At 37.0% G+C, this 144,179-nt stretch overlaps 6 long non-coding RNA genes across 37 annotated transcripts; 2 read left to right on the top strand and 4 right to left on the bottom strand.

Moving 5' to 3' along the window:
* Nucleotides 1–4,967: 4,967 nt before the first annotated feature.
* On the bottom strand, nucleotides 4,968–17,159 carry LOC110942262. 23 transcript variants are annotated; one of them, XR_004889454.1, is made up of 16 exons: nucleotides 17,029–17,159; nucleotides 16,786–16,929; nucleotides 16,166–16,350; nucleotides 15,969–16,067; nucleotides 15,823–15,868; nucleotides 15,595–15,732; nucleotides 11,722–15,502; nucleotides 11,372–11,474; nucleotides 10,861–11,184; nucleotides 10,356–10,779; nucleotides 10,178–10,233; nucleotides 6,740–6,802; nucleotides 6,488–6,553; nucleotides 6,357–6,407; nucleotides 5,624–5,777; nucleotides 4,968–5,340 (listed from the first exon to the last, which is right to left on the bottom strand). It is a non-coding gene; the product is annotated as an uncharacterized LOC110942262 (long non-coding RNA). The 23 variants fall into 23 exon arrangements; XR_004889464.1 differs by having other exon boundaries at nucleotides 10,356–10,428; nucleotides 10,861–10,951; nucleotides 11,118–11,184; nucleotides 15,969–16,350; XR_002594692.2 differs by having other exon boundaries at nucleotides 10,861–10,951; nucleotides 11,118–11,184; nucleotides 15,969–16,350.
* A 992-nt stretch (nucleotides 17,160–18,151) lies between these two features.
* On the top strand, nucleotides 18,152–80,120 carry LOC110942265. Of its 4 annotated transcripts, XR_004889474.1 has the most exons (9): nucleotides 75,975–76,083; nucleotides 76,451–76,531; nucleotides 76,614–76,749; nucleotides 78,537–78,669; nucleotides 78,753–79,144; nucleotides 79,227–79,394; nucleotides 79,470–79,618; nucleotides 79,684–79,779; nucleotides 79,867–80,120. It is a non-coding gene; the product is annotated as an uncharacterized LOC110942265 (long non-coding RNA). The 4 variants fall into 4 exon arrangements; XR_004889476.1 differs by lacking the exon at nucleotides 75,975–76,083 and adding an exon at nucleotides 18,152–18,247 and having other exon boundaries at nucleotides 76,451–76,749; XR_004889475.1 differs by having other exon boundaries at nucleotides 75,975–76,109; nucleotides 76,451–76,749.
* LOC110942264 lies at nucleotides 22,065–25,090 on the bottom strand. Of its 3 annotated transcripts, XR_002594704.2 has the most exons (6): nucleotides 24,609–25,088; nucleotides 24,335–24,426; nucleotides 24,151–24,261; nucleotides 23,770–23,879; nucleotides 22,566–22,679; nucleotides 22,065–22,475 (listed from the first exon to the last, which is right to left on the bottom strand). It is a non-coding gene; the product is annotated as an uncharacterized LOC110942264 (long non-coding RNA). The 3 variants fall into 3 exon arrangements; XR_004889471.1 differs by having other exon boundaries at nucleotides 22,438–22,679; nucleotides 24,335–24,453; nucleotides 24,609–25,090; XR_004889470.1 differs by having other exon boundaries at nucleotides 22,438–22,679.
* On the bottom strand, nucleotides 37,717–44,335 carry LOC110942270. 3 transcript variants are annotated; one of them, XR_004889472.1, is made up of 6 exons: nucleotides 43,593–44,335; nucleotides 42,982–43,048; nucleotides 42,238–42,661; nucleotides 42,060–42,102; nucleotides 38,480–41,967; nucleotides 37,717–37,902 (listed from the first exon to the last, which is right to left on the bottom strand). It is a non-coding gene; the product is annotated as an uncharacterized LOC110942270 (long non-coding RNA). The 3 variants fall into 3 exon arrangements; XR_004889473.1 differs by having other exon boundaries at nucleotides 42,060–42,115; XR_002594709.2 differs by having other exon boundaries at nucleotides 42,060–42,661.
* A 1,054-nt stretch (nucleotides 80,121–81,174) lies between the features above and the next one.
* On the top strand, nucleotides 81,175–84,595 carry LOC110942258. 2 transcript variants are annotated; one of them, XR_002594677.2, is made up of 5 exons: nucleotides 81,175–81,430; nucleotides 81,513–81,855; nucleotides 81,980–82,158; nucleotides 82,238–82,316; nucleotides 82,391–84,595. It is a non-coding gene; the product is annotated as an uncharacterized LOC110942258 (long non-coding RNA). The 2 variants fall into 2 exon arrangements; XR_002594678.2 differs by having other exon boundaries at nucleotides 82,394–84,595.
* LOC110942259 lies at nucleotides 82,495–86,309 on the bottom strand. Of its 2 annotated transcripts, none has more exons than XR_004889477.1 (4): nucleotides 85,985–86,309; nucleotides 84,513–85,366; nucleotides 84,192–84,431; nucleotides 82,495–82,790 (listed from the first exon to the last, which is right to left on the bottom strand). It is a non-coding gene; the product is annotated as an uncharacterized LOC110942259 (long non-coding RNA). The 2 variants fall into 2 exon arrangements; XR_002594681.2 differs by having other exon boundaries at nucleotides 85,081–85,366; nucleotides 85,985–86,284.
* Nucleotides 86,310–144,179: the final 57,870 nt, after the last annotated feature.

Here is a 144,179-nt window from a genome sequence, read left to right on the forward strand (position 1 = left end):
TGTCGATAATTCAAGTCTCACCTTTTGGGCCTCCGCTATGGCCTTGCGCTGCAACTCTTCCTGTATGTTCTTGGCTTGAGCCAGAACTCGGTCTTTTTCCGCCACATCACGGGCCCACATTATCCTTTCTTCAGCAAGATGGGCAGTAACCCTCTTCAAATCCTCCTCAGCCTTGTTTTTCTCCGACAAAGACCTCGCTTCCTTCAACCCAGCGGTTTGAAGTTGACTCTCCAAGCGATGTTTATCATCCGTCAACTCTTGAATAGTAGCCCGCGCTTGGTGGAGTTGAGTGTTATCATGCATCCATCTACGACGAATTTCCATTAGCCTTCGCGGTAGGCTCACAGAATCAGATATCGAAGAATTCATCAGATCTTCATTGTTCAACCCCTCCACGTACGCCGCCTCGGCCGGGGGGTATGCCCTTTCAACCCAGTGTTGACTAACAAGGGGGAAAATCAGCCTTGAAGATTCAGCGATTTTCCATTGTGGCTGATAGTGTTTGTCTTGAGCATTGGGATCCCATCGAACGGTCGGTAAGAATAGGTCATCAATCAGACGGACACCATCATCAGCAATGCCGCTGCTTGACCCCCCAGCTTCACTAGCAGCAGCACCACCAAGGCTAGTCACCTCCTGTGCCACGGGCACGGCGGTAGTTTCTTTTTCAGCAACAGAAAAGATACTTATGGGCGAGTCGAACAAGGATGTACCAACGCCGCATGTCCGAGGTAAAACAATAGGGTCAACAGTCACAGCTACAGATAAGGTAGGAGTGGGAAGCGGCATGGCACAGCTAATAGCAGCGGTAGCAGAAGCCTGGGTTTTGAGCTCCGCGGATACGCCAATACTGGCACCAGGCACCGACAATGCCACAGTTGCCACAGGAGTTGATACGGCAAACCCAGTTTGCACCCCCGCAGAGGTACCTGCACAATCAAACGAAACAATTTAGAAATACGACGTTTTTAACCTACATCAGCAGGCCAGGTCAATAGGTACATACTTATCGGGAGAGCATGAGCAGCTTGTACTGCCTCAAAGGCACTTAGCGTGGGAACAACGAACGTTTTCCTCTTTTTCAGGGCACGACCAGGGCTCGTCATGCCGGCGGACAGCGAAATATCCCGCCCAAGGGCGGCAGCTTCCTCAATAGAAGCAACAGCAACATTAGTCGCCATATGTTTCTTTCCGGTAAGCTTTATCCGAGCGGTTTTCTTCTCCAATGCAGGAACACTGGTAGTCGAAGCAGCTGGTAGGGGGGAAATGTATGAAGCCGGGTCCGCTGGTACAGCGGGTAGAATAAACTGTTCAAGGTGCATCCCTAGCACGTCCAGCTCCCCTTCATCCAGCACGCGGTCGACAGGTTTTAACGCTAGGTGCCGCGGAGGATCAACAAAATCAAACATACTCCATTCCCCTGCGGAATATATATATACGTCATTTTTGAAATTAAAGATAAATATGACCAAAGATAGTCAAACATACCTGCATCATCCCTTTGAAACGAGGGGTACCGCCGGATATCACGCCATAGCAAACTCATACCGGCCATCACCAGAGCACCTTCAGGGATAACTGTGCACTCGAAGGGACAGCCACACATTTTCGTGTACAGAGCGTTCGATACATACGCGTCCTCTGAAGGACCCTCATCTTTGACCTTATCTTTTGGCCCCTTTTCCCTCCAATGCATTTCACCAGGGATAACAGAGGCATCAATATAGAAAAACTTTTTCTTCCAATCTTTATCTCTAGAACTGGTAGGAATGTCCCTAAGGCAGGACACATCAGTATCTCTCCGATCGAAGGTAAAGAAAGGGGATTTCCACACAAGCACGAAAAAGGCCCTAAACACAACCAGTTCCGGAATATGGCCTAGGGCAATACAGGCAAATTCGAACTGGCGAAGTTTCACCAGACCGAGGGGATGTAATTGAGAAATATGAATACGGTAAAAATCAAGCACTAATTTGAGAAACTTGGTAACGGGCAACCGGAAATTGCAGAACTTGAAGAAATCACTAAACAACGTGATTTTACCCGCTTTCAGGGGAAATGCAGTATCCGTTTTGGACGGCAATATAGGGTTCCATTCGGCCCGGTTACCATAGTCTTGAACAAGGTTGTTGTACGACGTTACACCCCACTTGCAGAACAGCACGTCGGTAGTGGCGGCAGCAGAAGAAGACGATTCACTAGGTTTCGAGGCCATTTTTCGGAAAGAATGATAAGAGAACGATTTGGGGGAGAAAGCTTTGAACCCTCATATGTAGAGGTGTTATTTATACGCAAAAGTAACCTTTCAAATTCAAAAAGACGTACGGACGGAAATACGTGTCAAAACAGGGTAAGAACAGTTGTCATCCCAATGATGACCCAACTGTCACGTCCTATCTTTTTGCCGTCATTTCCCCAAAACATAACGGCACTAAGCCCAACGTATTTGGTAATAAGCATAGTATAATAACTTTTCCTTTTTCTCTCTCTTAGTCCGAGCTAATGGATTTCTTCCCATGAACTCGGACTGGGGGGACATGACGAGGTGTGACCCGAATCGGTCAACCCGACCCGGTTACAACCAATTATTTTAATATAAATATAAATGATTATTCTAGAACTTTCTATATCCGCATGGAAGTTACATAACCAAATCTCCAGCTTTTCGGGAAGATCATGTAAATCCCTAACTTATCGGAATATATCCTAGGTTAGAGGAAACCCTAATGGAAAACCTATAAATAAAGGTAAACGTATAAGGTATGATCATCTTGTTCTCATATAACTTTCTCTTCCCAATTTCCTTTTACTTCCACAAACCGAGACTTATTCTCAAGCTGGAGGGTGGTTACAGGAATAACCCCATTCCTGTAACGAGTCCTAACGGTGTTTCTGTTTTGCAGCCAAGCGTTCGGGTCACCAATCATCGAAGTCCTAACCATAATCACCGCATAGGTCAGTGTTTCTTCAGTGTCTATGTATAGTTTTTGTATGTATGTTATTTTGTAGCTAGACAAAACGGGAATGGAACGTGACTTGTTAAAGTGATCCGGTCGGATGGCACTTGGGTCTTCGAGACGGATGGCCACTTCTAGTGTTTATATCATTTGGGATTGTATAAACAACACTTGTTTGATCCTTGCAAGAATCTTCATCTTCATCTTTTGATTTCTTAACTTTTCATCATTCAAACACCTAATCAATAGGTGTTTGGGTGTCATCAATCATTCCACTGTGATTCGGATAGTATTTAGGACTCACAAACAAAAAATACTGTAGAATGGAGAATTAACTCAGGAGAACAAATAACTATGAATACTATAGAATTCGAACCTCAGAAGTCAGAACACCTGGATCTGAATAATACGAATTGAAATCTTAATACTTTAGTGATATATTTTTTTGGAAGGCTGGTATTTTAGTGATATAATCAGTTTTCAATAGCCTTATAAATACTACAGATAATTAGGAAATAACGAATTAAAAAAGAGAGATTAATTAGCATTTATCAGGTTGCGCTCTAAAAACCTGGGATGCAGAAGCGCATTCAATGCGCTTCGCCCAGATAAATCAGCTAGGCGCCAAAATCGACTGCTTTTGATAACGATGAAGTGAACGGTGGTGCGTGATGGGAGTGGGTGATGGTGACATGGGCGGTGGTGGTTGTTGGAGGTGGCAGATCGAAGATGGTAAATAATGACGGATGGTGCGCGACAATGGCATGGTAGTCGGTTTGTTTGGGGCAGAAATATGAAGAGAGGGAGAGAGAGTTTAGAGAGACCTTAGAGAGAGATGGGGGAGGGAGGTAGCGAGAAAGAATTTATAAATGGGTATATGATGAAATGATACCCATTATGCCCCTTCTTTAACAAAAGTTAAATGAGCAAATTAACTAGGTTTGATTCAACGGACAAAACCTGTTAGAAAATCCAAGATTTTGGACATAATGTGTAATTATTTTTTTTGAGTTAAATGCCATTTTAGTCCCTGTGCTTGAGCCATTTTGCCAATTTAGTCCAAAGATTTCATTTTTTGCCTGTGGGTTCAAAAAGGTTTCACCGTTGCCATTTTAGTTCATTTGGTTAACCTCATCCATTTTTTCTGTTAAAAAGAAGGGCAATTCAGTAATTTTATATGGCCGAATTGTGCTTCTAGTTAACAAAATTACATATAAAATGACCGAATTACCATTCTCGTTAACAGAAAAAATGGATGAAGTTAACCCAGTGGACTAAAATGGCAATGGTGAAACCTTTTTGGACCCACAGGAGAAAAATGAAAGCTTTGGACTAAACTGTCAAAATGGCCCAAACCACAAGGACTAAAATGGCATTTAACTCTATTTTTTAAAGTACACGTCTCATAATTCTTAATTCTATTCTATTCAGAAAGGGATGGCGGCGCAGTTTGTTGCTCGTCTACCTGTTATCCTTAAGTAATTTGCCCTGATGTTTGGAATGAAACTATTGAAGTGTTTTATTCTATTCCATTCTATTTTAATAATATATAAAGGACAAAGTGTAATTTATCTTGATACAGTGGGATTTACGTTTTTGTGTTTATATTATAATAACTAGGTTATCACCTGAAGAAAGTTACTTATATCAAAAACGTTTTTAATTAAATACGAATTTTAAAAACTTAAGGTCATTAGAGGATTAGATATTATCAAAAATACTGAAAGGTAATTCTAATATTGATAATAAGCATTTATATTTTTTTGAATGACAAAATCCTTTATTTATATGAAAATAAGTTATTAAACTTTCACTTAAGATTGAATAATATTTTTTGAATTTTAATTGCAGATAATAGTTGATTAGAAAATAGGATTTATTAATCGTAAGAAATAATTTGTATTAAACTTAACTAAATGGGTAATGTGATGTTAATTCTAATCTATACATTAGAATATAATAGTAATTGTTTTAAAATATCTAAAAGCGCTATCACAAAATGCGCAACCATCCAAAATAACTTGAATATTTCATTTGATAAGGCATCTAAGGATCCTATCCATTTCTTTCCTCACGTGAAAAGGTTACATCTAATTGAAACTCGACGACACCAATTCAGAGCAAATAGCGAACTAACATCCCTCAATACTTGCAAAATCCTTTTTATCCCCTTAACTGAGAACCCATCTGTTTCGTTACCTTGCCATTCCCAGGTGTCCTTTTTATCCGATATACTAACTGAATCCATCAGCCTCATTAAATTGTTCCATTCAGTAAGTTCAACCCCAGTAGTGATTTGTTTCTTCCTCTTCCAATTCTAGATAACAATTTGCCCCGATTCCACTAAGCGATCTGCAACAAAGCACGGTTTTTCTTCTTCCATCTGAAATAAATTTGGCATAGAATCTTTATACGGTAAGCTACCAATCTAGGGCAGATTAATTAAAAAGCAAAGATGTAAACAATGAAAATGGAACACTTGTTTACAAAACTTTCTGTCAATCCGACCCGCCTATTTTGCAACTTATAAAATAAACTACAACTTTAGTGGAAGATTACAAACCTCAGCAACACAAAGAACGATTTGAACAACATAGTTAGTGTTTGGAACATGAAGCAACTGTTTGAAATGAGTAGCCGAGATCAGTTCATGGATGATGGTTTACCTGATTAGCCTTCTAATACAGCTAAATATTTCTCTACCACATGGCTGCTGAATTTTTGAATTGTTAGCTGCACATGTTACCCTTAAATTGAGAGGTCAGGGTGGACACGGCCGAAGGAATCCGCAGCTCGAGAATGTGCTGCATAACATAACTTCTGCATTGCACGATAAAAGTTAGCTTCAACCAATTGGAACTAAGCCGATTGATTTTTTTTTGGAAAATATTGTATCATTCATTTGATAACCTCTTTTCAGTAATCATATAAGATACATTAAAATCTAAAAAATAAATAAAATATAGAATGTACGAAAGGTACTGTTGATAAGAGTGATCTATATGAACTTTGAGCTTGGCAAAGGGTCTCGTCCTTGCTTGAAAATAAAAGGACCAACATAGACTTGTTTGTCATTATTTAGCATGTCATTTAACATGATCAAAATTCAAGAACCTAACCGCCCTAAATTCGGAATGAATGCCAATATTTGATCAAGAGTATCGTCCTTGCTTTGCGAATAAACAATATCATACAAGCTGGTTCGATCACCCTATTTTCAAATCGTTGGCTCTGGTTTAGTCCGGGTTTGGTTTACATTGTCTATTGGCCCATTAAATAAGGAATATGTTAATTCAGATTGTGTATAACAATCCAATTGGTAAAAAGAAAAACATAAAAGGAAACAGGTGAAATGGGTTGAACATGAAGTGTATGTTAAATGAAAATAATCAACATCACCTTTACAATGAACCTAAGGCTATCAAGATCCATCATATATGCTTAGTCCACCTATAAAAACCAACTATGGTAATCAGTTCCGCTTAGGTTTTCCTTTTTATAAAAGTTGGGGAGTTAAGATAATGCCTTACCGGAACTGATATGGAGCCTTGAACATTGACTTTTGTATCATCAGAGTGGTCTTTATTCATGTGAGACTGCAATGTTAGATAATATGTTAATTAAAGGCAACACAACACTCCTTCAAAAGAGTTGTAATTGCTCCACTACAACTAAAACTCTCAGATATCAAATCTATAACAAAACGGCCTAAAGTTTAAAGTTTTGATAATTCACTATTTTTTCCATAAAAACACCAAAATAAAGCAACTAAAACTGAGAACCTTCACGTTAAATCTTCTTCTTTACTGATTGGCTTTAGCAACCCTCGCGATCTCATCTTTCTCCTTAATTGCATAGGTTCACAAAAAAACAAATCAAGACATTAGCAAATGAAGAAAAAAACCATAACCATAAACCAAAATAATAATAATAGTAAATTACAACTTTTGTTATTTATGTTTACATCAAATTGCGGGCGCTGTCCTTTTGGCCAAAAGTTTACAGGCGGTGTCCTTAACCTTCCAAAATCTTGCACGTTTTGTCCTTTAGTCCAAACCTGGTTAGAAATCTCAGTTAATTCTTGTCATGTGCAATGCACATGAGGATACAATGGTCCTTTTCCCTTTCAACCCTTTCTATTTCCCATATCCCTCACCAACCCCTCAATTCATCTCTATCCACTCCCTCAAACACCGTAACCACCACTCCTCACCCCCTCCCTCAACTCTTCCACCCTCACTCCTCCCTCTCTCTGGTGTAAGTTTTCCGGCGAAAACAAAATATCTTGTATACTATCTGAGGTTATGTAAGCATTTGTTAGCACTACCTGTACTCGTGGGAAGTCAGTCTGTGTATAAGTAGTCCATGTTTAAGCTTATTAAAATCATCAATAAAATAATTATTTTATGAATGTTCATTTTCTTCATGAACCTTCATTTCCTTAATTCCTTCACTGCCATCGAAAAATTTATTTTCCTTTACTTTCTCTCACTATCTGAACGCTATAAGGAAAATAAAAAAAAAAAAACACCAGATTGACTTCGTCAGTCAATTGAATTTCCACAAAAGTCAAAAGATTCAGGGGAAATTAAATATCATAATCCAGGTATAGTAAAAAATTACAAAGCCATATTTATATAAACAATAAACGAAAATGAAATTTACCTTAGTTAGATTATGAATCAATTGCTTACCTAATTGTGTATTTGATGACGAAAATCCCAGTGAGCGAATGGCAAATAGGGTTCCAGAGGAGCAGTGGCGGACCCAGGATTTTTTTCTATTGAGGTCCATTTTTTGTGTTAGAATTTTTCACAACCAAACATTAAAATTTCCGGGTCGGCCATTGTAATCGGGTCGTGTCGGGGCAGGAAATAATATAGAAGCATTTAGTGGACATGAAACCACTACATTATTAAGAACCATTTTTAAGAATCCAGTTATCAAATTGTGGTGATTAATAAGTTGTTTGAAACCAATAGCTACCTAAACAACACAACTACTTCACGTAACTTCAAATTTTGTTTAAGCTTTTTTTTAACGTCACTATATGTTGGAAGTCTTATTTGGTAATCAAATGTGAAATAAAATCATTCGGAGACATTAAATTTATCACTTTAAAGAAGCAAATTAGAGGGTCCATGGGTGGTTGTGATGTTTTAAAACACTAGTTTAATTTTGATGGAAAAAATAAACTAAAAAACAAGAGGTGTAAGACTTGAACTTGAGACCCATTTGTTGGAACACAAGGAGATTTACCACCATACCATCTTTTCTTTTAATACTATGGGGTCCAACTAATTTATTTTATGGGGTCCTTTAAAAATTTAACATAACGGTTCTACTATTTTTTTTAAAACATTGGGGTCCGTGGACCCCGACCTGCACCATATAGGTCTGCCCCTGCAGAGGAGTCGATGTTCAGTTGTTGAGGAGGGAAAATATAATCAGTATTGATCGGAATCTCTTCCTTGTATGGGGGATTCAACATCAGGATTCAAGAGGAGCAATGGAGAAAGACGGAAAATTGGCTGAGGGAGGGTAGAATGGAGAAACCAGCATATCAAGATGGGTTAAGGACAAGAGGAGCAATGGCCTCAAGAACCTGGTCTGCTGGATTTTTGATAGAGATGAATTAAGGGGGTGTTTGGCTTAGATTTTATTGTTTTGGCTTATGCTTATATTTTAAAGTTGCTTATGCTTATTTTCTTTCATTTGATAAGCAATTTTTAAGTGTTTAGATTAGCTTATATTCTACAAGTTGATAAGCTCTTTTTAAGTGCTTGTGTTAGCTTTTTTATTTAGCTTATATTAGTAAAATGACCAAAAAGGACATGGTTACATATTATCACATAACTTATATTTTATATGTATCTACTTTGTTTTTATGAGTTATACCATCATTTTTGGATAAATTTATATCGAGGATAAAGTAAAACTTCAACAAAAATACATTAATATTCAATAAACATTCATCTTGGTTTGGTTAAATCTCCTGCAATCATATCTCTAACTGCACTCATGTATAAATCATCTATTCTACGTTGTGTACTTGTGTCTTCATTTACTTCATTAATGTCATTTGATCCTCGACCATTATTTGGAGTGTAAGATTCTTGTTGCGCCCTGGTAAATCCTTCATCACATGTATCTTTTTTCTAATATAATTATGAATTGCCATAGATGCTAGCATGATCTTCACTTGTGTCTCGTAGGTGTAATTGACATGCATATGTTGTAATATCTCCCATCTAGCCTTCCATACTCCAAAAGTTTGTTCAATGACATTTCTCAATGATGAATGATGGTAGTTAAATATCTCTTTAGGTCCTTTAGGAGCACGACTAGCAATATTAAGTGCAATATTAAATTCACTGATATTCATTTAAAGCATGCATCTTTTCTTTTTATCTTTTATTAGTTGCATATATTTTGCATTAAGTGATGTTTGATGATAGCAGTTGATTCCCAACTTCCATATGTCACCAATAGTTTAATTGAACGGTCAAAAGAGATGCAGAATAGTTAATAATTAATCTTTAGTTATACAAAAGAGATGCAAGTAGTTAATAATTAATCGAACGATCAAAAGAGATGCAGGTAGTTTAATCGGTGGGTAAAATAATTAATAATTAATCTTTAGTTGTTTGTTAAGATATTTTGTATTATGCGAAGGGGTATAATATCATTGTATGTAATGAGGTAATCCACCATTTGAGGGCAAATGAGTAAAAAACTATCTTCTTCAAATAAGCTTATTCAAATAAGCTAAAAAATCATGTTCCCATAAGCTTCTTGGAATTAGCTTATATAAGCTAATAAGCATAAGCTTAAAAAGCTAAACCGAACACCCATTAGTGCTTATTTTGTAAAAATAAGTTAAAAAAGCTATAAGCTTAGATAAAAAAAAAAAGCTAGGCCAAACACCCCCTAAGGGGTTGGTGAGGGTTATAAATGGGGGAAATAGAAAGGGTTGAGAGGGAAAATGGCCATTGTACCCTCATTTGCATTGCCTATGACAAGAATTAACTGAGATTTCTAACCATGTTTGACCTAAAGGACAAAACGTGCAAGATTTTGGAAGGTTAAGGACACTGCCTGTAAACTTTTTGGCCAAAAGGACAGCGCCTGCAATTTGATGTAAAAATAAAGGACAAAACTTGTAATTTACTCTAAAAATAATCTTAACGCACTAATAATGTATATTTAAAAAGAGGTACCTGTTTATAGAACCCTTTGAAGCATTGATAAGCTCATCATAGCCTGGTTAACATGCCTTAAAAGAGAAATATCAATAGGCCTAATCTCTAATAGATACTATAGGTAATTTTAAAGTTAAGATCAAAATCACAAAATCATTACATAGCCTAACCAAATCAGATCAGGACTGAAAGATACCTTCTCATGATCACAAGCAGCTACAAGCATTACATTTCCATATGCAAAAGTTTGTAGAGATGATTGAAAAATTCTGGCATAGACATATAATCAAGCATAAGCAATTGTACCAATAACAATCAATTTTGGCTTCATGATTGTAGCACTTCTCAACAACTGCAAAATTTCCTACTTAAACCCATTTCTTAAGGCCTTGATGATACCTGCCTGCCACATCAAAGAAGGCTTAACATGCAAAGTAGGCTTGACATACAAGTTAGACATTCCTAGAACTCTGGATGGAATGATAAAATACTACATTTTAACAAAATCATTATCATGTTTTCTAATCAAAACACTCATGTTCAATGCCCGCAACTACATCGAAAACAAAGCCTTCAAAGAGCCTGTAGAGAGCAAAGTATCACCGCAATCCTATCCACCTCTAGTTCCAAGTATCAAGAAAAAAAGTTAATGCAAATTAACTAATCATAATAGCAAAATAGAAAAAGTAAAGATGTCTTACTATGGTATCAAGGATTCTAAATAAGGCAGTCCAGTTATAGATTAAGCCGAATGATGAAAACGGTTGAACTTCGGGGTACTCGTTCAAGAATCTTATGATCCGCTCACAAAAAATAATTAAATCTTGTTTTATTAACGTGAAAGCAAAACAAAGGCACTGAATGTTCAAGCAAGGCATGTTAAAACATTTTACAAACATGCGATTAGCTACTGTTGATAATTGTAGTACGAAGAAGCTACGTGTGTAAAAAAACATACAACGGCGTGAGTATATTCATTTTCCAAAACCATCAGCTGAAAAATATCCACCTCCTCCCATTAGCATCTGCAAAATAAAATATGAAACTAACAAATATCACTTCATAAGAAATCCATCGTCAATGATCACGACAAATCAATAATATTAGTGAACAATGGACCAGGTTAAGGTGAGTTGACATACCAATAGCTCCTTGTCCATTTTTTTTATAAAAAGTATTATTGGCTACAAACTAACAGTACTGCTTTATTACCTGTTTAGAACAAAACCAGGAATGCCTACATGGCTACATCTGTTGTAACTGTGCTTCAGAAAGTGTTCAGGCCTGGTAGCATGAGCACCATCATATACTTGACCTACTCAAAACATTTGACCTATTAGAGATGGAAAAACCCAAATCGATTCATCTAATAAAAGTGAAATTTCATTTTTTTTTTGTTGAAATCAAAGTAGGATACCTCTTAACAGTTTGAGTTGAACATAATCAAAACGTGTAGCGTTAAAACAAAATGAAAATCTCAAAAAACAGATTCAATCGCGCAATTAATATGTAAATCGAAATCAATATAATTAACATCACACAATCAAAAGCCAGATTCATACCGCTTTGTAAAAAACCTAATTGATCTCTTGGAGAGAAGCATAAGCCGCAACATGTAGACTTCAATCGGATCGTTTGTCTTCAATTCTTAACCACAGATCATTCGCCAATGTGATTGCAGTTAACGATTGCAGAGGCAATGTTTTGCAATTGTGAAAAGATATAGTTGAGGGTTTGAGATTAATAGGTGAATGAACGATTGAAAAGGGTTTGGAATGGATAAAGATTAGGGTTTGGAACGGAGACAGTGAGGCTAATGATGAAAGAAAGAACAGAGTCCTCAAATACATAAATATATAGGGTCCGAATCATTGGGTCGGGTTGCTCAAAGAAGGGATCCGCGAGCAATGTAAACATCCATCTCATTTTCCCGCCAAAAAGCATTCCCTCTAATATCGTACCACATCAGCCCAAATTTATTCATCTATCTACTATAATAAAAGAAACCAACTTTGGGACACGTGTCACTCAATGAGAGCTCCTTTAATTAAATGGGCACTGGGTTATGAAACCGGGTCATACGGTATAGATCCATGACCCACATCTCATTCAAAACAAGACTTATTATCCAAAACCGTAATTTCTCCACCTCCTCCACCAATGAGTATTTAGTATTTATAACCGATCAAGAACAAAATATATCCGTGATATATAAAATTCAGTTCCCATGGATGCACTCCACATCTTTCATGAATAATTTGCCGATACTTCAAACACCTAAACAACCGTTGCTTTCCGTAATCATCCTCTTCGTCATCGGTAAACCCATTTCATCATTCAAATTAACATCATCTTTTCCTTTTTTTCTTGAATTTTGAACAAATTTCACGATCAATATATGATCACGATCAGTTTCTACTTAAATTATTATTTGTTTTAAACTCAATTTTCAATTCCTAAACCCTAATCTGCGATCAAGAGCTATATTAGGTTAGTACTTTTGCGATATAATCATCTATTGTTCAGAAATTTATGCTTATAGTTTTGAAATTACTCTCTTATTAGTTTAGTTAAAACAGTTAAGGCACAAATTAAAATAATAATTTGTATTTATAAAGAAACCAACGAGGGGATACCTGTCATTCATTGGAGTAATCTATTTTTTAGTTTTTTCCTCTTTATCCTACTAAATTATAAATAATTAATATTAATTAAAAGATAATTATAAAACTAAATTTAATATAAATTTAAACAATTCGTATAGGAGATAATATAATATTTTGAAATATTTATTACATTTCAAAATTATTTATTCTGAAACTAACAAAAGACCTACACTAAATATAAACTAATATAATGTAAATGATTATTTATTTTATAAACTAAAGTAGGGTAGAACCTATTTCAAAAATGTTTATAAGGAATAAACAAAAATATTAATAAATGTTTATTGGTTCTATACTTTTATTTTCATGTGCAACTCTCAACTCAAATACGGTATTCACTATGTTTACGTGACATTTATAAGAACAATCACCGCAATCACCTCATCCATCATATATCGAGTATATCCGTTAGTTTTTTTAAAGATATAATTTTTATTATTTAATATATAAAATTACATTTATTCAACCCATGTAATAAACGAGATTTTTAAAGATATATTGTTTTATTATTTGGTATATAAAATTATAATTATTCAACCCGTGTATTACACGGGGTTCTAACCTAATCTTCTATACTATATAATAAAAGAAACCAATAAAAGCACACATGTCATTCATTGAAGCCATCTATTTTTTAGGTTTTTCCTCTCTATCCTACTTAATTATAGATAATTAGTATTAATTAAAAGATAAATATAAAATTAAATTTAATATAAATTTAAACAATTCGTATAGGAGATAATATAATATTTTGAAATATTTATTAGATTTCAAAATTATTTATCCTGAAATTAACAAAAGACGTATACTAAATATAAATTAACATAATGTAAATAATTTATTTATTTTATTAAACTAAAGTAGTTTAGGGTAGAACATATTTCATAAATGTTTATAAGGGGTAAACAAAAACATTAATCAATGTTCATTGGTTGTATACTTTTATTTTCGTGTTCAACTCTCAACTCAAATACGGTATTCAGTATGTTTACGTGACATTTATAAGAATCATCACCGCAATCTTCCCATCCATCATATATCGAGTATATCCGTTAATTTTTTTTAAAGATATAATTTTTTAGATTCATTCAACCCGTGTAATAAACGAGGTTTTTTAAAGATATAATATCTTTATTATTTACTATACAAAATTACATTTATGCAACTCGTGTAATACACCGGCTTTTTTAAAATATAACTTTTTTTTATTGTGTGGTATATAAAATTAGATTTATTCATTCCGTATAATACACAGGTTTTATAAAGATATAACAAGATATAACTTTTTATTGACTGGTATATAAAATTACACGTGTTCAACCTATACAATACATGAGGTTCTTAAAAATGTAACTTTTTTTTCGTTATTTAATATATAAAATTAAATTTACTCAACCCGTACAATACGCGAGGTTCTTAAAGATATAATTCTTTTATTATTTAATATATAAAATTATATTTATTCAATGTATGTAATAAACGAGATTTTTAAAGATATATTGTTTTATGATTTGGTATATAAAATTACACTAGGTTAGAACCCCGTGTATTACACGGGTTAAATAAACGTAATTTTATATATTAAATAATAAAAAGTTATATCTTTATGAAACTCGCATATTGTACGGGTTAAATAAATGTAATTTTATATATCAAATAATAAAAAAAGTTATATCTTTAAAAACCATGTGTATTACACAGATTAAATAAATGTAATTTTGTATACTAAATACTAAAAATGTCGTATCTTTAAAAAACCGGTGTATAATCGGGTTGAATAAATCTATCAAATAATAAAAAAAGTTACATCCTTAAAAACCCCGTATATTACACGTGTTGAATAGATCTAAAAAATAGTTATATCTTTAAAAACCATGTGTATTACACAGATTAAATAAATGTAATTTTGTATATTAACTACTAAAAACGTCGTATCTTTAGAAAACCCGTGTATAGTCGGGTTGAAAAAATTACCAAATAATAAAAAAAAATTATATCCTTAAAAATCCCGTGTATTACACGTGTTGAATAAATCTAATTTTACATAGCAAAGCAAATGATAAAAAAAGTTATATCTTTAAAAACTTCGTGTATTACACGGGTTATATAAATGTAACTTTGTATAGTAAATAATAAAAGTTAAATTTTTAAAAACCTCGCATTTTACACGAGTTGAATAAATATAATTTTACATACCTAATAATAAAGAAGTTATATTTTTAATAAATTAGGATAACATTTAATATTAATTTACTATTTATATATTTAATATAAGATAAGTAGGAAAGAGATGTATTTGTTTTAAAAATATATTAAACTAGATATAGTGCCGCGCGCGATGCGCTGCGAATTCCACCACGATCACCGATAGTTTAACCCAATACACCCTTCATGTTTCGTTAACACCCACGATCACCGATTGTTGCGGCAAGTTTAGAAAACTCTTTTATTTTAGCGACCGATTAGCAGCACAACCATGAAATACCTTAAATTTGCCGATGATCATCACTACCATGCCAACAAACCTGATGGTCGGCGCCCACCAGACCAGGCGCTGCTGCCAAAGTTCAAATATATTGTTGCATGTTGCCTAAATCAACTGACATCATCATTGTAGTCAACGAACCTCAACTCTAAGCCCTGCTAGGGTCAACGAATGCTGACAAGCATATTTGCCCTGCACATGGATTGGTAATTCAGTATTCATACTAAGATTCAATTCATATATAGTCAAGTAAACAGTTTTCAGACAAACATTTCATCGAGCACCTTGTAGGCTTCTTCAATGGATTCTCCCTCTTTTCTATCATCAACGTCGAGTCTTAGAAAGAACCTCTAGAGTCTAGACACGCCCACTGATAGCACCTTCCGCCCACAATAAGAAAAAACCACATACAACCGATCGACCTAATTCGAAAAAAACAACATTAGGAAATCAGAGCAACGATTGAACGAAATCTAAACATACCTTCGTAAAATAAGTTCGATTATGACTACCAGAAGGAAAACTTAGGAAAAAAGGAACCGGTGAATACTTATGAATCTGTAGCCAACAAAAAAATGTAGGTTACCATGATGTCATCACAAATGAATAGTTAGTAAGCAAATTTTAACGAAGTATGAAAGCAAAGCAGATAACTAACAGGGTAATAGGTGTTATCGGCGGTGATCGGAATAACCAAAAACCGGAAACCCGGTTTTCCAGCGAGGCTCCCTAGTGCAGCAATGGCCGTCGGAGGTTGCTAGTCGGTGGGGAAGGAGGCGACATCTCAAATTAGCAAGATACATACGCTATTTAATATAACCAAGTAAAATTAAAATCTCAAAACAGAACCATCACCTTGATTTTAATGTCTCTCACTTCAAAACTGGAGCTCTTGTTGATGCTTATACAACTACACAATGTATATAAACATGATGTGGGAGTTTTGATCCACCTAGAAGGTGTAGGTGTCCGATAATAGGCCATATGATGTTCGCTTTAGGCAGTTCTTGACTGTTTACCCTCTTTGTTTTCAAGGTAATCTGGATCAGAAAAGCAATTACAGTATCAAACAAAATGGTTGTTACAGTTGACGGAGATGAGAGAAGGGACATGCGCCCTTCGCTTTAGGCGTATCTAAAATATCAAACATTTCCTTAGAGACCTGAGAAACTGAACGTAAAACATTTTCTTAGAGACCTGAGCAACTGAACGTAAAACAACAACTATAAAAAAAAGCCCTTTTATACTTGTATATAAAAATCTTATCATATGTAGTCCCAATATCAGTTAACAACTTAACACCAATCTACATAAAAAATCTTATATGTCCCCAATCTTAACATAACCAAAAGTAGCATATGCCAACATAAACATAAACATCATACAAATGCATACCCATCAACACAAATCGAGCACCAAAAACAGAACTCAAACTTAAAAATATCGGATCAAAAACCGCAAAAATCGTAAATTACCTGCAAAAAATTGAGAATAGACGCTAGCTCCCAACGCTCACGAAGCAGATTCCGAACAGATTGAAACTTGGATTCCGGTTTCTTGCCTTTTTTGTTCATAATTTCTAGAGATGACCAGATATACAATTTTATCCAACAAATACCCTGTTAAAACCCTAAAAAAAATTACCCATCTTGAAGATCAAAAGAAAAAAAACACATGTTTATCCAACAAATACTGTTGCTAGAACCCTAAAAAGTTACCCTTCTTGAAGATCAAAAGCTAAAACTTATAGTATACTGGCGATGAGGATGACGTCGGCTGGAGGAGAAGCGGTGGAGCAGAGGTTGAGCGGCGGCGGTGGATTTTCGGATGTCTTTCTGTCTCTTGTAAGCGACGTTGTGATAAATACCCAAATAAAGTACAAAGAAAACAACATAAGTTACAACACTTAAAAGCTTTAAACATGACTCAAGCTAAATGTACAACTCTCTTTGCATACAAAAGTTAAAAATTAGAGTAGTATATAATTAACAATTTAGATTTGAGGATAATATTTTATTAAATTAACAATTATTTATTTAGTTAATATAAGATAAGTATATATTTGAGAAGGGAGCCGCTAGAATGAGAACCACCTCGAGTTGTAAGAACCGCGAGAACTACACCCTACGGAGCGCCGTTCGCCATGATTTTTTTTTACAAGTAGATGTGTATATTATAAACACAGCCGTAAAAATCATGGCGAACGGCGCTCCGTGGGGTGTAGTTTTTTACACCACAAGTTTGGTGAAAAAAAAAAAGAAAAAAAATTAAAAAACACCAAACTTGTGGTGTAAAAAACTACACCTCACGGAGCGCCATTCGCCATGATTTTTTACGGCTGTGTTTATAATACACACATCTACTTGTAAAAAAAAATCATGGCGAACGGCGCTCCGTAGGGTGTAGTTCTCGCGGTTCTTACAACTCGGGGTGGTTCTCATTCTAGCAGCCCCCTATTTGAGAAAGTCTTCAATGAATGACAAATATCTAAGAATTGGTTTCTTTTATTATATAGTATATATTTATTCAACTCGTGTAATACACGAGGTTTTTAAATATATATTTTTTATTATTTGATATATAAAATTATATTTATTAAACCCGTCTATTACACGGGGTTCTAACCTAGTTTATTATATATAATAAAAGTGGGATTTACGTTTTAGATTATTATTATGTAATGTATCTTGATAAATTTCTTTTTATATAGAGGGTGGAAAAGTAACAACCCTTTAAAATTTCACTGGACAGAAAGAAAAAAAAATAAATAAAAAAAAACACTTTTATAGACGCTTAGCGGCGTGTTAAGGTCATATTTTCCAAATACTCGTTCATAACCCTAGCCTCCGGCGATTCGCGCTCACGTTGCTTTCTCCCCCGGTGGCGTTTATTTGCTCCGCCGTCACGGGTCTCCTTTACGATTCTTTCTCCTCTTTGGTACATCCTTTTATGTTAGAATGAAGGTTTTTAGAAGTTTCGATTTTGTTAAATTGAACAGCGTTTGTTTATAGTTTTGGTTGCTTGTTAAATTCATCTGTAAGTATTAAGTATGAAGTCAAATCTGAATACACGCCTCATGGTGTCATAAATCTAAATATTTCGTTTGCTCAAAGTAGGGAACTAAATCTTTCAAGGCATCGATACATCTAAAGAAACCGATACCTCTAATAACGGGTCAAAAAGGAAAACTATTTGGCGTGTTCCTTCTATAAGGACTGGTTGCGAAGCATGTATGTTTGTAAAGTTAAAACGCTTCGAAACTATACAAGGTATATTCTTTCAAGGATGATCATAATCACTATTTTGTTGCTGAGGACGATAGGCAGTTACTCCTCTCGAACCGAGGTATGAACTATATGCAAGAGCAAGCCGTTACGCGTTGAGTGCCTTGAATATTGGACCCGTCAAAGCGTTTAATATCATGTGGACACTCTATGGTGGCTTTGACAAGGTTGGGGCAACCAAAACCGATTTTAAAGATTTTAAGCGAGATCTGAACAAGTATATATTTGAGTTTGACGTTGATATGATGATTAACCGGCTATTGAGGAAGAAAGAGTACATGCCAAACTTTTCAATGGAGTATATAATCACAGAAGATGGTTTAAGGGCGTTGTTTTGGGCTGATGAGGATGCCAAGAGGAATTTTTCGGTGTTTGGTGCCGTTTCATTTAATGCAACATATCGGCGTAACAAGTAAGTTTAATAATTATTTTCCGCATTTAGATTTTTACAAATTTTTTGTTAATTATATATCATTTAGTTGTATGGTGTCTTTAATCCATATTTTTTGTTAGGTACAAAATGATGTTTGTACCGTTTACTGGTATCGACGACCACAATCGTAACGTTACTCTTGGTGTCGCTATAATAGGCAACGAAACGGCTGAAACTTATAGTTGGTTGCTTAAGGTGTTTCGTGAAGCATTTGGTCGTGCCCCTTCGGTGATTGTTACCGACCAAGACTCAGCCATGAAGAAGGCTATTGAAGATACATGGATTGAGAGTAGACATAGGCTATGCATGTGGCACATTATGGACAAGCTTACTGCTAGGTGTTTACTAATTCGACTTTTTAAATTTTTTTTATCTTTTTACATACTTTCTGCTGAAGATTGTGTTATATATTGTTCAATGATGTCTTAGGTTGGTGTTACAATCTGCAATAGTACAATTTCAAAAAGAGGTTGTGTGCCATTATGTGGACCGATTCAATTCTTCCCGAGCAGTTTGAAAGTGGTTGGGCTACCATACTGAACGATTTTAACTTGGTTGATCATGAGTGGTTGCAGTCAATTTATCAGATCAGGGATACTTAGATACTGGCTTATTATCGCGAGGAGTACATGTTCGGGCTTATACGTACCTCATCTTGTTCAGAGAGTTAGAACCATTTATTTAGACAGTTTTGTAACCCGGAGGGTACTCTTGTCGAATTTCTGGGGCATTTTGATTCTGCTATTGAAGCTCAAAGACATGAGCACAGGAAGAACGACCATCACACCAGAAACACGAACGCTGACATATGGGCGGTAGACTTTGTTTTGGAGGATCAAGTGGCTAGTATATACACACGCACTATATTTTTAGTTTTTGATGTCTAGCTGGAGATACAAAATGGTATACACAGACGTGCTATCGGAAAGTGAGAAACGATGTGTGACTTCGTTAACTTTTTTGTGAAGGACTGGGAACAACCATGCACTACTTTCTTCGAGGTATATACAAAGACTTAAATATCTAAGTTTAAATATACTTTCTTCGAGTTTACACATGGTATTTTGTAGTGTTATGTGTCAAAACGTATAGTACTTGCCGATTCACGGTTACATATGGGTTGTGTATCTAAAGTATAGTTATTTGCTTCATATGGTATCTTTTGTGGTGTGTTTATGTTTGTAATGTATCTAACAAAATTTCAATTTTTTTAATGGTGTTTTATAGGTTATGATGCGAGAGGACGACATGATTATGTACTGTACATGCAAAAGATTGGAACAGTTTGGGTGGTTGTGCTTACACATCTTTTGTGTGCTTAGGATGCTTGATGTTAGGGAGTTTTCGCAACGTTATATTTTAAGACGTTGGACTCAGGAGGCTGTTCCCAATAGTGCCCCTGGTGCTATTCTAGGTATGAACGAGAGTGATGATCGTTACAATGAAGTTGTTAGTGCAATATGTATGTAGCTTCCGTCTGTATCAAGTCTGTATTTTGTCCTGTATGTGTCTATGTATAGTTTTGTATGTATGTTATTTTGTAGTTAGACGAGACGGGAATGGAACGTAACTTGTTAAAGTGATCCGGTCGGATGGCACTTGGGTCATCCGGACGGATGGCCACTTCTAGTGTTTATATCATTTGGGATTTGTATAAACAACACTTGTTGTTTGATCTTTGCAAGAATCTTCATCTTCATCTTTTGATTTCTTAACTTTTCATTATTCAAACACCTAATCAATAGGTGTTTGGGTGTTGTCAATCATTCCATTGTGATTCGGATAGCATTTGGGACTCACAAACAAAAAATACTATAGAATGAAGAATTAACTCAGAGAACAAATAACTATGAATACTGCAGAATTCGAACCTCAGAAGTGAGAACCTGGATCTGAATAATACGAATTGAAATCTTAATGCTTTAGTGATATATTTTTTTGGAAGGCTGGTATTTTAGTGATATAATTAGTTTCCAATAGCCCTATAAATACTACAGATAATTAGGAAATAACGAATTAAAAAAAGAGAGATTAATTAGCATTTATCAGGTTGCGCTCTAAAAACCTGGGATGTAGAAGCGCATTCAATGCGCTTCGCCCAGATAAATCAGCTAGGCGCCAAAATCGACTGTTTTTTTATAACGATGAAGTGAACGGTGGTGCGTAATGGGAGTAGGTAATGGTGACATGGGCGGTGGTTGTTGTTGGAGGTGGCAGATCGACGATGGTAAATAATGACGGATAGTGCGCGACAATGGCATGGTAGTCGGTTTGTTTGGGGCAGAAATATGAAGAGAGAGAGTGAGTTTAGAGAGACCTTAGAGAGAGATGAGGGAGGGAGGTAGCGAGAAAGAATTTATAAATGGGTATATGATGAAATGGGGTATGAAATACCCATTATGCACCTTCTTTAATAAAAGTTAAATGAGCAAATTAACTAGGTTTGATTCAAAGGACAAAACCTGTTAGAAAATCCAAGATTGTGGACATAATGTGTATTTATTTTTTTTAGTTAAATGTCATTTTAGTCCCTGTGGTTTGGGCTATTTTGTCAGTTTAGTCCAAAGGTTTCATTTTTTGCCATTTTAGTCCACTGGGTTAACCTCATCCATTTTTTCTGTTAACGAGAAAGGCAATTCAGTCATTTTATATGGCTGAATTGTGCTTCTAGTTAACAGAATTACATATAAAATGACCGAATTGCCCTTCTCGTTAACAGAAAAAATGGATGAAGTTAACCCAATGGACTAAAATGGCAACAGTGAAACCTTTTTGGACCCACAGGAGAAAAATGAAAGCTTTGGACTAAACTGTCAAAATGGCCCAAACCACAAAGACTAAAATAGCATTTAACTCTATTTTTTTAAAGTACACGTCTCATAATTCTTAATTCTATTCTATTCAGAAAGGGATGGCGGCGCAGTTTGTTGTTTGTCTACCTGTTATCCGTATGTAATTTGCCCTGATGTTTGGAGTGAAACTATTGAAGTGTTTTATTCTATTTTATTCTAATAATATATAAAGGACAAAGTGTAATTTATCTTGATACAGTGGGATTTACGTTTTTGTGTTAGGAGGCCTCCAAACACAAGGACTAAAATAGCATTTAACTCTATTTTTTTAAAGTACACGTCTCATAATTCTTAATTCTATTCTATTCAGAAAGGGATGGCGGCGCGGTTTGTTGTTTGTCTACCTGTTATCCGTATGTAATTTGCCCTGATGTTTGGAGTGAAACTATTGAAGTGCTTTATTCTATTCTATTCTATTCAGGAATGCCTGCGCGTTGCGGCGGGTGCGTTTGTTTTGTCGCCTCGTAGTTCTTGTTAGGATTTGTGGTGTGTGTATGACGTTTGTGGTTTGTTTATTATACACGAATAGCATTTGCTCGATATACGTCAATCTTGCTATTCATGTCTTTCATAAGGGAACTTGTGACAATGATAACCTTGCATGCACAAAGAAATTCACCATGTTGTCATACATAACTGCAAACAAAATCCATAAACAATAACGAGATTAGATCATTATTTGAGACCTCATCTGAAGAGGGGGATAGCTCCTTTATAATCAAATAAACCATTCTTCTTAATCCCATATCTCTAGCCTGGAAAAGTTTTGCTACTGAAAAGAACACTTTTGCAGCTTCGGTCTGCAAATATTGAACAATGTTAAACAAGATCAAAAGTATCACTTCATCATAAAAGTATCCTGCACCCCAAAGATGAAAATTTTAGACGAACCCGAACCCGAAAATCGTGTCATACATATGAACCCGAACCCGACCCGAATATTCGCATACTGACCCGAATCCCACCCGAATATTCGCATACTGACCCGAACCCGACTCGTTCAACCCAAATTTTTTATTTTTTCAGCAAATTAATATATTAAAATTAACAGTACAAAAAAACACAAATTTATATAATGTAATTACATTAAAATCATAAAAATTTATGTCAACTTCCATTTTTAAGTTATATTTATAGTATAAAAAAACACTCCCAATTTTATTTATGAGTTATGACATAAAACATATTTAAAAAAAAAAGAATATAATATAATAGAAATGAGTTAAACGGGTCAACCCGCCAGCCCGACTGGGTTGACCCGAACCTGACCCATTTAGCTAAACGGGTTCGTGGGTTCAATCTGAAACTGACCCCGAACCCATTTAGACTAAACCCAAACCCATGAATTTCGTGTTAGGTTCGTGTCGTGTCAGAAATTCACACCCTTTAGGGCTAGTTTCGGTTGTGTGAGGTTGATTCCAGCTTTATTTAGGGATTTTCTCTACCATATTTGGCTGGATTTGGGCCAGAAAATGCCCTGAAGCAGCGCCTGAAAGCTCGCCTTTCAGAGCGTAGCACATTTGGTGTGCTCGGCTGCGCCTAAAGGGCTTTTGAGAACATAGGATTATACTATAGTTCCATAATCTATCTGGAAACCACCAAAATACATGCTCCAAAGCCAGAAACATATATACAATTGAAGCACTTCATTTAATCAGATGTAATATTTATATGAAGGACGTGCAGATTCATACTTTCTAGTGTTATCATTCCAAACTTCCAATATAATATTTCATAATTCGTTAAAAATCATAATAAACTACACATCCTATCATACTTCCATCAGATCTACCGATATCACAACTTTAAAGCAATGATTGTTTAAAAACTATCATACAAATAAATTAAATAAAAATAAACCATATCTCAAGGAGTTATAACAAATAGTACCTTTAATTTAAAGTTGGTTGAAACTTGAAACTCACTTGAACAGAAAAACAATCCATTAATTTTTCAGCATCGCCAACCCTACTAACATCATGATATACATATCTTCTTATCTGCATATGAAATTTAATTTATATTTAAATTAGAGATATTCAAGGCTGATTTTCTTTGCATGAGTGATTACAAAAAACTGAAACCGAAACGAAACAAAAAAAAAACTGAAAATATTGAAACCGATTCGAAACGAAAACCGAAAAAATTGACCAAACCGAAACAAAAAGGAGCGAATAAATTTCCAACTTGTATTATTAAAAAGTAATCACATGACCTGAAAACTTTTTTGCATTGTATTTCTACAGTTTATTGCATGATTTATTTACGTACCATTTGCAAGATCAAGCAGAAAATCAGCAGGGTTCGTCAAATTAAACCCTATGCAAGTGTGCTGAGGTCTGCAGTTGCCATTAACTTCTATGTAGCAGCCCTTTCAAAAATCTATAAATACATTAGCTTTTAGAACAATAAACAAATCTCAAGAACATAACACCTATTACTATGACATACTAACCTGATTAATCCAATAATTCCCACATTTTGGTCCCCAACCATAACCTTTATCTATTGGTGTGGACTCATCATCATTCAACATCAACAGTTTTTCTGTTCATCATCACGATCAATTGGAAACTACAAATTAACGATTATTATAAACAGTATGGATATGGATAACGAAGAAAATCATCAACAATAGAAGAAGAAAAGGGCAAAATCCCCAAACGTAAATGCTAATTGCTGAATCTGATAACAACACATAAGAAGCAGCTTGGTGAGAATAAAATTACAGAGATTGAAGAATCGAAGGACGACAGATGAAGGTGCTCTCGGACGACTCTTTGCCTCCCGATTGCTCTTTCAATCTTCTCAACTTGAACAGTAGTTGATCCGGTTGTCACGTGCCTTAGATATGTGCACCAATTCACCCATGAAACGGATCAATCTTCAATTCTTCACCCATTCTCGAAACTAACCCAAACCGAGTGCAATTACAGGTACCAATTGATCGATCTCTACACCCATTCATCAATTTCAAGTGTATCTCTGTTGGGGGAAAGAATTGAAATAATCCCATATAGGAGCCGATGAGACGAATTTTATGAATTGTTCGGGGTTTTGATGCGTTAGGGGAAGGAAGAGTTGTGAGATCTTTGGAATTCCTAATTGAATGTGCAGAGATAATTACAGTGGGGAGTTTATGTCGATTAGGTTTTCCGAGGGTAGGGATGGTAAGGATTTTGAGAGTGTGAGAATGGGTGTAGGATCAATTTACTATTATATCCTTGTGCTGTCTTAAAATGTTGTGTTCTTTACAATTTTACCCTCACAAAACACAAGCATTCATTAGTTGTACATATTGTATAAAATGATGGACGTCATGTAAAATTACATTTCAGGACATCACTTCTCCTTTTTAATATAGTATAGATAGATAACTAGGTTATCACCTGAAGAAAGTTACTTATATCAAAAACTTTTTTAATTAAATACGAATTTTAAAAACTTAAGGTCATTAGAGGATTAGATATTATCAAAAACACTGAAAGGTAATTCTAATATTAATAATAAGTATTTGTATTTTTTTGAATGACAAAATCCTTTATTTATATGAAAATAAGTTATTAAACTTTCACTTAAGATTGAATAATATTTTTTTAATTTTAATTGCAGATAATAGTTGATTAGAAAATAGGATTTATTAATCGTAAGAAATAATTTGTATTAAACTTAACTAAATGGGTAATGTGATGTTAAATCTAGTCTATACATTAGAATATAATAGTAATTGTTTTAAAATATCTAAAAGCATTTAATTGTTTAGTAAATTTCATTTAAATGTAAGATATAAACAAATAGATTGGCGACCCTTTTATGAATGAAACAACAGGCAATGTGGAATCAGTTCACAGTTTATATTTTTTTTACCAAAAGTTCAACTTCATTCACAAAACTACCAAGCCAACATGCAAGGCAGCCAAGTAGGAACCACCTCCTTTTTATAACACCTGCTCCTATGTGGTCTTGAAACTCCAGCAGGTCTCAGAAATTGAAGCCATATATATAAGGGATCTTACACCAGTGGCGAACCCGAATCCATATCGTTGTAGAAACAACACATCCCGAAAAGATACGTTATGAGGTCTCTACCAGGCTATCACAAAATGCGCAACCATCCAAAATAACTTGAATATTTCATTTGATTAAGGCATCAACCGTAAGGATCCTATCCATTTCTTTCCTCCACGTGAAAAGGTTACATCTAATTGAAACTCGACGACACCAATTCAGAGCATATAGCGAACTAACATCCCTCAATACTTGCAAAATCCTTTTTATCCCCTTAACCGAGAACCCATCTGTTTCGTTACCTTGCCATTCCCAGGTGCCCTTTTTATCCAATATACTAACCGAATCCATCAGCCTCATTAAATTGTTCCATTCAGTAAGTTCAGCCACAGTAGTGATTTGTTTCTTCCTCTTCCAATTCCAGATAACAATCTGCCCCGATTTCACTAAGCGATCTACAACAAAGCACAGTTTTTCTTCTTCCATCTGAAATACATTTGGCATAGAATCTTTATACGGTAAGCTACCAATCTAGGTCAGATTAATTAAAATGCAAAGATGTAAACAATGAAAATGGAACACTTGTTTACAAAACTTTCTGTCAATCTGACCCGCCTATTTTGCAACTTATAAAATAAACCACAACTTTAGTGGAAGATTACAAACCTCAGCAACACAAAGAACGATTTGAACAACATAGTTGGCGTTTGGAACATGAAGCAACTGTTTGAAATGAGTAACCGAGATCAGTTCATGGATGATGGTTTACCTGATTAGCCGTCTAATACAGCTAAATATTTCTCTACCACATGGCTGCTGAATTTTTGAATTGTTAGCTGCACATGTTACCCTTAAATTGAGAGGTCAGCGTGGACACGACCGAAGGAATCCGCAGCTCGAGAATGTGCTGCATAACATAATTTCTGCATTACACAATAAAAATTAGCTTCAACCAATTGGAACTAAGCAGATTGATTTTTTTTTTTTTTGGAAAATCTTGTATCATTCATTTGATAACCTCTTTTCAGTAATCATATAAGATACATTAAAATCTAAAAAATAAATAAAATATAGAATGTACGAAAGGTACTGTTGATAAGAGTGATCTATATGAACTTTGAGCTTGGCAAAGGGTCTCGTCCTTGCTTGCAAATAAAAGGACCAACATAGACTTGTTTGTCATTATTTAGCATGTCATTTAACATGATCAAATTCAAGAACCTAACCGCCCTAAATTCGGAATGAATGCCAATATTTGATCAAGAGTCTCGTCCTTGCTTTGCGAATAAACAATATCATACAGACTGGTTCGATCACCCTATTTTCAAATCGTTGGCTCTGGTTTAGTCCGGGTTTGGTTTACATTGTCTATTGGCCCATTAAATAAGGAATATGTTAATTCAGATTGTGTATAATGGTCTAGTTGGTAAAAAGAAAAGCATAAAAGGAAATAGGTGAAATGGGTTGAACATGAAGTGTATGTTAAATGAAAATAATCAACATCACCTTTACAATGAACCTAAGGCTATCAAGATCCATCATATATGCTTAGTCCACCTGTAAAAACCAACTATGGTAATCAGTTCCGCTTAGGTTTTCCTTTTTATAAAAGTTGGGGAGTCAAGATAATGCCTTACCAGAACCGATATGGAGCCTTGAACATTGAAGTTTGTATCATCAAAGTGGTCTTTATTCATGTGAGACTGCAATGTTAGATAATATGTTAATTAAAGGCAACACAACACTCCTTCAAAAGAGTTGTAATTGCTCCACTGCAACTAAAACTCTCAGATATCAAATCTATAACAAAACGGCCTAAAATTTTGATAATTCGCTAATTTTTTTCCATAAAAACACCAAAATAAAGCAACTAAAACTGAGAACCTTCACGTTAAATCTTCTTCTTTACTGATTGGCCTTAGCAACCCTTGCGATCTCATCTTTCTCTTTAATTGCATAGGTTCACAAAAAAAAAAAAAAAACAAATCAAGACATTACCAAATGAAGAAAAAAACCATAACCATAAACCAAAATAAAAATAAGAGTAAATTACAACTTTTGTTATTTATGTTTGCATCAAATTGCAGGCGCTGTCCTTTTGGCCAAAAGTTTACAGGCGGTGTCCTTAACCTTCCAAAATCTTGCACGTTTTGTCCTTTAGTCCAAACCTGGTTAGAAATCTCAGTTAATTCTTGTCATGTGCAATGCACATGAGGATACAATGGTCCTTTTCCCTTTCAACCCTTTCTATTACTCATATCCCTCACCAACCCCTCAATTCATCTCTATCCACTCCCTCAACCACCGTAACCACCACTCCTCACCACCTCCCTCAACTCTTCCACCCTCACTCCACCCTCTCTCTGGTGTAAGTTTTCCGGCGATAACAAAATATCTTGTATACTATCTGAGGTTATGTAAGCATTTGTTAGCACTACCTATACTCGTGGGAAGTCAGTCTGTGTATAAATAGTCCATGTTTAAGCTTATTAAAATCATCAATAAAATAATTTTATCAATGTTCATTTTCTTCATGAACCTTCATTTCCTTAATTCCTTCACTACCATCCAAAAATTTATTTTCCTTAACTTTCTCTCACTATCTGAACGCTATAAGGAAAATAAAAGAGTGAATTGCAAGGATTGTCCTTTATCTTTATACACATTTGCAGGCGTTGTCCTTTATGTTTAAAATTGACGAGTTTTGTCCTTATTGTTTTAAAATCTTGCACTGTATGTCCTTTAACCCTAACCTAGTTAAAGGACAGCGCCTGCAAATGTGTATAAAGATAAAAGACAATCCTTGCATTCACTCTAAAAAAACACCAGATTGACTTCATCAGTCAAATGAATTTCCACAAAAGTCAAAAGATTTAGGGGAAATTAAATATCATAATCCAGGTATAGTAAAAAATCACAAAGCCGTATATAAATAAACAATAAACGAAAATGAAATTTACCTTAGTTAGATTATGAATCAATTGCTTACCTAATTGCGTATTTGATGACGAAAATCCCAGCGAGCGAATGGCAAATAGGGTTCCAGAGGAGCAGTGGCGGACCCAGGATTTTTTCTATTGGGGTCCATTTTTTGTGTTAGATTTTTTCACAACCAAACATTAAAATTTCCAGGTCAGTCATCGTAATCAGGTCGGGTCGGGGCAGGAAATAATGTAGAAGCATTTAGTGGACATGAAACCACTACATTACTAAGAACCATTTTTAAGCATCCAGTTATCAAATTGTGGTGATTAATAAGTTGTTTGAAACCAATAGCTACCTAAACAACACAACTACTTCACGTAACTTCAAATTTTGTTTAAGCTTTTTTTTTAACGCCACTATATATTGGAAGTCTTATTTGGTAATCAAATGTGAAATAAAATCATTCGGAGACATTAAATTTATCACTTTAAAGAAGCAAATTAGAGGGTCAATGGGTGGTTGTGATGTTTTAAAACACTAGTTTAATTTTGATGGAAAAAATAAACTAATAAACAAGAGGTGTAAGACTTGAACTTGAGACCTATTTGTTGGAACACAAGGAGATTTACCACCATACCATCTTTTCTTTTAATACTATGGCGTCCAACTAATTTATTTTATGGGTCCTTTAAAAATTTAACATAATGGTTCTACTATTTTTTTAAAAATGGAACACAAGGAGATTTACCACCATACCATCTTTTCTTTTAATACTATGGCGTCCAACTAATTTATTTTATGGGTCCTTTAAAAATTTAACATAATGGTTCTACTATTTTTTTAAAACATTGGGGTCCGTGGACCCCAACCTGCACCATATAGGTCCGCCCCTGCAGAGGAGTCGATGTTCAGTTGTTGAGGAGAGAAAATATTGTCACACCCCGAAATATCAGAGCTGGCGTGACTGGACCAGTATCTTCATTGCACAGCGGAATCAAAAAAAAACTAAGACTTCTAGGAAATGAACGCCTGCTAAGTACTCGAATTCCTATGGGTTCTCCTATTCCAACCGTTCCATAGTTTTTAAAATGCGACCTGAGAAAGAAACATTCGAAAAATCAAAATAAAGTTGAACGAGTTCATAGTTTGTTTTGAAAAGATTTAAAATAAATCTTTTTGATAACCGGTTTTAAATTTGTTGAGAAAATATAGTAAAATTATTTTCTTGACATGATATAATAAAAAATGTGAGTCTGGCCCACAAGAGTCTTTGTGCATTGCACGAGAGAGAATGGGCCGAGCCCAAACGAACCTTTGTAAGCAGGATCAACGCGACCTCTTACTTAGGTATAGTTTGAAAAACGTTACCAAAGTTTGTAAATCCATGTATTTGTGAGTTTACATCAAATGAATCTTAAAAACATTTGAAAGTTCAGTTTATAAGTGGGTATGTAATGCGTCTATGAACATGTTGATTATTAATGTTTTGCAAGGACATTAATATATGTGACGACATAGGAGGTACTCAACCTGCGTAGGCAATTTAAGTGTCGAACTAGGACAGTCGCGTTTTTCATCCACGTGTGCGTTTTGTGACGTTCGAAAGCACGATAATTTCGCAAAACCAAATTCATGTGTATAAAACATACGTGTAAAACTCATATTTGTTGGCGTTGTCAACATTTTGTCCGTTGTCAGTTCGTTACCGTTAACATTCAGCAGTTTTCCCGCAAATCCACATTCACGTACTATAAAGTCGGATAGACAGCCCTCCAAAAGGCCTAATTAAGTTAATCCGTACCTTAAACACTAATTATTATTGCCTTAAACGCTTGTTAATCGCGTAATTAAGAGGCGTTAATTACCAGTTGTCACATTCTCCCCCTGTTGCAGAAATTTCGTCCTCGAAATTTAGTCTATGCTATCTCCTCATAGTTGTGTCGTTCCTAGGTAAGTCTGAATAATACCAAGGTGAATGACCACGTAATCGAATCAAAACTTATTCAGATTACATGAATGTAAGGACATTTTGCATCAATAAGAACCTAATGGTTCAACTGAGTTAGTTCCAGAAATCGATGTCAAGTGAACGAAATGTTGTGATATTATCACCAATGTGACTAGGTTTACGGGGTTCAACAAAAGAGGAAATTCAACCAATGGAATTCCAAATGAACGTCCACAAACTGCAAATCAATTTTTGAAACAATAGAATTCACTACTAACGAAAACTTGTGTTGGTTGTTGTATGATTGAAACTCGAATTTAACAAGTTCATATAAATAGAATCATAAAAATGATTTGTCAACAATCAAACCGTTAAGTGAATAAAATCAACGTGTTGAAATTATTGAACTGCAAGGATACACCGAAATGAATTACAACTGAACCTGGTGTATCATCGTCTTAATACATAGTTGCATTAAGACTATTTGAGTGATTAGTCAAACAAAGAGCCTACATAGTTTCCCATGAAGCTATTGATCGTGATTAGCACAAGCTACAAGTTTATACCGACGCCACAAGGTGTCATAGTGAATGAAACAATTCAATAATAGCGGTGATTGTACAAGTATCACCGGTGTTTTGCATGAAACGCTCGATCATGATTAGCCCAAGCTAAAAGTTTATACCGACGCCACAAGGTGTCGTGGTGATCAAAATAATTCAATAATAGTGGTGACTAAACAAGCATCACCTTGTTTTGAAATCAAGTGAGAGATTCAACGAAGTAAATCTGAATATCTGTTTCAAACAATTCTCATAGGATTTTCAATTGACAACGAAACAAAGAAACAATGTTTTCGAGCGAAGATGAAAAGCAATAAATATCACAAAATGTTCGCTCGATGGTGAAAGAACCATTAAGAGGTACACCGGAATATTTAACACGAACTTGTGTACCATTATCTTAACACACAATTGCATTAAGACTTATAATACAACAAATTGAACAAGCGGATTTAATATCAATAAACAAATAAATAATTAAATCCGTAGATGAGGTGAGCAACGAGATTAGCGCAAGCTTCAAACTTGTGAAAAAATGCCACCACAAGGTGATCGTGATCAGAGAAACGATTCAATGAAGTCGAAGACCAAACAAGCATGTTATGGTTCAAAGCAAATGAAGTGCTTGTTAGGATTATTTCGAATATAATGGCCTCAATCCATCATATGGAATCTTGAATCGAATATATATTACGAGCAAGTTCAAACAATTGAACTTGGTTTAGTCACATTCCAACAATGAATGCATGTGTTGACAAAAGAATTTCGACATGGTTACAATGAACAAACCATGTAAGGTAATTCAAGAGTAATGAGTTTCAATGAGTTCGTTTACTCGATATCAAAGAGTCAACACTTTGCAACAATGCGGGTCATCTAGATCACAATGCAAAGATCAAGTATAGCAAAACGATATTTGGGCTTTGATAAAACAACAATTTGGAGTGAAGCCCTCCAATGGTCTTCACGGATCAACGAACCACATGCGCGACAAACAATGCATGCGTATATATGAATTCATTAAAAATAAAACAATTGAGTGTTTGCTATCATGGAAGAAAATCTTTGTGGTGCAACGATCATTAGGGGGGGAGTAGAAATGCAAAAATCTACTCACTATATGCAAGAAGTCAAAATTTCAACAAAAGAAATTTAAGGACTTTACCTGGAAGTTCACGTGATGATTGGTTGTTATGTGACATTACCATAGAATGTCGTAAGTAGCATAATCGCCATGAATGAAGTAGGGGGGATGCGAAGATATGTGACTTCTTTTGCAGCGCCAATAGTTGTGAGTCTCATTAGAGTAAGTATAGATTGTTGTGAAATCCCAGTTAAACGTACCCCATCGTGTCATTTGCAGGATCACGTGGCAATTTGCCGCATTTCGAGCAGTAATTCTCCTGCTAACAGAATTAGCATCATTGTTGTCGTGCCCAAGTGTGTTTTCCAAAGGCCTTGCCTCGAAAGTCATGTGTGATGTACTTCGACATCCGCTGTAGTTTAAGTTTCACGTATAGTTACGCGATAGCGTTTCATTCCACGTAGATTACCTGCTCGGGTAATTAAGATAGCATATAGACGACATAATATAATGGCATTTGCGCGAGTTATTAATCACAGTTCCTACGTGAGGACCTTTAATGAATTTCGTCATAAGTTGTCCAGAGGTCCTAAATGTGTGTTACCAAAACTCTCAAAGTTTTGCTTTCCGTGTGTAATTGTTTCATGTAACATGTATCAAACACAACACTTGTGTGTTTTTAAAACCAAAATGTTTACTCATTGTTTTCGGCAACGGTTGGAGACCATATTCGAGTCCTAGGCGTTCTATACGTATTCAAGTCTTAATGATCTAAGTCCCAGAGGAAAGTGAGGTTAAAGCCTAGGTATCTCTGCAGAAACCTAATTCGCTGAAACTTATAGCTCTGATACCAATCTGTCACACCCCGAAATATCAGAGCTGGCGTGACTGGACCGGTATCTTCATTGCACAACGGAAGCAAAAAAAAACTAAGACTTCTAGGAAATGAACGCCTGCTAAGTGGTCACCCTTGGACCGTGAGTGGGGCTCGCCCGTACCCATTAGATCTAACCTTTGTTCCTTGGTCCTCAAAAGGATTAATGGCACCTCAGAGCCTATGCTCACATCTCACATGATCTAAGAGTTCATTCCATAACTTAATCATACCTATGTTTGACATGTATTTCCCCCCGAAAGTTGTAAACCGAAACGTTGAAAGAAAAGGGGGACACGATCTCACTGAGTTGTCTCGTTTTTCAAACGCAGGCCAACCCAGTCCCGTTGTTGTAACTAGGACATTCTCGTCTCTAGTTATGAAAATCATGCATGTTTTGTAGAACCAGTATGTTTAGTATAAATCATTCGTAAACCATTCAAGTTCGTTGAAAATCATTTGCAACATGGTTTATAAATATGTGTTTTCATTCATCGAAATATTGTTTTCTTTTGCAAAAACTTGCATATCTTTCCACCCCCGAAAACATTTATAAAAATGTAAAACAGTAAAAAGTGGGGGTTATGAACTCACCTGACCGGTCCAGCATAATACTCCATATACCAAATAAAGACAAGAAAAGCCCCAAGCTTGAAATAACCTTCTCGTGTCCTACTACAAGTAAAGGACACCTTAAAGTCTAATCAAAATACCATAACATAAAAGTTGGTCATGTATAATATTCACCCAACTAGTTAGACTAGATAGAAAATACTTGTTGTTCTCAAAATACTTGACCCGTTGGTGATATGCCATAGATTGCTCGAAATTATATATGAGATAATATAAATATCATCTCCTTTCTTTGTGTTTCTGGTTTGAAATCGTGTTCGGGTTTATAAAATAAATAATTATTTTTACCTGAACCATAATTCGCTTGAACAACAAATATATATATATATATATATATATATATATATATATATATATATGGGAAGGTTCATTTGAGAAGAAAATTTAGTTGAGAAGAAAAAGAACAAAGGGTAATTTTGTAAAACATTAAATAGTTTTTTCACTTACCTCATTTATTATCATTTTTTACTAATTAATTAGTCATAAAGACTATTATCCTCCACACTAACTTTTTTTGCCTACACACATAAAAAGTTATCCTACATATTTCGAAATTCATCCTTCCCGTTGAAATTTATCCTACACAACTCGTAATTTATCATACACAACTCGTAATTTCTCCTACACTTTAAATTATTTTAGTTTATTTTTTTGAAAAAATATATGTTTTGAAGATAAGTTACAAAAAAATTAATATATTAGCTATTAAAGAGGAAGACTACAAATTAATGAACTATGTAGATTTACCAATGTACCCTTATAGTAACATTAAATACTTATATTAAATGAAGTAAAATAAAGCATTCTTATTGGTTGAAATTTGTTCTTTTTTCTTCTTACAAAAAATTTCTTCTCATTTGAACTCTCCACTATATATATATATATATATATATATATATTAATAATATCTGCACATTGAAATAAGTCTTGTATTTATGTAACAATATTATTTTTCTGCATATTTATTTAAATATTAATTTCTAGAAAAACAATCTCATAGAATGAATCATGTCTTTGAATCTAAACCTAAGAAAATACCCAAGTTACAAATGTATATTTTTGCTGGTTTTTGTCATGACTATAAAACTTGTGTAAAAATAAATTATTTTTTTTATTTTTACAAAAATATTCTACCGAATAACACATACATGTATGCATTAATGAAAAATATTGTAAGGAAAAAAAACCCTTAACATTTCACGAAAGTATATGGTGTTAAAGAGAAAATTAAATGTTAGGCCTTCAAACAACATTCCACTCATAAATATGGGTGTAAATATATATTAAATACTATGCAAACAATTATGTGTGAACATTTATAGCAGTAAAACATGAATTAAGAAACCATGTGAGAAACATACATTCATACGAGATGGTGTATGTGTATAAATATATTCTCTTGTTTGTTTACAACAGAAAGGTTTGTATGTGTTGGGTGATGATGGTTTGGTCTAATCATCAAGTATCTAACTTAACATAAACTTAAGAAGGGTTTAGAAGGTTCATACCAAGTGTTACGACGGAGAAAAACGATAGATGAAAAGGAGCTTGATCTTTGATCTTTTAACTCACAACACTTGGAACACTAGAAACGATTTGAGCTTGATCCTTTAGGCCTTGAATTCAGATTTGGAGACTAAAATAAAGTCTAATTGTGTGGGTATGGGGTATTCGACCAAGAGGAAGAAAAAAAAGAATTTGAAAGTTTTACAAAAGGTTCAAGACTTGGGTAGACTTCTCTACCTAACAAGTATGGTCTCATCCAAATAAACCATTATTTCTATGAGACATCAAATCAAATGATAGAGTGTGTAAGATTAAAACTTCAAGTGATTGGGTTTCGGAGGGTCTTCTCAGCCGACCAGGAAGAGAAGAAAAGGGGTATGGGTTTGTACTACATGATCATTTAGTCCATATTGCCATGATATAGGCAAGCAAGAAAGTGTGTAAGTATTGAGCAAAAAGAATTCAAAGTTTGAAAATGGATACTTCAAAGGTTAAGATAAAACGATTAGAATGGATGGATTTGAAAGTTCTCGCATTTTAAAATAATACATCTAATATTTGGTGGAGATTTTTATAGAGAATTCTATAAAAAACTAATAAAATATATACATATCTTGATATATAAATTGTGTAGAGTATTCTGGTCTTCTAGTTACAAGACCATTACCTACATATACATTTATAAGTGAAAAGAATAGTGCCAGTCAATATACATTTATTAGTGAAAAAGGAATAGTGCCAGGCAGCTTGCCTGGCACTTTCCTATTGGACCAACCCTTTTTAATTTAATTTTAATCCTAGCTTAAAATTACGCTTTCGTCCTTTGTTTAAAATTACGGTTTTGCCCCTACCTAAAAAATAAAATTATAATTTTGCCCCTATGTAAAATTACGTTTTTGTCCCCAGCTCAAAATAAAATGATTTTTTCCCTCTAGCTCAAAATTACGATTCTGCCCTCAGCTCAAAATTACGTTTTTGCCTCCGGTTCAAAATAAAATTATTTTCCCCTAGCTCAAAATTATTAACTCCCTGTCACTTCCCTATCGTACCAACTCATTTTTTTTAATTTTATTCCCAGGTTAAAATTACGCTTTCGTCCTTCGTTTAAAATTACTTTTTTGCCCACAGCTCAAAATAAAATTATACTTTTGCCCTAGCTCAAAATACGCTTTTGCCCTCGGTTCAAAAACTCCTTTTTAATTTTGTTCCCGGTTTAAAATTACGGTTTCACACTCCGTTTAAAATTATGTTTTTGCCCCCAGATAAAAATAAAATGTTGTTTTTTTCCTCTAGCTCAAAATTACGATTCTGCCCTCAGCTCAAAATTACGTTTTTTCCCACAGTTAAAAATAAAATTATGTTTTCCCTCTAGCTCAAAATTATGATTTTGCTCTCAGTTTAAAATCATGATTTCGCCTCGTGTTTAAAATATAATTCCAATTTTGCACTCTGTACAGACATACATGTTATGAGAGAGAAATATTTGCCTTATTGCCCCGTAACGCGGGCGGGGCAAAAACTAGTTATCTATATTCTATATATATTCTATATATTAAGATAGAAGTTAATGAATAGTTACTTTAATATTATAAGATTATGTATAGTTTATTTATACTTTTATTATTATAATTTTATAATAATAATTATTATTTTTTTACTTTTTAATAGATTTTCTGATTTTTTTCTTAACTTAAATAATTTCTTTTTAGTATCATGGACTTGGACTGGGATAGGTTTGGTTTCAACCAGTATTGAATCGGTACTCTTTGATGAATTCTAGAACAAGTGGAGCTCTAAGACTATCTCCAATGCTAAGGGCGTCCTTAGGAGCCCTTAACTGCTCAGCTGCCACGTTCATATCCTTTCAGATCCTTAAAAATCCTTACAAATTCTTAAAAACCTCAATTTCACCTCCAACCCTACAAATATCTATACAAATCCTTATATTTTCCAAATCATTACCTATTATTTACTTTTAATTTAATTACTTAAATTGTTAAAATGTGTTTAATGTAACTATTTAATTATTTAACTAATTATAAGTACTCAAACATGATCTATATGATATAATATTTATTAAATGATATATTTAATTTTTAAGTGATTTATCTCCATAAAATAACTCACGTCATTTGAGATATAATATATTATTACTTAATGGCCATCAAACACAAAATGGTGAAATACAGCAACAAGCGGCTGACGGAGTGACGAAACCACCGGCCAATAACCATCGTCAACATATATGTAACGCCCAAACACATTTTAACCTAAGATTCGCAGCAGAAAACGCATATGTAAAATTTCTTTCATGATACTCTTCAATTCACTTAAATACATTAATCTCTTTTTATAAATTAATGAAAACTAACATACATATATCAAATTAAGTGACCACATACACACCCACGTACAATCCATGACTTGACTCGATCTTCGACCGCGTACACTTCTTGATGAAATTTCCATAACCCTGTACAACCTGCAGTCACCACATTCAATCACATCATTAGCAACCGGTGACATAATACAAATAATCTTAACACATGCATAATAAAGCGTCAACATATCATGCTTTCTCTTATACTAGCCCCATCATCCATCCATTCGATCACTCGCATCGGATTGCGGAGTCAACCTTCTCTTCCATAGTTACGTGCCTATACTTCACATTAATTCTCAATAGAAAAACGGTTAGTATCATTAGCTTCCCTTCATATGAACATGTCCTCAAATACCCATAACTCGACTTATTCATTCAAGCATATAATTAAATACCCACTCAAACATGTATTCAATTTCTATCCATACACGTACTTGCAATTTACATCCTACATGTATAACTACTTAATTCGCCTTTATGCATAATTCATTATGTAAGTTCCCCTTTCTTACCCAAACTTAATCGAATCCCTTTCTTAACCACTTTCAACCCATTACGACTAAAACTTAACTTAATAATAATCGTTAATTCATATCTTCTTACAGTACATTCAATAATTACCATATTTCATAAATACCTTACCAAACAAAAAGGGGTAAGTTCGGAGTTCACTTACCTCGTGCGTCCGAGTTCAAGCATAGCTTCCGTGTTTATCCTTGGCACGTTGCCCTTCCATGCTTGTGTCCATGTTGACATGACTCCTATCCGTACATGTCATCACATTCATTATAACATGATTAGCATACATGAGCATACATACCTTTTAATGAAGGTTTCTTGCCATATCATCTTATCAAACTAATTTCCCACTTGTAATTCGTTCAAAACACATTCCTTATAGAAATCTATTATCTAATACATCGTCATCACATTCTACCTACATTTATTCATTAATAGCATACAATCTCACTTATTATGTTCTCCTAAGCATTTCATCAAACATCTGGTGCGCATATCACTTTCTAAGCATAATGTACAAGTGCTTTAAGCATGTTCTTCCTTATTTCATCTTATGAACCATCACATTCAAGCAACATCTCATAATCATAAATTTCACTTCAAGTTCATCTATCTTAGTCTATCATACAACACCTTATACAACACAAGATTACACTATAACATCTACAAGTTCATCATGATCATCATCTTCACACTCATGCAATGGGTTTCATTCTAAATCACCCAATTACTTGAAATTATTCATAACACAAGTTTTATTTGGTGTTTCTAACACCTCTACATGCTTAATTTCATACAATTCCATGGATTGATCATAACCCACTTCAAACAAGATCACCAAATCTAAGTTTTAAGACATACCTTATGATCCCCTTGTGAAGGTGATCGTTAATTCATGTTCGGTTGTGAATTTGGGCTTCGTTTAGCCTTTCAATTTGGAGAATTTGATGAAGTTTAGGGTTTTGGCTCCATGGAAGCCTTCCCTGCTCGTTATAAACAAAACTAAGAATTTGGATATATATATATATATATTTCTTGTCATGATATGTCGGTTCAGTTTTAACTAATATATATACAAATTGTATACACCTGTTTATGTACAAGTCCGAGTGATTGTTGTTATACGGCTTCACTAGTTGGTTCGGTTTAGAGCTCGGTTTTACGCTAAAAAAATAATGACAATATAATTATATAAATATTCGAAAAGCGTTTGTCAAACTTTACCAAGTCTCGATACACGTGCGTTTCGGTTTGACCATTGACCCGAGCTTGACCACATTGACGGCAGTTGATCACGTTGACCGACTGACCCGAGACGCCAAATCTGACCCGTTGACCTAGTTTGACCACAGTTGACCCGAACCCGAACCGAGTTGACACGTGTTGATCCAAACTTCTTGGAATGTTGTAAATTGTTTATTTAAAGTCAAAATTACGAAGAATTTTGTCGGTAATCGATATTAGTCGCGTACGTTCGTCGGTAGCGTTGAAATCGCGTATGATGCTTCGGTTGTCGTTTCTAGTCCATTTTTCGATCCGATTTCCACTGCGAATATTAAAACTTGATTGCGAATCTAAATATATCATAATATTTCAACTTTTAAGGTAATACACGAGTCTGATGCTTCCGTTTCGTTGCTGGTGAATTCCTACAGTCGCGTTTTTCATTCACGTGTGCGTTTTGTGACGTTCGAAAGCACGATAATTTCGCAAAACCAAATTCATGTGTATAAAACATACGTGTAAAACTCATATTTGTCGGCGTTGTCAACATTTTGTCCGTTGTCAGTTCGTTACCGTTAACATTCAGCAGTTTTCCCGCAAATCCACATTCGCGTACTATAAAGTCGGATAGACGGCCCTCCAAAAGGCCTAATTAAGTTAATTTGTACCTTAAACACTAATTATTATTGCCTTAAACGCTTGTTAATTGTGTAATTAAGAGGCGTTAATTACCGGTTGTCACAAATATAATCAGTATTGATCGGAATCTCTTCCTTGTATGGGGGATTCAGCATCAGGATTCAACTGAAAAAGAGGGAAAATCGGCTGAGGGAGGGTAGAATGGAGAAACCAGCATATCAAGATGGGTTAAGGACAAGAGGAGCAATGGCCTCAAGAATCTGGTCTGCTGGATTTTTGATAGAGATGAATTAAGGGGGTGTTTGGCTTAGCTTTTATTTTTTTTTGGCTTATGCTTATATTTTAAAGTTGCTTATGCTTATTTTCTTTCATTTGATAAGCTATTTTTAAGTGTTTAGATTAGCTTATATTCTACAAGTTAATAAGCTCTTTTTAAGTGTTTGTGTTAGCTTTTTTTATTTAGCTTATATTAGTAAAATGACCAAAAAGGGCATGGTTACATATTATCACATAACTTATATTTTATATGTATCTACTTTGTTTTTATGAGTTATCCATCATTTTTGGATAAATTTATGTCGAGGATAACGTAAAACTTCTACAAAAATACATTAATATTCAATAAACATTCATCTTGGTTTGGTTAAATCTCCTGCAATCATATCTCTAACTGCACTCATGTATAAATCATCTATTCTACGTTGTGTACTTGTGTCTTCATTTACTTCATTAATGTCATTAGATCCTCGACCATTATTTGGAGTGTAAGATTCTTGTTGCGCCCTGGTAAATCCTTCATCACATGTATCTTTTTTTCTAATATAATTATGAATTGCCATAGATGCTAGCACGATCTGCACTTGTGTCTCGTAGGTGTAATTGACATGCGTATGTTGTAATATCTCCCATCTAGCCTTCCATACTCCAAAAGTTCATTCAATGACATTTCTCAATGATGAATGATGGCAGTTAAATATCTCTTTAGGTCCTCTAGGAGCACGACTAGCAATATTAAATGCAATATTAAATTCACTGATATTCATTTAAAGCACGCATCTTTTCTTTTTATCTTTTATTAGTTGCATATATTTTGCATTAAGTGATGTTTGATGATAGCAGTTGATTCCCAACTTCCATATGTCACCAATAGTTTAATCGAACAGTCAAAAGAGATGCAGAATAGTTAATAATTAATCTTTAGTTATACAAAAGAGATGCAGGTAGTTAATAATTAATCGAACCGTCAAAAGAGATGCAAGTAGTTTAATCGGTGGGTAAAATAATTAATCATTAATCTTTAGTTGTTTGTTAAGTTATTTTGTATTATGGGAACGGGTATAATATCATTGTGTGTAATGAGTTAATCCACCATTTGAGGGCAAATGAGTAAAAAACTATCTTCTTCAAATAAGCTTATTCAAATAAGCTAAAAAACCATGTTCCCATAAGCTTCTTGGAATTAGCTTATATAAGCTAATAAGCATAAGCTTAAAAAGCTAAACCAAACACCCATTAGTGCTTATTTTGTAAAAATAAGCTAAAAAAGCTATAAGCTTAGATAAAAAAAGCTAGGCCAAACACCCCCTAAGGGGTTGGTGAGGGTTATAAATGGGGGAAATAGAAAGGGTTGAGAGGGAAAATGACCATTGTACCCTCATATGCATTACACTTGACAAGAATTAACTGAGATTTCTAACCAGGTTTGGCCTAAAGGACAAAACATGCAAGATTTTGGAAGGTTAAGGACACCGCCTATAAACTTTTTGGCCAAAAGGACAGCGCCTGCAATTTGATGTAAAAATAAAGGACAAAACTTGTAATTTACTCTAAAAATAATCTTAACGCACTAATAATGTATATTTAAAAAGAGGTACCTGTTTATAGAACCCCTGGAAGCATTGATAAGCTCATCATAGCCTGGTTAACATGCCTCAAAAGAAAAATATCAATAGGCCTAATCTCTAATAGATACTATAGTTAATTTTAAAGTTAAGACCAAAATCACAAAATCATTACATAGCCTAACCAAATCAGATCAGGACTGAAAGATACCTTCTCATGATCACAAGCAGCTACAAGCATTACATTTCCATATGCAAAAGTTTGTAGAGATGATTGAAAAATTCTGGCATAGACATATAATCAAGCATAAGCAATTGCACCAATAACAATCACTTTTGGCTTCATGATTGTAGCACTTCTCAACAACTGCAAAATTTCCTACTTAAACCCATTTCTTAAGGCCTTGATGATACCTGCCTGCCACATCAAAGAAGGCTTAACATTCAAAGTAGGCTTGACATGCAAGTTAGACATTCCTGGAACTCCGGATGGAATGATAAAATACTACATTTTAACAAAATCATTATCATGTTTTCTAATCAAAACACTCATGTTCAATGCCCGCAACTACATCGAAAACAAAGCCTTCAAAGAGCCTGTAGAGAGCGAAGTATCACCGCAATCCTATCCACCTCTAGTTCCAAGTATCAAGAAAAAAAAAAGTTAATGCAAATTAACTAATCATAATAGCAAAATAAATGAAAAAGTAGATTCTAAATAAGGGAGTCTAGTTATAGATTAAGCCGAATGATGAAAACGGTTGAACTTCAGGGTACTCGTTCAAGACTCTTATGATCCGCTCACAAGAAATAATTAAATCTTGTTTTATTAACGTGAAAGCAAAACAAAGGCACTGAATGTTCAAGCAAGGCATGTTAAAACATTTTACAAACATGTGATTAGCTACTGTTGATAATTGTAGTACGAAGAAGCTACGTGTGTAAAAAAACATACAACGGCGTGAGTATATTCATTTTCTAAAACCATCAGCTGAAAAATATCCACCTCCTCCCATTAGCATCTGCAAAATAAAATATGAAACTAACAAATATCACTTCATAAGAAATCCACCGTCAATGATCACGACAAATCAATAATATTAGTGAACAATGGACCAGGTTAAGGTGAGTTGACATACCAATAGCTCCTTGTCCATTTTTAATTTTTTTTTATAAAAAGTATTATTGGCTACAAACTAACAGAACTGCTTTATTCCCTGTTTAGAACAAAACCAGGAATGCCTACATGGCTACATCTGTTGTAACTGTGCTTCAGAAAGTGTTCAGGCCTGGTAGCATGAGCACCATCATATACTTGACCTACTCAAAACATTTGACCTATTAGAGATGGAAAAACCCAAATCGATCCATCTAATAAAAGTGAAATTTCATTTTTTTTTTTTGAAATCAAAGTAGGATACCTCTTAACAGTTTGAGTTGAACATAATCAAAACGTGTAGCGTTAAAACAAAATGAAAATCTCAAAAAACAGATTCAATCGCGCAATTAATATGTTAATCGAAATCAATATAATTAACATCACACAATCAAAAGCCAGATTTATACCGCTTTGTAAAAAACCTAATTGATCTCTTGGAGAGAAGCATAAGCCGCAATATCAACCAGGTAGACTTCAATCGGATCGTTTGCCTTCAATTCTTAACCACAGATCATTCGCCAATGTGATTGCAGTTAACGGTTGCAGAGACAATGTTTTGCGATTGTGAAAAGATATAGTTGTGGGTTTGAGATTAATAGGTGAACGAACGATTGAAAAGGGTTTGGAATGGATGGAGATTAGGGTTTGGAACGGAGACAGTGAGGCTAATGATGAAAGAAAGAATAGAGTCCTCAAATACATAAATATATAGGATCCGAATCATTGGGTCGTGTTGCTCAAAGAAGGGATCCGCGAGCAATGTAAACATCTATCTCATTTTCCCGTCAAAAAGCATTCCAAGAGGCTCTAATATCATGCCACATCAGCCTAAATCTATTCATCTATCTACTATAATAAAAGAAACCAACTTTAGGACACATGTCACTCAATGAGAGCTCCTTTAATTAAATGGGCAATGGGTTATGAAACCGGGTCATACGGTATAGATCCATGACCCACATCTCATTCAAAAAAAGACTTATTATCCAAAACCGTAATTTCTCCACCTCCTCCACCAATGAGTATTAAGTATTTATAACCGATCAAGAACAAAATATATCCGTGATATATAAAATTCAGTTCCCATGGATGCACTCCACATCTTTCATGAAGAATTTGCCGATACTTCAAACACCCAAACAATCGTTGCTTTCCGTAATCGTCATCTTCGTCATCGGTAAACCCCTTTCATCATTCAAATTAACATCATCTTTTCATTTTTTCTTGAATTATAAACAAATTTCACAATCAATATATGATGACGATCAATTTCTACTTAAATTATTATTTGTTTTAAACTCAATTTTCAATTCCTAAATCCTAATCTGTGATCAAGAGCTATATTAGGTTAGTACTTTTGCGATATAATCATCTATTGTTCAGAAATTTATGCTCATAGTTTTGAAATTACTCTGTTATTAGTTTAGTTAAAACAGTTAGGGCATAAATTAAAATAATAATTTGTATTTATAAAGAAACTAACAAGGGGATACCTGTCATTTGTTGGAGTGATGTGTGTAAAATGCAACATATAAATTACATCAAATGAGGCATAAAACTAACCCTTTTTAAGTACTAATGTTGGAAAAAGAGTGTTTTTGTCTTCCTTTTGTATTTTCAGGATTAAATGAGCTCAAATTAACAAAAGAAGCAAAAAGGCGGCTAAATCTAACATAAATACAAGAAAAGGAACATAAGTGGATTGCCCGACCCCTCGACAGCATCCTCCCAAGCAAAATAGAGAAGGCAGAAGACTGAACACGCCCCGTGCTCAGCCAGCACGGGGCCGTGCCCAAGAAGCAGCAGAAAAGACAAACCCATAGAAGCTTCTATTGCCCACCATGGGGCCGTGGCCGGTGAACACGGGGGCGTGGCGAAAGTACTGCAGGCGCATTAATTGTAATTGCAAATTACAATTAATGAGGAGAGAGATTGTCAGACGGGCACAGGGCCGTGTGCAGCGGACACGGGGTCGTGCCCAGGCTTCTATTCAGCCTATAAATAGGAGTGCTTGGCTTCATTGCAACTCATCCCTTGGCACACCACCTCTCTCACACTTCATCCACCACCCACCACCATCACAACACCATCATCCACCACCATCATCCATTGTCCATCATAGAGTGTGTGAGTCGTCTCGGGATCCAAGATTGATCGTAAGAGTTCTTGACAATCAAGGCCATGTTTGCCTAAGTCTCTTACATCACTTGGTGAAGACAAGTGTTTAGTATAATACTTTTTATTTTTAATCTTTTGCACTTTTTATTTGGTTTTGTATTAATGACTTTAATAACTAGTTGCTTATGTTGAAGGTGATTCTTCCTTATCGTTTGTCCGTGGTGTCTTGGCATTATTTTACTGTCTATATAAAATAAAAGATTTTCACCATTCATATCTCCACGGTCTATATGGAGGTATGTTGGCTACCTGGTCGGGGGTTAAGGGAACGGTTTGGTAAGGGTCTTGCCCTTGTTCAGCGTTTAGAGGTCCTGCAAGGGTCCTGGGTCAAATTTAGTAGGATCTCCTTCAATGCCCATAGGTATTGGATGGCGGGGATCCAAACTCTTTGACCCCCTCATAAGTTAACTACTATTAATACTATAACCCGGCTATTTAGGACTGTATCCCTGCTGACTCAGACTACTTAGTCGAGGGTAACGTCACCTCCAAAAGAGGGGCCTACCATAATTTGCATTAATAACTTAATTAATTATCTTTCAATAATTCAACCCTTTAGGATTGTATCCTTGCTGACTCAAACTACTGGGTTGAGGGTAACGTCGCCTTCAAAAGAGGGGCCTACTACAATAACTAAGATAATCTCTTAAACAAGTGCAAAAGTGCGAAAATAATCAAAGGTTATACTAATACACGAGTCGGATCCAAGTGATTCATCTTGTCTATCTGTTTTTGTTTTTATTTTATTTTTCAGCATTTAGTTAGTTTTTATTTCTTAGTTTAAAAATCTTTTCTAACATTTTGATTTGATTAGACGTTGAGGATAAACCGGTACTAAAAGCTCTTGTGTCCTTGGACGACCTCAGTATCTTACCAACACTATACTACGTCCACGATGGGTGCACTTACCCATATGTGTGTTTAGTGTTAGTGAATATCGTGTTTTATAAATTTAAAACTTGGCTAAAAGTGTAAAAAGGGCTTAAAATATACATCTAAAACATATACACACTGACACGCATCATGGAGTAATCTATTTTTTAGTTTTTTCCTCTCTATCCTACTTAATTATAAATAATTAATATTAATTAAAAGATAATTATAAAACTAAATTTTATATAAATTTAAACAATTCGTATAGGAGATAATATAATATTTTGAAATATTTATTAGAGTTCAAAATTATTTATTCTGAAACTAACAAAAGACCTACACTAAATATAAATTAATATAATGTAAACGATTATTTATTTTATAAACTAAAGTAGGGTAGAATCTATTTCAAAAATGTTTATAAGGGGTAAACAAAAATATTAATCAATGTTTATTGGTTCTATACTTTTATTTTCGTGTTCAACTCTCAACTCAAATACGGTATTCACTATGTTTACGTGACATTTATAAGAACAATCACCGCAATCACCTCATCCATCATATATCGAGTATATCCGTTAGTTTTTTTAAAGATATAATTTTTATTAGATTTTTATTATTTAATATATAAAATTACATTTATTCAACCCATGTAATAAATGAGATTTTTAAAGATATGTTGTTTTATTATTTGGTATATAAAATTATATTTATTCAACCCGTGTATTACACAGGGTTCTAACCTAATCTATACTATATAATAAAAGAAACCAATAAAAGCACACATGTCACTCATTGAAGCCATCTATTTTTTTAGGTTTTTCCTCTCTATCCTAATATATCTATTATACTAAAGCAAAATAAAGGTTGACTTTTTGACCTTGAGGTGGCATATCTCTTTAGCCAGAGAATTGTGATTTGGGCGCCATTTTCCTTTCTCTCCTTTCTTATTCACTTTCACGAGCGGCAAAATGAATTTAGGCATTCTCCAAACATTCAATATTGAAACCTCTCATATGCTCTTTGTATGGAAACTGCAATCAATCATCAATCAGTTGAAAATCTTCTCCAAAATTACGAATACTATGTTTAACTAGAGGATTTAAACGCGAATTATCTTCTCCTCCGTATTCATCTTTTTTTTCATCATTCTGCAAATCTGAATCATCGGTGAGTGCTGTCAAGCAATTGCTTCTTATATTATCAATTATCTTGATGTTGAAGTTTAATCCGTTAATTGGTGGTATGTTAATGAATCCTTAAAACCCTAATTTCAGTTTCATACATCTCTGCATGTCCATCGCTGTATTTCTCATAAACCCTAAATCAAGGTATGTTTTCTTCTTAATCTTTGATGCTGTAAACAAATATTTTTTCTTCTTATTCTTTGATGCTGGTGGTCTAGGGTTTCTCTGTGACCATGACGGCTGTGGGTGTAGGTTCCGCTGGTGATGTCATGACGATTTTGATGGTTCAGCATGTAGTAAGTGGTTCAATTTTGATGGAAACGATTGGGATTTAGGGTTGATGTTCTGAATATTTTCAATTTTTTCTAAATTGTACGTAAAATAAATAAAGCATAAACACTGCTACTATAGGGTGACTTTTTTGTTTGAATAATTGATGTGTACTGGTGGTTATTGGCGTGTTTGATTGGTTGTGGCCAGTAATAAATATGCAAACTAAAAAAGGTTGGGCTTTTAAAATCCAATTGTAGGGCTTTGTTGTCATATAGTGTGAAATTTGAAATGATTAGAACCTGAAAATGCAAAGAAAATTGAAATGATTTGTTCTGTTAGTTTTCTTAAGACAGACGAAGATTAAGCAAAAAAACTATGTTTTGGGATCATCGGTGAAGGGCTACCGTCTTATCTACTGCATGATGTGTGTAACGATCTTTTAGATTTTCTATTTTGCGCTCTAACAATGCAGAAATATATGTAGATTGTGAGTGAAAATTGGGAGCTTTTAAAATAAAATAAGCTTCTGCCGAGGTCAGTTTTTTTATTTACATGGAAGTAGATTTCAATAAGCATCTGATTTGTTTAATTTACATGTAGTGACTTAATCTTTACGAGGAAGTTTGGTCTGTATCACCACTTTGTTTAATTTGGCATGATTCTAGAAAGAGACCTACATGTTTTTGTTCATGAAGAGCACATGCGACTGATTATGCTATAGGTAATGCTTAAACATTGTTATTATATCGTTTAAACTAGACGTAAGTTATAAATAATGAAATCAAATCAATGCAAATCTTATCGCTTCTTTGACGTACGGGCATTATTCTTGCTTTATATGGAGCTGCAAAAATTAAACACATAGCTTTGATAATTCAAAGTGTCAACTGGATTCAGGTGATTTTGTGAGATTTTCTATTCATAATCGGTTCCATTCTTCTAGAGACGTATCTCCTAAGGAATTTTAACCTTAAAAACATCATTATCATATTGTTTAAAATTTCTAAAGAAGCAAAAAAACTTGATTCCCAGTTATTCTAAAGATGGTCCATTTCATCTGGGGCACATAGTTATCAGATTATTACATATCTTAATTAAGGTATGACATGTCTTATTGGCTTTAACTTTTTGATACGTTTGTATGTTCTCGCATCATTTTCGCAAGAAATGAAAAATATTTGAGAAATAATGAAAGGAAAAGAAGATGAAACCTACGTATGTAATAATGGGATTGCTCATGAATACATACTAATACTCTATCATGTTGTTGCTTCTTTGATGCTTAAAACTTGGATAGATAGGGGGATAGCGATTAAGTAATTCTTGACTTTTTTAGTCAAGAATTGATAAAACTCTTATGGAAGTTGACACATTTTCATTAACTAACACCTTTTACATTTTACACATGCTTGCTTTTTTGGTTTTTTGTATTGTCGATGCTCTTTTTCTCCTTCTGAACCATATTATTCCTTTATTTTTTTGTTTCTTTTTAATACTTATATATTGTTACCTTCATTATATACTTTAATGATATATTAAGTGCATTTTTTTGAGCAGGCCTATATACTAGATTGCTTAGACAAGCTGCATACAAGACTATCAGACATGGTAAATTGATGAACATGGTGTTTTACATTTTACAGTAGGATTAATCTAATTAATCATGTAATTATTATTATTTTTTTTTATTTTTTATTAACATGACCTTGGACTTCATAATAGGATTATGACAAACAAGGCATTTGAGGCCAATGACGGAGAACCCCTTCATTTATAAGATTTAATTACAATGTTAAGATTCTAAGTCCTAACGGTTCTAAAATGTGTGAGGGTGCTAGACAAGTGTCAATTTTAGTATGGTTGGATTGACTTGAAGCAATTTTTCTTTGATTTTATTAAATTTATTTTTTAATAATGTTACAATTTTTTTATTTGCTGATAATATATTTTTTTTATAAGAGTAACCTTAATTGAACTATGCATAAGCTAATGGGTCAAAATATTTTTGAGAAGAAAAAGGCCAAAAGTTTTATACGAAATTATAAGGTTGGATTAACGAATAGTTGTTGATATGTTACAGGAGATGCTGACTCTAGCCCTTATTATAAAAAAAAAGTGGTACAGGAAGAGGACTATTTCCAAAGAAGTTAGCTATTGCAATTACAACAATTTTAATCAATGAAATAAACAGGGGGTGGAAGTAAATTGAAGCGAATGGGCTGGTTTTGTGTTCTAAACGGTTCAGTTTTTGTGGTCATATGGTTTAAGTTATTAGGGGTTCAATTATGAATTATATATAGATATTAAAAACCAAAGTTGGGGCCATGAGAGTCAGTGCCATGTGTTCAACAACAACAACAATAATAAAACTCAGTTACTTTACTTCACCAGGTAGCAAAGGATGAGGGGTTTGAGCTTCCGCCTCCCGGTTAATACGCAGTCGGCATGTTCTTCTTGCCTACTTCTGATACTAGAAGGGAGCAAAGCAAGATTGTGTTTACAAAGTATCTCAACAATTAAATGTACAATGGTGAATTTTCTGCAACAACCTTTGTTTTGAAATTCTTACATCGATCGCCAACATTCGGAGTGCATTTTTGAGCTTAAAAGCAAAAGGGATGTCCATACAAGGAAGCATTGTATGTCCTCTATTTAATACTCCTTTTATTTCGATACGAAGGATATTCAAATTTTGAACATTTTACTTTACATATGTAGAATAAATGGACAAGAATCTTTAAGAGAAAATGGAACATGAAATTTGACAAGAATCTTGCCATATATAGAATAAATATTATAAATTATTGATGTTTTAAGTTGTCTTCTCTAGGCTAAGGTGGAAGCTGAAAGATTGAAGCATTCATGCCAGTCATTCAACAAGACACGTCTTTGAGAAGGGCCCAGTTGCATGTTACAAGAGGTGTTGTGAGGAAGGTCGGACGTTAGATGGTGAAGTTGCTGTTGCAGGTTAATTTTAGTTCATTTTTGTAACTTTTTTACTATTAATCATATTTAACATATGGTAAATTATAACCTATACATTATGTGTTTACAGTTTTAGTTTTAGACACTGCTGTTGGTATTAGTTTTTATATAACACACGCATCACATACGTGGTGCGCACACATTGTGCATTGGATTCTGCAACCAAAATGCATCAGAGCACATTTTAAAACCAAGTTTACATGTTGATTTTGTAACCCTGGTTTTTAGTTTGAGGTATACCACAATGCACTATATTTTTGTTGTATGTTGTATGTGTTTGATATTAGCGGTGGTAACATTGGTGGTTGTCAAAACAGGTAAACTTTAGTGCTGGTCATCATATGTCAAGCTGACACGCTAAGAGTAACAGTTTGTATTTTTTAACTAGAATTTTGTTAATAGTTCATGTTTTTACTATGATAAGAAAAGTGACATTACTAAATAATACACTTTGAGTGACTTTTGACCGTTTGACTCGAGAAATTGGTTTACATTTTAAATAATTCTATTAATTTACCCGTTGAACCATTTTAAATAATTTTATTAATTTACCCGATGTAAGGTGCTTCTAGCAGCGTGCTAGCCACTATTTTGTTTCTGGTGTTTCTTTACTTAAATTGCTGTTAAATGGAAAGAAATCCTGAAAGAGGATAAACGTACTCACGCACTCCAATATATTTGTTTCTGGTGTTTCTTTTATGAATGATAGAGAATCATAGAATTCTATTTTAGTTCATGGATATGAGCGAAAATGCCTCAACTCTATATACATATTCTACTTTGTTTGTGTAGGTGAGCTGTAGAAGCAAAGCTCGTGTTCCTTTTAGATGGTATGTTGGTATGAATGCAGATGGAATTCGAGAAGGGTGATGTGATACTTCTACCTGCAAATGAATGCAGTTGGAATTTCTAGAAGGGTGGTATTCCAGTTCTTTCAGCCCCCAGACCTGGAACAGGTTCGATTTTATGTCTCAGTTTGTCATTTACAAATTACAATTTATGATGGAAGTTGGTAATAACTGAGCACTATTTTAGTAATCTATTACTTTCAATGGTTTTTTTTGTTGTATGTATGTATGTATGTCTTGGTTGTGCTTCACATCTGTATTGTGATTGCATATTCCTTCATTTTATACAAGATGAGATGTTGCGATTTTGCAACTGTTTTTACTTTCCTACTTCATGTATATGAGTTTTGAGTGGACGATTCCTACTGATTAGAGTGCGGCATTAGTAATGGGGATTTAAAGGTATATCACTCGCACTAATTTCCAATTTCATTTCGATGTTCTTCAGTTTTTTATTTTCACTATTAGTTCTCGATTTCACTTTGTTAATCCTTAAGAATCCGGTGTATCGATTTCACTTTGTTAATCCTTAAGAATTCGGTATATCATTTTTTACACATCACTAATTATGTTCTTGAATTAAGCTATTGATTCAACATTTAGGCATATCGATTGTCTTTCTATTCCATCATGTTATGTTGTTATTTTATTCCTAAAGATTGTTGATTTTAAACTATTAGGGTTTTTTAGCAAACAACTGATATTATTATTTTTCACATTTATTTTTTGGGTTTTGGGGATTCAAGATTAAACCAAAATTAAGCATATTGGATGGTCGGTTACTGTTTGTGGTCTTTTTCCAGGTGTAATTCAAGGGTGTTTGTTTAGGTTGTTTGGACAAACTAACTGATAAGGATCGTAGGTTGCTAGAAGCATACAAGGGTTACCTGATTGTTGAATCAAGGCTTATAACATGCGATTTAAGGTGGTTTTGCGGTCGTCATCTATATTTGGTTCAGGTCATCATTTTCAAAGAACAAGAATCAAGGGACAACAGGTGAACAGAAGTTTGCTAAAACTGTTTCTGCTCTGGTATTGCTTATTTTTTTCCCACTTTTGTTTATTGATCTTTATGAGTGTGGGGCTGGATTGAGACACATATCCCATTGTTTCGTTTTGTTTAATTTATGTGTAGAAGGTGCTCGATGAAATGCCTGTGCGAAAACTATTGAACTTGGGTTGAATCATAATTCACATGTTGATTAAATTTGCTTAATATGATTGCCCACCTATGTACTTTGCTATGGAGTAAACTATCGGGATATTCGGTACCGGTACCGGTTTCGAACCGGGTTGATAGCTTTGGCTCATTCCTACTATGAACTTGGTTTGATTTAATAGGTCAAAGAATCAACAAGGATGTTTAGTCAAAAAGTTGTCCTATGGTTAAAGATAAGTGGCTTCTACCTGAAACCTTGAAATACCATATGTTTACTTATATATTTGTTGTTGAATTTTCGACATTTTTTTTAAACTTAGTCTTATGTTTTGATGGTTAAAAGAAGGGTAGTGGCCCAGTTTTGATGGTCTTTCTAGATTGTGAAGGTGGGCTTGCAGAATACGTATAAGTATAAATAATGGTTTAACACATAAAATAAATATTAGTGCAACATAGTTTAGACATAAAATTAAAAAAAATTAAATAAAGTATATGTTTTGTTACTATTTTTGTGAACTAAACATGTGTTTTAGATGGAACTACTATAAGTAGAATACCCATATAACCATATGTGTTCAACCAACTCACAAAATGTGAACCATCAATTCAGTGATGCTTCAACGAACAACCGAGTGCTTAAGTCAGAGTTGGAAGCCCTGAGAGCTAAGGTACCTTTTTTTTTCTTAATCATGTATAATTACATAGGTGACCCGTTTGACCCATATGTTCCTTTACTTTTAATTATTTACATGCCATCAATAAAATCTTTGAAAAAGGTTGGATCTTTTGTAGGATTTTGATTGTTTAAAGTATCTGGCTTACCAAATCATAGGTCAGTGCTTAAAGTTGGGGTTCCAATAATGCTATTACGAAATATAGACCAACAAAATGGTTTATGCAACGGCACAAGGCTACATGTTACAAAATTGTACAGCTGTGTAATTGAAGCAAAGATAATTTTGGGTTGAAATATTGGTACTCGCACATTCATACCTAGAATTAATTTAACTCCTTCGGATAGAAAGATTCCTTTCGTGTTTCAAAGGAGCCAATTTCTAATAGCCGTATGTTTCGCGATGACGATCAACAAAAGCCAGGGCCAGTCGCTATCAAAAGTTGGGTTGTACTTGAGACAACCCGTTTTCACACATGGTCAGTTATATGTAGCTTTATCAAAGGTTAAAACACGAGATTGAGTCAAGCTACTAATACTTGACAACGACGGCGAACCTACGAATAAAACAAATAATGTTGTTTATAAAGAGATATTCAATGAGTTGTAATTTTTGGTTGTATTCATGCATTTTAATTATTTGGTGTACTCTCTCTCATTTCCGTTAATATTTCAACGTATATATAATTAAAATATTTACGTCAACATGTTAAAATAGTTATTTTTCTTATTAGCCACCCGTGTAACACACGGGAACTTAGACTAGTCTATACTATATAATAAAAGAAACCAATAAAAGCACACATGTCATTCATTGAATGTAACGCCCCAAAACTCGGGTCTAAATATTTTATTTGGACATTTTATTTGGTTGGCATAAGTAAGTAGGATTTATTAGTTAAGTGGGATATTTCACAAATAACCAAGCTATCTAACTTGGTTAGATAGTGTTGGCTATCAATTGAGAATGGAAAATAATGGGGGTTAAATAAATAAGAGAGAACATGAGGGACTAAGGTTGCCAAATATGAATCTGAATTTAATTAAAAAACAAAATCTCACACACACTAGATGGGTGTGTGCGTGAGAACGATCAGGGAGAAGAAAAAAGGGGTGAAACCCTAGTTCTCAAGAAAGCTTCAAATTGACAAGGAAATTAGGCTCAAATCCGATGCATGAACTCGTTTTCTTGATGATCTAGCCCTAACAAACATGTGGTAAGTTGTATTTTATGATTTGATGATCTTGCTATGAAGTGGGTTATGGTCAATCCATGAAATTGTATGAAATTGATCATGTAGATGTGTTAGAATCACATTATAGAACATGAACTATGCAAGATTCTAAGTAATTTGATGATTTTGGATGAAACCCACTTGTGGTAGTGAAGATGATGATATGGATAATCATGCATGTTCATTTGTTGTGTAAGATTGATGTATGATGTTGTATGTAATGAGTGATGGTCAGTTAATTTGGGTATAGTATGAAAATTACATGATTCTAGTGGAATTTGATGATCTTGATATGAGTTAGTAAGAATTTGCAAAGAATGCTTGTACATAATGTTTTGTTAGTAGTACATCCGCCAAGTGTTCGATGAAATGCCTAAGAGAGCAAAATTTGTGAAATTGTATGAAAGTTATGGGTAATTATGTATAGAAGGTGCTTATGGTGTAGCCATTAGCAAAATAATAAGTTAAGTATGCTTAAGGTGGAGTCATTATGAGAATTCGGATTTGAATGTATGGTTTGGTAAAATTATGCATTAGGAACTTGTACCTTATGTCCCAATGATGTAATGCTCGCCATATACTTTATGCATTTGATTCATGGTGATTGAGAGCAAATGTGTACGAATATGTGATGCGTAGTTTATTGATAAGTGATAATGTTGGAATTATGTCATGTACATATGTAAGATGATAATTTGATTGTGCGAATGTCGAACAATGCGGTTGTCGAATGTAGAGTTAAGAAAGCATAAGTATGTGTATATTGTGTAAGCGACTAGGCGATCATATAGTTGTATGTGTTATACGACATTATGTATGAAATTAATATGATGTCATTAATATGATCTAAGTGGTTGACAAATCATGTCGTATGCGTGTTAGTGGAAGTCAATGTAGATAAGAGTTGGAAAAATGTATGTTAATATGAATAAGTATAAATACTAACATTATTATGGCATGACGGCATGAAAGAATAGGAACCACACTAGCATGGACCAAGCATGGAAGGCCAACGGGTCAAGATGAGGCAAGGAAGCGGTTATGAACACGGATGCACAAGGTAAGTGATTTCCGTAATCACTTCGTAGTACAAGTAAGTAATAAAGTGTTGTAATGAATTAAATATGATGTTTGAGGTCAAATATGTGTTAAAGTCTTTCGTCGTAAATGATGGGTTTAAGGTTGACCAAAATGCCCATGATGGGTATTTTGGGGTAAACGAACTTAAAAGTGGTTTAGAAGCAAGTTATTCGATTAGAGTAATGTTTTGGACAAGTATGGAAGTGGGGATGATGGTTTGGTCAGTCATAGACCAATTAATGCGCGAATACCCTTAACGGGTCAAATAGTTAGAAAATAGTTAAGCCGAATATATGTAAGTTAAGGATTTCCGTAATCCGGAGGTAAGATTTTAAGTTCATATGATAGAATGTGAATTTACAAGCATGTAGGAAGAAACGGGAGGTCAAACGGGTAAACGGTTCAAAAGTTACGTGCGTTTTAGTGCGTACGGACGACGTAACGAACCTGCAGAAAACTGCAAAAAACTAGAGGGCGTCGCCGACGGGTAGGGTACCCAAAGGTGGGATCCTAAAGAATATGTAGTAATATGGTACCCAAAGGTGGGATCCTAAAGAACATGTAGTAATATTGTTGGTGCACTTGTGTCTGTACTTTGTCTGTATTCGGTCTGTATATAAACGATGTCCTTGGTAGTCTGTAAGTTGACCAAGTCAACCATCCTCCGGATTGACTTGGCCAACAGTTAACATATGTTTGATATGTTAGTCAGTCTCGAAGGATAGCCTCGAAGGATAGACTCGAAGGATACTATTGATCCTTCGAGATGGTCGATAGATATGGTTCGACTGTTAGACCTCGAAGGATCATCCTTCGAGGTCCCTGCTCATCCTTCGAATGGCTTGTCCTCGATAGATGATCCTTCGGACCATCTATCGAATCCTTCGGGATAGACAACCTGTGTATGGGTATATATACCCATGCAGTGTAGTGTGAAGGCAGAGGCACACACACAAGAGATAGAGAGCTTGAAGAGCATTCTGCTGGAAACACACACACACACTTGAGAGTTTACATCTTTGGTTTTGTAAACATTGTGCTTGTAACCGTAACCTTCATACGTATTAATACAGTGGTGTTAATCGGTGAACTTTGTGTGTTCTTGTGTTTGTTCTTGCTTCATTCCGGTTTGCCTACTAGCTTGGATTCCGCACTCGCTAGTGGGTTAGTATAACAAGGTTTAGGTTGTTCTCGATCCTCCGAGAAAAGGGACCTACAAGTGGTATCAGAGCCTCGCTCTTTACCTTGTTTAAAACCGGTTTGTTCGAGTTCTTTGGTGTGTTTGGACACTTGGTTTAGCACTCGTTTTTGGTAGTTTCCTTGCATTTTGAAACTGAAAAACGGATACTAAACCTATCGGGAGTGTTCGGGGTCGGTTTGGGTAACATAAAAATCGTTTTTTGTGAAACCTTGATTTTCCGGCCATTTTTCCGGTAGTATCTCCGGTGACTGTTGTGGATAAGGGGTTTGCCATTTTGGGTAAACTTTTTGAAAGTCAAATAGTTGGTAGAAAAGTTGGTGACAGAACATCCTTTCTGCCGAAAGTTGGTACACCAACCTGTCACTTTTCTCACCAACCCATCAGTACTTTCGGCAGTGTGTCAGACCGTCGAAAGATAACTTTCGAGCTCGAAGGATCATCCTTCGATCAAGGAGATTCGAAAGATAACCATCATTCGAACATCTTTCGAAGTCCGTGTGTTATCCTTCGAGTCAAGGAATCTTTTCGATAGATACATCCTTCGAGTTTCTGTTCACTACGAAAGATAAGGATCCTTCGTGTTGGGTGAATCTTTCAAGGTTATCTTTCGAGGTTATTGTTCGAGCCATCAACAGTGATCCTTCGAACACTGTTGATTCTTCGAACAAGTGTCATCTTTCGAGACCTGTGTTCGAAACATAAGGAGAATCTTTCGAAATTATCTTTCGAAAGATAAGGATCCTTCGTATAAATCAATCTTTCGAAGTCATCCTTCGAAGTTTTTGTTCGAAACTCAACAAGGATCTTTCGAACCCTGTTGATCATTCGAACAAGTATTGATCTTTCGAACAGGTTGCATCTTTCAATTCATATCTGTTTTTGGACTTAACAGTTTGTGGTGTGTAGGTTTGATACTTATATTTGATCAAAATGAGCTGTACAAGTCCATGGGATTGGAGTTTGGACTCACGAAACAATCAAGAGTTAGTGACTGCTGCAGATTGGGCAAAGAGTATGGTTCCACAGCCATCAATTAGTCCAAGTCAATGGGCTTTGGTATCCAATCAAAGTCAAAGTCTTCAGAACCTTCTGATTAGTGAAAGTGAAACTGGCAGCAACAATCGTCCACCTAAGTTGAACCATATGAACGATTTTCCATCATGGAAAAACCGTTTTCACACATATGTTCAGGGGCAAAGCACTGATCTTTGGACGTGTTTCATCAATGCGTTCAATACTAATCTTGAAACTGCTGCGTCAACTTCAGAGGGTTATGCAAATATGCTTGAAAATGACAAGAAGGCTTATGAATTGGAGAAAAAGGCCTTTGCCACACTTACTCAAGCACTCAACAAAGACATCTACCATCAGTTCTCATATTGCAAGACCACGAAAGCATTGTGGGATGCCTTAGTTGCTAGAGGAGAAGGCAATGCAGCTGCTCGAAAATCTCGGCATGATTTGTTGAAGAAAGAGTTTGAATCCTTTCAGTTTTTGGAAAACGAGACTCTGAATGATATGATCACACGTTTCTATCATCTGATTAGTGAGATGTGTGCTTATGGAGTTGTCGCTACTCAACAAGAAATGGTGAGTAGATTTGCTGACGCCTTACCTCCAAAGTGGAGTTCCTTCATTGAACTGTTAAAACATACTGGAACTCTAGATCAAGTCAACATCTATGAGTTCATTCAAAAGCTGGAACATAAAAATGATGAAGAGATTAGGAAAGCAAGGCGTGCTCCAGCTCCTCAGAATACGGAAATGTATCTTCCAGGATTCGATGTTTTGGCAAGATCTGCTGCAGCTCAACAACAGCAACCTAAGCTGCAGACTGCATTTGTGTCCAATACAAGTTCAAGTTCCTTTCCGTTTCCTCAGTCAACAGCTGCTCCACCACAACCTCAATTCGATCCGAGGTCCTACATTCCTGTTCCAACACAGCCACAACCACAACCTCAACAACAACAACAGCAAGCTCACTATACAAGCAATCCTCAACCTCAACCTCAAAGTCATCACACAATCCGAGTCGACAACTCAAATCTTTCACACCTTAGTATTGAAGTTGCTAAGGAACATATGGAGATTATCAACACCATGGTCAGTGCATACTGTGGTTTGGTAGCAGGTCAGCTTGGAAACATCAACATGACCAATGAAGATTATGATCAGATCGACAAGGAAGAAATGGAGTTGATGGATATTAAATGGGCTTTTGCTAGTGCGGTTAGAAGGGCGAAAGATTTCATGGCACGAACTGGAAGAACTTCGTTGGAAGGAAAGAAAAACACGAAGTATGGGTTTGATATTAATGCCGTCACGTGCTTTAATTGTGGCGAGAAAGGGCACTTTAAACGTGAGTGCACTCGACCAACAAAACACGGCAATCACAACCCTTTCAGAAACCAGACAAATGTGAATGCCCAACAAGAAAACCGTGAGAGGAGGATGGTGGCAGTGAACAACAATCAGGGACAGCCTGGAACTACCAATCACAATCGGGCTTTGGCTGTTCAAGCTGATGAAGGATGTGACTGGTCAGTGCAGTTTGGTGAAGGTGATCAGGGAAGTGGAACTGCACTGTATGCTAAGGTCATCGAGCAGGTTCAAAAAGAAGAATCTTCTGGAAGCGATGACAGTTCTGGTTATTCTGGCAGTTCGGATGAAGAAGGCTCTGTTTCTGGGGATAATCACTCAGAGCCTGATGAGGAGGAAGAAAGTGAAGATATTCAGGATCTTCTGAATGAAGCTGATGAGCTTAAATGTCAGAAATCAATTCTGATTAGGAAGGCTGCTGCTACATCAACGGAAATGGAAAAGCTATTTTCTGAAGATGGAGCTTTTTCTTTTCAATCAGCCTCTATGGCAAACGGCTCAGCCTCTACTAGTCAGGTAACTTCTGAACCTCCTGCTCCTATTATCTGTAAATCATGTGCAGAGATGAAGCTTGAATCAGAAAAGCTTCATAGTCATAACCAGAATTTGGTTATTGAACTATCGAAATGCAAAGAGGCAAACATGGCTTTAACCCGGAATGAAAAAGAATTTAAATCTGTAATAGAAACTTTAAAGAAAAATGTGTCCGAGGTTAACAAAGTAGTTTACCACAAGCAAGTGAGTATAAATGAATATATTAACACTGTGGAAGAAACTAAAAAGCAATTAGCCATTGCCCAATGCGAACATGATGCGATCAAACAGAAGTTGGATAGTTATTCTAACTCCCGATTTGTGCTTGATCACATCATCGATGTTCAACAACTAAAAGGAAACCAGAAAGGCATAGGGTATAACAAATGTCCGCCCCCCTTGATGAACAACTATACCAAGATGCCTGATGAGGAAGAAATGCCTCGGTATGAACCCAGTGTGCCTCTTGATGTTGAGGAGTTTACCACTGGCCTTGGGTTCAAACCAGACAATTCTTCAAACACAGCCTCTAAGGAACAAGAAATTTCACCATCCATGAAGCAAAGTCCTCCAATTATCGAGGACTATGAGACATCGGATGATGAATCAGATGTGGCTGTAAGTGATCAGGATAAATCACTTAGCAAGATGAAAGGAGTAGATATTCCACGAGAGAATCACATCCTTTGTGATCCTGATACTCCTGAAGTTCCATCTGTCAAAAAGCAAGTGATTGATCCTGTCAAAGTTGATGAGAAAGATGTGTCTACTGTTAAAAGCAGTAATGTGTTGTACACTTTGGTTGGAGACAATAAAATCTACTCAGATCATGTTTTTCCAATTAAAAATGTAAATAAATCTTTGATTGACAAAGTCTTTGAAGACAATACAAACAAATTTTTGGGAAAAACACTTCCGGGAATTGTGGTAACACAATGTGATCCAATTCCTAAGGCTGAGATTAGAAAACAGTTTGGTAATCAAAAATCTCCAACCACTCAACAACCGACTGCTTCTAAGGGTAAACAACAACAACGAGCTCCAAAGCCAAAGGCTAAGGTTGAATCAAAAGGAGCTCGTTACGTGAAGAAAGGAAAAGATGTTAAGTTTGTAGCATCAAGAGGTACAGATAAAATTGAGACTTTTGAAAACAAATCAAACACTGATTTCGTACAACAAGTCAAGATTTTGAAACGTAACAGTGATAACAATTACACCCAACACACAAACGGGTGTGATGAACGAGCAAGTACCTCAGGTTCTACAGGATCAACATCTGGTAGTCGATCAAGTTCTCCTAAGTTTGTTGAAAGGAGAACTTGTTTCAAATGTGGAGAAATTGGGCACATTATCAGAAATTGCCCAAATGCTCCAAAGAAGAAAATGGTTGAAAAAGCTTCACCTGAAACAGTTCACCCTCAACGTCGATCAGTTTCACCTAAACAAGATAAACAAGCTGTAAAAGAACAAGAAACTAAACAACGACGTAAGAACATAAAAACTGTTGAAAAAGCTTTAAAATCTGAAGTTAAAACAGTGCAAAAGGAACCAAGTGTGTCACAACATATAAAACCAGAATCTTCAAAAACTGGTAGTCACAGACAAACTTGGTTACCTAAGTCGGGTGACAATTCAGGGGGAGCAGTTGTTCTTGAAAACCATCAAGAGATAGAGCTTACATATCGTGATGCCAAGGGACGACCCAAGACCACTAAGGCTTGGGTCCCCATTCTCAACTGATGTGTTTAATTGACATGTGCAGGATGTTCTAGGAGGAACTATTAATAGTCATTGGATTGTTGATAGTGGAGCATCCAGGCACATGACTGGCAACTTACGGCTCCTATACGACGTGAGAAATATCAGAGGAGGGTATGTTGCTTTTGCGGGTGATAAAGGTGGGTACATCACTGGAGAAGGAAGTATCTCCAATGGTATCGTGTGCTTTGATAAGATCAATTATGTGAAACAAATTGATCACAATCTTCTGAGTGTGTCGCAAATCTGCGATAAAAAATTCTCAGTGATTTTTGATGACGCTGGCTGCTATGTGCTGAAACCTGGATTCAAAATTCCACAAGAATGGATTCTCTTATCGGCTCCGAGAGTTAATGATCTTTATATTCTCGACATGAGCCAGGCGATTACAACATCTGCACAAGTCACTTGCTTTGTCTCAAAAGCCACAGAAAAGGAGTCTATATCTTGGCACAGAAGAATGGGACACATTCACTTGAGAAAGATGAACCATTTGGTGAAAAATAATCTTGTGAATGGTGTGCCTGTAAGAAGTTTTCATCTACAAGATATCTGTGTCTCGTGCCAAAAGGGGAAGCAAACGAAGAAGTCTCACCCTTTGAAGAAAATCAACACTGTCAGCATGCCTCTCGAACGTCTTCATATGGACCTTTTTGGACCTATGAAGCACAAGACAACGTTTGGTGATGCTTATTGTTTAGTAGTTACTGATGACTACTCTAGATTTTCTTGGGTATCTTTTATGGCACACAAGAGTGAAACTCCTGGCATCCTCAAGGATCTTCTTACAATGTTGGAGAATCTCTATACGTTGAAAGTAAAAAGGATCCGAAGCGACAATGGAACTGAATTCAAGAATCAAGTTATGGATGAGTTTTGTACTTCTAAAGGCATTCTTCATGAGTACAGTTCTCGTTATACTCCACAACAAAATGGTGTCGCTGAGAGGAAGAATCGGACGATTATTGAAACTGCAAGAACAATGTTAGTAGAGTCGGAACTCCCTATTCAATTCTGGGGAGAGGCTGTATCGGCTGCTTGCTACACGTTGAACAGAGTTCTTACAGTAAAGAGACATGGCAAGACTTGCTTCGAACTCCTTCAGAGAAGGAAACCGGATCTTTCTTACCTTGAACCGTTTGGTGCTCCGTGTACTATGATTGAGCCGGATGGAAAGTTTGGTGCAAGAGCTATCGAGGGTTTCTTCCTTGGATATGCTACTCCAAATTTTCGTGTTTGGAATCTAGCTACCAAAAAGATTGAGCTATGGAGCGAAGTTAGGGTTCAAAGGTACACGAGTCCTGTTAGGGCTCCGGGTGATCCGTGGATGTTCGATTATGATGGGCTATTTGACTCCTTCAATCTGCCAACCTTTGACGAAGAATCAGCAGCGGCTCGGATGTTGTTGGAAAGTGACAACGCTGCTGTCTCGCCTTTGGTTAGACCTATTGTTGTTGATTCTCAAGTTTCTACATCTGTCAACAATATGGTTCAAAATGAGGTTTATGAAGATGCTGCTGATTATAATGACTCTTCTGAAGATGATGAATATCATGATGCAGCCGAAGGATCTTCAGCTCCAGCTGCTCCTGTTCAAGGTGCCTCTGGTGATACACCTCATACGCAGAATGTCGATACTGCTGAAGGGAATGCATCCACCTCTAACCACATTCCTGGTGTGGAGTTGGTTGTTGATCTTAATCTGAATAATTTGGGTATCAATGCTCGTGTACCGGATAATCCTGAAATGAGGATTCACGATACCCATCCACAGCAGAATATCATAGGAGATGTCCATCGCGGTGTGCAGACGCGTAATCAGCTGAGAAACAACCGGAATGCTGGTTTGTATTCAGCTATAAGAGAATCTGGTCCACAGAATGACTGGTCCTTCGCGTGTTACGTGTCACAAGAAGAACCAAGAACGTGGAAAGAAGCATTGAAAGATAGTGCCTGGGTTGAAGCCATGCAAGAAGAATTACAGCAATTTCACAAGCTTGGTGTTTGGAAGCTTGTTGAAAAGCCTGAGAATTACAAGAAGATTGGCACTCGATGGGTCTTCAAATGCAAGAAAGACGACCGTGGAGTGGTTATTCGAAACAAAGCTCGTTTAGTCGTTCAAGGTTTTCGTCAGATAGAGGGGATCGACTACAACGAAGTCTATGCACCTGTTGCACGTCTGGAAGCTATTCGGATCTTTCTGGCCTATGCCTCATTCAAAGGATTCAAGGTTTACCAGATGGACGTCAAAAGTGCATTTTTACATGGTGTGGTTGAAGAAGAGGTATATGTCGAACAGCCTCCAGGTTTTGAAGATCCTGTCCATCCCGATCGGGTTTGGTTGCTCAACAAAGCTCTCTATGGTCTTCATCAAGCGCCACGAGCTTGGTATGCAACCTTATCTACATATCTGCTGGAGAACGGTTTTCGAAGAGGTCTTATCGATTGTACTCTCTTCATCAAAGAACAAGATGGAGATCTTCTTCTGGTTCAGGTATATGTTGATGATATTATTTTTGGTTCTACTAATGATGTTTTGTGTAGGAATTTCGAGCGCATCATGCAGGATAAGTTCGAGATGAGTGCTATGGGGGAAATGAATTTCTTTTTGGGCCTACAAGTGCAACAAACGGAATCTGGGATATTCATCCATCAGACTAAATATGTTGGAGACATCTTGAGCCGGTTCCAGATGTCCGATGCAACGCCCATTGGTACCCCACTGCCAACTAATCACAGAATTACTCCTGACTTGAAGGGTGAACCAGTTAGCCCTTCATACTATCGCGCGATGATCGGATCCCTTATGTACCTCACAGCATCAAGGCCAGATATAATGTACCCAACGTGCCTACTTGCCAGATATCAAGTTAATCCAAAGGCCTCACATCTTGCAGCTGTCAAAAGGATTTTTCGTTATTTGAAGGCTTACCCCGACACCGGTCTGTGGTATCCTAGGGATAATAACTTTGACTTGGTCGCATTCAGTGATTCTGATTTTGGCGGATGTAAAATCGACGGCAAATCCACAACGGCTGGATGTCAGTTTTTAGGAAATCGCCTAGTCACATGGCAGTGCAAGAAGCAAACGTGTGTCGCTACATCAACATGCGAAGCTGAATACATTGCTGCCTCAAGTTGTTGTTCACAAGTTCTTTGGATCCAACAACAATTGCGGGACTACGGTTTTGAATTCCTAACTACTCCTATATACGTTGATAATTCTGCTGCTTTAGATATCACTAAAAATCCTGTGCAGCATTCCAAGACCAAACACATCGAAATCAAATATCACTTCATACGTGATTGCTTTGAGAAAAGGCTAATCGATGTTGTTAAGGTCCACACCGATGACCAACGTGCCGACTTATTTACCAAAGCTTTTGACAAATCTAGATTTGACTTTTTATTATTGGTAAACGGCATTAAGGTCAAGCATGAGTAAAACCAACATCGGAAAATCATTTTTGTGAATATCTTTGTGTGTTTTTAAATTTATCTTAGTTTGTTGATTTTAGGGGGAGTAAATTCAAAAATCGAAAAATACAAAAACATCGAAAAATTTCAAAAACACAAAAACAATAGAAAAACAAAAATGAGTTTCCTGGCGAGCAAAAGAGAAAATGATAGTACATCAGTGGTCTATCCAAACCTCTTTAAACCTTAAATGCAAAACGATAAGCAGCTCTATATAAGATGTATCGGTAGGCTCACAATCATTTTAAAGTGTGCAGGGTGATATAAATCTTAATCGACTGAAGATCAGGTGGGAACCATTCATTGGCATATGGTCTTAGTACCGAAATTTCGTTTGATAGATTGCCGAGTTTCTGAGATATTCGGTCTTTATGCTGCTTATCATCTGGGTATCATGGTTGTATCTTTTACCGAAAAATAACGGGGACGCAAGTCTAGATCTTCCATGATACTATACATACGTGTACATATTGCATACTGCATTCGACCTCAATAAGTGATAAACAATCACATGTCCAAAACAAATAAGTGATAAAAATATCACATTTATCCGGGTGTCAAGTTCGTCTCTCTGCTGTACGGAAGTACTGACCTGTTCACGGACTTGCACCTGTGCCCTCATGCATATGAAAATCAAGTTCCTCATCAATAAGTGATTATATCACATAGGGCTTGTTTTCAAATCAAAATAAGTGAGTATCTCACAGCTTATACGGTCAAACAGATGATAATCAGTATACTCACCGGTAAGATGAACTCTCGTGCATACCTTGATACGGGAATGTGTCGTGATGTGGATGAACACCGGTCGGTAAGTATAAATCATAAATTAACGTATCCTCTAAACATGATTACATCTGATAAGTTGAGCTTAAGTGGACAACAATACCGATAATTGTTATAGGATGCTTATCTTAATATTAACTAACTGAACAACAAGAGTGTTTTGGCATGACCGTACACTGATATGATTCTCTTACCCTCGAAACTCACAAAAAGAATGTCTGTATATATTTATTTACTGCTTAATTTTTATTATTTCTTTTAAACAGTTTCGTCGTTTGGTGCATATCAGCACGACATTAGCGGTGATGTCGTTTGATAACACTCAAAGGATTTTAAATTGTTGTCTTTTACTTTCAAAAATACCAAAAAGATTTTAGGAGTGTTTTAATATAAACTTTATAAAAGCCAAAAAGATTTTATTTCTGCTTTATTTTCGATCGTACGATGTTGGAGCTCGAGTCTTCGTTACCTGAAACCTGAACGAAAACTGAACTGACTAAATCTTCATAAACGGTCGAAATTTGCAAGTTTTGAAAGTTAAAGACTAAAATTGACAAATTTTATTAAACTTTCAAACTGTCGGACGGTGTTTGATTATGACATGGTCATTCGTGTGTCTTTTGTTTATACTATTCCAAGCAGTTGTTCTCATTACGCGTTTAGATTTCTTGCATGTGCAGATTCTAAAGGCAAGGAGAACATGGTCGATGACTAGCTTTGGAATGAAGACACGACGAGAAGGAGCTCAAAAGATGAAGATGATCGAGTTGCCGCTGGCCATCATCAACACCACCAGGATCTCACTTCATAAAGTTAAAGTATTTCACGAGCATAACTCAAGGGGGAGCTTATGTTAAGGGGGAGTTTGTCAACACACTTCCTACATGATACGAGTAGTTTGTTGATACACTCTCTGCTTTCAAGACGTGAAGACTTTGAAGATCCTCCGACATTGAAGACTTGAAAGGACATCAGAGTTTTGGTAACTCGAAGACCAAAGACCGTCGAAGTTCGAGACGAGTCTACAACTATAGAAGATAAAGACAAAGCTACAGCCAAGGGGGAGTTTGTTGGTGCACTTGTGTCTGTACTTTGTCTGTATTCGGTCTGTATATAAACGATGTCCTTGGTAGTCTGTAAGTTGACCAAGTCAACCATCCTCCGGATTGACTTGGCCAACAGTTAACATATGTTTGATATGTTAGTCAGTCTCGAAGGATAGCCTCGAAGGATAGACTCGAAGGATACTATTGATCCTTCGAGATGGTCGATAGATATGGTTCGACTGTTAGACCTCGAAGGATCATCCTTCGAGGTCCCTGCTCATCCTTCGAATGGCTTGTCCTCGATAGATGATCCTTCGGACCATCTATCGAATCCTTCGGGATAGACAACCTGTGTATGGGTATATATACCCATGCAGTGTAGTGTGAAGGCAGAGGCACACACACAAGAGATAGAGAGCTTGAAGAGCATTCTGCTGGAAACACACACACACACTTGAGAGTTTACATCTTTGGTTTTGTAAACATTGTGCTTGTAACCGTAACCTTCATACGTATTAATACAGTGGTGTTAATCGGTGAACTTTGTGTGTTCTTGTGTTTGTTCTTGCTTCATTCCGGTTTGCCTACTAGCTTGGATTCCGCACTCGCTAGTGGGTTAGTATAACAAGGTTTAGGTTGTTCTCGATCCTCCGAGAAAAGGGACCTACAAATATGGTACCCAAAGGTGGGATCCTAAAGAATATGTAGTAATATGGTACCCAAAGGTGGGATCCTAAAGAATATGTAGTAATATGGTACCCAAAGGTGGGATCCTAAAGAACATGTAGTAATATGGTACCCAAAGGTGGGATCCTAAAGAACATGTAGTAATATGGTACCCAAAGGTGGGATCCTAAAGAATATGTAGTAATATGGTACCCAAAGGTGGGATCCTAAAGAACATGTAGTAATATGGTACCCAAAGGTGGGATCCTAAAGAATATGTAGTAATATGGTACCCAAAGGTGGGATCCTAAAGAATATGTAGTAATATGGTACCCAAAGGTGGGATCCTAAAGAATATGTAGTAATATGGTACCCAAAGGTGGGATCCTAAAGAACATGTAGTAATATGGTACCCAAAGGTGGGATCCTAAAGAATATGTAGTAATATGGTACCCAAAGGTGGGATCCTAAAGAATATGTAGTAATATGGTACCCAAAGGTGGGATCCTAAAGAATATGTAGTAATATGGTACCCAAAGGTGGGATCCTAAAGAATATGTAGTAATATGGTACCCAAAGGTGGGATCCTAAAGAATATGTAGTAATATGGTACCCAAAGGTGGGATCCTAAAGAATATGTAGTAATATGGTACCTAAATGTGGGATTCTAAGTTAAGAATTTCCTTAAGTAGATACGTATGAAGGTATGTATGTATGTATGTGTGAATATAAGTGGTATGTATGAATGAATGAATGTATGTATGTATGTAGGTGTGTATGTGGGTGGTATGTGTATGTGTATATATATATCCAAGTGAGTATGTACTACGAAAGTGTGTGCACGTATGTAGGGTTGTGAGAAGGCATGTAATAGGTATGTATGTAGACATGTATGCATGTATGTATGTAGGTATGCACGTATGTAGGAACGTACGTATGAATGTAGGTACGTAGGTTTGTAAGCAGTTATGTGTGAACGGATGCACATATGTAAGTATGTATGAAAGTATATACGCATGTATTCAATGAAATTGAGTATTGACGATAATAATAGTGTGCCTTGTGAACGAAGTGTAACGCAGGTACAATGAGAAAGTCTCACCACGGAATGTACGATCAAATGGAAAGCTGGGATGTAAAGAATTAACGGAACAAAAAGTAAACGTGAATAAATCTTGTATGTTTATAATGCGTACTAATGTTATGAATTTAATGTGGTGAGCGCAGGTAGTACGAGTCATGAGGATCATCAAGGAACAGAGATCGAGGATCGAGTCACTAGTGAGATTGTACGGGAACGTTGATGTATATAATGTAGTAAACATAAGCTATGTTTCTACTTAGTAAATAAGTCGATTGATGGATTTATGTGAAAGAGTTATGTTAAAGTTAATTTTTAAATAAGTTAAGGTGTTTATAATGAAAGAAAGTTTATGGCTTGAACTTCCGCTGCGACTTTTAGTCAAATACGTATTAGGGTCTTACAAGTTGGTATCAGAGCCCTGGTTTGAGGGAATCAAGTACGAGAAGGTAGGTACTTGAACTCAAACCTATGTGCTCTTGTGATAAGGAACCTGTACAATCCATGACTCGATCAAGATCTAAAGGTAGAAATGGTATGAAAACGTATATGTATGTATTCATATGGAGAAGCTAACGGTTTGCTATGTGCAAGGTAAGCTTAAAAGTTTGGAGAGGATGATCCGTGAATGCAGTCTAAGGTGGATGCTAAGGCAGTTAAGGATGCGAATGGACAGACGGACCCCAGATACACAATGTTGATATGTATGGGTACCGTTGTTAAAAGAAAAAGGAAGAAGTCTCCTTGGGAGGGTAAGTACTAAACGGAAGACAACGATATTGTCTTGGTAAAATTTTTTTTAAAAAAAAAATGTAGCACGAACTGAGACCCACTAATGCGGACATAAGGCGATGATTACCTGATGGCACGGAATTAGTATGTGAATTGCGCACCTGGCCAGTACGCAAGAAGCATATGACATTCGTGAGACCGTGGTAATTATCGCAGGTGTGTCCGTTAGAATTGGGTAGCAGGTGGGCGTGCGGGTGAAGTGGGTAGTAAGGCTCTCGGGAAATTGAGAGTACTATGTAGGAATGAAAAGTATGAGTGATAAAAATGAAGAATGTTGAATCCGTAAGAAAGTACGGATCAACAGGGTATAAATGAAATGTTTGAATCCGCGAGACGGATTCAAAGAATGAAAGGTGTAAAATGCAATGTTTGAATCCGCAAGATGGATTCAAGGAATGAAATGCAGAAAATGATATGTTTGAATCTGTGAGACGGATTCAGCACGTGTAATGAATGAAAGATGTGAATGGATGATGTAAGTGAAATGTTTAAATCCGCGAAAAGGATCTAAAGTACGAAAGGAAGAAAATGTATGAATGGTATGTTTGGAACCGCTAGACGGATTCAAAACATGAAAGCAATAAAAGGCATGAAGGTGACGTTTGAGTTCGCGGGACGGATTTAAAATATAAAAAGGATGAAATTAGTCCACATCACAATGTGTCGACAGTTTGACCGTGGTTGTGTCAAACGAGTCATACGGGTAAATGTAAAGTAATAAACAAAAGAATGATCGTAGTGGGCATGCAAACCTAAATTTTAAAGCGAAAGAAAGAAGTTCGAACAAGTTATGTGTTAAATGTGTTAGTAATTGACTCTTAGGAGTCATAATGAATTACGGGCTACGACCCGGATAATGATTTAAGTACGAACAAGAAGGGTAAGTTTTGTTAAGAATACCGAAATGATGTAATGAATGTCTTTGCAGGTAAGCATGAATGGAAAGAAGTATGAAGAGTACCTCAATACATCTATGGTAAGTAAGAAATGACAGTCCGACCTGGAAAGGTCAAACTGCAAAGGTTGATGAAATGAGGAACCAGAATAAAAGAATTTCATGTAAGGAATGAATTGCGAAATGTGTTAAAGTTTGTACGTAGGACGTTGAAAAAAAAAAGGAAATATAGGTGAGTAATCACCTAGTATAATGAATGCCCGAATGAAATGTGCTAACCGCTAAAATTTTAGATTATAATGTTAGGAACTATTGATGTGATGAAACCAAATGAATTGGTGGAAGGATGTGCACGGGCGAAAGCGCATTACGCGGATGAATGAAATCTAGCCTGGTATGGCTAGTACTCGGGAAGAATGCGGATCGGTCTGGGTTGCGGATCGTCAATTGATGATATGAGATGAGGTCAGTAAAAAGTTTAACTTATGTTAGATGAGTAAGAATTGGTATATCGAAAGTCTATGATATGCGTATAATGATACGTCGACCCTTCTATGAAGGTGAAATGTAAGTAGAAAGGACTTTAGTAACGGGATGATAGGATTTGCTCGTGGTGAGCAGAATGAAACAAGGTATATGATACAATAATAGAATGAAATAAATCACAAAAGTGAAAATGACACTAGTAAGGGCTCTGGATAAGTTTCTGACCGTTCCTGTGTTTGTGAAGGTAAAGTTTGCTTAATTTAAGAAAGTAGGGACAAAGCGTACAAGTATACTCAATTATGAGTAAAATTTTAGCCAAGATCGTGAATATATTCGTATTGTATTACGCACTCTAAATGAGTACAAAGAAAGGAGGGTAAGAGTAAGAATGAGCAAGGTTTCGGGGACGAAACCTCTTTTAAGGAGGGTAGATTTGTAACGCCCCAAAACTCGGGTCTAAATATTTTATTTGGACATTTTATTTGGTTGGCATAAGTAAGTAGGATTTATTAGTTAAGTGGGATATTTCACAAATAACCAAGCTATCTAACTTGGTTAGATAGTGTTGGCTATCAATTGAGAATGGAAAATAATGGGGGTTAAATAAATAAGAGAGAACATGAGGGACTAAGGTTGCCAAATATGAATCTGAATTTAATTAAAAAACAAAATCTCACACACACTAGATGGGTGTGTGCGTGAGAACGATCAGGGAGAAGAAAAAAGGGGTGAAACCCTAGTTCTCAAGAAAGCTTCAAATTGACAAGGAAATTAGGCTCAAATCCGATGCATGAACTCGTTTTCTTGATGATCTAGCCCTAACAAACATGTGGTAAGTTGTATTTTATGATTTGATGATCTTGCTATGAAGTGGGTTATGGTCAATCCATGAAATTGTATGAAATTGATCATGTAGATGTGTTAGAATCACATTATAGAACATGAACTATGCAAGATTCTAAGTAATTTGATGATTTTGGATGAAACCCACTTGTGGTAGTGAAGATGATGATATGGATAATCATGCATGTTCATTTGTTGTGTAAGATTGATGTATGATGTTGTATGTAATGAGTGATGGTCAGTTAATTTGGGTATAGTATGAAAATTACATGATTCTAGTGGAATTTGATGATCTTGATATGAGTTAGTAAGAATTTGCAAAGAATGCTTGTACATAATGTTTTGTTAGTAGTACATCCGCCAAGTGTTCGATGAAATGCCTAAGAGAGCAAAATTTGTGAAATTGTATGAAAGTTATGGGTAATTATGTATAGAAGGTGCTTATGGTGTAGCCATTAGCAAAATAATAAGTTAAGTATGCTTAAGGTGGAGTCATTATGAGAATTCGGATTTGAATGTATGGTTTGGTAAAATTATGCATTAGGAACTTGTACCTTATGTCCCAATGATGTAATGCTCGCCATATACTTTATGCATTTGATTCATGGTGATTGAGAGCAAATGTGTACGAATATGTGATGCGTAGTTTATTGATAAGTGATAATGTTGGAATTATGTCATGTACATATGTAAGATGATAATTTGATTGTGCGAATGTCGAACAATGCGGTTGTCGAATGTAGAGTTAAGAAAGCATAAGTATGTGTATATTGTGTAAGCGACTAGGCGATCATATAGTTGTATGTGTTATACGACATTATGTATGAAATTAATATGATGTCATTAATATGATCTAAGTGGTTGACAAATCATGTCGTATGCGTGTTAGTGGAAGTCAATGTAGATAAGAGTTGGAAAAATGTATGTTAATATGAATAAGTATAAATACTAACATTATTATGGCATGACGGCATGAAAGAATAGGAACCACACTAGCATGGACCAAGCATGGAAGGCCAACGGGTCAAGATGAGGCAAGGAAGCGGTTATGAACACGGATGCACAAGGTAAGTGATTTCCGTAATCACTTCGTAGTACAAGTAAGTAATAAAGTGTTGTAATGAATTAAATATGATGTTTGAGGTCAAATATGTGTTAAAGTCTTTCGTCGTAAATGATGGGTTTAAGGTTGACCAAAATGCCCATGATGGGTATTTTGGGGTAAACGAACTTAAAAGTGGTTTAGAAGCAAGTTATTCGATTAGAGTAATGTTTTGGACAAGTATGGAAGTGGGGATGATGGTTTGGTCAGTCATAGACCAATTAATGCGCGAATACCCTTAACGGGTCAAATAGTTAGAAAATAGTTAAGCCGAATATATGTAAGTTAAGGATTTCCGTAATCCGGAGGTAAGATTTTAAGTTCATATGATAGAATGTGAATTTACAAGCATGTAGGAAGAAACGGGAGGTCAAACGGGTAAACGGTTCAAAAGTTACGTGCGTTTTAGTGCGTACGGACGACGTAACGAACCTGCAGAAAACTGCAAAAAACTAGAGGGCGTCGCCGACGGGTAGGGTACCCAAAGGTGGGATCCTAAAGAATATGTAGTAATATGGTACCCAAAGGTGGGATCCTAAAGAACATGTAGTAATATGGTACCCAAAGGTGGGATCCTAAAGAATATGTAGTAATATGGTACCCAAAGGTGGGATCCTAAAGAATATGTAGTAATATGGTACCCAAAGGTGGGATCCTAAAGAACATGTAGTAATATGGTACCCAAAGGTGGGATCCTAAAGAACATGTAGTAATATGGTACCCAAAGGTGGGATCCTAAAGAATATGTAGTAATATGGTACCCAAAGGTGGGATCCTAAAGAACATGTAGTAATATGGTACCCAAAGGTGGGATCCTAAAGAATATGTAGTAATATGGTACCCAAAGGTGGGATCCTAAAGAATATGTAGTAATATGGTACCCAAAGGTGGGATCCTAAAGAATATGTAGTAATATGGTACCCAAAGGTGGGATCCTAAAGAACATGTAGTAATATGGTACCCAAAGGTGGGATCCTAAAGAATATGTAGTAATATGGTACCCAAAGGTGGGATCCTAAAGAATATGTAGTAATATGGTACCCAAAGGTGGGATCCTAAAGAATATGTAGTAATATGGTACCCAAAGGTGGGATCCTAAAGAATATGTAGTAATATGGTACCCAAAGGTGGGATCCTAAAGAATATGTAGTAATATGGTACCCAAAGGTGGGATCCTAAAGAATATGTAGTAATATGGTACCTAAATGTGGGATTCTAAGTTAAGAATTTCCTTAAGTAGATACGTATGAAGGTATGTATGTATGTATGTGTGAATATAAGTGGTATGTATGAATGAATGAATGTATGTATGTATGTAGGTGTGTATGTGGGTAGTATGTGTATGTGTATATATATATCCGAGTATGTACGAAAGTGTGTGCACGTATGTAGGGTTGTGAGAAGGCATGTAATAGGTATGTATGTAGACATGTATGCATGTATGTATGTAGGTATGCACGTATGTAGGAACGTACGTATGAATGTAGGTACGTAGGTTTGTAAGCAGTTATGTGTGAACGGATGCACATATGTAAGTATGTATGAAAGTATATACGCATGTATTCAATGAAATTGAGTATTGACGATAATAATAGTGTGCCTTGTGAACGAAGTGTAACGCAGGTACAATGAGAAAGTCTCACCACGGAATGTACGATCAAATGGAAAGCTGGGATGTAAAGAATTAACGGAACAAAAAGTAAACGTGAATAAATCTTGTATGTTTATAATGCGTACTAATGTTATGAATTTAATGTGGTGAGCGCAGGTAGTACGAGTCATGAGGATCATCAAGGAACAGAGATCGAGGATCGAGTCACTAGTGAGATTGTACGGGAACGTTGATGTATATAATGTAGTAAACATAAGCTATGTTTCTACTTAGTAAATAAGTCGATTGATGGATTTATGTGAAAGAGTTATGTTAAAGTTATTTTTTAAATAAGTTAAGGTGTTTATAATGAAAGAAAGTTTATGGCTTGAACTTCCGCTGCGACTTTTAGTCAAATACGTATTAGGGTCTTACATTGAAGCCATCTATTTTTTTAGGTTTTTCCTCTCTATCCTACTTAATTATAGATAATTAGTATTAATTAAAAGATAATTATAAAATTTAATTTAATATAAATTTAAACAATTCTTATAGGAGATAATATGATATTTTGAAATATTTATTAGATTTCAAATTATTTATCCTGAAATTAACAAAAGACGTATACTAAATGTAAATTAGTATAATGTAAATAATTTATTTATTTTATTAAACTAAAGTAGTTAAGGGTAGAACATATTTCATAAATGTTTATAAGGGGTAAACAAAAACATTAATCAATGTTCATTGGTTGTATACTTTTATTTTCGTGTTCAACTCTCAACTCAAATACGATATTCAGTATGTTTACGTGACATTTATAAGAATCATCACCGCAATCATCCCATCCATCATATATCGAGTATATCCGTTAATTTTTTTTAAAGATATAATTTTTTTTAGATTCATTCAACCCGTGTAATAAACGAGGTTTTTTAAAGATATAATATTTTTATTATTTACTATACAAAATTACATTTATGCAACACGTATACGCCAGGTTTTTTAAAATATAACTTTTTTTATTGTGTGGTATATAAAATTAGATTTATTCAATCCGTATAATACACAGGTTTTACAAAGATATAACAAGATATAACTTTTTATTGACTGGTATATAAAATTACATGTGTTCAACCCATACAATACATGAGGTTCTTAAAAATGTAACTTTTTTTCGTTATTTAATATATAAAATTAAATTAACTCAACCCGTACAATACACGAGGTTCTTAAAGATATAATTCTTTTATTATTTAATATATAAAATTACATTTATTCAATGTATGTAATAAACGAGATTTTTAAAGATATATTGTTTTATAATTTGATATATAAAATTATATTTATTCAACTCGTGTAATACACGAGGTTTTTAAATATATATTTTTTATTATTTTATATATAAAATTATATTTATTCAACCCGTATATTACACGGCGTTCTAACCTAGTTTATTATATATAATAAAAGTGGGATTTACGTTTTAGATTATTATTATTATGTAATGTATCTTGATAAATTTCTTTTTACATAGAGGGTGGAAAAGTAACAACCCTTTAAAATTTCACTGGACAGAGAAAAAATAAATAAATAAAAAAAACACTTTTATAAACGCTTAGCGGTGTGTTAAGGTCATATTTTCCAATTACTCTTTCGAAACCCTAGCCTCCGGCGATTTTGGCGATTCGCGCTCACGTTGCTTTCTTCCCCGTGGCGTTTATCTGTTCCGCTGCCACGGGTCTCTTTTACGATTCTTTCTCCTCTTTGGTACATCCTTTTATGTTAGAATAAAGGTTTTTACAAGTTTCGATTTTGTTAAATTGAACAGCGTTTGTTTATAGTTTTGGTTGCTTGTTAAATTCAACTGTAAGTATGAAGTCAAATCTGAATATGTTTAACAGTTCTTTATTCTTTTTTGAGAAAGCTTCGGTTTTGGGTCATAACCCACCCGATCTATGTTCACTGAATGTAATTATGTATTTAGATTGTTAATTTTTCACCCAAGAATGTGTTGTGCTTTCTGTCCAAGTGTCCATGTTGCAATTTCTGCCAAGCTACTAGTTTTTAAACTTACAAATGTGTATTGATAATTTTGCTTTCCAGCACTTATGATTTTTTTTTCTGAATTGTGTAGGAATGAAAGATTCTTGATTGGACACAAGTTGGTACATGTCTTAGTTGAGAAACAAAATTATGTATCATGCTACTCGTGAAGGTGAAAGTTTTTTTTTTTTTTTTTTTTTTTGGAGGAGATTCAATTTGTAGCTGATGATGATGATCCCGTCATTATAAAACAGAGGATCTGATACTCAATCACAAAAAAATGATAATAATGTGTGTTGCAAGTGGACTAGATTACCTTCATAATGATTCTGATAACAAAAAATGGAGCAACAACCGTGACATCAAGAGCTCTAACATTTGTCTACATATGTAAGTTGTCATTCAAATTCTAAAAGCTTTTATTTTGGTGGTGTAAATTTCATGTTTTTTGTGGTGTTTTATAATATAAAGCACCAAATAACAACATTACCCCATTATTAATTATTAAATAAACACAGCGCCAAAAAATAGATTACAAAGCACCATTAAATGTTTACAAGTTATGCACCTCTATAAAATTGATTTTTTGAGGCTTAAGGTTGTTAATAGCACCAAAATATACAATAAAATTGATTTTTTGGGGCTGAAACTTTTAGATAGCACCAAAATACTTGTATACGAAAATTCAAATTTAAATCGAAATCTAACTTCATCTTTATATGTATATGTTTGTTAGTATGTATGTATGATTTTTAGGTATAGTGATTCGAGAGGTTGAGTGTAATGGATGTAGGGTTTTATTTGAATTTTTAATCACTTGGATTGTCTGTGTAGTGAAGGCTAAGATTGCAATTATTCTTACTTCAAACAACTCCACTTCTGTCAATTGGAAGTTAGACTATTGTCTTTTTCCCTTTTTCAATCTTCTATAGTTAAAGATAAAAAACAAAGAAATTTAGAAAAAAAGCTTTAAAATATTACTTATGTTATTATGACATGCTACACATAACTTGAGGAACTGCTATTGACATTTGATGTACAGTGGGTTGGGCAATTTGACATCCTTTTTAATATGCATATATGTATGTGAGGTTAATGGAGATTGACAAACCTATTGTTTTAACCCACTTCTATTCCAATATATAAACTGCAGGTCACAAGAGCATGGTTAGCTCTGTTATTTCTAACTATAAGTTTTTTTTGGGCTTTTGTAAATACTATTTTAAGTCTGAATCTTTTCAGCTATGTATATTTTATGTTTGTATGTATATCTTTAGAGAACATTAAAAGAATTAATTAGGTATTAAATATAAGATGTGAAATTTGAGCTTATATACTACAGTGGGTAAAGGACTTTTTTAATCTTTCATATCATGATGGCCAAAACAGTTTCGTCATCTGAGAGTGTATTGCACATGTAAAACTATTACATTAAAAACATTTATACATCATTCTACAATTATGAGTCGATTATAATCACATGCGCGAGGATTTAGTTAAATTGTAGCTTTTAATATTTACTTTTAACTAGAATTACCACCCGCCGCAATGCGGCGGAGATTCATTAGTTATATATCATATTAGATGAAATGCAAATGTTTTTTACATGATCGCGAGCCTGTGTGTAAAACATAGACAAGAATAACTAAATCGATCCCTGACCCGCGCGTTGTGACAGACCTATAAAAGGAAAAAATAGACGCACTGCGATGGGCCTGTCAAACGGGGAAGTAGATGAAAAAACGTTGAACCACACATGCACGTTGCGGTGTGTTAACTCGGAAAATTTAGAACGAAACGTTAAACGGAAAATCTGCGAAAGATGTAAAGTACAAGAGATCAAAATTGAATGTAAAAAAGTGTTGGGGTTAAATTGTAAAAGATGAAAAACTTTGGGTTAAAAACAAAAAATAATCAAGGGGTTAAAATGCAAAACATGAAAACTTTTGAAGTAGAAGTGAAAAATCAAATTAGTTAAAGGGGTTAAATTACTAAAGATTGAAACTTTAGACTTAAATTGTCAAATATTGAAACTTTAAGGTTATAAATAAAAATTTCATTTTTTTTTTTTGAAAAACTCCCAAGGCTAATAATACAACTACTTTATGCATAAAGATGTTGCTTATTTATAGTTTTGTAATTTGTAATGTAATGTAATATTTATGGTTAAATTGTAGCTTCTGAACTGAGATACACCAAGCAAATCACTGGATCACGGTGTAAAACACTTCTTGAAGACGTTAAAAAAACGTAAAAGAAATACGTGAGCTTCTCTAAGAAAGTGTTCTATCTTGCACCATACTTAGCCGGGTAATATAAATTCCTCACCATACATACACATACGCGTACAATACATACATACTTAATATGTTCTATAATTTTTATTTTTGTAGTAAACATTGGTCACTTATAATTGTTTGCCCGGACTTCAAATTCGGCTATATTATTGATTCTATAAATGAATGGAAGACCCATAAAAATTACATGCTCGTCAAGATCATTGAAGAAGTTTTTAAGATTAATTTTAAGTGGGATACACCAAGCAAATCAAGTGCCTCGAGAATGGCCTCGAGTCACGGATCACCTTGTCATAAAAGTTCCTCGTCACAAACAAAAGCCAATGGCACCACGAAGATTTCAGATTATCGTGGTAGTTTATATTAATTTAGATTTATTTGTGCATTTTATAACACTTTTTTTGTTATCTTAGCTTGAAGTCGACCCATTTCTACAAATCCAACCTCCGGGATATGTAATGCAATCTCAAGGCAGTTATATGAGTTTGGTAACTAATTAAAGACTTGTTTCTATAAGAATCCAATATTTATGTGTGTATTGAATTTACTAACTTTGTCACATTTTTTTAGGCATTTCTTTGAGTCGCCCAATTCTAGGTGTACTTTTTTCAATCCACAAATTCACAAAAAGTCACTGGGTCACGGTGTAAAACACTTCTTGAAGACGTTAAAAAACGTAAAAGAAATGTGTGAGCTTCATTCTAAAAAAGTGTTCTATCTTGCACCATACTTAGCCGGGTAATATAAATTCCTCACCACACATACACATACAATATACATACTTAATATGTTCTATAATTTTTATTTTTGTAGTAAACATTGGTCACTTATAATTGTTTGCCCGGACTTCAAATTCGGCTATATTGTTGATTCTATAAATGAAGAGAAGACCCATAAAAATTACATGCTCGTCAAGATCGTTGAAGTAGTTTTTAAGATTAATTTCAAGTGGCACGTCACAGGTATGTGAATACTTTATTTATTTAAAATAGTCTAGTCAAAGTAATTCATTGTGAATATGATGCAGCGCAAACAACAGAAAGACAATTAGGAATGTGGGTATATGGTAATCAAACATATGAAAGAGTTTATCGACTCTATACAACATGATTTGGTTAACCGAGTGAGTTTTCGTAAATATTCATAAACAAGTTTATTGCATTAAATTATATATATTTGAAATCTAACTTTTGTATTTATTTGTTTTTAGCTTTGGAATAAAGAAGGGTATTTTGAAGAATCTCAAATTGAGAATTTAGTGGTAGATTTAATGTCGGGATTTATTAAAAGGATGCTTTGATCTTGTAAGCATTAGTTTGTGTTTCAGACTTTTGTGATTCCGTATACTTGAACGGGTTGTAGGGTTGTTTAATACTAGTTAACTTTTGTCGTGAGCATGTGCATTTGTGTGTAATTGGAATTATATTGGGAAATAATACTAAAAATTCTGGAATTCTGCAAAAATATTAAAAATTTATATTTTTTTCTTGTCTTATTTTTTGGTGCTATGGAGATTTGTTTTTTGGTGCTATGCAGATTTGTTATTATTTGACACGTGTTAATTCTATGTTAATTTTTTGGTGGTATGTTTAAAGATTTAGTGGTGCATATTATTGATTTTTTGGTGGTGTGTTTGGAGATTTAATGGTGTTGTTATTATGGTATAAGATAAAATACAGCACCAAAAAAGTTATTTTATACTAGTGAAATTTCTTAGTATATACTTAAAAAATTGATGACAAAACTTTATTGTCATTAAAATTTTTTGACTTGGTTAAAATTTCAATCTCTTTACTTGAATGATTTACGGCATGTCATTCTTTTGTTTATTAGTAAAACTATAGCTATGAGCCTATGACGAAAAAGAGGTAAACATTTTTCGAAAGAAATATACAGAGGAGGATTATAAAGTTTATGAAAATATACAGAGGAGGATTATAAAGTTTATGAAAATAATCGTCCGGTGGGTGCTAGCATGCCTAATTATAGGTCATAGGTACACGGTGTTTTATACTTGTATAATAGAGATTATATAATTATTATCTAACATAACATTTTGGGTAGCTTTTTGGCTACAGTAGCCAAATACAATGCGCTATATAGAAAGGGAAATTGTGAAAACCTTGCAAAAGATGACCCAATTTCAATATATTTACAAAAATGCCACACTTTAGTTTTTAGCTATCTCTTTACTGGTAATATTTTTCAATGAAGTTATCTTGCTGTTAAAAAAATAAAAAAGAAATTATTATATAAAGTAAATAGAAGGTAGGCATTTAAGTATTTGATCTAAAGTAGTTTGATACAATTTATATAATTAACGTATAATTGGATGGGTCTTGCGTCTAATCAGCAAAATCATTAGAGTTAATGTGTTGCTCTCCTTGAGGTCAAATGTTATAGTCTCACCAAATACGAATTAGCAACACAAAGTTGCTTAATTGAGTTGTACATTTAGCTTGATGAATTTTTCAAGCTAATAAGTGTTGTAAGCTGTGTTGTTTTGGTTGTAAGCATTCTTTGGGAACCACCTGTCCCGTTTGCTTGTCACCCAGTTACACACATATCTACCACCGCTTGAATACGTGTAAAGAAGACATGGACTATAGAGAAAGAAAGGCAAGTTCTGAGATTTTTGCTTCCCATCTCAAATATACCTCTGAATTATGGCCGTTGGTTCGTCACGGTGGTCTACCCCACGCAACGTATTCCGGCAACCATCTTTCTCACCGTCGGCTCCTCATGCTAAACGTACTTTGGTTTAGTTATCCCTGGTATCATCTTTCTCGCCGTCCAAAAATTCCGATCAGGCGCCGTCGTGTGCAAATTTTGTAACTTTGTGTTTGTTTTTGTTAGGAATAAGGCCTTGCTTTGATTTCCGGCTTCGATGTTGGGTGGTTGTTGATGCCAATGGTCATCAGAGTATGGTGGTCGGTGGTTATTCAAAGTGATTTAGCTTTCTGCTTCAGCTGATTGCTTATCTTTTCATCTCATTTATTAGGAAATATTTGGGTTTACGGCTTTTGAACAAGATGTGGTAGTAGAAACCTGAACACACGTTTTTGGTCTCGAGTGAGTCTCGAGGCTATGCTTTTGGATATACAACTTTTGGACAAAAGATGGGCAGTTTGTATCGGGTTAGATTTCAGTGTTGAGATTGCTTTGTTGACGTTGTTGTGCTGATTGTTGTTAATTGAATGTAAGTTTATTGTTCTTTGATGTCAATTGTTTGTCCTTTAAGGTTTATCGTTGCTTCATTGGTTTTTTTTTTTTTTTTTTTTTTTTTTTTTGTTTTGTTTTTTTTTTTTGTTTTTGAGTTTCAGATATTTATAAACATCAATAAGTTGGAGAAAAAAATGTGCTTTTGTGTGAGTGGTTGTGGTGTAGTAGGCACTCCATTTTGGATTTCTTGATTAAGATTTGCAGGAACTACTACTTGCAGCAATTGGCATGGTGGATGCAAACTCCAAATTAGGGGGTTATGTGGTCTACTCCACATGAGGTAAGGATGCTTACCATTATTATGATTACTGTTATTATTATTATTGGTTATTTCATCTTAATCTGGTGATGGGTTGCAGAATGAAATGTTATACACTATGCACTCAAGAAGAGGGATGTGAAACATGTGCCATGCATATTAGACTTTGGTCGCCCAGGGTACTTGACTTTTTGCATTACTTATGATTATTTTATGAATGCATTAAAGAAGGTGTGTTTGTTTTTGTACGTAGTAGGTTTGTTCGCTTTAGGAAAAGCCGATTTCATCCTTTGTTGGAAAAGACGAGACATTTTTATCCTCATGTTCATAACATGGATGGCTTTTTTGTGGCGAAGGTATCCTGTCTCCCTCCACTTGAAATTGCACATATATTACAAGTGGCAAATTAGGTACATAAAAACTAACTAGATGTGTCAAAACATTATCAGAATACACGCATGCTTATACACACACACATATTTATATATAGAAAGAGGGACAAGTTTTATGCATTATCACTTTTGCCAAATACCATTATTTTGCTGTTAATGGATCTCCGAACACCTCTGTATTCTCTGAATCTTGTGACATCCCCATATTCTTTAATATTAGGTGTTTTCATCATCCCAAATTGATCCGACGCACTCCCCAAACTGCATTTCAGACACATAAAATTCTCGAAAAATTATGTTACCAGTTTTTTCCCAACAATCATTCCATTATTTTAATTTTTTTTGGAATGAATAGGGTCTTGGTCTCAAACGGTGAAATTAAGGAATTGGATCAATTTAGATCTACTTTTTTTAAGAAGTTATGAAGTTTTACAATAGAACGTATATTTACATAATTAATAAATCTATACCTTCATAGAAAATTGGTTTAATTAGTTACATACATTTAAGTGTAATCTTTCAATTGTTAAAGTGATTGTTGGTACTATAACAAGTCAAATCGGCACCTATACATTGAAGTTTAATCTTTCAATTGTTATGCCATTGTAACGAATCAAATCGACGCCGATACGATTAAGTTTAATCTTTCAATTGTTGAAACAATTATTGGTATTGTAATGCATTGAATGTTAAAGCGATTGTTGGTATTGTAAAAAAAATTGGTATTGTAAAAAAAATACGCTGCAACGTCGGGTACTTCTTCTATTTTGTTTAATTTGTAAGCCCCCGACCGCAACGCGGCGGGGTTTAACCCTAGTTTGATTTATTTAACATGTTCATTAAAAGAAAAACCTTATAATCTGTGTTTCTGATAAGTTCTATTTTCTTGAAACAAAATACAAAATAAATCATATTTCAAACCCTTTATATTGATAAATTTTATTAAAATGGGGTTTTCAAAATTGCTTATTGTTAATTACTTATTCTAAGGTCAATTCGTTTGTGTATAGTCAATTGTTCATTGTGAATTGGTGTATTGATTGTATTAGCAAATTAGTTTGAAAATAACACGAGAATACCAACCGCTCTTATTACAGACGAAACCTGCCGCAAAGTGCGGGGTTCCTTACTAGTTATTACTATATACATTTAGTGTAGTTTCTTATATACAGTATATATAGAAAACCTCTTTTGTTACTTTATTACCAAAATGCCATCATTTTGTTTTTCATTTATTTTTGCACCACAAAGTTAATCGGTGACTGATAAGGGTGGTATTTTTTGTCTTCTTTTTTGTTTTTGTACTAGAATTTTGACCCTGCCGTGCGTTGCGGCGGCAACATCACGTTTGTGGCTTACTCGCAAACTCTTCTTTCAAGCTTTTTTTTTTAATGTTTGACGACTCCACAAATTATAGCAAGTTGATAATAAAAAAATGTTATGCCAATAACAATCCCAACCATTAATAAACCGAATTAGGGCGTTTTATTTATTAAAATAGAGTTTTTGGCCCACTTTTGAACCGTTTGACCAGTTCAAGCCCATTTCCCCTGGGTCAAAACTATGACCTCTAAAAATTCATGATCTATTCATTCCATTGTTACATAACGGCAATATATCACAAAAATATGCAAATAAAAGCTAAAAGCTTACATAAAGTACCTTATGGTGGGGTATATACTGTTGCCAAGCATATCTTCATGCTCCAAAAAGCAAGATCATTGATCTAGGGGGAAGATAAATAGCACTCCTAAAGAAATTTGGACTATTTGTATCTCACCACAGATGCTCTAGACTCCACAATGCAAGATCCTAAGAATGAAAGGCAGTAAATTGAGCCCTCGAATGTTGAATGGGTATCTACATGCGGGATAAACCCACACCTGTGGGGTATTAGTTAACCTGTATCAAAGTATAGAAAATATCTTTATTTCTCACAAAAAATGGAATTAGAAGGGGCTAAATAAACATTCCTTGGCTTACCAATGGAGGTGGCAAAATGGGACCGTTCGGCAACGGGTCAAAACGGGTAATTTAGGCACTGTTTGGGTTGGCTCCCAAAACACTTAAGTCAAAAATTGTGTTAGCCGAACCTCGGCCATCTTAGAGTAACTGTGACTAATCATTGATATGCTTTCGATTTAAATAAGTGGGTACCTCTCTGTATTCATCTTCTCAATCTCATATTTTAACAATATATATGAAATATACGTAGCTACAAAATTTAATCATAATTTGTAAGACATAAACCAATAATTATGTTATGACAAAATAGTTATTCCACTAAAGTATCTCATCAATGTATAATAGACCTTATCTTAATCCGATTATTATTTCCAAAGCAATGCTCTTGATAATAATTACGGAAAACAATTTATAAGTGAATAACCAATTATAATTTTATGGTGTGGTTGGATAAACAAAATAACAAAATTGAGAATAAAGTGAGCATGATGACTAAAAAAAATAACAGGGCGCATTTTTCCGGTGGAGTAATTTACACCCAAAAACCCAAGATTTAAATTTACGCATGTATACGCATAGCAATTACCTCATTATTGTAGAAACTTGGATCGAAGATTCTTGAGGATGACGATCATTTCTTGCTGATTTTAGATCTGATTGTTTGAAACCAACATGGATGATGCAACTGCCACATGAATCAGCGGGTTTCGGAGACGCAACACGGGTCCGAATCATACTCTTTCGCTAGTGATAAAGTTGATAAACTCGGAAACACATTCTCACACAACAACCAGCAACCAACACGGTCTTCTAGCAAAACAACATTAGGCACACCGCAAAGCGACGGTGTAAAGATACAGAAGCGACCAATCCTGCACAAACAATCCGTATTTGGAGAAAAAAAATAATCATAACTGGCTGCAAACCTAGATTCAAAGGTCAAACAAAACTCGCTAATCAAAGTCAAATATATGATTGTGATCCTAATTTTCTCACCATCAATCACACTGTGTATTCAACTTACTTTGACTAAATCGTTCTTTAATCAACTCAAACATGAAAAAAAAATAGGGAAAGACGATCTTAGCCCTAATTTATTCAATTACTAAGCAATTGCACTTAGAACCGTACTTTTAATCAGGTGATTCTAACCTAAAGTTCGTGTAATCTAAGAACAAAAGGATGTAAAATAGTAATTATTACTAAGTCATATCGATATCGATATTATGTTAATTAGAACCAGATTGTCTACTGCAACCAATAAAATTTCTCAACCGATACAACAAAATCAGATTTGTAGAGCATAAAACTACATAATTACTAACATGTTTTAACCTAAAATTCATGTAATCTAAAAACCAAAGGATGTGTAAATTATTTATAAGTCGTATATGTACCATTATATCCAGAAACTGACTCCCAATGATAGAATCCAAACGGAACATCACCGGAGAAGTTACCAGAGTTGTAGGGTTTGACCTATCTCGTACCTTTTATCATGAAAGCTTTACTTGTCCCGGATTCAACCATCATCACCAGCAGCGGTTGTCGAATAACATATGAAACGAAGACCATTTGTAATAGTTGAAGAAACCGAGTGACCATAGCAATATCTGAAACCCAGCGATGGGAGATTGAAGCAACCTTAAACCCATAATTTCGAAACTTGGTGAAACCAAAACCCAGAAAAGATCCGTGGCGTGCGTGCAAAACTAAGGAAACAAAGAAGAAACTGTCGCGTCAGATAGTGAGAGCAGAGAGAGGAAGAAAGATCTGGAAGAAGGAACAGGATAATAAATGTATTAAGAGAGAAAGGGTAATAAGACAAATGAGGGGCAAGTATGTCATTTGGTCGGGTCACCGACCTTTATATTTAAGATTATATAAATTGGAGTTAGTTTTTTTTTAATTGTGGTTTACATTTTTAAGCCAATAAATTTCTATATTTTATTTTTAGCTTTGCAAGTTCTGTCTTTTTCTTTGGTTTTTTAAGTTAAAGTTGTTTCGTTATAAATTTGAGTTCGTTTACACTAGCTCATGCTATAAGTTTGTATTTTTTTTCTACGTCACGTGGCGGTATAAATTCGCGTTTTTTTCTTCAACGGTTTTCTGGGTTTTGGTTGGTGTTTGTTTACTACTTAGCACGGTTTTACGACCTACGTCCCGCAACGCGTGGTTAAATACTAGTTATATATATAATAGATGAAATGTGCACTTTTTGTTCTTATGTGAATTTCTTTTTCTTTTTTCTTTTTGTCATTTTTTGGTTTTTGTTTTTTTTTTCTTTTTAATTTTCAACCGCATTCGGTATTGTACATGTAACAAAACAAATCGGCTAGATACTAACCGAACAATATTAGAAACAGTATTGATTTTTGTTTTTATAATTTATAACCGAATTCGTTTCGCGCAAATTTACAAATTTTTTAAAGATTTAATTTTTTATTATAATTAATTTTGAGTATATATATATATATTTTTTCTTATAAATTTTAATATATGATGTATTTTAAAATTATGAGCATGTGGATGCAACATGCCTATTTTTAGCTACGTCTCAATAAGCGCAAACGTATATATTATCTAAATGACCTCGCATTAAATTAGCACCATTTTACTATCTTCGTTATTCTAATAATATACAAGATTTTTATAAAGTTCCGAGTAAACCGTTGTGACGTGTTTAATTTTATGCATATATAATTTTCATTGATAAAGGAGTTTTATTCACATTACAGTATATTTTTATCGTAAGCCACAATCAGTGTTGGTACGGTGTCCCTAGTGGTACTGTGATGAGCCGAATTTATGTTAATGTCCGAAAACATCGACATTGGTATTGGTATATCAACCAAAAACATCAATTGCGCATACGTTTCAATTTAAAATTTGTTAAAAATTGGGTTGTACCGTAGCAAAGTGCGGGTATAACCCACTAGTTTCATAATATATAAAAGACTACAATCACCACCAATCCTTTTTCACCAATGTAACATATTAAAATCCAAATTGTATGTGTCATCAATGCAGGGCCGGCTCAACCATTTTGTTGGCCTAAAGCGAATTAAAAACTCGAGGCCTCTTTTCCAAAAAAAAACACTATTTGAGAAAAACTCTCCTTTACCCGGGCTTGTGACTGGCAAAATAAACTTAAAGGTTTATTATTGGTGAAGTTAATTTAATGTTTTTGTATTTTTATATATATTTTTTATATATACAAAGATAAGTTCGGCACGACCAAAGTGTCATATATATATATATATATATATATATATATATATATATATATATATATATATATATATATATATATTTTAAGTTAGAGGCACTATTGACTTGGAGGTCTAAAGCCCAAGCCTCAAAATATTTGGGCTTGGGCCGGCCCTGCATCAATGTTAGTTGATAATTGGTACATTTTTCACTAATGTAACATATTAAAATCCAAATTGTATGTATCATCAATGTTAGTTGATAATTGGTACGTAGCAACTGATGAACACATCTAAGTAGCATATGGTCTCTGGAATCGGCTATTTTACATGGTGAGCTACAAAGATATAAGAAAGTAAAAACACTCTCAGAACAATGAGTATTAAGAATTAAAACATATTGAAGAAATGATCATCTTAATTCGCTAGAAAAAATATTAGTGCTGATCTCTTAGAATGTATTGCTTATATTTTTTATTCTTATACCTTCGTCCAAGTTAAGTTTCTGATTAATTATGGAAAGAAAGTCGGAGTTACTTACCAACAAAGTATTTTGCAGCTCGCTTATGAACCCTGATGCGTGTGTAGTTTGATAGGTTTTTATGTATATTTTTAGCCTTTTTTAACACTTTCGTCAAGTTTTAAATTTATAAAACACGATATTTTACTAACACTAAACACACACATGGGCAAGTGCACCCATCGTGAGCGTAGTATAGCGTTCGTAAGATACCGAGGTCGTCCAAGGACACAACAACTTTTAGTACCGGTTTATCCTCAACGTCTAATCAAATCGAAATTTTAGAAAAGGTTTAAACATGAAAATAAAAACTAAAAATGCTGAAAATAAATATAAAAATAAAAACAGATAGACAAGATGAATCACTTGGATCTGACTCGCCTTTAGTGTAACCTTTGATTATTTCCGCACTTTTGCACTTTTTAAGAGATTATCTTAGTTATAGTAGTAGGCCCCTCTTTTGAAGGTGACGTTACCCTCAACCCAGTAATTTGAGTCAGCAAGGATACAATCCTAAAGGGTTATATTATTGAAAGATAATTAATTAAGTTATTAATGCGTAATGTGGTAGGCCCCTCTTTTGAAGGTGACGTTACCCTCAGCTAAGTAGTTTGAGTCAGCAGGGATAAAATCCTAAGTAGCCGGGTTAATGTATTAATAGTAGTTTACATATGAGGGGATCAAGCCTTTCGCACCCCCGCCATCCAATACCAGTGGGTATTGAAGGAGGTCCTAGTAAGCTTGACCCAGGTCCTTGCAGGATCTATACACTGAACAAGGCAAGAACCTTACAAAACCATTCCCTTAACCCCCGACCAGGTAGCCAACATATCTCTATATAGACCGTAGAGATATGAATGGTGTAAATCTTTTATTTTATATAGACAGTAAAATAATGACAAGACACCACAGACAAATGATAAGGAAGTTTCACCTTCAACATAAGAAACTAGTTATTAAAGTCATTAATGCATAACCAAATAAAAAGTGCGAAAAGATTAAAAATAAAAAGTATTACACTAAATGCTTGTCTTCACCAAGTGATGTAAGAGACTTAGGCAAACATGGCCTTTGATTGTCAAGAACTCTTACTATCAATCTTGGACCCCGAGACTACTACACACACTCTATGATGGATGATGGTGGTGGATGTGGGTTGTGATGGTGGTGGAGGGTGGGTGAAGTGTGAGAGAGGTGGTTTGCCAAGGGATGCATTTGAAGTGAACCAAGCACCTCTATTTATAGCCTGCACAGAAGCCCGGACACGGCCCCGTGTGTCACACCCCGGCCGCGTATAACATGCAACCGCGGCGGAAACGCCGGGGAGTGTTGGGACAGAATTAATTGTTTCATAACCATGGAAATCAAAGTTACATTTTATTTATTAAACAAGCGTAATACATTGTTTTAAACAGGAAAACAAAGAGTTCATGACATAATTAAACTAGTCTATCTTCATTTTTAGTCTCTAAGGCACAGGTCCGCCCTAGTGTCACCATTGTCATCCTACACGATAGCTCCTGAAAACACATGTGAAAGTAGGTACGTCAGCATAAAAATGCATGTGAGATACATAGGTTTTGTGAAAATGGGATTCATGACTTGAGTTTAACGAAAACGTTTAATAACAGTCAGTCATGAACCTTGTAATTTGTTTTTGTTTTGTAAATCGTATGAAAAACGATAAGATCAGATGATATGTATAAATAAGAGAATAATGTAAGGTTAAATGAATAACCTAGTAAAAATGAGTTTGTATAAGATAAGTTGTTTGTAAAAAATAATGTCTTGTGAACAATATCTTATTTGTGTAAAACGTAATATGTCTAAACTGAAATGATTTAGATAACGCTACGATATGTAATATTATACAAGCATTTATATATAGGAAGTACCAGCGGCGTATCCACCATGTTTGTATCATATTACATACTCCACGTTACTCAAACCATTTACCCAAACCAACCACCATGTAAATTGTTCATGTATAAACCAATTGTCAAGTGTTATTGTGTAAACCATATCGAAATGTCTATGTTCAATGTAAACCACCAAGTATGTATATCAATGTCAAAATGTTTATGTTTAATGTAGATCATGTAATGTGTACCCAAAATATAACTTGTATGGTAAGTGAGATGTATCAACTAAACCATATGTAAAATGCACAAAACAAGGTATTGAAGTAAAACATGGTTTAAATCAACGTTATGTTTTGTGGAACAATGCATGCTATACTGATACAAACATTTATGCGGTATTGTGAAAATGCATACATCCAAGCCTTGAGACTATGGCGATAAACCCTTAAACAAATTAAAGGTTTATCTAAGTTATGTATATCGAATTCGGTCATTCCCTCCAATCCAAACAAACCCAGGATTTCAGGAACAGGAGTTGTCAATTCCTATGGTACCACTACCTACTAACGAATGGCGTAGCTAATGTTAACGAATGTATTGTTCCATGTTAAACAAACCAAATGTCATACCAAAATGAAGGCATGTGATGTAAACAATTGTACTAAGTATGCACATAATGGGCATAAATAGCAGGAAATGTAATGTGAAATAATGTACTAAGTACGCACCCAATGGGCATACATAGCATGAAATGTAATGTAAAACAATGTACTAAGTACGCACACAATGGGCATACATAGCATGAAATGTAATGTAAAACAATGTACTAAGTACGCACACAATGGGCATACATAGCATGAAATGTAATGAAATCATGTACTATAATGTACTAACGAACATAGAAGGTATATGATGTGAAAACATGGAAAGCATGAAAGTAACAAGTAGGCACATGTGTTTTACCCCAAAACAGTTTGGAAAACAGTAAATGCGGGGTTCAATGTACTCACCTGAGATTGCTTTGAAGTTCTTGTGTAATAATCACACAATGCTAGAGGTCACGAAATATCAAACGGCACCTAATAGGTAGCTATATTAATATACCGGACCAAAATCGGAAGATCGGATAGTACGCGGGTTCGTAAACCAAACGAGTATGGAGACTCGTATAATATGGTTTAACAAAGCCTACATACTAAAATGAAACCTAACCTAAGTGCTTACGGCCCATTACGACCCGTTTAGGTAGCTTATGTTACCTTAACGCGTCGTTCGCGAAGAACGCGTTTGGAACGCCTAACATCGTGACTATAAGGTATAACCTCGGAAGGTTACAGCTATGGTCACCTAATGTGTTTGGTCGGATCCTAATGATCGACCAAATTGGTCGGGTTCGAAAGTGTAAGCGATTGTTTAGATCGCTTACTTTACGACCCTATATAAGCACTAAACTAAAAGTGACGAGCTAAGCATGTTAACACATGCCTAACTAAGTTTAGAAAACATGTTTGGCATCAAAACAAACGGTTTTGATACTCACGAGTAGTTTGGTTACAAAATACGCAAGAATGCGCATTTTGGCCGAAACTACGACTCGTCACTGAGCCTAGATAACGTGGTAATCAGTAGGTATAGTCACTACGGACTATAACCATCGTGATCACGCTCACGTTATGAAGTTCCAACGAACTTCGTGTTGACCATAGGCTGGTCAACGCAGAAAGTCAAACAAAGTTTGACTTTAGCACTAGAAAGCGATTAAAAGAACGAAAGAACACTTACGAAGGGTCCCCGAAAGCTAAACTCGATCCAGGAGCTCAGGTATGAAGCAATAGCATCAACTTAGAGCTCTTTGATCAGTTTTGTGGGTTTTAACACAAATGGGGGGGGGGTATTTATAGGAAAAGTAAAGCCGTTAGGATCGTTTCTTGAATATCGTGCCATGATCTCATCCATACACTTGTCAAGATGTTGTGGTGGCTTGTTATGACCTTAACTCTACAGATTGTGAAAGGGCATTGCCCTTTGGAGTGTTTGAAAGGCCAAGTTTTGCAAGAAAAACAAGTTTCTGCAACTGTAGGGCTGACGCGGCCCGCGTCAAGGTGCAGGCCAAACTAATGCGGGCCGCCTGGCCCTGTCTGATCTGCACAACTTGCAGAATTTACAGTTTAGGTCCCTGTGGCGTATTTAAGCCATTTTCAGCACTTCTAAGGCCCGTAAAGCCAACTTTAAGGCCCTAAAATGATTCCTAAACATTGTGGACATGAAACATGCTCAAAAATATGCCGGATGTCGGTTCGTTTGGCCGTACGATCGCGATGTTCGCTTAATTACGACGAAATGCGCATAAGCGCAAAAGACGATCCAAATGACGCGACGAATGGATTTTTCTCATGCCAAACACTAAGGTATAATATAAGGATGCTTACATAAATTTTTGGATGTCCGGATGTATTCAGAACGTAAGTTATGCGCGAAAGTGCAAACTTGTGCACTTTTTGACACTTTTAGTCCCTGAATGATCCAAAAGTTTATTTTAACATACCAAACCCCTCAAAGACTATTTCTAAGCTATGTAAAGGATATTTATGGTATTTTTAACTTATGGACATGTTCCGGAATGTTTGTTACTGTTCAAATTGGCATACTTTCGCAGTTTGTCAAGTTTAGTCCCTGTAAGCGAATTAACTTGTTTTTGCCATACCAAAGCCTTCAAAACTTATTTCTAAGTTATGTAAAGGTTATTTAAGGTATGTTGAGTATATGTTGATGTTCCGTAGTATTTTTCGCATTTAAACTGAGTACGTTTACGCACCAGTTTGCGTATAATTCTCCAGAAAGCGATGTAGAGTTTGAAATTGAACAAAAGTCAAAACATGAAAAATGTAAAACACAACCAAACAAACATTGGGATAAAATAACATTGTTTTATTGATAAATGAACTGTTCACAATGATTACAAGCACAAATGTTACAGTCTCCCCTACTTGTGGAAATTTCGTCCCGAAATTTATTTAGAGGAAACTCGTGGAAAAAGATGCGGGTATTTCGCCTTCATTTGATCTTCACGTTCCCAAGTAAACTCGGGTCCACGTTTAGATTCCCAGCGAACCTTGACCAAAGGAATGCGCTTGCGTTTAAGCCACTTGACTTCACGTTCCATGATTTCCACCGGTTTCTCAACAAATTTCAGTGTTTTATCAACACGAATTTCATCAAGCGGTATGTGGAGGTTTTCATAAGCTAAACACCTCTTGAGATTGGACACGTGAAAGGTTGGATGAACATTTCCAAGTTCAGGAGGTAACTCAAGTCTGTAGGCTACCTTACCGATTCTTTCGACGATCTTGAATGGTCCAACGTATCTAGGTGCAAGTTTTCCTTTCTTTCCAAATCTGATCACACCTTTCCAAGGTGAGACCTTAAGTAATACACGATCACCGACTTGAAAATCCAAGGGCTTGCGTTTTAGGTCCGCGTAACTCTTTTGACGGCTTCTAGCTGTCTGAAGGTTATCACGAACTTTCTTTACCTTATCTGTTGTCTCTAAAATGAGGGCAGGTCCAGTAAGCTGAGCCTCGCCGATCTCGTTCCAGCAGACTGGTGAACGACATTTTTGACCATAGAGAGCCTCGAAAGGAGCCATGTTGATGCTGGAGTGATAACTGTTGTTGTAGGAGAATTCAATAAATGGAAGATGTGAATCCCAACTACCACCAAAATCGATCACACAAGCTCTAAGCATATCCTCCAGTGTCTGGATTGTCTTTCAGATTGACCATCCGTTTGCGGATGATAAGCTTGCTCAGATTAAGTTGGGACCCCATAGCAGATTGCATGGTTCTCCAAAAATAAGAAGTGAAACGAGCATCTCTGTCAGAAATGATGTTCAAAGGAACACCATGTCGAGCTACAATTTCATCCACATAGATTTGAGCAAGTTCGTCAGCAGAAAAATCCTCACGGATTGGCAAGAAATGCGCTGATTTAGTAAGACGATCAACAACTACCCAGATGGCATTGTGACCTTTCTTTGTTCGCGGGAGTTTAGTAATGAGATCCATAGTAATGTTTTCCCATTTCCAAACTGGGATCTCCGGTTGCTCCAATAATCCGGAAGGACGCTGATGTTCAACCTTAACCTTAAGACAAGTAAGGCAGTTGGATACGTATAAGGCAATGTCTTTCTTCATACCAGGCCACCAATACTGAATACGGAGATCCTTATACATCTTATCTGAGCTAGGATGAATAGAATAACGAGACTTATGGGCTTCATCCATAAGCAGGGTACGAAGATTATCTTGGCTCGGGACCCACAAACGGTCCATGAAGTAATACGATCCATTGTCTTTCAGTTCTAGAGCAGGAGTTATGTGATAAGGAAATTCCTTATCCATCAAACCTTGTGAAACACAAGATTGTTGAGCCTGAGAAATACGGGCTTGGATATCGGATTGAGCTTGAATAACAGATTGGACACGAACACAATGAAGCTTAGTACGTTCCTTGCGACTCAAAGCATCGGCCACGACATTCGCTTTACCAGGATGGTAGCGAATCTCGCAGTCATAGTCGTTTAGAAGCTCCACCCAACGTCGCTGCCTCATGTTGAGTTCTTTCTGATTGAAGATATGCTGAAGACTTTTGTGGTCCGTGAAAACCACACATTTTGTGCCGTACAAATAATGTCTCCAAATCTTAAGAGCGAAGACAACTGCACCCAACTCAAGATCATGAGTGGTGTAGTTCTTCTCATGTATCTTCAACTGTCTTGATGCGTATGCTATGACTTTGTTTCTTTGCATCAGGACGCAGCCAAGACCCAATTTAGATGCATCGCAATAAACGACGAAATCATCATTGCCCTCAGGCAAAGTTAGGACAGGCGCGTCGCAAAGTTTTAGTTTCAAAGTCAGAAACGCTTCCTCTTGTTTGAATCGCCAATCAAATGGCTTGTTCTTCTGAGTTAGAGCAGTTAGAGGAACTGCAATCTTCGAGAAGTTCTCAATGAAGCGGCGGTAATAACCCGCTAGACCAAGAAAAGAACGAACTTCAGTAGGAGTAGTAGGTGTATCCCAATCCTTAATCGCGCTGATCTTGGAGGGATCTACATGAATACCTTGTTCGTTGACAATGTGTCCTAAGAATTGAACTTCTTTAAGCCAGAATTCACACTTGGAGAATTTGGCGAAAAGTTGCTCTTTCTTTAGGAGTTCCAAAGTAAGACGAAGATGTTGCTCATGATCAGCTCGCGTCTTAGAATATATTAAAATGTCATCAATGAAAACAATGATGAACTTATCCAAATAAGGCTTGCAGACCCTATTCATCAAGTCCATGAAAACAGCAGGAGCATTAGTCAAACCGAATGGCATGACTGTGAACTCATAATGTCCATAGCGAGTGCGGAACGCTGTCTTGGGAATATCTTCTTCATGCACACGAAGTTGATGATATCCAGATCGCAGATCTATCTTTGAAAAATAAGAAGTGCCTTACAATTGATCAAAGAGATCATCAATGCGAGGTAGGGGGTATCGATTCTTGATGGTAAGCTTGTTAAGCTCACGATAATCGATACACATCCTAAACGATCCATCCTTCTTCTTGACAAAAAGAACGGGAGCACCCCAAGGTGAAAAGCTAGGACGGATGCAACCTTTGTCGGAGAGTTCCTGCAGCTGCTTAGACAACTCTTGCATCTCGGATGGTGCAAGACGATATGGAGCTCTGGCAATGGGATTTGCACCAGGTACGAGATCAATACGGAACTCGACTTGGCGTGCTGGGGGTAGACCAGGTAACTCTTCAGGGAAAACCTCTGAATAATCCCGAACGACAGGAATATCTTGAATAGACTTACCTTTGCCCTTATCTGCTACAACATGTGCCAAAAAGGCCACATAGTTCTTTCGCAGATACTTCCGAGCTTTAAAACAAGACATGAGTTTGAGACCACCAGCAGGTTTCTCACCACGAACCTGTAGGATCTCACCTGACGAAAGCGGCATGCGTATGATCTTCTCAAAACAAACTATCTCTGCATGATGCTTGGCTAACCAATCCATACCCACAATAACGTCGAAGCTTCCAAGTTGCATAGGCGTGAGGTCAATAGGAAAAAGATGGTTGTTAAGGTTCAACTGGCAGTTGCGGAGAACAGAATCAAGAACAATGGGTTCACCGCTCGCCACTTCTTCTGTCAATGGTTTACCTAGTTTCGTTCTAGACACTCGAAGCAATGGTTCAAAAGATAACGACACAAAACTCTTATCGGCACCCGAATAAAAAAGAACAGATGCTGGCTGATTATTAATAAAGAACGTACCGTTCACCACATTATCATCTGCTTGTGCCTCTTGTGCGTTCATGTTGAAGACTCGACCTCGAGCCTGAGCCTGATTCTGATTGGCATTCTGATTCTGGTTGGCTAGCCTTGGGCACCGATTTCTGTAATGGGTCAGATCCCCACAGTTATAACAAGCACCTGGTGGGTAGTGTGGTCGTGCAGCTTGACCCTGTTGCTGAGCAGGAGGCTGAGCAACTTGTTGAGCCGGGTTCTGAACTGCGCGATTTTGAGCAAACCGACAAACATCGGCAAGATGACCTTTCGATAGCCTTGTCGAGTGGGATAACCATAGTCGGGCAAAGCAGACTCAACTCCTCAAACCTATCAGTATATGCCCTGTGCTCGCCACTATCTTGCTTCAAAACATCAAACTCTTTCTCCAACGCTCGTTGTTCATGACGAGGACAAAACTCCCTCATCATAAGAGCTCTGAGTTCAGCCCATGTCTGTGCTAGAGCAACTTCTGCACCACGGTCTCTCATTACCCCATTCCACCATGTACGAGCCCTCTTCTGAAACACGCTCGAAGAAAACTCGACCTTGCGATTATCCGGACACTGAACGTGGCGAAAAGTATTCTCAATGCTCTCGAACCATTGAAGAAGCCCAATTGCTCCCTCAGAACCACTAAACTTGAGTGGTTTAGCCGAGTTAAAATTCTTGAAATTGCATGGAGCATTGTTTTTGTTGTTGGCTTGGTTCCATTGAGCAAAGAGATTTGGGAATTGAGCAGCCATCTGCTGTGCAATAATTTCTGCCAGCTCGGCAGTAGCTATCTGGTTTTCGCGTCGAGGAGGCATTCTAAAAGAGGAAAAACATGAAAGGAAACGAGTGAGATGATTGGATGAAGAGGATGAAATGAAACAAAATCAACAAAAGCAAAGATGGTGGTTACGCATCACAAAGCAAACAAGCGACACGCAATGTCTAGTCAAAGTAAATGGGTCAAAAATAATGTATCGCGAAGACATGTTCGCCTATAAGTGAACACTCACCCCAAGAGTTCCCAGGTAAGAGTGACTGGTCCGATTATGTGGATTTGTACGAACACTCTAGCCTTAGACAGAAAACTCAGGGTACATGCATTCACTCTTCCAGTTCACACGTGTTCACACTATTAAAACCCGAAAACCTTGACGAGACTTTTTGAAAATTCAAAGGGGTTCAAAACCTTATAACAGGGGGTTCAAAACCTAGTAATCAATCATCCTCGAACAGAGGATTAATTTTCAAAGCGGATTCGGAATCGAAGTTCCCGTTGTGGTTATCACCTAAGGATAGGTGAAGTGCATGTTTTAAAATCTAAACACAAGATAACTTGTGTTAGGGTCCTAGAAAGTTATAGTCTAGGTCAAAGTATTACTAATAACCTAATTCCCTATAACCATTGGCTCTGATACCAACTCTTCTGTCACACCCCGGCCGCGTATAACATGCAACCGCGGCGGAAACGCCGGGGAGTGTTGGGACAGAATTAATTGTTTCATAACCATGGAAATCAAAGTTACATTTTATTTATTAAACAAGCGTAGTACATTGTTTTAAACAGGAAAACAAAGAGTTCGTGACATAATTAAACTAGTCTATCTTCATTTTTAGTCTCTAAGGCACAGGTCCGCCCTAGTGTCACCATTGTCATCCTACACGATAGCTCCTGAAAACACATGTGAAAGTAGGTACGTCAGCATAAAAATGCATGTGAGATACATAGGTTTTGTGAAAATGGGATTCATGACTTGAGTTTAACGAAAACGTTTAATAACAGTCAGTCATGAACCTTGTAATTTGTTTTTGTTTTGTAAATCGTATGAAAAACGATAAGATCAGATGATATGTATAAATAAGAGAATAATGTAAGGTTAAATGAATAACCTAGTAAAAATGAGTTTGTATAAGATAAGTTGTTTGTAAAAAATAATGTCTTGTGAACAATATGTTATTTGTGTAAAACGTAATATGTCTAAACTGAAATGATTTAGATAACGCTACGATATGTAATATTATACAAGCATTTATATATAGGAAGTACCAGCGGCGTATCCACCATGTTTGTATCATATTACATACACCACGTTACTCAAACCATTTATCCAAACCAACCACCATGTAAATTGTTCATGTATAAACCAATTGTCAAGTGTTATTGTGTAAACCATATCGAAATGTCTATGTTCAATGTAAACCACCAAGTATGTATATCAATGTCAAAATGTTTATGTTTAATGTAGATCATGTAATGTGTACCCAAAATATAACTTGTATGGTAAGTGAGATGTATCAACTAAACCATATGTAAAATGCACAAAACAAGGTATTGAAGTAAAACATGGTTTAAATCAACGTTATGTTTTGTGGAACAATGCATGCTATACTGATACAAACATTTATGCGGTATTGTGAAAATGCATACATCCAAGCCTTGAGACTGTGGCGATAAACCCTTAAACAAATTAAAGGTTTATCTAAGTTATGTATATCGAATTCGGTCATTCCCTCCAATCCAAACAAACCCAGGATTTCAGGAACGGGAGTTGTCAATTCCTATGGTACCACTACCTACTAACGAATGGCGTAGCTAATGTTAATGAATGTATTGTTCCATGTTAAACAAACCAAATGTCATACCAAAATGAAGGCATGTGATGTAAACAATTGTACTAAGTATGCACACAATGGGCATAAATAGCAGGAAATGTAATGTGAAACAATGTACTAAGTACGCACCCAATGGGCATACATAGCATGAAATGTAATGTAAAACAATGTACTAAGTACGCACACAATGGGCATACATAGCATGAAATGTAATGTAAAACAATGTACTAAGTACGCACACAATGGGCATACATAGCATGAAATGTAATGAAATCATGTACTATAATGTACTAACGAACATAGAAGGTATATGATGTGAAAACATGGAAAGCATGAAAGTAACAAGTAGGCACATGTGTTTTACCCCAAAACAGTTTGGAAAACAGTAAATGCGGGTTCCAATGTACTCACCTGAGATTGCTTTGAAGTTCTTGTGTAATAATCACACAATGCTAGAGGTCACGGAATATCAAACGGCACCTAATAGGTAGCTATATTAATATACCGGACCAAAATCGGAAGATCGGATAGTACGCGGGTTCGTAAACCAAACGAGTATGGAGACTCGTATAATATGGTTTAACAAAGCCTACATACTAAAATGAAACCTAACCTAAGTGCTTACGGCCCATTACGACCCGTTTAGGTAGCTTATGTTACCTTAACGCGTCGTTCGCGAAGAACGCGTTTGGAACGCCTAACATCGTGACTATAAGGTATAACATCGGAAGGTTACAGCTATGGTCACCTAATGTGTTTGGTCGGATCCTAATGATCGACCAAATGGGTCGGGTTCAAAAGTGTAAGCGATTGTTTAGATCGCTTACCTTACGACCCTATATAAGCACTAAACCAAAAGTGACGAGCTAAGCATGTTAACACATGCCTAACTAAGTTTAGAAAACAGGTTTGGCATCAAAACAAAGGGTTTTGATACTCACGAGTAGTTTGGTTACAAAATACGCAAGAATGCGTATTTTGGCCGAAACTACGACTCGTCACTGAGCCTAGATAACGTGGTAATCAGTAGGTATAGTCACTACGGACTATAACCATCGTGATCACGCTCACGTTATGAAGTTCCAACGAACTTCGTGTTGACCATAGGCTGGTCAACGCAGAAAGTCAAACAAAGTTTGACTTTAGCACTAGAAAGCGATTAAAAGAACGAAAGAACACTTACGAAGGGTCCCCGAAAGCTAAACTCGATCCAGGAGCTCAGGTATGAAGCAATAGCATCAACTTAGAGCTCTTTGATCAGTTTTGTGGGTTTTAACACAAATAGGGGGGGTATTTATAGGAAAAGTAAAGCCGTTAGGATCGTTTCTTGAATATCGTGCCATGATCTCATCCATACACTTGTCAAGATGTTGTGGTGGCTTGTTATGACCTTAACTCTACAGATTGTGAAAGGGCATTGCCCTTTGGAGTGTTTGAAAGGCCAAGTTTTGCAAGAAAAACAAGTTTCTGCAACTGTAGGGCTGACGCGGCCCGCGTCAAGGTGCAGGCCAAACTAATGCGGGCCGCCTGGCCCTGTCTGATCTGCACAACTTGCAGAATTTACAGTTTAGGTCCCTGTTGCGTATTTAAGCCATTTTCAGCAATTCTAAGGCCCGTAAAGCCAACTTTAAGGCCCTAAAATGATGCCTAAACATTGTGGACATGAAACATGCTCAAAAATATGCCGGATGTCGATTCGTTTGGCCGTACGATCGCGATGTTCGCTTAATCACGACGAAATGCGCATAAGCGCGAAAGACGATCCAAATGACGCGACGAATGGATTTTTCTCATGCCAAACACTAAGGCATAATATAAGGATGCTTACATGAATTTTTGGATGTCCAGATGTATTCAGAACGTAAGTTATGCGCGAAAGTGCAAACTTGTGCACTTTTTGACACTTTTAGTCCCTGAATGATCCAAAAGTTTATTTTAACATACCAAACCCCTCAAAGCCTATTTCTAAGCTATGTAAAGGATATTTATGGTATGTTTAACTTATGGACATGTTCCGGAATGTTTGTTACTGTTCAAATTGGCATACTTTCGCAGTTTGTCAAGTTTAGTCCCTGTAAGCGAATTAACTTGTTTTTGCCGTACCAAAGCCTTCAAAACTTATTTCTAGGTTATGTAAAGGTTATTTAAGGTAGGTTGAGTATATGTTGATGTTATGGAGTATTTGTTGCATTTAAACTGAGTACGTTTATGCACCAGTTTGCGTATAATTCTCCAGAAAGCGATGTAGAGTTTGAAATTGAACAAAAGTCAAAACATGAAAAATGTAAAACACAACCAAACAAACATTGGGATAAAATAACATTGTTTTATTGATAACTGAACTGTTCACAATGATTACAAGCACAAATGTTACACCGTGTCTATTGGGTACGGCCCCGTGTCTATCCACTTTCTCTTTCTTCATTAATTGCAATTTGTCTACATTAGTTGACCATGCCCCCGTGTTCGCTGGGCACGGCCCCGTGTGCAGAAGCGTATCTTTACTATCAAGATTTGCTTGGATTATGCGAATCTTAGCGTTGACCACGGCCCCGTGTCCGCTGGGAACGCCCCCGTGTTGGGAAATAGAAGTTTCTACAACTTTGTCTTTTCTGCAGACACTTGGGCACGCCCCCGTGTTCGATGGGCACGGGGCGTGTTCAGCCTTCTGATGTCTTGTTTTTGCTTGGGAAGATGCTGTCGAGGGGTCAGGCATGCCACATTTATTCCTTTTCTTGTATTATTGTTAGATTTGGCTGCATTTTTGCTTCTTTTATTCATTTAAGCTAATTTAACCCTGAAAATACAAAAGGAAGACAAAAACATACTTTTTCCAACATTAGTACCTAAAAGGGGTTAGTTTTATGCCCCATTTGATGTAATTTGTATGTTGCATTTTACACACATCAAATACCCCCACACTTGAATCTTTGCTCGTCCTCAAGCAAAACTCTTTATAATGTGGCTTACACACCCAAATGGAATGGGTAGAAAAGAAGTTTTGGGCTTGTCTTGAGTGTCGGGATTCCAAGATTTTTATTAGGTTTTATTTTTATTTTATTTACAGTCCTATTCGTTACGATTTATTTAGAACATTACACAAGAGAAATTACTTATTTGGGCATAACATGCATTTTTAAAATTCCATTTATATACAAGTTCACATACCTCACGGGAGATCACTCAACTCTCGGCCGAAGATGTATTTTTGTGAAACACTCGGGACCGATATGGAACTTACTCCTACCATATGCTTGCTAAGCAATCAATCCTCCTCATTTTTAACTATACACCTTTGTAAATATCAAGAGGACTTTGGGGAAGGGTTGGGTTTGGGTTAAAGGTAGGTGGTTTTGGGTTAGTGGTTAGTAGAAAAGGGCGAAAAGCGTAAAAAGCGTCGGTTTTTGTAAAACCTTTTATTTTTCGTGACTTTTTATTCTAATGAAGCATTTTTCAAACAAAGTTCCTTTTGATGAACTTGTTTGTTTATTGCTTGACTTCATCATTTTTTTTATAAGGAATGTCACATGAAAACCAAGCTTTTTACTAAAATAAAGGGTTTAAAATGAAAAAAAAAAGGTTTTGGTGGATAAAGGGTGTTTGTTTTGTGGGTTTAGAAATGAAAAGGTTTAAGCTCAAAGGGGTTAACTACGGGGATTTTGGGTATGTGGTAAAAAAAAAAGAGAAAATAATGGTGTTGAAAGAAAAAAGGGTTAGTCCTAATGCCTCCATCATTTACTTACTTGGGTTTAAGTTGGTAAGGACCGGGAATGTATGGTCATGGCAAGTTCTAGAGTCGTAAGAAATCAAGCGGCTATTCACACAAGAAACGAAAAATGAGCATTTAGTTTAAAGATGTGAATTTGTATGCTCAATAAAGGCTCAAAACTCACTTTTTGAGTGAATGGGTTTTTAATGTGATCAAGTTTATATAATCAAATTTTAACTAGATTTGTCATGCCGTTTCATAATTTTCTTATGTTGGTTATTTTTATCACGATGCTATCGTTTGTAAATTCGTAAAAATATAATCTTTTTAGAACTTGTTATTCCCAAATTAAACCAAGACAAGTAAAAAAATGAAAAGTTTTTGAAAAAATTTGGGGTGTTTAGCGGTTCCAATAGAGTTTTGTGTAAGGCTTGTAATTAGGACTTGCAAAATTCAAGGTTTTAGCATCCCCCCCCCACACTTAAATTACACATTGTCCTCAATGTGTCCCAAAAATAAGTTTTTAGTTTGATTGAATGTGTAAAAGGTGTGTTAAAAACAAAATTTTATGTTACTGGGCATCTGGACACGGGCCCCTGGTGTTCGGGCACGACTCCGTGGTCAGATTGCCAGTAATGAGGACTTACAGAAGGTAGACACGGGGGCGTGTCTGGTGAACACGACCCCGTGTTGGACAAAAGTCTGCATAATTTTGACAAAAAACAGGTCTGGGCGATGGGCAAGGGGGCGTGTCCGCTGGGCACGACCCCGTGTGGACAAACTGCAAAAATGTAAAACAGGTTTCTGCCTTCGGTTTTGCTGTCCCGGCTTTAGTGGCACTAATGTTTAGTGCCTTAAGCCTCGTAGGTACCTGTTTTACTAATAAATACCACACCAAACAATAACAAACATCCTAAATTACCAAAGTTTAATCATCCACACCACAAGTTAAAAAAAAGAAAAAAAATGTAGAAAATTAAAAAGTGTTAAGGGAAGTAAATTGTTCAACAAATGGCACGCAGGCCATGCAATTGTTCATGAGATAAAGGGGTTAAACTGTGAGACCTCCAACCGTGTGTTGCTACCTCCAACTCCTCCCGCTCAATCCATGTCCTCGTCTTCATCATCATCACCTCCTCCGTGGCCCGCCATATACTCCCCGATGTTTCCAATGTTATCCTGCATGTCGGAGATATTTCTCTCTATCAGTCCGACCCGGGCGTATGTGTTGCTGGACATGTTGTAGGTGTTCCTGGTGCACATAAGGTTTTCTTGCAATAAATCATGTAAGCTTTGAAAGTTAGGAAAACCGCCTCCTTGTGAGGAGGATTGACCCGGATTACCATGGGGCTGGTAGTGGTACTGGGGAGGAGGACGGATGTGTGGAGCGTGTAGGACTAGAGCTTCTTGAGGGTTCCATGCATGCCCTTGAACCGTTTGAAATCTGATCGTCCCGTCATCCGCTTCATAAATCAAGTTCATGGAGCGGCAAATAACCATGTCCACTGTAACACCTCGAAAATTTGCGTCCTATAATGTATTGACACGTGTCATAAGCTTGGATGTGTTAATGAATACTATAGTGGGACTAAAGTTGACAAACATAGAAAGCATGTGAATTCAAGGGTTCAAAACGTCAACAAGGGATAAATATACTTTACAGTAACCCTACACGATGCCCGTACCTTCAAACGAATGAATCATGGATCATACGGAACGAAATATGGAAGAAAGTGAGAGATTACAAGCTACAGGGGGTAAATGTGTCAACATGTTTAAGTTATACCTCTGAGTGACCTTCATCAAACCCGAGGCTTCGTAACGGTAAAATATGCTCACTAGAATGCACGATACAAATTTCATCACGTTCCGTTATAATGTGAGAAGGTTATGACCAAATTCGTTTATGAAGGGTTAAAAGCGTCAAACATTGAAAGTTATGACTTTTCAGGTAGTAATAAACTAACCAAGGATTAATCACGAGGCCCTTATACGTAAATAAGAAAGGCCCAAAATGCAAAGTTACCCCTCCGTAAATCCAAGAGCCAACTGCAATAATTGTAAAGATTTGAAAAATCTTACAGCATGTCTCAGGCGGGCCGCGTAAAGGTTAGCAAGGGCTTTACGCGGGCCGCGCTAGCAGTAAAAGATATGGGCTCTGACAAGGAGATTCATACGGGCCGCGTAAGAGTTGCAGGACCTCTTACGCGGGCCGCGTCAGACTCCCAGATGCAGAAAACGTGGACAGAAGCACTGTTTGGTGTTTTAACCGACTCTAGACATTATTACAAGAGCATGGGCGCCCCCTAAACGACCCCTAGCACTCAGGGACACTTGTTGATGATCTGGTTACACTTGTAGAGTTGTGTGGCATGATCTAATGCATCTAAGACTACTATATAAAGGCCTTATGTGCAACCATTGTAACCACACCTCATTTCATCACTTCTGATCATTTCTGGAGCTCAAGTGTCTTCACTACTCATCTATGGTCGTGCATAGGATTTCAGTAAGTGTGCTTAAGCCTTCTTAGTTGAGTTTTTGCTTAGTTATTGCTTAAAAGTCAATCCGTTGTAATTAACGATTGACTTAACGATTAATCACTAGTGGTCCAGTGATTAGTCGAATCAAAGGTAGTTATATGTTGGTAATTATGTGGGCATTAAACCCTTAAAAGGGCACCCTCTGATTCCCACTCTAACTAGTCCAAATGTCGGGTCAAAGTTGCTTAGAAAAAGTCAACAGAATGCTAATTTTCGATTTAATGCATAATTAATAATGTAGATGGCATGTAACCTATTTTATCACTCATATAACTTGATAATAAGTATTATAACTGGTCTAAGCTTGTTTGATCCGACCATTTACTATTTTGACCCGGTTCGGAACCGAAAGTCGCAAAACTTTGACTTTTGCTTTGACTTCAGTTCTGACCCGATTTGGTATGTTTTAGATATGCCTTAGGACTCTCTTAGGACCAGGTTACATGATGGTATAACCTCTGTGGCTGGTTCGTTGTTTGTCCGAGTCATTTGCACATTTCCGTTATATGCTTAAAGTTGACCATAATGCCCTTTTGACTTTCAAACGAGAATTTTGGATATGCGAAAGGACAATAACCTTAGTTACTGATTTCTAAACATGTCCCTAAAATTTCATGTCAATCCGAGGTCTAGAATAGGAGTTATGCTAAATAGTGCAATTAAGAAAACTTTAATGATTAAACGGCACAATTAGCATAAAGCCTATCTAAACCCAAATTTCGACACCAAACCTTTTACACCCTGATGTAAAATAATATTTTGGGATTGTTAAAGATTTTTAATTATTTTTAACCTGCTCATAACCTGCGGTTATGGCGTTGATTCGGTAAATACAGAATATACCCTTTTCGAACATAAAATGAGTTCTACATGGTATTTTGACCCGAATCCAATTGCTACTGATTTCATATAATAAATAAAGTGTTTTGAACTTTATAACCTATTCAGAAAGCTCAGATTTCCTGTAGAACCCGGAAATCTCTTTTATAATCCTTAAAACGACCAAAATACCCCTACGGGGCGTATATTGGGATTAAACTCGTTATGGGCATAATGGAAGGTATCTGTCACACCCCGATTTCCATACGTTTCACCGGTGGGCCTGATGGGGGATTTCCGTGACGTAGTTGGCAACAATATAGTCAAACCACACAATATTTAAATGCACAGCGGAAGCATAAAGATAGATATATTTCAACCAACAAATGTAATGTCCATGTATCACAAGTAGTCGAAATAATCCACAGGGGATCAAAAGTAAAATAGGAAATAATGTTATCCAGGCTTGCGAGACTCTAACGATGCTAAGGAGTGGCCAGCCTATTTCGTGTAGAACCTGCATTTAAACTTTTTGGGAAAAATACGTCAGTTTACATTGGTAAATACATTCAACTGACACTTTTAAAAGTTTAATAAAATTGATTTGAATGCACGTGGCACAAACTTTTATAACTTGGGATAATTAATCAAATCTAATCTTGTAAAAGAATTACATGTTCGTTATGCGTTCAGTCGCCCGGTTCGTTTCGGGTTCAAGGTTAATTGACACACCACATAGTACAAAACCGCGGCGGGAAAACCAACGGTTATACCTTTATAAATATGGACACATTGTCGGGTGTACGCCTACACCCGCGTGTCAAGGTCGTGGCCATTTCGTAAAATGATGCAAAGGATATCCGGGACATGGTCATTAAACTCCCAAAGGCGTAAAACAAGCAAAATCAATTTTTAAACGGGTCGCATTGATAATACCCAACTACTAATGAGTTAGGGTCAATTGCTCGACCAAGCGGTATTTTATATACCGTACCCCAAGCCCGTATAAGGGAAATAAGTTAAAAGTATTTACCTGAGCAAGTAATAACCACAACAAGCAAATGCAAGTATCTTTTACTGGTCTCCTATTCTGGAATGATGGTTTATAATAACCTATTAGAATCCTAACGGGTCTTTAATTTAGCCTAAGCTTAGACCGGTTAGTTTCAAAGGGTAAAAACGGTCTAATCGCATGAAAGGCGAAAACCGGGAACGGATGTGGTTTGGACCCAACAAGTTCGGAGACTTGTATATTATGGGTAAACTAAACACATTCTGGATTTTGAGGTAACAACGACAAGGTTTGACCCGTTTCGGCTAATTTATGTAAACTAGTTACATAAACCGGACCGAACGCGTAAATGGCGTAACGGGTAACCGTAAGAGTCTTACACAGGTTTCCTAAGTCAATATGCTCTAAAGAGGTTGTGGTATCAGTAGGATACCTTCCATTATGCCCATAACGAGTTTAATCCCAATATACGCCCCGTAGGGATAATTTGGTCATTTTAAAGATTATAAAAGAGATTTTCGGGTTCTACAGGAAATCTGAGTTTTTTGAACAGGTTATAAAGTTCAAAATACTTTATTTATTATATGAAATCAGTAGCAATTTGGATTCGGGTCAAAATACCATGTAGAACTCATTTTATGTTCGAAAAGGGTATATTCGGTATTTACCGAATCGATGCCATAACCGCAGGTTATGAGCGGGTTAAAAATAATTAAAAATCTTTAAAAATCTCAAAATATTATTTTACATCAGGGTGTAAAAGGTTTGGTGTCGAAATTTGGGTTTAGATAGGCTTTATGCTAATTTCGCCGTTTGATCATTAAAGTTTTCTTAATTGCGCTATTTAGCATAACTCCTATTCTAGACCTCGGATTGACATGGAATTTTAGGGACATGTTTAGAAATCAGTAACTAAGGTTATTGTCCTTTTATATATCCAAAATTCTTGTTTTAAAGTCAAAAGGGCATTATGGTCAACTTTAAGCATATAACGGAAATGTGCAAACGACTCGGACAAACAACGAACCAGCCACAGAGGGTTATACCATCATGTAACCTGGTCCTAAGAGAGTCCTAAGGCATACCTAAAACATACCAAATCGGGTCAGAACTGAAGTCAAAGCAAAAGTCAAAGTTTTGTGACTTTCGGTTCCGAACTGGGTCAAAACAGTAATTGGTCGGATCAACAAGCTTAGACCAGTTATAATACTTATTATTAAGTTATATGAGTGATAAAACAGGTTACATGCCATCTACATTATTAATTATGCATTAAATCGAAAATTAGCATTCTGTTGACTTTTTCTAAGCAACTTTGACCCGACATTTGGACTAGTTAGAGTGGGGATCAGAGGGTGCCCTTTTAAGGGTTCAATGCCCACATAATTACCAACATATAACTACCTTTGATTCGACTAATCACTGGACCATTTGTGATTAATCGTTAAGTCAATCGTTAATTACGAAGGATTGACTTTTAAGCAATAACTAAGCAAAACTTAACTAAGAAGGGTTGAGCACACTTACTGAAGTCCTATGCACGACCAGAGATGAGTAGAGAGAACACTTGAGCTCCAGAAATGATCAGAAGTGTTGAAATGAGGTGTGGTTACAATGTGTGCACAAGAGGCCTTTATATAGTAAACCAAACACCTTAGATCTTTGACAACTAAGTCTACAAGTGCAACTAGATCATCAACAAGTGTCCCTGAGTGCTAGGGGTCGTTTAGGGGGCGCCCATGCTGTTGCAATAATGATCTAAGTCGGTTAAAACACCAAACAGTGCTTCTGTCTTCATTTTCTGCATCTGTGCCATTGACGCGACCCGTGTAAGAGGTCCTGCAACTCTTACGCGGCCCTTATGAATCTCCTTGTTAGAGCCCATATCTTTCACTGTCAGCGCGGCCCGCGTAAAGCCCTTGCTAACCTTTACGTGGCCCGCCTGAGACCTGCTGTAGGATTTTTCAAATCTTTTACCATTATTGCAGTTGGCTCTTGGATTTTCGTAGGGGTAACTTTGCATTTTCGGCCTTTCTTATTTACGTATAAGGGCCTCGGGACTTTTACCTAACTTATTAATCCTCGGTTAGTTTATTATTACCCGAAAAGTCATAACTTTCAATGTTTGACGCTTTTAACCCTTCTTAAACGAATTTGGTCGTAACCTTCTCATATTATAACGGAACTTGATGAAATTTATATCGTGTATTCTAGTGAGCATATTTTACCGATACAAAGCCTCGGGTTTGTTAAAGGGTCACTCAGAGGTATAACTTAAACATGTTGACACATTTAACCCCTGTAGTTTGTAATCTCTCACTTTCTTCCACATTTCGTTCCGTATTGTAGGTCCGTGTTTCGGGATCGATTCCGTGATTTTCATGTTCATGTTCAAAGATGGAAGAGATAAGAGATGATAAACAAACAAACTTTGTATTAATCCGGTAGTAAACATTACAAGTCGGCCCGATTACATGGAAACCGAACTAATACCAAAGAAGTATACATCCAGGGAGAAATCAAGTGGTGATTTCTCCCGGTGAGGACTCAAACCTCCTATCACTCTCTAGCACACACTTGTGCTCTCACTCTTGTGTTGCAAATGACAAGGTGTTGGTATTTATACCAAACACAGGTTGCACGGTCGAAGGATCAAGCTGACTGGTCGATAGATCATCTGTCGACCATCCTGCTTTCGAAAGACACATATACCTCGAAGGATCACATATCCTTCGAGGTCCATCCTTCGATGGATATCTTTCGAGCTCATCGAAGGATACACAATCCTTCGATGCCTTATCCTTCGACGCCAAACATTATACAACCATAAACTGTCTAGCAAACACACACGGTCAACCGAATAACCCTCTCGTTTGACCACTTCAAACGAGCGGGTCTATACACGTTCGACAGACCGTTTCACTAACTATTACAAGTTCAGCGTAAAATAATAACTAATCTATTCGACAAGCATCGGACACAAAATCTGCATCAACAAATTCCCCCTTGTCCGTTGCTGTCGAATGCTGAAAATGCAACTGCAATCATCGATCTTCAGTCAAGTAATCATCTTCTCTGTGTAAACAAATTCCCCCTTGACCGATGATCCAGGTAAGTAGTATCTTGATGCTCATTGTATAAAACTTCCCCCTCAGAGTACGCGCATCCGTGTTGAGTGTTGTGCAATTTCCTCAAAGGACTCAATTGACCGATCTTCCGCTGATCTTCCAATACTCCAACCGGCATTTGATAAGGGTTCCATTCTATAACAACTGCATCAAATCTTGATCTTCAAGCATACTACATTGATAGAGATTTCTGGTAAACTATCTTCTGTAAACCGTCTTTGTGGAATCGACCAAGTAAAATGCACTTTTCTGTGCAAAACATTCCGCGCAGAACCCCCTTGTCTCACCAGAAAATCACAAACTCTACCACCTGTGATTGCGTTTAGAATTTTACCGAAGAAATTCAACAAATGAAAATTTTTATCCCCCCATTTCTTTGGTAAGATCTCTAAACCTTAACAGATTCTTTCCACTTCAAAGAAACTGTCGTCAAATGTTCACCAATTCCCTCCACTGAGCGGAACTGTCATCAATCTTCATTGAATGTTCTCGGTTCCGAAAATTCACGAACATGACTTTCTTCTTTGCATAATCTAGTTGAATAAGAACGTCCCCTGGTACCCCGTAGGATCTGACTTGTATCCCCCCAAAGACCAAAGACTTTGTGAACTCGTTAGGACCGGTATAGACGTTCCAGGTTCATACGTTCGTCTTCAAATGCGAGAATATGACAATAAACAAAATCCTTTCGAACATTTCCGAATAACCGGTAACAATCATAAATACTGATGCGCGGAAGCGAACATATCGTGTTGTTTTTGGCCCATAATAGTCGCGTTACCATTTTTGCCATTGCATCGGCAACCGTGACTACCCCACATTTTTCAACAATCAAGTTTTCATCATCTCTTGTTTTCATCATCCCGCATCATCCCACGCGCTCCCAAATTTGTACGAATTTGGCGTTGAAATTTGGAAGCCCATTTCAAATAATCTTCACGAACACCCGACCCCACTCCCACTAGTAATTTGTTTACTCAAACAAACAAATAAATTAATGAAGATCGAATAAACACTTGTGCCACAAATACTAGTGGGCCATGAAGACTTATGATTGAAAAGGAAATTGGTTATCCACAAAGACTTGGGTTCAATAGACAAAGCCCACAACATGAATTATTGATATCTTTCAATATTAGAGGCCCAAGACAAAAAGGGTTATCATTAAGCAATCACAGCCCAACTTCACTACCCATAAGAATTTCGGCCCATTTCATTTGATGGTATGTAAAACCCAATAGTCCTAACCCTATCTCCATTTCAAAATCACTTCTGCCGACATACTGACATCCACACCCCAAAAGTCAACAACCTTTTTTTTTTTAAAAACATCATCAGCCGACATCAACATGTGCAGCTCATTCTTTATCATCTTCTTCTAGGTCTTTTTCTTCGATACAAACAACAGCCGACAAGACAATGAATTTGTTTGAACATGACCCTTCGAAATTGCTGTATCCTTCGAAATTGTTTTAACATGACCTTTCGAAAACAAAATGATCTTTCAACATCAGTTTGATCTTTCGAAAAATAAGGAAGAATGACCCTTCGATAGTGCTGATGATCTTTCGAGGTTGTTAATTGGTGATGGTGATCTTTCGATTTTTTTTTTTTTTAATTTGACCCTTCGAATAGTAACCTGATCCTTCAATGTGATCCTTCGAAATCAGCCTACATCTTTCGAAATTATTTGATCTGTTTGATAATAGTGACCCTTCGAAAAACAAAATGAAGCTGACCTTTCGAAGACAGTTGGGAAATGATTGACCTTTCGAGCAGCCTTATCATCTTACGAAATATGCAGATGTGACCCTTCGAATTCAGTGAGATGACCCTTCGAGCAGTTAACTGATCCTTCGAAGTTCTTTACATCTTTCAAATTATGAAGATGTGAAGAACATCAAGAACACAGCAACCTGGGTAATCTGCAGATTCGATGAAAACGCTCGTACACGATTTTTGATGAAGAAAACTTGAAGATTTAGGAGAAAAACATAAAACCCAACACTCGTTTTATCACAGATCTGAATATTCGGGTCCAGATCTGAGTTTTTCTCATTTTCACCATTTTTACATCTTGAACAAAAACCCACAAAAATCACAGATCTAGAGCACATGTGACTTAGTAAACGGTTAGTTTTACTAAATCAGGCACCATGGCTCTGATACCAATTGTAGGTCCGTGTTTCGGGATCGATTCCGTGATTTTCATGTTCATGTTCAAAGATGGAAGAGATAAGAGATGATAAACAAACAAACTTTGTATTAATCCGGTAGTAAACATTACAAGTCGGCCCGATTACATGGAAACCGAACTAATACCAAAGAAGTATACATCCAGGGAGAAATCAAGTGGTGATTTCTCCCGGTGAGGACTCAAACCTCCTATCACTCTCTAGCACACACTTGTGCTCTCACTCTTGTGTTGCAAATGACAAGGTGTTGGTATTTATACCAAACACAGGTTGCACGGTCGAAGGATCAAGCTGACTGGTCGATAGATCATCTGTCGACCATCCTGCTTTCGAAAGACACATATACCTCGAAGGATCACATATCCTTCGAGGTCCATCCTTCGATGGATATCTTTCGAGCTCATCGAAGGATACACAATCCTTCGATGCCTTATCCTTCGACGCCAAACATTATACAACCATAAACTGTCTAGCAAACACACACGGTCAACCGAATAACCCTCTCGTTTGACCACTTCAAACGAGCGGGTCTATACACGTTCGACAGACCGTTTCACTAACTATTACAAGTTCAGCGTAAAATAATAACTAATCTATTCGACAAGCATCGGACACAAAATCTGCATCAACACGTATGATCCATGATTCATTCGTTTGAAGGCACGAGCATCATTTAGGGTTACTGTGAAGTATATTTATCTCTTGTTGACGTTTTGAACCCTCGAATCCACATACTTTCTATGTTTGTCAACTTTAGTCCCTCTATAGTATTCTTTAACACGTCCAAGCTTATGACACGTGTCAATACATTATAGGACACAAATTTTCGAGGTGTTACATCCTCACCCCTTAAAAGAAATCTCAACCTCGAGATTTATTGAAACAAATGAGAGTACTTTTCTTTCATCGTGGACTCTACCTCCCACGTGTACTCGGGACCTCTACGGGCATCCCATTTAACCTTTACAATCGGTATATACTTCCTTCGAAGCTTCTTAACTTGTCGATCCTCGATCGACACCGGTTTTTCAACAAACTTTAAGCTCTCATCGATGTGTACATCTGTATGCGGTATAACTAGCGATTCATCAGCGAAACACTTCTTTAGATTGCAGATGTGGAACACATTGTGGATACCACTGAGCTCTTCCGGTAAGTTTAACTTTTAGGCAACCGATCCGACACGTTCGATTATCTCGAAGGGTCTAATGTATCTTGGGCTCAATTTGCCTTTCTTTCCGAATCGCATCACCCCCTTCCAGGGTGATACTTTAAGCAATACCTTGTCACCTACTTCGAAGTTAAAAGGTTTACGCTTCAAATCTGCGTAGCTTTTCTGCCTATCTCGGGCAACTTTCAATCGGTCATGAATCTGGACAATCTTGTCCGTCGTTTCAAAAATTATATCAGGTCCTGTCATCTGGACCTCTCCAACTTCTGCCCAACAAACAGGCGTTCTACACTTTCTACCATACAAGGCTTCGAAAGGAGCAGCCTTAATGCTCGTATGGTATCTGTTGTTATATGAGAACTCGACTAATGGTAGGTGGTTATCCCAATTACCACCTAAATCGATCACACATGCACGAAGCATGTCTTCCAATGTTTGGATTGTACGCTCACTCTGTCCGTCCGTCTGAGGATGGTAAGCCGTACTGAAGTTTAGCTGCGTGCCCAAAGATTGTTGGAAACTTTTCCAAAAATGTGACGTGTATCTGGTATCTCTGTCAGAGATAATAGACACAGGTACGCCATTAAGGGATACAATCTTATCTACGAATAACTGTGCCAACACATCGGAGCTATAAGTCTCCTTAATGGGTAGGAAATGTGCTGACTTAGTCAACCTATCAACTATTACCCATATCGTATAGTTTCCCTTCCTTGTCTTTGACAACTTGGTGATGAAATCCATCGTCACCATTTCCCACTTCCACTCAGGAAGTTCAGGCTGTTGCAGCAAGCCTGACGGCTTTTGATGTTCAGCTTTTACTTGCACACAAGTCAAACACTTGGCTACATAGGTGGCTATAGACTTCTTCAAGCCTATCCACCAAAAGTTTGCCTTCAAATCCTGGTACATCTTGTCCGCTCTAGGATGAACGGAATATCGGGAACTGTGGGCTTCCTGAGGGATAACGTCCCGAAGACCTCCATAAATAGGAACCCATATCCTTCCGTTTAATCTCAGAATTCCGTCCTTGCCATAGGATAACTGTTCTTCAGTTACTCCTAGCTTTTCGTTAGGATAGTTAGCTTCTGACACAGCTTCCTTCTGTGAAGCTAACAATCGTTCATTCACTTCAGACTGTTCTTGATTTCAATGCTCTTGGCATTGATCCTTATTGGTTTCACTCTTTCTATTCTGCTCAAGGCATCTGCGACTACGTTGGCTTTGCCTGGATGGTATCTTATTTCACAGTCATAATCGTTCAGAGTTTCCATCCAACGTCGCTGCCTCATATTCAAATCTTTCTGATTAAACAGGTGCTGGAGGCTCTTGTGATCAGAATAGATCACGAATTTAATGCCATACAAATAGTGCCTCCATAGCTTTAGTGCAAAACAACGGCACCCAACTCCAAGTCATGGGTGGTGTAATTCTTTTCATGCACTTTTAACTGACGTGAAGCATAGGCAATGACCTTGCCTTTCTGCATAAGCACACATCCCATCCCGGTGTGTGATGCGTCACAGTATACTACAAATTCTTCCATTCCGTTCGGCAATGTCAACACAGTAGCATTGCTTAGCTTCTGCTTAAGGATATCAAAAGCTTCTTGTTTCTTAGGGCCCCAATTAAACTTTATATTCTTTCTAGTTAAAGAAGTTAGGGGTGCAGCAATCCTTGAGAAATTTTCGATGAAGCGCCTGTAGTATCCTGCTAGCCCTAAGAAGCTGCGAATCTCCGTAGGCGTCTTCGGCTCCTGCCAATTCATGACGGCTTCAACCTTGGCGGGATCCACTTGGATACCACGCTCACTGACTACATGTCTAAGGAATTGGACTTCTCGTAGCCAAAATTCACATTTAGAGAATTTGGCATAAAGCTTTTCTTGATGAAGCAATCTAAGGATACATCGAAGATGCTTCTCGTGGTCAGCTTGACTTTTTGAGTATATGAAGATATCATCGATGAAGACAATGACAAATTTATCAAAATAAGGTTTCAAACGCGATTCATGAGATCCATGAATGCGGCAGGTGCATTAGTGAGCCCAAAAGGCATCACTAGGAACTCGAAAATGACCATAACGAGTCCTAAATGCAGTCTTGTGCACATCTTCGTCCTTTACCTTCAATTGATGGTAGCCTGACCTTAGATCAATCTTGGAAAAGTAGCTTGCTCCTTGCAATTGATCGAACAGATCGTCGATCCTGGGCAAAGGATACCTATTCTTGATAGTAACTTTATTAAGCTCACGGTAATCGATGCATAGATGCATCGAACGATCTTTCTTTTTGACGAACAAGATTGGTACTCCCCATGGAGACGAACTTGGTCTAACAAAACCTTTGGCTAGCAGATCATCTAGCTGCGTTCTCAATTCTTTCATTTCTGTTGGTGCCAATCTATAAGGTGCTCTTGCAATAGGTGCTGCTCCTGGAATGATGTCGATACTGAATTCCACTTGCCTATCAGGTGGCAAACCAGGCAGTTCTTCCGGGAAAACTTCAGGGTAGTCAGAGATGACTTGGATGTCTTCAATCTTGGGTTTCTCCTCACCAATGGTCACCTGTGCCAAATAAATGACACATCCCTTCTTCAAACATCTGGATGCCTTCAGTATAGACACTTGCGCAGGCAATCCATGCCGAGTATCTCCCTGAATGGTAAGTGGTTCTCCAGACGGAGTCTTGATCACCGCTTGTTTCTTGTTGCACACAATCTGAGCTTGGTTATGCGATAACCAATCCATACCCAACACTATGTCGAAACCAGCTAGCTTAAAGGGTAACAGGGATAAAAGAAATGAGTGGTTCCTAATGGATATAACACATCCATCTAACATAGTTGAGACTGTTTCCATAGTCCCATCAGCTAACTCTACCTCATAATTCACACTCAAGGCTTTAACAGGCAATTTTAACAACTCACAAAACTTACTATCCACAAAGGATTTATCTTCTCCAGAATCAAATAATACTTTTGCGAATACATCATTAATGAGAAACGTACCGGTTATAACGTTGTCGTTCTGGATAGCCTCTTGAACATTCATCTGAAAGACCCTAGAATTGGTCTTTTTTCCCTTCTTCAGCCTTCTTCACCAGCTTTGGGCAGTTAGTCTTGATGTGCCCTTTTTCATTGCAACTATAACAAGTTGCATCCTTTAGTTTCTTACACTCAAGAGTCCTATGCTCAGAGGACTTGCAAATCCCACATGCCTTCGGCTGGGATTTCTGTTCATACCTGCACCTCCCGAAATGGTGCTTCTTGCAAACCTTGCACTTGGGCCTATCGCCTGACTGTTGGTCATTCTTCTTGGTCTCAGACCCCTTCTTGTGATCACGGTTCCCCCTATGCTTCTTGCTTGACCTACGTGAATTATCATCTTCACGTTTCCTCTTCTCAGTGTCAGCATTTCTCAATGATCTCTGTCTCACTGCATCCAGTGTGAGAGACAGAGATATATCTGCTACGGATCTAAATGTAGCGGGCCGAGAGGCCTTCACGCTAGATTTGATCTCTGAGGCCAGACCCCCAATGAAGCGCGCGATCCTTTTGGGTTCCGGGGTCACAAGGTACGGAACCAATCTGGACGGGGTGTTGAAACTTGTAAGATATGCCTGGCAATCCAAGTTCTTCATGACCAGTGATAGGAAATCAGACTCTATCTTCTCGACCTCATGTTGAGGGCAGTAGTTTTCTTTGATGAGAGCAACAAATTGCTCCCATGACATACTGTACAAAGCAACCTTTCCCGAGGCTTGAACCAATGACCTCCACCACGCTAGGGCTTCACCCTTAAACGACTGGGATACAAACTTCACCACATCCCTCTCAGCACAACCACTAATGTCCACAACAGTGTCCATTTCGTCCAGCCAGGTCATGCAATCCACAGCGCCTTTTTCCCCAGTAAAATCTCAGGGCTTGCAGGAAACAAAATACTTAAATGTGCAACCCTTGGCGCGAGATGCATTATCGAACATTATCTTCTTAGGACGGGCACTATTCTCATTCGATGAATGCCGGTCATCATCTTTCTTAGGTTTAGACTGGGTAGAGGGTGGTTTGCTGTGAGATTCAGAATGGGTTCTTAGTTTAGAGTGTGGTGCAGATCGGGTCCTACTTCGAGACTCGCTATAATCTTCATACTGTCGTTCTAAGGCCGTTTTAACAGCGTCGTCTACTAACGCTTTTAATTCAGCACCCGTTATATTAATTTGGGCGTTATCATTCTCATTCCCCTTTGGATGACTGTTAATTTCGTCCGAGTCAGCCATTGAAATCTTGATCTGCAACAAAAGATAATAATAGAAGTCTTATTCGGAAGTTTGTTATGGAATTACCCTTATTGGGTAATTCATCAACCATGGTAAACATAGACCATATCTTGTTAATTTGTTACTCACATTTAGGATTTTAATATAACTTATCCTAATTACAAATAATATTGTTAGTGGCACAGAAGCCTAGTCACAGGGACATTTTTATATTATAAGTCAGGATTTCAGAGAATCAAGGCATGCAGGTTTGAACATAGTTCCTTACCTTTCTGACAGGGAGTCATAGACTACAGCTGTCCTTTGTCTTATATGACAATGAGTATAGCCCGTAGGCACTACATCACTAATGGATGTTTGATAAGTGATCATCTTACTTGATGATTTAAACCCATGATTTATAAATCATTAATTTAAGTTTCGGAATCCTTAGAAGGATCCTTGTGTATAATGACACCTGTGATTTTAACGAATCACGTCTGCCAGGAGGGTTAACATGTTTACAGAGGTTAACCAGAATCTGAATCTTTTAATCAGGTCTTACCATCTTGGCCGGGTCTTATAATGACACCAGGCTAGGTTTCACCATTAAGATTCTTTATTTAACAACTGGTAGGCAGATTTATTTAAAAGGAATGATTTTTGATTTATTTATTTCATATAATTATGCATATAATGACAGAGATGAAATTCATAAACTTAACATTCCAATACATATAAAAAGTTACACACTGCCCTAAACGGGACTTTTAAAAGACGAAATACCTACGCAGAGGTTATACAGAAAACAAGTCCACGCAGGGACCAAATACGAGGATAGATGTCCACGCAGGGACTGAAAGACAAGTCCACGCAGGGACTAAATACACAATAAATGTCCGTGCAGGAACTAAAACAGATAAATGTCCACACAGGGACTTGATTAAAGTAGGAAACACAATAGTACATATAGAGACTAATGATCTCGCTTCTTCTTCCCTTTTAACAGGTTTGCTAGGCCTTTGAGGAATCCACGATTGTTCTTACGCTCTTGCTCAAAGTCTCGTTCCACTCTGTTCAAACGGTTGAGGATTTCTTCCTGTTCTGGTGGGGAAAAACGCGGCTGCTGCGATAAGTGCTGAGCCGGAGTTCTAGCGGGTATTGGGTACCCATGAGTCGAGTATCCCATTCCCCAAGGTGTTTCATAAGGTACTTCAGGATGAAGGGCGTGGTAATTTGCCGTCGCTTCTATGTATGGGTCGCCACCCATATAGTTGTAGTGGGTGTGAGCTGGTTGCTCAAATGGGTTGTACGCTGTGGAGCCGGCGTACGCAGGTATCGGGTTATCATAGCCGAATGGTGGCGGAGGTGGCGCAACTGGTGCAGAATTCACCTCTACAGGGTGACTCGAAGGTCCACCCATTTGTGGGTCTTCTGGCAGTGGCGGAAAATGACTGCCACTGGAGTGTCGAGGGGTGCTGAAATGAAAATCCCCTCTTCGTGCAGATATCCGTGCGCCTGATCTCCTACGCCTTGGCGGATCCGGAGGTGCTTGTTGAAATGGTGGCGACGGAGGCGGTGGCGTAACTGCCATGAAATGTGAATCCTCGGAAGGATCCTGTTGCTGCTTTTGTTGCTGCTCATGAGGCGATGAATGGTGAGAGGGTGTAAAGTACCACTCGCACTGGTTGAACCTCGCCTGGTAACTGTCTGGACCCTGATAGGGTATCCCATGGAAGGATGACCCATCAGAGATCTCGATAGGATGGTTGGGGGTACCTCTTGCAGGTTCGATGGGATCAGTGTCCTCGTCCACGTTTACCGCATTGTCTTCGGAGAAATGGTCCTCTGGTCCTAGAGGGTTAAAACCTACTGGTCCTTGGACATAGTCTGCCGGGTTGAAATGGCCTTGGAAGAAAGGAGTGGGGTCGCCATAGGAACAGTGCGAAACAGAACGCTGGAAAGGTATGAACGAAGGTTTAGGGTTACCGGGCTCGTTTTCCGAGTTCGGCCCAAAAGAGTGACGGTATGAAGGCGTCGAACTGTGTGAGGTAGACCGTCTAGCGGGCTCAAAGAGGTTCCTCCTACGCCTCTGAGGTTATTCACTCCTTGTGCTGGAAGGAGCTCGCATGTGTGAAGGTCCGGCCTCGTGATCATTGTGGGTAGTGATTGGCCCTTTGCCTCTTCCCCCTCTTCTAACTGCTGGTAGCATATTTCCTGCTTACAAATTTTAAATCAACAACAAACAATAAAGACAAACTAGAACCACAAATTCGAATTCGTCCTATGTTCTTGTCTAGACTCGAGTAAGTGCAATTGTGTCATTGAGATTAAACACATAAGGATAGTGTTTAATTCACTCAACGTTGGCTCTGATACCAACCTGTCACACCCCGATTTCCACACGTTTCACCGGTGGGCCTGGTAGGGGATTACCGTGACGTAGTTGGCAACAATATAGTCAAACCACACAATATTTAAATGCACAGCGGAAGCATAAAGATAGATATATTTCAACCAACAAATGTAATATCCAAGTATCACAAGTAGTCGAAATAATCCACAGGGGATCAAAAGTAAAATAGGAAATAATGTTCAACAGATAGTGGCATCCAGGCTTGCGAGACTCTAACGATGCTAAGGAGTGGCCAGCCTATTTCGTGTAGAACCTGCATTTAATCTTTTTGGGAAAAATACGTCAGTTTACACTGGTAAATACATTCAACTGACACTTTTAAAAGTTTAATAAAATTGATTTGAATGCGCGTGGCACAAACTTTTATAACTTGGGATAATTAATCAAATCTAATCTTGTAAAAGAATTACATGTTCGTTATGCGTTCAGTCGCCCGGTTCGTGCCGGGTTCAAGGTTAATTAACACACCACATAGTACAAAACCGTGGCGGGAAAACCAACGGTTATACCTTTATAAATATGGACACATTGTCGGGTGTATGCCTACACCCGCGTGTCAAGGTCGTGGCCATTTCGTAAAATGATGCCAAGGATATCCGGGACATGGTCATTAAACTCCCAAAGGCGTAAAACAAGCAAAACCAATTTTTAAACGGGTCGCATTGATAGTACCCAACTACTAATGAGTTAGGGTCAATTGCCCTACCAAGCGGTATTTTATATACCGTACCCCAAGCCCGTATAAGGGAAATAAGTTAAAATTATTTACCTGAGCAAGTAATAACCACAACAAGCAAATGCAAGTATCTTTTACTGGTCTCCTATTCTGGAACGAAGGTTTATAATAACCTATTAGAATCCTAACGGGTCTTTAATTTAGCCTAAGCTTAGACCGGTTAGTTTCAAAGGGTAAATACGGTTTAATCGCATGAAAGGCGAAAACCGGGAACGGAATGTGGTTTGGACCCAACAAGTTCGGAGACTTGTATATTATGGGTAAACTAAACACATTCTGGATTTTGAGGTAAAAATGACAAGGTTTGACCCGTTTCGGCTAATTTATGTAAACTAGTTACATAAACCGGACCGAACGTGTAAATGGCGTAACGGGTAACCGTAAGAGTCTTACACAGGTTTCCTAAGTCAATATGCTCTAAAGAGGTTGTGGTATCAGTAGGATACCTTCCATTATGCCCATAACGAGTTTAATCCCAATATACGCCCCGTAGGGGTAATTTGGTCATATTAAAGATTATAAAAGAGATTTCTGGGTTCTAAAGGAAATCTGAGTTTTCTGAACAGGTTATAAAGTTCAAAATACTTTATTTATTATATGAAATCAGTAGCAATTTGGATTTGGGTCAAAATACCATGTAGAACTCATTTTATGTTCGAAAAGTGTATATTCGGTATTTACCGAATCGATGCCATAACCGCAGGTTATGAGCAGGTTAAAAATAATTAAAAATCTTTAAAAATCTCAAAATACTATTTTACATCAGGGTGTAAAAGGTTTGGTGTCGAAATTTGGGTTTAGATAGGCTTCATGCTAATTTCGCCGTTTGGTCATTAAAGTTTTCTTAATTGCGCTATTTAGCATAACTCCTATTCTAGACCTCGGATTGACATGGAATTTTAGGGACATGTTTAGAAATCAGTAACTAAGGTTATTGTCCTTTTATATATCCAAAATTCTCGTTTTAAAGTCCAAAGGGCATTATGGTCAACTTTAAGCATATAACGGAAATGTGCAAACGACTCGGACAAACAACGAACCAGCCACAGAGGGTTATACCATCATGTAACCTGGTCCTAAGAGAGTCCTAAGGCATACCTAAAACATACTAAATCGGGTCAGAACTAAAGTCAAAGCAAAAGTCAAAGTTTTGGGACTTTCGGTTTCGAACCGGGTCAAAACAGTAAATGGTCGGATCAACAAGCTTAGACCAGTTATAATACTTATTATCAAGTTATATGAGTGATAAAATAGGTTACATGCCATCTACGTTATTAATTATACATTAAATCAAAAATTAGCTTTCTGTTGACTAATCACTGGACCATTTGTGATTAACCACTGGACCATTTGTGATTAATCGTTAAGTCAATCGTTAATTACGACGGATTGACTTTTAAGCAATAACTAAGCAAAACTTAACTAAGAAGGGTTGAGCACACTTACTGAAGTCCTATGCACGACCAGAGATGTGTAGAGAGAACACTTGAGCTCCAGAAATGATCAGAAGTGTTGAAATGAGGTGTGGTTACAATGTGTGCACAAGAGGCCTTTATATAGTAAACCAAACACCTTAGATCTTTGACAACTAAGTCTACAAGTGCAATTAGATCATCAACAAGTGTCCCTGAGTGCTAGGGGTCGTTTAGGGGGCGCCCATGCTGTTGCAATAATGATCTAAGTCGGTTAAAACACCAAACATTGCTTCTGTCCGCTTTTTCTGCATATGTGCCATTGACGGGTCCAACCTTGTCGTTTTTACCTCAAAATCCAGAATGTGTTTAGTTTACCCATAATATACAAGTCCCCGAACTTGTTGGGTCCAAACTACATTCCATTCCCGGTTTTCGCCTTTCTTGCGATTAAACCGTATTTATCCTTTGAAACTAACCGGTCTAAGCTTAGGCTAAATTAAAGACCCGTTAGGATTCTAATAGGTTATTATAAACCTTCGTTCCAGAATAGGAGGCCAGTAAAAGATACTTGCATTTGCTTGTTGTAGTTATTACTTGCTCAGGTAAATACTTTTAACTTATTTCCCCATTATACGGGCTTGGGGTATGGTATATAAAATACCGCTTGGTTGGGCAATTGACCTTAACTCATTAGTAGTTGAGTATTATCAATGTGACCCATTTAAAAATTTGGTTTTGTTTGTTTTACGCTTTTGGGAGTTTAATGACCATGTCCCGGATATCCTTGGCATCATTTTACGAAATGGCCACGACCTTGACACGCGGGTGTAGGCGTACACCCGACAACGTGTCCATAATTATAAAGGTATAACCGTTGGTTTTCCCGCCGCGGTTTTATACTATGTGGTGTGTCAATTAACCTTAAACCCGGCACGAACCGGGCGACTGAACGCATAACGAACATGTAATTCTTTTACAAGATTAGATTTGATTAATTATCCCAAGTTATAAAAGTTTGTGCCACGTGCATTCAAATCAATGTTTATTAAACTCTTTTTGAAGTGTCGGTTGAATGTAATTACCAGTGTAAACTGACGTATTTTCCCAAAAAAGATTAAATGCAGGTTCTACACGAAATAGGCTGGCCACTCCTTAGCATCGTTAGAGTCTCGCAAGCCTGGATGCCACTATCTGTTGAACATAAATTCCTATTTTATTTTGATCCCCTGTGGATTATTTCGACTACTTGTAATACTTGGATATTACATTTGTTGGTTGAAATATATCTATCTTTATATTTCCGCTGTGCATTTAAATATTGTGTTGTTTGACTATATTGTTGCCAACTACGTCACGGTAATCCCCCACCGGGCCCACCGGTGAAACTGAGGAAATCGAGGTGTGACAGGTTGGTATCAGAGCAAACGTTGAGTGAATTAAACGCTATCCCTATGTGTTTAATCTCAATGACACAATTGCACATACTCGAGTCTAGACAAGAACATAGGACAAATTCGAATTGTGGTTCTAGTTTGTCTTTTATTGTTTGTTGTTGATTTAAAATTTGTAAGCAGGAAATATGCCACCAGCAATTAGAAGAGGAGGAAGAGGCAAAGGGCCAATCACTACCCACAATGATCACGAGGCCGGACCTTCACACATGCGAGCTCCTTCCAGCACAAGGAGTGATGAACCTCGGAGGAACCTCTTTGAGCCCACTAGACGGTCTACCTCACACAGTTCGACGCCTTCATACCGTCACTCTTTTGGGCCGAACTCGGAAAACGAGCCTAGTAACCCTCAACCTTCGTTCATACCTCTCCAGCGTTCTGTTTCGCATTGTTCCTATGGCGACCCCACTCCTTTCTTCCAAGGCCAGTTCAACCCGGCAGACTATGTCCAAGAACCAGCAGGTTTTAACCCTCTAGGACCAAAGGACCATTTCTCCGAAGACAATGCGGTAGACATGGACGAGGACACGGATCCCATCGAACCTGCAAGAGGTACCCCCAACCATCCTATCGAGATCTCTGATGGGTCATCCTTCCATGGAACACCCTATCAGGGTCCAGACAGTTACCAGGCGAGGTTCAACCAGTGCGAGTGGTACTTTACACCCTCTCACCATTCATCGCCTCATGAGCCGCAACAACAGCAGCAACAGAATCCTTTCGGGGATTCACGTTTCGTGGCAGTTATGCCACCGCCTCCGCCGCCACCAGTTCAACAAGCACCTCCGGATCCGCTAAGGCGTAGGAGATCAGGCACGCAGATATCCGCACGAAGAGGGGATTTTCATTTCAGCACCCCTCGACACTCCAGTGGCAGTCATTTTCCGCCACTGCCAGAAGACCCACAAATGGGTGGACCTTCGAGTCACCCTGCAGAGGTGAATTCGGCACCAGTTGCACCACCTCCGCCACCATTTGGTTATGATAACCCGATACCTACGTACGTCGGTTCCACAGCGTACAACCCATTTGAGTAGCCAGCTCACACTCATTACAACTATATGGGTGGTGACCCATACATAGAAGCGGCGGCAAACTACCACGCCCTTCACCCTGAAATACCTTATGAAACACCTTGGGGAATGGGATACTCAAATCATGGGTACCCAATACCCGCTAGGCCTCCGGCTCAGCACTTATCGCAGCAGTCGCGTTTTCCCCCACCAGAACAGGAAGAAATCCTCCACCGTCTGAACAGAGTGGAAAGAGACTTTGAGCAAGAGCGTAAGAACAATCGTGGATTCCTCAAAGGCCTAGCAAACCTGTTAAAAGGGAAGAAGAAGCGAGATCATTAGTCTCTATATGTACTATTGTGTTACCTATTTTAATCAAGTCCCTGTGTGGTCATTTATTTGTTTTAGTCCCTGCGTGGACATTCATTGTGTGTCTAGTCCCTGCGTGGACTTGCCTTTCAGTCCCTGTGTGGACTTATCTTGCAGTCCCTGTGTGGACATCTATTTTAGTATTTGGTCCCTGCGAGGACTTGTTTTCTGTATAACCTCTGCATAGGTATTTCGTCTTTTAAAAGTCCCGTTTAGGGCAGTATGTAACCTTTTCTATATATTGGAATGTTAAGTTTATAAATTTCATCTCTGTCATTATATGCATAATTATGTGAAATAAATAAATCAAAAAAAAATCATTCCTTTTAAATTAACCTGCCTACCAGTTATTAAATAAAGAATCTTAATGGTAAAACCTAGCCTGGTGTCATTATAAGACCCGACCAAGATGGTAAGACCCGATTAAAAGATTCAGATTCTGGTTAACCTCTGTAAACATGTTAACCCTCCTAGCAGACGTGATTCGTTAAAATCACACGTGTCATTTTACACAAGGATCCTTCTAAGGATTCCAAAACCTAAACTAATGATTTATAAATCATGGGTTTAAATCATCAAGTAAGATGATCACTTATCAAACATCCATTAGTGATGTAGTGCCTACGGGCTATACTCATTGTCATATAAGACAAAGGACAGCTGTAGTCTATGACTCCCTGTCAGAAAGGTAAGGAACTATGTTCAAACCTGCATGCCTTGATTCTCTGAAATTCTGGCTTATAATATAAAAGTGTCCCTGTGACTAGGCTTCTGTGCCACTAACAATATTATTTGTAATTAGGATAAGTTATATTAAAATCCTAAATAAATGTGAGTAACAAATTAACCAGATATGGTCTATGTTTACCATGGTTGATGAATTACCCAATAAGGGTAATTCCATAATAAACTCCCGAATAAGACTCCTGTTATTATCTTTTGTAGCAGCTCAAGATTTCAATGGCTGACTCGGACGAAAATAACAGTCATCCAAAGGAGAATGAGAATGATAACACCCAAATTAATATAACGGATGCTGAATTAAAAGCGTTAGTAGACGACGCTGTTAAAACGGCCTTAGAACGGCAGTATGTAGATTACAGCGGGTCACGAAGTAGGACCCAATCTGCACCACCCTCTAAACCAAGAACCCATTCTGAATCTCATAGCAAACCACCCTCTACCCAGTCTAAACCTAAGAAAGATGATGACCGGCATTCATCAAATGAGAATAGTGTCCGTCCTAAGAAAATAGTGTTCGATGATGCACCTCGCGCCCAAGGGTTGCACGTATAAGTATTTTGTTTCCTGCAAGCCCCGAGATTTTACTGGGGAAAAAGGCGCTGTGGATTGCATGACCTGGCTGGACGAAATGGACACTGTTGTGGACATTAGTGGTTGTGCTGAGAGGGATGTGGTAAAGTTTGCATCCCAGTCATTTAAGGGTGAAGTCCTAGCGTGGTGGAGGTCATTGGTTCAAGCCTCAGGAAAGGTTGCTTTGTACAGCATGTCATGGGAGCAATTTGTTGCTCTCATCAAAGAAAACTACTGCCCTCAACACGAGGTCGAGAAGATAGAATCTGATTTCCGATCATTGGTCATGAAGAACTTGGATTGCCAGGCTTATCTTACAAGTTTCAACACCCTGTCCAGATTGGTTCCGTACCTTGTGACCCCGAAACCCAAAAGGATCGCGCACTTCATTGGGGGTCTGGCCCCAGAAATCAAAGCTAGCGTGAAGGCCTCTCGGCCCGCTACATTTAGATCTGTAGCAGATATATCTCTGTCTCTCACACTGGATGCAGTGAGACAGAGATCATTGAGAAATGCTGACACTGAGAAAAGGAAACGTGAAGATGATAATTCACGCCGGTCAAGCAAGAAGCATCGGGGGAATCGTGACCACAAGAAGGGGTCTGAGACCAAGAAGGGTGATCAGCAGTCAGGCGATAGGCCCAAGTGCAAAGTTTGCAAGAAACACCATTTCGGAAGGTGCAGGTATGAACAGAAATCCCAGCCGGAGGCGTGTGGGATTTGCAAGTCCTCTGAGCATAGGACTCTTGAGTGCAAGAAACTAAAGGATGCAACTTGTTATAGTTGCAATGAAAAAGGGCATATCAAGACCAACTGCCCAAAGCTGGTGAAGAAGGCTAAAGAAGGGAAAAAGACCAATGCCAGGGTCTTTCAGATGAATGTTCAAGAGGCTATCCAGAACGACAACGTTATAACCGGTACGTTTCTCATTAATGATGTATTCGCAAGAGTATTATTAAATTCTGGAGCAGATAAATCCTTTGTGGATAGTAAGTTTTGTGAGTTGTTAAAATTGCCTGTTAAAGCCTTGAGTGTGAATTATGAGATAGAGTTAGCTAATGTGACTATGGAAACACTCTCAACTGTGTTAGATGGATGTGTCATATCCATTAGGAACCACTCATTTCCTTTATCCCTGTTACCCTTTAAGCTAGCTAGTTTCGACATAGTGTTGGGTATGGATTGGTTATCGCATAACCAAGCTCAGATTGTGTGCAACAAGAAGCAAGTGGAAATCAAGACTCCGTCTGGTGAACCACTTACTATTCAAGGAGACACTCGGCATGGATTGCCTGAGCAAGTGTCTATGCTGAAGGCATCCAGATGTCTGAAGAAGGGATGTGTCATTTATATGGCATAGGTGACCATTGGTGAGGAGAAACCCAAGATTGAAGACATCCCAGTCATCTCTGACTACCTTGAAGTTTTCCCGGAAGAACTGCCTGGTTTGCCACCAGATAGGCAAGTGGAATTCAGTATCGACATCATTCCAGGAGCAGCGCCTATTGCAAGAGCGCCTTATATATTGGCACCAACAGAAATGAAAGAATTGAGAACGCAGCTAGATGATCTGCTAGCCAAAGGTTTTGTTAGACCTAGTTCGTCTCCATGGGGAGCACCAATCTTGTTCGTCAAAAAGAAAGATGGTTCGATGCGTCTATGCACGATTACCGTGAGCTTAATAAGGTTACTATCAAGAATAGGTATCCTTTGCCCAGGATCGACGATCTGTTCGATCAGTTGCAAGGAGCAAGCTACTTTTCCAAGATTGATCTAAGGTCAGGCTACCATCAATTGAAGGTCAAGGATGAAGATGTGCACAAGACTGCATTTAGGACTCGTTATGGCCATTTCGAGTTCCTAGTGATGCCTTTTGGGCTCACTAATGCACATGCCGCATTCATGGATCTCATGAATCGCGTCTGCAAACCGTATTTGGATAAATTTGTCATTGTCTTCATCGATGACATCCTCATCTACTCAAAAAGTCAAGCTGACCACGAGAAGCATCTTCGATGTATTCTTAAACTGCTTCATCAAGAAAAGCTTTATGCCAAATTCTCTAAATGTGAATTTTGGCTACAAGAAGTCCAATTCCTTGGACATGTAGTCAGTGGCGTGGTATCCAAGTGGATCCCGCCAAGGTTGAAGCCGTCATGAATTGGCAGGAGCCGAAGACGCCTACGGAGATTCGCAGCTTCTTAGGGCTAGTGGGATACTACAGGCGCTTCATCGAAAATTTCTCAAGAATTGCAGCACCCCTAACTTTGCTGACTCGCAAGAATAGCAAGTTTAATTGGGGCCCTAAGCAGCAAGAAGCTTTTGATATCCTTAAGCAGAAGCTAAGCAATACTCCTGTATTGACATTGCCAGACGGAATGGAAGAATTTGTAGTATACTGTGATGCATCACACACCGGGATGGGATGTGTGCTTATGCAGAAAGGCAAGGTCATTGCCTATGCTTCACGTCAATTAAAAGTGCATGAAAAGAATTACACCACCCATGACTTGGAGTTGGGTGCTGTTGTATTTGCACTAAAGCTATGGAGGCACTATTTGTATGGCATTAAATTCGTGATCTATGCTGATCACAAGAGCCTCCAGCACCTGTTCCATCAGAAAGATTTGAATATGAGGCAGCGACGTTGGATGGAAACTCTGAACGATTATGAATGTGAAATAAGATACCATCCAGGCAAAGCCAACGTAGTCACAGATGCCTTGAGGAGAAAAGAAAGAGTGAAACCAATAAGGATCAATGCCAAGAGCATTGAAATCAAGAACAGCTTGAATGAAAGATTGTTAGCTGCACAGAAGGAAGCTGTGTCAGAAGCTAACTATCCTAACGAAAAGCTAGGAGTAACTGAAGAACAGTTATCCTATGGCAAAGACGGAATTCTGAGATTAAATGGAAGGATATGGGTTCCTGTTTATGGAGGTCTTCGGGACGTTATCCTTTAGGAAGCCCACAGTTCCAGATATTCCGTTCATCCTGGAGCTGACAAGATGTACCAGGATTTGAAGCCAAACTTTTGGTGGATAGGCTTGAAGAAGTCTATAGCCACCTATGTAGCAAAGTGTTTGACTTGTGCGCAAGTAAAAGCTGAACATCAAAAGCCGTCAGGCTTGCTGCAACAGTCTGAACTTCCCGAGTGGAAGTGGGAAATGGTGACGATGGATTTCATCACCAAGTTGCCAAAGACAAGGAAGGGAAACGATACGATATGGGTGATAGTTGATAGGTTGACCAAGTCAGCACATTTCCTACCCATTAAGGAGACTTATACCTCCGATATGTTAGCCCAGTTGTTCGTAGATAAGATTGTATCCCTTCATGGCGTGCCTGTGTCTATTATCTCTGACAGAGATACCAGATACACGTCACACTTTTGGAAAAGTTTCCAACAATCTTTGGGCACGCGCTTAAACTTCAGTACGGCTTACCACCCTCAGACAGACGGATAGAGTGAGCGTACAATCCAAACGTTGGAAGACATGCTTCGTGCATGTGTGATCGATTTAGGTGGTAATTGGGATAACCACCTACCATTAGTCGAGTTCTCATATAACAATAGCTACCATACGAGCATTAAGGCTGCTCCTTTCGAAGCCTTGTATGGTAGAAAGTGTAGGACGGTCGTTTGTTGCGCAGAAGTTGGAGATGTCCAGATGACAGGACCTGATATAATTTTTGAAACGACGGACAAGATTGTCCAGATTCGTGACCGTTTGAAAGCTGCCCGAGATAGGCAGAAAAGCTACGCAGATTTGAAGCGTAAACCTTTTAACTTCGAAGTAGGTGACAAGGTATTGCTTAAAGTATCACCCTGGAAGGGGGTGATGCGATTCGGAAAGAAAGGCAAATTGAGCCCGAGATACATTGGACCCTTCGAAGTAATCGAACGTGTCGGATTGGTTGCCTATAAGTTAAACTTACCGGAAGAGCTCAGTGGTATCCACAATGTGTTCCACATCTGCAATCTAAAGAAGTGCTTCGCTGATGAATCGCTAGTTATACCGCATACAGATGTACACATCGATGAGAGCTTAAATTTTGTTGAAAAACCGGTGTCGATCGAAGATCGACAGGTCAAAAAGCTTCGAAGGAAGTATATACCGATTGTAAAGGTAAAATGGGATGCCCGTAGAGGTCCCGAGTACACGTGGGAGGTAGAGTCCACGATGAAAGAAAAGTACCCTCATTTGTTTCAATAAATCTTGAGGTCGAGATTTCTTTTAAGGGGGTGAGGATGTAACACCTCGAAAATTTGCGTCCTATAATGTATTGACACATGTCATAAGCTTGGACGTGCTAATGAATACTATAGAGGGACTAAAGTTGACAAACATAGAAAGTATGTGAATTCAAGGGTTCAAAACGTCAACAAGGGATAAATATACTTTACAATAACCCTACATGATGCCCGTACCTTCAAACGAATGAATCATGGATCATACGGAACGAAATATGGAAGAAAGTGAGAGATTACAAGCTACAGGGGGTAAATGTGTCAACATGTTTAAGTTATACCTCTGAGTGACCCTTCATCAAACCCGAGGCTTTGTAATGGTGAAATATGCTCACTAGAATGCACGATACAAATTTCATCACGTTCCGTTATAATATGAGAAGGTTATGACCAAATTCGTTTATGAAGGGTTAAAAGCGTCAAACATTGAAAGTTATGACTTTTCGAGTAGTAATAAACTAACCAAGGATTAATATGTTGGGTAAAAGTCACGAGGCCCTTATACGTAAATAAGAAAGGCCCAAAATGCAAAGTTACCCCTCCGTAAATCCAAGAGCCAACTGCAATAATTGTAAAAGATTTGAAAAATCTTACAGCAGGTCTCAGGCGGGCCGCGTAAAGGTTAGCAAGGGCTTTACGCGGGCCGAGCTAGCAGTAAAAGATATGGGCTCTGACAAGGAGATTCATACGGGCCGCGTAAGAGTTGCAGGACCTCTTACGCGGGCCGCGTCAGACTCCCAGATGCAGAAAACGTGGACAGAAGCACTGTTTGGTGTTTTAACCGACTCTAGACATTATTACAAGAGCATGGGCGCCCCCTAAACGACCCCTAGCACTCAGGGACACTTGTTGATGATCTGGTTACACTTGTAGAGTTGTGTGGCATGATCTAATGCATCTAAGACTACTATATAAAGGCCTTATGTGCAACCATTGTAACCACACCTCATTTCATCACTTCTGATCATTTCTGGAGCCCAAGTGTCTTCACTACTCATCTCTGGTCGTGCATAGGATTTCAGTAAGTGTGCTTAACCCTTCTTAGTTGAGGTTTTGCTTAGTTATTGCTTAAAAGTCAATCCGTCGTAAATAACGATTGACTTAACGATTAATCACTAATGGTCCATTGATTAGTCGAATCAAAGGTAGTTATATGTTGGTAATTATGTGGGCATTAAAACCCTAAAAGGGCACCCTCTGATTCCCAATCTAACTAGTCCAAATGTCGGGTCAAAGTTTCTTAGAAAAAGTCAACAGAATACTAATTTTCGATTTAAAGCATAATTAATAATGTAGATGGCATGTAACCTGTTTTATCACTCATATAACTTGATAATAAGTATTATAACTGGTCTAAGCTTGTTTGATCCGACCATTTACTGATTTGACCCGGTTCGGAACCGAAAGTCGCAAAACTTTAACTTTTTCTTTGACTTCAGTTCTGACCCGATTTGGTATGTTTTAGATATGCCTTAGGACTCTCTTATGACCAGGTTACATGATGGTATAACCTCTGTGGCTGGTTCGTTGTTTTCCGAGTCATTTGCACATTTCCGTTATATGCTTAAAGTTGACCATAATGCCCTTTTGACTTTAAAACGAGAATTTTGGATATGCGAAAGGACAATAACCTTAGTTACTGATTTCTAAACATGTGCCTAAAATTTCATGTCAATCCGAGGTCTAGAATAGGAGTTATGCTAAATAGCGCAATTAAGAAAACTTTAATGATTAAACGGCGCAATTAGCATAAAGCCTATCTAAACCCAAATTTCGACACCAAACCTTTTACACCCTGATGTAAAATAATATTTTGGGGTTTTTAAATATTTTTAATTATTTTTAACCTGCTCATAACCTGCGGTTATGGCGTTGATTCGGTAAATACCGAATATACCCTTTTCGAACATAATATGAGTTCTACATGGTATTTTGACCCGAATCCAATTGCTACTGATTTCATATAATAAATAAAGTGTTTTGAACTTTATAACCTGTTCAGAAAGCTCAGATTTCCTGTAGAACCCGGAAATCTCTTTTATAATCTTTAAAATGACCAAAATACCCCTACGGGGCGTATATTGGGATTAAACTCGTTATGGGCATAATGGAAGGTATCCTACTGATACCACAACCTCTTTAGAGCATATCGACTTAGGAAACCTGAATAAGACTCTTACGGTTACCCGTTACGCCATTTACGCGTTCGGTCCGGTTTATGTAACTAGTTTACATAAATTAGCCGAAACGGGTCCAACCTTGTCGTTTTTACCTCAAAATCCAGAATGTGTTTAGTTTACCCATAATATACAAGTCCCCGAACTTGTTGGGTCCAAACTTGTAACACCCTAACACGCTTTAACTGAAAAGACGCAGCGGAAATTCGTACTATAAATTTTTCTTTCAATATAAAGTACCTTCTTACAACGAAACTATCTTTCGTACATATTTACAAAATGAAGTATAACACAAAACTATCATTTTACATAATCAAGTATTCCCGTACAATCTAACTTGTGACTCGATCTTCGATCTCCGCTCCTCAATGATCCTCCATGCCTCGTACAACCTACACTTACCATACAATTTCAAACATTAGTACACAACATGAACGTAACCAGTTTCATACACTCTTACTTTCTATTCCGTTATCCCTTTATGATTAGGCATTTCCTTCTGAGTATCCATCTTCCAAAGCGACCTCATCATTGTACCTGTACTACTCTTTCATTCTCAAGGTACACGGTTACTTGTATCAAAACATAATCATATTGAAACCATAGGAACATACGTACTTACCGTTTGACATTCGGTTATACATGCATACTAGAATCCACATATATATATATATATATACCTACGTACATATCTACATTCTTGCACCCATACATAAGATGAAACTTATCTATACACATACATGCATTCATTAGTGAAATCTATACATAAATACATACTCACATACATAACTACATGCATACATACTTACATACATATATACATATCTACATACCTACCCATGCACTTAATTCGTTACCCCGCATACTCGCTTACATACCCCGATCTTGCTCGCACATCTTAAACGCCTTCAAAAATATCTATCGGGTATGTTTCGGTTCTTAAAAATGAGTTCCATACTCATTCATAACTTACCAAGCCATTTAGTAGGGTGAAGGATCATTATAGAAGCTTAACAAGGCTTGGAGCGGGTTCACGGGGTCCGATTTCGAAGGAAAAACAAAGAAAACCTCAAACTATACATTTGAACCTGGCCTCCACCGTAAGCTACGGTGGCTACCGTAGCTTACGGTGGCCCTGATGTCTTACGGCAGACTTAGTCTGCCTTACGGCAGAAACAATGTCCCCAGCTCCCACCGTAAGCTACGGTGGCTACCGTAGCTTACGGTGGCCCCTGAATCATTCTTCCTTTTTACAAACTAAAATATGCATAACTTGCTCGTTTTGCACCCGTTTCACTTGAAACTTGTTCCTAAACATCCGTAAAACAATTCCTCACATATTAGACTAAGATTCCTTCCCCGGGTACTTAATCATTACCCGTATTATCACCATTACCTTGCTTATTCTTATTTATTCGACCCGTTTGGTCCCATAAACTACCTTCTACTATCTAGATCAATAGTTATCATATTACTTTCAATCATTTCACATCATACATGATTTCCTTACATATAATATCCAGAATGAGCTCTTATGCATACTATGAAGTGAGTCGGAATCACTTACCTTGTGCATCCAAGTTTGTGCAAAGCTTCCCCTTTCCTCATGATCCGTTAGCTTTCCATACTTGAGTCCATGTCATTTGGGGTTCATATCCTTTCAAGTCATTATGTCCACATCAAAGTTAGTATGCGTGTTCATTCATATCACATTCATTTCAAACTCTTAGCTACATAGACTTTCATTAGTCAACTTATCATACATAAGACATGAACCGACAATCCACATTGTTCAACATTCATTTAGTCAATCTTTTATCATACGTATGTGCATTTAATCGTCCTAACACCTAATCATGATTCTTTAAATTCTCATAAACATATTCATAAGTCTAATCATGTCACTCGCATATTCATTGACTTTTCAGAAAGTCAACGACCATACTTACTTACTCCCCACTTATGAACACACACACCTTTATCTTGATATGATAGACTATTTTAGTAACGCCATACACGTTTCATAATCATGTCATGTAGTACATACAACTACATAATCACTCAATTTCTTACTTGATATTCACAAAATCAATTTACACATGGTAACACTTTCATAATCCTACACTTGACAACTACATGCCAAGTTAGCCAATTTAATGCAAATCGTAACATCAAGCTTTACTAGTTGTTTTCAATCTATACACTTAGTACATACTCATTTCTAAATTACCATTATGTCACTAACCCGACCCATGGCGTGCACTACCATTCAAGCATCGGGTACTAATCCCCAATGCATACTTCTCGGAACCATCTCATCAACTAACTACCCACATGTATTTCATCCAAAACACGTATCTCATCCTAACTTAACTATCTAACATAACATTATCACATTCTACTCCAAATTACCCAATTCTTGCAATAATTTTACTTTCTAGCTTCGCCTAGACATTTCATCGAACACTTGGCGTGCGTACTAACATTTATGCTTAATGTACAAGTAATTCAAGCATATTCTTTCCATATTCAAGCAAGATCACTTTGTCATAGATTTTGCATCATGTTATCATCAAAACTTACCACATATCCTATGAATCAACATAATTATCAACATACCCACATAATACATCAAACATTCAATAAGACTTGAACATAGGAGGTGATTTTAGTCATCATCTTCACCCTAACTAAAGGGGTGTCACCTCTAAACATCAAATTAACGCAAACCATTCGTAACCCATGTTCTACACAAGGATTCTAACTCTTGTACATGATCAATTTCATAATAACTCACGGATTAGAACATAACCCACTTCACCCATGATCACCAAACTTAGATTTAAGACATACCTTATGATCCCCTCGTGTTGGTGATCATTAATTCATGCTCGATTATGGATTTCAGCTTCATCTTTCCTTCCAATTTGAGCTTAAAGTCGATTTAGGGTTTGAGGCTCCATGGAGTCTCCTGAACCTTCTTGATCACGCACGTATGTGTGTGTTTGTGAGTTATTAAGTTATTTTTATAACTTAATCTTTCATTTATTCAAAACCACCCCCTCATGTTTGACACTTGCTCATAATTAACCCATTTTCATGTCCTTGTTAGTTTTGACTAAGCATTTAACTAGGTTCAATATCCTAGTTACTACATTCTATTTTGTTAGACATGGGGCCTTACTAACAAATTTAATAATTCGGTTTTGGGGCGTTACAAATCTACCCTCCTTAAAAGAGGTTTCGTCCCCGAAACCTTTCTCATTCCTATTAGACACTAATAGCGCTAGCTTCCAACCCATTCCTTAGCTATTGGTTCATTCATCATTCTAATGCTCATATATCATGTGCATTATATATCTTTTGTTTACCACAACATTCTTATTATTTTTCGTCAACTATACAACCCTATTTCGCAATTTATACACACACACATATGTCTAACTTTGACTGGTACCTCATCATGATAGGTAACTACCCGTCCTTATTTCATAAATCATTCATATAACTGACTTATTCCTAATAAGCTCTTACTATCCATACTATACTTTCACATAACATTCTCATTTCCTTGGCCGTTTGTAACAGGTCAATATTCATATTTGCTTGACTTGTACCAACACTTTCATTCATATGATCCGTTCATGACGGGTCTAATACCTTCATTTCATTTCTTAAAATTACATTCTATGCGTATATCCTATAACGTTTAGTTCTTGTTTTGTTATCGCAACAAAACTATTATGTCATAGTCACCTATACATATTTTAGCTACCAGCTTGACATCATTTTATCTCTCTGTAGTTACTTGTATCATACGTACCTTTACGTTACCTTCAGATTATCCCATTCCCATTCATCTGACATTACAACTATCCTTAATTCCTGTATTACTTAATCTACTTAAGTAAACATGTCGTATGAGTTCATACATTGTTGACTTTTCAGAAAATCAATCATCTTACCTACCTACTTTCATCATATGATCATGCACTCATCCAAACCTAGTCGGCCCTACTAATGATACTATTTACATTTCATAATCATGGTGGATGACACACATGTACATAAGTACATGATCAACTAATTACATATATGCACATGTAACACCGTTTCAACTCATACTAACATATTCGAAATACTATAGTTGACAATCATTTCAAAACTAGAAATTTGACATAATCTCAATTCACGCATCACTAAAGTTGCCTACACAAGCGCATCATATAGGTTCTTTATACGAGAGTCTAACCCATACTCGAGGGTTTCGCTCATAACTTATAGAACCTAATTCTCAATGACATGATTCTCTCCTTATATTAATTATAAGGAATTAACCATTCCATACTACCCCACACTCCTTTCACCACTAAATTTGCAGGACGATTTCGATTTGCTAATTCATACTTATCCGTCATAAATTAAAACACTTTACTTACCTCGATTTCGTTCCATACTTCGATGATCCATAAATCAGATCTGTCCGCCTTCTTCACGAGTACTAGCCAGACCAGGCTAGATTCCATTCATCCATGTAATGTGCCTCCATTCGAACACATCCCTTCACCAATTCTGTTGGTTTCATCACACCAAAGATTCTAACATCACCACCTACAAAATTTGGCGATTAGCCTATCTCATTCAAACACTGAGTCTACTAGGTGATTAGTCACCTATAATTCTGTTACATATTTCTTGCGTACATGCTATACATATCTTACATTCCATTTCTTACACGCAATTCTTTCATTTTAGTTACTTATTTCGTCAGCCTGTGCAGTTTGACCCTTTTAAGGTTAAACTGCATTTTCTTACCCAATAGATGCATCGAGGTTCACATTCGTACTTTCTTCCATTCAAGCTTACTTACAGAAACATTCATTACATCATTTTGATATTCTTAGCAACTTGCCCTTCCGGTTCATACTTAATTCTTTATCTGGGTCATAGCCCGTCATTCATTCTAACTCCTAAGAGTGGATTTTTAGAACATCTGCACGTAACGGTTTAAAACTTCTTTCTTTCATTTTAAAACTTAGCTTTGCGTGCCCATTATGATGATTCCTTTGTTCATTTACTTTACATTTACTCATAGAACTCGTTAAACATAACTACGGTCAATTATTGACATAATTCTAATGTGGGTAAATTTTATCCTTCATATGTTTTAAATCTGTCCTGCGGTTTCTAACCTCCTATTCATTCATTTTCTTCTTTCTATGATTTGAATCTGTCTCGCAGATTCAAGCATGTCATTCCTGCATTTCATTCCTTGAATCCGTCTCGCGGATTCAAGCATTGCATTAACATCTTTCATTCTTTGAATCCGTCTCGCGGATTCAAACATTGCATCTACGCTTTTCATCCCTTGAATCCGTCTCGCGGACTCAAGCATTGCATTCATACATTTCTTTCATGTTTCGAATCCGTCTCGCGGATTCTAACATAGCATTTCATACTCTCATTTTGAGAGTCTTACATTTCTCTTCACCCTCACGTCCACCTACTACTTAATTCTAACGAACACACCTGTAACAATTATCACGGCTCACGAAAGTCATGCGTTTCTTGTGTACTGGCCAGGTACACAATCCACACACTAGTTTCGTGTCTTCGTGTAATTGTCACCTTATGTCCGAAGAATTAGGTTTCGGCACGTGTAACATTTCCAAAACTTCATTACCATTCTTATCATTATTTTTCACTTAAAATTTTCCTTTCATTGTTAGGTTTACCTTCACATGTACTTACATTTATTAAACATATGTACTTGGGTCAATATGTCAAATTACATACCTTAGCGTCGGTGCTAGACCGCATCCACAAATCATTCTTTCCAAGCAACCATGCTTACCTTACACATAACATATAGTTAGTTATCTTCCAATACATACTTAAGCACATACTTACCTTTGCTTCTACCTCTAGATCTTGGTCGAGTCTCGGATTGTACGGGTTTCTTAGTCACGAGAGCACACCGGTTTGAGTTCAAGCATTTACCTCCTTCTACTTGATTCTCTCAAACCAGGGCTCTGATACCAACTTGTAACACCCTAACACGCTTTAACTGAAAAGACGCAGCGGAAATTCGTACTATAAATTTTTCTTTCAATATAAAGTACCTTCTTACAACGAAACTATCTTTCGTACATATTTACAAAATGAAGTATAACACAAAACTATCATTTTACATAATCAAGTATTCCCGTACAATCTAACTTGTGACTCGATCTTCGATCTCCGCTCCTCAATGATCCTCCATGCCTCGTACAACCTACACTTACCATACAATTTCAAACATTAGTACACAACATGAACGTAACCAGTTTCATACACTCTTACTTTCTATTCCGTTATCCCTTTATGATTAGGCATTTCCTTCTGAGTATCCATCTTCCAAAGCGACCTCATCATTGTACCTGTACTACTCTTTCATTCTCAAGGTACACGGTTACTTGTATCAAAACATAATCATATTGAAACCATAGGAACATACGTACTTACCGTTTGACATTCGGTTATACATGCATACTAGAATCCACATATATATATATATATATATACCTACGTACATATCTACATTCTTGCACCCATACATAAGATGAAACTTATCTATACACATACATGCATTCATTAGTGAAATCTATACATAAATACATACTCACATACATAACTACATGCATACATACTTACATACATATATACATATCTACATACCTACCCATGCACTTAATTCGTTACCCCGCATACTCGCTTACATACCCCGATCTTGCTCGCACATCTTAAACGCCTTCAAAAATATCTATCGGGTATGTTTCGGTTCTTAAAAATGAGTTCCATACTCATTCATAACTTACCAAGCCATTTAGTAGGGTGAAGGATCATTATAGAAGCTTAACAAGGCTTGGAGCGGGTTCACGGGGTCCGATTTCGAAGGAAAAACAAAGAAAACCTCAAACTATACATTTGAACCTGGCCTCCACCGTAAGCTACGGTGGCTACCGTAGCTTACGGTGGCCCTGATGTCTTACGGCAGACTTAGTCTGCCTTACGGCAGAAACAATGTCCCCAGCTCCCACCGTAAGCTACGGTGGCTACCGTAGCTTACGGTGGCCCCTGAATCATTCTTCCTTTTTACAAACTAAAATATGCATAACTTGCTCGTTTTGCACCCGTTTCACTTGAAACTTGTTCCTAAACATCCGTAAAACAATTCCTCACATATTAGACTAAGATTCCTTCCCCGGGTACTTAATCATTACCCGTATTATCACCATTACCTTGCTTATTCTTATTTATTCGACCCGTTTGGTCCCATAAACTACCTTCTACTATCTAGATCAATAGTTATCATATTACTTTCAATCATTTCACATCATACATGATTTCCTTACATATAATATCCAGAATGAGCTCTTATGCATACTATGAAGTGAGTCGGAATCACTTACCTTGTGCATCCAAGTTTGTGCAAAGCTTCCCCTTTCCTCATGATCCGTTAGCTTTCCATACTTGAGTCCATGTCATTTGGGGTTCATATCCTTTCAAGTCATTATGTCCACATCAAAGTTAGTATGCGTGTTCATTCATATCACATTCATTTCAAACTCTTAGCTACATAGACTTTCATTAGTCAACTTATCATACATAAGACATGAACCGACAATCCACATTGTTCAACATTCATTTAGTCAATCTTTTATCATACGTATGTGCATTTAATCGTCCTAACACCTAATCATGATTCTTTAAATTCTCATAAACATATTCATAAGTCTAATCATGTCACTCGCATATTCATTGACTTTTCAGAAAGTCAACGACCATACTTACTTACTCCCCACTTATGAACACACACACCTTTATCTTGATATGATAGACTATTTTAGTAACGCCATACACGTTTCATAATCATGTCATGTAGTACATACAACTACATAATCACTCAATTTCTTACTTGATATTCACAAAATCAATTTACACATGGTAACACTTTCATAATCCTACACTTGACAACTACATGCCAAGTTAGCCAATTTAATGCAAATCGTAACATCAAGCTTTACTAGTTGTTTTCAATCTATACACTTAGTACATACTCATTTCTAAATTACCATTATGTCACTAACCCGACCCATGGCGTGCACTACCATTCAAGCATCGGGTACTAATCCCCAATGCATACTTCTCGGAACCATCTCATCAACTAACTACCCACATGTATTTCATCCAAAACACGTATCTCATCCTAACTTAACTATCTAACATAACATTATCACATTCTACTCCAAATTACCCAATTCTTGCAATAATTTTACTTTCTAGCTTCGCCTAGACATTTCATCGAACACTTGGCGTGCGTACTAACATTTATGCTTAATGTACAAGTAATTCAAGCATATTCTTTCCATATTCAAGCAAGATCACTTTGTCATAGATTTTGCATCATGTTATCATCAAAACTTACCACATATCCTATGAATCAACATAATTATCAACATACCCACATAATACATCAAACATTCAACAAGACTTGAACATAGGAGGTGATTTTAGTCATCATCTTCACCCTAACTAAAGGGGTGTCACCTCTAAACATCAAATTAACGCAAACCATTCGTAACCCATGTTCTACACAAGGATTCTAACTCTTGTACATGATCAATTTCATAATAACTCACGGATTAGAACATAACCCACTTCACCCATGATCACCAAACTTAGATTTAAGACATACCTTATGATCCCCTCGTGTTGGTGATCATTAATTCATGCTCGATTATGGATTTCAGCTTCATCTTTCCTTCCAATTTGAGCTTAAAGTCGATTTAGGGTTTGAGGCTCCATGGAGTCTCCTGAACCTTCTTGATCACGCACGTATGTGTGTGTTTGTGAGTTATTAAGTTATTTTTATAACTTAATCTTTCATTTATTCAAAACCACCCCCTCATGTTTGACACTTGCTCATAATTAACCCATTTTCATGTCCTTGTTAGTTTTGACTAAGCATTTAACTAGGTTCAATATCCTAGTTACTACATTCTATTTTGTTAGACATGGGGCCTTACTAACAAATTTAATAATTCGGTTTTGGGGCGTTACAAAACTACATTCCATTCCCTGTTTTCTCCTTTCATGCGATTAAACCGTATTTATCTTTTGAAACTAACCGGTCTAAGCTTAGGCTAAATTAAAGACCCGTTAGGATTCTAATAGGTTATTATAAACCTTCGTTCCAGAATAGGAGACCAGTAAAAGATATTTGCATTTGCTTGTTGTGGTTATTACTTGCTCAGGTAAATACTTTTAACTTATTTCCCCTTATACGGGCTTGGGGTATGGTATATAAAATACCGCTTGGTCGGGCAATTGACCTTAACTCATTAGTAGTTGAGTATTATCAATGTGACCTGTTTAAAAATTTGGTTTTGTTTGTTTTACGCTTTTGGGAGTTTAATGACCATGTCCCGGATATCCTTGGCATCATTTTACGAAATGGCCACGACCTTGACACGCGGGTGTAGGCGTACACCCGACAACGTGTCCATAATTATAAAGGTATAACCGTTGGTTTTCCCACCGCGGTTTTATACTATGTGGTGTGTCAATTAACCTTAAACCCGGCACGAACCGGGCGACTGAACGCATAACGAACATGTAATTCTTTTACAAGATTAGATTTGATTAATTATCCCAAGTTATAAAAGTTTGTGCCACGTGCATTCAAATCAATGTTTATTAAACTCTTTTTGAAGTGTCGGTTGAATGTATTTAACAGTGTAAACTGACGTATTTTCCCCAAAAAGATTAAATGCAGGTTCTACACGAAATAGGCTGGCAACTCCTTAGCATCGTTAGAGTCTCGCAAGCCTGGATGCCACTATCTGTTGAACATAAATTCCTGATCCCTTGTGGATTATTTCAACTACTTGTGATACTTGGATATTACATTTGTTGGTTGAAATATATCTATCTTTATGCTTCCGCTGTGCATTTAAATATTGTGTTGTTTGACTATATTGTTGCCAAATACGTCACGGTAATCCCCCACCGAGCCCACCGGTGAAACGTGAGGAAATCGGGGTGTGACATCCACTTTCCCCGACCATGGGCTCTTTTGAAAAGACCTCGGCTTCTTAGCAACAAAATGTTTAAAAAGGCGGTAAATCCACCCTCTAAAGAAGATAGGAGTCGGGGGAGTAGCAAGTTGGTTTATGTGCATGTTACGGAGTAGAAGGTATGGAACATCAAGGTTGACACGGTTGTGGATGCAATGGAGGACTAGCAGATCCCATAACCCTACAACACCGCTGTTGTCGTGTCTCTGGCCGAGAGAGTAGGTGAGGACCCTGTGGATGTAGCGGTAAAAAGGGTCTCTCAACTGTGTGCTCTTAGTTCGGCTCGGGTTATAGTTGCCTTCCCCGATTTGAGCCCAAGAAGCTTGGCGTTGATTTTCTAGAATCTCGCGGAGACCGCCGGTGTTCTCTTCATCTCCAGCATCCTCATCCGCGTACGATCCAACTATTGCCCCAAATTGTGTGATTGAGATCGAGTACACGGTCCCTCCACAATGGAACTCTACCCCATCATTGTCAAACGGATCAGCTCTTGTCTTGAAGACGAACGTACTGTAAAATTCCATGTTGTATTCATGCACGGAGTGAAGCCGAGTGCAAAGGGCAGCTCGTAGTGGGCCGGTGACAATGTTGTTGAAGCGGTTTATCTGGTTTACTATTTCTAGAAGATCCATGCATACTTGTCGTGGATACTCCTCGGGCCTAGTTCTTAGCACATCATATCTTGCCTGAGCAGCCAACTCAATTGCATTGAATCTGGTAAATTTCTTGTCCATCTGAAAGAAAACACCAAACAATTAGCAAGAAACAGTGAAATTTTCGAAGAAAGCTGAAAACAGTCAGCTGGACACGGCCCCGTGTTCAGCGGACACGCCCCATGTTGGCCTGAGTTTAGCTGGACACGCCCCCTTGCTCGCTGAGCACGACCTAGTGTCCAGGCTTATGTTTCTAAAAAATCCCATTTTTCGACCCGGTTCTGAAAACTTGAAAATTTTTGGTCCAGTAGGGGCGGTTTTCCCCGAAAATGAAACCCCAAGTGTCGTTTTTTTTCAAAACAAACCGTTTACCCCTTCAATTTTATCTTTTTCGATT

This window comes from Helianthus annuus, chromosome 3, assembly GCF_002127325.2.
Source record: "Helianthus annuus cultivar XRQ/B chromosome 3, HanXRQr2.0-SUNRISE, whole genome shotgun sequence".
Taxonomy (NCBI): Eukaryota; Viridiplantae; Streptophyta; class Magnoliopsida; order Asterales; family Asteraceae; genus Helianthus; species Helianthus annuus.